At 35.5% G+C, this 139,940-nt stretch overlaps 11 protein-coding genes and 2 long non-coding RNA genes across 20 annotated transcripts; 7 read left to right on the forward strand and 6 right to left on the reverse strand.

Annotated features, from left to right (window-relative positions):
- The first annotated feature begins 1,587 nt into the window (after positions 1-1,587).
- Positions 1,588-5,523, forward strand: cdkn2a/b (cyclin-dependent kinase inhibitor 2A/B (p15, inhibits CDK4)). Its single transcript, XM_058774914.1, has 4 exons — positions 1,588-1,704; positions 2,149-2,236; positions 2,394-2,584; positions 5,070-5,523. Exons 3-4 carry the CDS (start codon positions 2,450-2,452, stop codon positions 5,319-5,321), a joined length of 387 nt encoding a protein of 128 aa, XP_058630897.1. The 5' UTR covers positions 1,588-1,704; positions 2,149-2,236; positions 2,394-2,449; the 3' UTR covers positions 5,322-5,523.
- A 108-nt stretch (positions 5,524-5,631) lies between these two features.
- Positions 5,632-16,650, reverse strand: mtap (methylthioadenosine phosphorylase). The gene is made up of 8 exons (XM_058774904.1): positions 16,555-16,650; positions 13,169-13,255; positions 12,881-12,939; positions 12,592-12,759; positions 10,968-11,070; positions 10,644-10,883; positions 7,094-7,216; positions 5,632-7,003 (listed from the first exon to the last, which is right to left on the reverse strand). The coding sequence occupies exons 1-8, from the start codon at positions 16,576-16,578 to the stop codon at positions 6,965-6,967; spliced, it is 843 nt and encodes a 280-aa protein (XP_058630887.1). The 5' UTR covers positions 16,579-16,650; the 3' UTR covers positions 5,632-6,964.
- A 394-nt stretch (positions 16,651-17,044) lies between these two features.
- Positions 17,045-20,998, reverse strand: toporsa (topoisomerase I binding, arginine/serine-rich a). 2 transcript variants are annotated; one of them, XM_058774881.1, is made up of 3 exons: positions 20,791-20,998; positions 20,593-20,663; positions 17,048-20,027 (listed from the first exon to the last, which is right to left on the reverse strand). In XM_058774881.1, exon 3 carries the CDS (start codon positions 20,022-20,024, stop codon positions 17,604-17,606), a length of 2,421 nt encoding a protein of 806 aa, XP_058630864.1. In that variant the 5' UTR covers positions 20,025-20,027; positions 20,593-20,663; positions 20,791-20,998; the 3' UTR covers positions 17,048-17,603. The 2 variants fall into 2 exon arrangements, with proteins under 2 accessions (XP_058630875.1, XP_058630864.1); XM_058774892.1 differs by lacking the exon at positions 20,593-20,663 and having other exon boundaries at positions 17,045-20,027.
- Positions 20,999-21,549: 551 nt separating this feature from the next.
- ndufb6 (NADH:ubiquinone oxidoreductase subunit B) lies at positions 21,550-22,781 on the reverse strand. Its single transcript, XM_058782435.1, has 4 exons — positions 22,503-22,781; positions 22,244-22,336; positions 21,849-21,893; positions 21,550-21,717 (listed from the first exon to the last, which is right to left on the reverse strand). Exons 1-4 carry the CDS (start codon positions 22,680-22,682, stop codon positions 21,646-21,648), a joined length of 390 nt encoding a protein of 129 aa, XP_058638418.1. The 5' UTR covers positions 22,683-22,781; the 3' UTR covers positions 21,550-21,645.
- Positions 22,782-24,666: 1,885 nt separating this feature from the next.
- On the reverse strand, positions 24,667-42,751 carry mxd4 (MAX dimerization protein 4). 3 transcript variants are annotated; one of them, XM_058778414.1, is made up of 6 exons: positions 42,475-42,751; positions 41,938-42,034; positions 39,852-39,881; positions 32,092-32,206; positions 30,329-30,488; positions 24,667-29,326 (listed from the first exon to the last, which is right to left on the reverse strand). In XM_058778414.1, the coding sequence occupies exons 1-6, from the start codon at positions 42,536-42,538 to the stop codon at positions 29,169-29,171; spliced, it is 624 nt and encodes a 207-aa protein (XP_058634397.1). In that variant the 5' UTR covers positions 42,539-42,751; the 3' UTR covers positions 24,667-29,168. The 3 variants fall into 3 exon arrangements, with proteins under 3 accessions (XP_058634397.1, XP_058634393.1, XP_058634407.1); XM_058778410.1 differs by having other exon boundaries at positions 41,938-42,037; positions 42,475-42,750; XM_058778424.1 differs by lacking the exon at positions 42,475-42,751 and adding an exon at positions 42,327-42,444.
- A 5,396-nt stretch (positions 42,752-48,147) lies between these two features.
- On the forward strand, positions 48,148-71,321 carry pdcd4a (programmed cell death 4a). The gene is made up of 12 exons (XM_058777564.1): positions 48,148-48,369; positions 48,528-48,601; positions 52,315-52,605; positions 53,217-53,314; positions 58,334-58,447; positions 59,149-59,370; positions 59,656-59,753; positions 60,464-60,578; positions 63,041-63,148; positions 68,672-68,782; positions 69,729-69,868; positions 70,023-71,321. The coding sequence occupies exons 2-12, from the start codon at positions 48,556-48,558 to the stop codon at positions 70,072-70,074; spliced, it is 1,395 nt and encodes a 464-aa protein (XP_058633547.1). The 5' UTR covers positions 48,148-48,369; positions 48,528-48,555; the 3' UTR covers positions 70,075-71,321.
- A 4,552-nt stretch (positions 71,322-75,873) lies between these two features.
- Positions 75,874-86,436, forward strand: gpank1 (G patch domain and ankyrin repeats 1). The gene is made up of 5 exons (XM_058789501.1): positions 75,874-76,025; positions 76,718-76,979; positions 78,113-78,384; positions 81,079-81,191; positions 82,999-86,436. Exons 2-5 carry the CDS (start codon positions 76,787-76,789, stop codon positions 83,465-83,467), a joined length of 1,047 nt encoding a protein of 348 aa, XP_058645484.1. The 5' UTR covers positions 75,874-76,025; positions 76,718-76,786; the 3' UTR covers positions 83,468-86,436.
- Positions 86,437-90,877: 4,441 nt separating this feature from the next.
- On the reverse strand, positions 90,878-92,859 carry LOC131542661 (uncharacterized). Its single transcript, XR_009271763.1, has 3 exons — positions 91,707-92,859; positions 91,556-91,625; positions 90,878-91,382 (listed from the first exon to the last, which is right to left on the reverse strand). It is a non-coding gene; the product is annotated as an uncharacterized LOC131542661 (long non-coding RNA).
- Positions 92,860-96,581: 3,722 nt separating this feature from the next.
- LOC131542620 (uncharacterized) lies at positions 96,582-98,415 on the reverse strand. Its single transcript, XR_009271753.1, has 5 exons — positions 98,287-98,415; positions 97,858-97,931; positions 97,646-97,730; positions 97,107-97,218; positions 96,582-96,987 (listed from the first exon to the last, which is right to left on the reverse strand). It is a non-coding gene; the product is annotated as an uncharacterized LOC131542620 (long non-coding RNA).
- A 688-nt stretch (positions 98,416-99,103) lies between these two features.
- On the forward strand, positions 99,104-103,371 carry si:ch211-145b13.6 (T-cell ecto-ADP-ribosyltransferase 1). 3 transcript variants are annotated; one of them, XM_058779394.1, is made up of 6 exons: positions 99,104-99,236; positions 99,756-100,345; positions 101,695-101,847; positions 102,113-102,187; positions 102,306-103,024; positions 103,139-103,371. In XM_058779394.1, the coding sequence occupies exons 4-6, from the start codon at positions 102,140-102,142 to the stop codon at positions 103,242-103,244; spliced, it is 873 nt and encodes a 290-aa protein (XP_058635377.1). In that variant the 5' UTR covers positions 99,104-99,236; positions 99,756-100,345; positions 101,695-101,847; positions 102,113-102,139; the 3' UTR covers positions 103,245-103,371. The 3 variants fall into 3 exon arrangements, with proteins under 3 accessions (XP_058635377.1, XP_058635293.1, XP_058635211.1); XM_058779310.1 differs by lacking the exons at positions 99,104-99,236; positions 99,756-100,345 and having other exon boundaries at positions 100,871-101,847; XM_058779228.1 differs by lacking the exons at positions 99,104-99,236; positions 99,756-100,345; positions 101,695-101,847 and having other exon boundaries at positions 101,874-102,187.
- Positions 103,372-105,232: 1,861 nt separating this feature from the next.
- Positions 105,233-114,513, forward strand: kcnip4b (potassium voltage-gated channel interacting protein 4b). The gene is made up of 8 exons (XM_058779170.1): positions 105,233-105,429; positions 110,115-110,239; positions 110,374-110,443; positions 110,908-110,978; positions 111,181-111,288; positions 111,432-111,536; positions 113,690-113,752; positions 113,840-114,513. Exons 1-8 carry the CDS (start codon positions 105,342-105,344, stop codon positions 113,885-113,887), a joined length of 678 nt encoding a protein of 225 aa, XP_058635153.1. The 5' UTR covers positions 105,233-105,341; the 3' UTR covers positions 113,888-114,513.
- A 7,144-nt stretch (positions 114,514-121,657) lies between these two features.
- Positions 121,658-126,577, forward strand: synpo2b (synaptopodin 2b). 2 transcript variants are annotated; one of them, XM_058793137.1, is made up of 2 exons: positions 121,658-121,726; positions 123,374-126,577. In XM_058793137.1, exon 2 carries the CDS (start codon positions 123,694-123,696, stop codon positions 125,569-125,571), a length of 1,878 nt encoding a protein of 625 aa, XP_058649120.1. In that variant the 5' UTR covers positions 121,658-121,726; positions 123,374-123,693; the 3' UTR covers positions 125,572-126,577. The 2 variants fall into 2 exon arrangements, with proteins under 2 accessions (XP_058649120.1, XP_058649948.1); XM_058793965.1 differs by lacking the exon at positions 121,658-121,726 and adding an exon at positions 122,622-122,738.
- A 4,891-nt stretch (positions 126,578-131,468) lies between these two features.
- myoz2b (myozenin 2b) lies at positions 131,469-138,770 on the forward strand. Of its 2 annotated transcripts, XM_058795932.1 has the most exons (6): positions 131,472-131,611; positions 132,708-132,820; positions 133,857-134,023; positions 135,170-135,281; positions 136,052-136,235; positions 137,611-138,770. In XM_058795932.1, the coding sequence occupies exons 2-6, from the start codon at positions 132,736-132,738 to the stop codon at positions 137,834-137,836; spliced, it is 774 nt and encodes a 257-aa protein (XP_058651915.1). In that variant the 5' UTR covers positions 131,472-131,611; positions 132,708-132,735; the 3' UTR covers positions 137,837-138,770. The 2 variants fall into 2 exon arrangements, with proteins under 2 accessions (XP_058651094.1, XP_058651915.1); XM_058795111.1 differs by lacking the exon at positions 132,708-132,820 and having other exon boundaries at positions 131,469-131,611.
- Positions 138,771-139,940: the final 1,170 nt, after the last annotated feature.

Raw genomic sequence — 139,940 nt, forward strand, 5'->3', positions numbered from 1 at the left:
GTTATGTTATGTTATGTTATTTTATTTTATTTTATTTTATTTTATTTTATTTTATGTAATGTAATGTTATTTTTATTTTTATTTTTTTATTTTTTTGTTTTATTTTATTTTATTTTATTTTATTATTTTAATGTAATTTTATTTTGTTTTATTTTATTTTATTTTATTTTATTTTAATGTAATGTAATGTAATGTAATGTAATGTGGTGTTGTTTTGTTTTGTTTAATTTAATTTAATTTAATTTAATTTAATTTAATTTTATTTAATTTAATTTAATTTAATTTAATTTAATTTAATTTTATTTTATTTTATTTTATTTTATTTTAATGTAATGTAATGTAGTGTAGTGTAGTGTAGTGTAGTGTTGTTTTGTTTTGTTTTGTTTTGTTTTGTTTTGTTTTATTGTAATGTAATGTAATGTAATGTTGTTTTGTTTTGTTTTGTTTTATTTTATTTTATTTTATTTTATATAATATAATGTAATATATGTAATGTAATGTAATGTTATTTTATTTTTATTTTTTTGTTTTATTTTATTTTATTTTATTTATTTTTATTTTAATGTAATTTTATTTTGTTTTATTTTATTTTATTTTATTTTATTTTATTTTAATGTAATGTAATGTAGTGTTGTTTTGTTTTGTTTTGTTTTGTTTTGTTTTGTTTTGTTTTATTTTATTTTATTTTATTTTATTGTAATGTAAATAAAATAAAGGTTTCATAAATTACAAAAATTGAGTGAAGTTCAAACTGAATTCACATTGTTGATATTATGACATATCTTCACTAAAAGTGAAGTTAAACATATCTGCATAATGCATGCACAAGTCGAATAAATAATAGAATAAATTTACTAAAGTTACTAAATTGTCAGTAGGCTACACAAAAGTAAAAGATATTAAAAGTCATTTATACATTCTGTAAAAGTTTAGTGCACCCCTTTAATTTCACATTTTGTACTATGACAATTAAATTAACAAATATTTCTCTCAATGACACATTGGCTAATGGATCATCATCCTGTGCATGATAAACTTATATAGAACTTACAATTAAAAAGTAAATGCACATCGTTCTTAAGGCATCTTCCCTATGATTTTAAACATCTGCAGCTATGTAAAGCTTCTATTTTAGGTAGGAACCACATGATCACATTGGATTGTGTCCCCTCTATGGTGTAGTAAGTGATCATGTAGGCCTATTTCAGTTTGTAATAAATTTTGTACTGGTTTTACTACTCTCACTGACATAAAAGAACAGCATACAACCAAACGAAGCACAACAATGTAAAAAATAAATAAAAAGCCTTGACGTTTTAAGGCCTTGTTTTTACTGCAATCTGGGGGAAATAGCAGTAAAACTAAAAGCAGGACAAAATAATGGTCAGAATAGAAGCAGTACATCCCTGGAATTCCCCGTCCTTTATACCAGTGGTTCCCAACCACGTTCCTGGAGGCCCCCCAACACTGCATGTTTTCCTCGTCTCCTTAATCAAACAAACCTGATTCAGATCATTAGCTCATTAGTAGAGACTCCGAGACCTGAAATGGGTGCGTTAGACAAAGGAGAGATGCAAAATGTGCAGTGTTGGGGGGCCTCCAGGAACGTGGTTGGGAACCACTGCTTTATACCGTTCAGATGTAATAGATGTGCAGCTCAAATACCTGAGAAAAAAAAAAAACTTGAGATAAAAAGTAGCCTGTGTATGTAAATGTAACCTAATTTTATGTTTTATTATGAGTGATGTTGCTCAAAGTAGGTGTCCTATACCGGACGGACTTAATAATGACTAAAAGAAGAAATACTATATTGAAATAGCAATGTAATCAATAGCCTACTATGTAGGCTACAGAACAACTCATTTTTAAATCTAGTTCAGTTATGTGGGAGCGAGTCATAATGCTGAGCGAGTCATAATAAAATAAAGATAGGTACATACTCTGAAAAATAATGATTTTTTTCCCCTGGTTAAGATAACCATTCTTCCCAAAGAGCTTATCCAAAATGGCACCAACTGCATCTGTGTAGCCTATAATTCCGATTGTGGACGCCGACAAAGAAAGCTCGTTCTCGCGACTGAGATTTTAATATCTTTATTACCAGTTTTTAAAACACTGACAGACTCTCTCCTTACTGTGTCATTGTAGCTCAAGTCTTCCTGGATCAGCTGTTTGAGTGCGCATGCGCAGTGCATACACTACTGCAGCACGGTTTGCCGTGACGTTCATAACAGAGGCAAGTCCGAACAGATATCTCCCTACGTATAATAATTATAAGACACAGCAGCCTCATAAAGAAGTCGATTTAACGTATTTACCCAGCTCAGAGGATCCTTTTTCGTCTGGAGACAGAGAAATTTAAAATGCAGTGTGAACTCTGATTATTTTCGCAGTATCCAGTAGATGATTCCTTATTGCTTCTACCTGTCAAAGCGAAATCCTTCAGTGGATGATGAAAATGATGCATGCCGAGGATGAACTGACCAAAGCAGCCGCGACTGGAAACACTTACCATGTTCAGTTTTTACTATCTAACGGAGTGAATGTCAACGGCGTTAACAAATTCGGAAGAACACCTATACAGGTAGGTTTGAGACACCTCTTAACAATAAACAAACAAGTAAAAATGCAAACATAAGCCGGACGGGAGATGCAAATATTATACAAATATTAAATATAAAAATCCAAAGGCTCTTAAAGGAAACAGGCTATTGTACGAAAGTTCAAGTTATTTTATATTATGGTAATATACCTATAACTTTAGAATTTTGTTTAATTCTTTCTTACACTCGGTTTAATGGGATTTAGCCTAATTTCTATTTATAGATATATTTTTATTTTTTATTTACTTTGATGTAATATTTACGTTGTCTTTAGACTAATTGGAAACATTTTCGGCATATTTAGACTATAATGCAATTCTAATAACTATGAAAAAAATCTGTTTAATAGTCTATTATTAATTTCCATAATGTATTAGAACATTATTAATATTTCAGTAAAGTATTTATCATATAGGTGTAGTTATATGGAGGTATATTTAAGGCTAAAACATTTCTCTTGTTTTACAAAAAATAAATAAATAAACACTAGTAAATGGCCTGATACGTTTAACCTCGTAGAAAAAAAAGTAGGCTATATCTTTGTTTTATTTGTCTTAAATGTAATATAGTTATAGTTGTGATGTTTTAACCAAAGGACAGCACATTCTCTCTCACACACACACACACACACACACACACACACACACAAAGATAAAAATCATGTAGCTACTTTAAAATAAGAAATGAATCCCATTCTATTAATTGTAGGCTACTTTAAAAGTAGGTCCTAGTTTCATAGACTGTGGAGTGTTTCATCGTCGCATTTTAGTAGGCTATTTCATAAATCTCTATTACTGTTTATCCTATTCCTAAACTGTGTAAATGAATGTCAAGAGTTCTGTACTATCAGAACGGTTGTAAATAATAGAAAACAACCGTTTAATATTTTGGCATGAATTTATTGTATTATTATTAAAAATTATCCCACATCAACATTCACCACACTGTCTCAGTGAGGTAGCAAATATTATGAACCAGATTAGCATAAAACTCAAACTCTTTGTCCTGCGTTCACTTCAAGAGGGTGGTGGTCATGTTTGAAAGCAATTTCACCTCGAAGCTAATTTCTAGTGTGTTCTAATGATGGTGTTACAACAGTTGCGATGCTCCCCATTCTGCGCAGGATTTACAAAATGGAGAAGTAAAATAAAGTGCCTGCAGAGACGATGTAATAGTTTAGCAAACTTAAAACGAACAAAGACAGCAAAAATTTAGGAACTGTGACTGATTGATTAGACAATTTTCGGGCTAATTGGCAAGATAGGCTAAATGAAACATTTAAATCTTTTTAATTTTAACGAAATAGGCCTGATTAGGCCTATCACAAAGTGGACATACACTGAAAAAAAATAAGAAGTTAAATTTACTTTGCAAGTTTTTGCACGAATATTTTTAAAGTCAAATTTAAATAAGGAATTAAGTCAAATCTACTTAACTAAGTTATCTAAAATTAGTAAAGGAAATAAGTAAATTTAATGTGGCCAGGTAGAGTTTGATGAGTAATTTCTACTTAATTATTTTAAGTTTACCCTACAATACTCAAGTACATTTCACTCAGTCACGGTTTGTAAACTTTACTCAAACAACATAGCACTGGAAAAAAGAAAAGAAAAAGAAAAGCCTATAAAGCATGTGGTAGCACGTATGTAAGCAAGTAGACTGCTGGTTATTCATTTTAAGGTGAATGAACACAGAGACCTCAATACTTGGCACATGATACACAATGACGGTGACAATCAGTAAATGGTGTTTGAGTATGAATGGGTCATTTTGAGTAAATAATGAACTCCAGATGTCACAAAACAGCATGTTACTTCACCTAACAACAAAAGCAATCATAAAACAGTGTAAATACATCTCATAAACAACAACAACAAAAAAATGACCTTATTAATTATTCATGCCCAAGTGCATGGGAACAATGGGATCATGATGTTGATATTTACTGTAAAAATAACAAACAATTCCAAGTAAAATATACTTATAAGTTCAAACTTTAAATTCTACAAGCTTAAATTGAGTACTAATATTGAATTTACTCTTTTATTTAAATTCTTGCCTGAACTAAATTATTTAATGTAGAAATTGCATTTGTTTTTCTGTAGTATTTACTTCACCACAAAATCATTTTTATCAGTGTAGCTACTCATATGATACACGCTTATCTAAAAAAATATATTAAGTAATAGGCCTAACAAAAACAAATGTTACAATATGAGCAGTTAAATTAATGTAGTTGAACTGTTATTAGCCTGCACTGTGCACTAGCTACATTGTTCTTAGCAAACGAAAGAAAATCCTTCTCAGTGATTCAAAATAATGACATTTAAAGTAGGAATTGCACTCAGCATGTTTTTTATTTAGGCTATTTATTTATTTTTAAATAGAAATGAACAAATTCTTTATACTAAAAACATTGTTGACAACACTGCACGTGTTTTTTGTTTGTCCCCCCCCCCCCCGCAGGTGATGATGATGGGTAACACACCGTTGGCTCACCTGCTGCTGGAGTATGGAGCGGATCCTAATGTGCCTGATCCCGGGACAGGAAGCAGTCCTTTACACGATGCTGCTAGAACCGGATTCATGGACACCGTGCGGCTTTTAATTCGCTTTAACGCCGATCCCAATGCAACAGATCACAGCAATTTACGACCTGTGGATGTGGCACGGCAGACTGGCCATATGGACGTGGCTGAATTTCTGAGTCGTATTTAAACGCTAAAGGTTTTTTTTTTGGTTTTTTTGTAACTATACATAGCCTATCACATAATATGACAGGTTTAAAAAAATAATGAGCGCAGCAGTTATGCACTTTAATTGTTTAGGATATATTTGTAGGCTAATAATAACAACTTACAATAGCCTACTGTTTGTGGATTTTTATGCTGTTTGGAGTATTAAAAACATTTTAAGTATTTTTATTCCTATGATAATTTATGGTTCACAGTTGTTTATTTTTAATAGGCCTTCATGCGGCATCACTGTCAAAAACTACAGAGAGAGAGAGAGAGAAAAAACGAAGTCTGAAACATTAATGATAATATCACCCTAGTAAAAGTATCTGGACGCAGCATTACGGCTAATATATCAAATTATTTTTTTTTACATATCTATAATATTTGTTCTTTACTTAGCATGGTGAATTATAGGGCTAAATGGAGTTAAATCGAGGAAAGATAACGAAGTCATCCGTTTATTTGGGTATGCGCTCAAACCAAATAACCTATTAATATATGGCTTATATTTCTCAGTTCTCTGAGAAAAGACATTTTCGATAAGTTTATGATGTTTTATGATAGGCTACACAGGCAAAATGCAACTCTCTATATGCCACCGTGATTTTTATTTTTCTTTATAACGCATAATTTGGGTTCTTTAGCCTATCATCGCCTCGCCAGCTTTGAGTGCAAAGAAATACTGATATTGTGCGGAACGTAGTTTATTTTTTTTTTTTTTATTTACACAGTTTACCTCCTGAATATTGCAAATAACCTGTGAAACCTATGAAAGACAGCTAAAAGAAAGAAAACAACATGTAAAATTATTTTAAGCTTGTTCTAGCCTAGAGACAGTTACATTTACCAAAGTGCAAAAGACAAATGGTTATTTGAAGAGAACCTATTAGCCTACTTGAGGGTTTATCTCTGAAGAGATTGCTACGTATTAGACCGAATACAACAAGGGGACAGGTTGGCTGATCGAATCACATGAAAGGAACAGAAAATAATTAGATCAGAAATCCAAGTTAGACGTCCTCCATTTTGGAAGCAGGAATATTATAACAGAAACAGGATACACGGAGATCTGTTACGATTCCTCGAGGCAAAAACACTGAAGAGAAAACAGTATTTATTTCTGACAACCAAAGTTTACCAATTTTTGTTACAAATATGCATCTGTTCTTCACAAAACTCTGTAAAAGCAATGTGCTGCTGACTCGAAATGGAGGCGTTTCATCATTGCACTGAAATGTGGCACAATGAATAATATCCCACACAATTTTAATAGGGAAAAACAGCATATATTTATTTGTGGTTCTGAAATACATGTATTTAGTTTTATATCCAACCAAAATATTTATACTTGTATTTTGATTTATCCAAGGTACTTCAAGGTGTAACAACACTATACTGCTACCATTAAAAGGCACTGGAAAACAATGTGATAATCAATAGATCCTGTCCTCTGGCAATGATACCATGCATTACATTTTAAACAAACACAATTTTGAAGAGAAAAATAACAGCCATTTTTCTTTTTTATTTAGGTTAATAATAGTAGAAATGTCACTTGTTTACAGATACATGATTGCAGCTGTGGACACCACATCTTGGCTGGCTCCTCAATGGCCGGATACTTTAATGTTTGGGCAACATTACTGATGACTGTGACATCAGCTGAGCAACGACAGAAAGGAAAACGCAGAATAGATGTCATATTTAGAAAAAAATCAGTAATTTACATAATTTAAAGCGCTTTAAACTCACTTTTTGTGCATTTATTGTGCTCTCCCAGTCCATCTGACAGATCTGTGGGATTGCTGTGAGCAGGATGCTGCTCGCTTTATTTGCATTCTCTTTCATGGTTTTCAGAACATTGTCCACACACACCTAGAATTAAAAACAAAGTAGCTAAGTTTGGTATATGCAGGTTTATAAAAAAAAATCCATGAGAAAAAAAAGGCAGATTACAATTAATGGACCAGCAAGCAAGAGATCAACCATTAATATATGACTGGGCAGTAAAAGCAGAAATGCAGTTTGAACTTAAAATGATCACATTTATTCTTAAAATTAAACTTTACCTCTAAAAACAAACAACATCCTCAGATGCTTTTTAAGTCTCTGCTTTTTAAATCTCCGAGTCTCACATTTGCCTGTAGCCACTCAGATAACACAGATAAGGTTGCCATGAGTCATGAATAACCTGTCACAAGTTAAAACTGAAAATGGAAGACATTTATGCTCAAGCAACAGATGGACTATTGTCTCTAATTAATACCAGACTTTGTCAGCCATTTAGCTGTCTACAGATACATTGTGCTTTCACATTTATGGAGGATAATGTCAGGATCTACAGTTAACCTACTGAATCAAGACAGCAACAAGACAAATCTGCGTGATCGAGAAAGAAAACTGAACTACGGACTAGTTTTTTTTTTTATCACCGATGTTTTCCTTTAGAGGAACTGACTAATTGGTTGGCAGCAAAATATGTGTGATTGTCTGAGCATGAGTCAGAGAGAGAACGAGAATACAGGACAGGGACGGAAGGATGTGGTGAAGTGGGGAGTGAAAACTAGAGGTCAGCAGCAGGAACTCGGAAGGAGGACTCTGAACAGTGAGGGGAAGTAAACATTGCAGCAAAGTACCAGCCTAACCGGTCGTCCGGCTATCGGAAACAATAATCTGCAGAGAGTTTATTGACTTAAAAATGAATATCCTATAAAAAATCATTCGTAACTAAGAAGATATAAACAACTTTGAACACTTCCGCTTTTTTCTTATGTCCTTTCTTTGAAATGGCATCAAAACATTATGTACAGTTTTAATGTCAAAACACATACAGTCTAGTTAGAATGAATATGAAATGAGTGGGGGGGGAAAAAAAAACACTTCACTAAATAACAAAGGGCTTTTATGTGGCATGTGTAACCAAGAGACAAATGCTTCCATTTATGGGGGGGTGGAAAAAATCTCAAAAACTACATTTTTGAAGTGAGTATTTGCCACAAATATAAGGACCAAAGGAATAGCTGGGCTTATATGGCCCCAAGGTTGTAGATATTAATTAATTCTGCTGCCAAAATGAGTATTTGCCTTTGAATTACTACAAAAAAAAAAAAAAAATCTTGTTTTTGTCTAATGAAAATCATTATCTTTTCTTGAAAGGGTATCAGTCAGGTAAGCCTAATGCAATGGATTTCGTGCGAAATTGCATACATCATTTGCCCATGCATGTCACGTCAAAACATTAACTAAAAAAAAAGGTTCAGCTGTGGATAGTGTGAAACTGAAAATTTGTCATCACAATGAACCAGGAAAATTGACCATGCATAATTCAAAAGCGCAAACCTCCAGGGAATCACTGGTTGTAAAGACAAACAAAAAAAATGATTCTTTGCCCATCTGCTCTGATAAAATGCCCTCTATCCCTGGTGCCTCAAACTATATTTATCAGTACAGAGAAGCAGAGCAAAAGTACAACCAAAGCAATGGTATTTCGCAAGATGCATACAGTATTGTTTTTTTTTTGTTTTTTTTATCTACTAGAAGGCCAAAAGTTACTTAGAGTAGCTTTAAAAACATCTGAGTTCATTAAACATGCCATTTATTTTTAAAGTTATATTTTACATAGTAAAAATAAATCAATTACACGCTATAAAAACACTATATTTAGGTTAAATGCGGCAAGAATATATTTTTTAACATAAGAGTTTAATATTAGACATGAATTAGTTACTTTTCTCTCTTTCCTAAAATACTAATTTTCCATTCATCAAAACAACTTTAATTATGATTCTGAGATAAAACGAGATGGAAAAAAGTATTGATGCATGGCCTCTGTGGGCTTGGTAACATTTGACCTGGGAATGCATTTAAAACCTCTATACTGTTCTAGCATGCAATCCTTGTGAATCTGTGTATTTTGGAACAGTTTCAGTTCCATGCTGAAAAAAAAAAATTGACTCCAGTTGAAACACTGTCCATTCACTTAGCTCTGATTGAGGAAATCTTATGCTTTTTTCACGCACACATTTATGAGTCTGTCTCCTGCACTAAAGTTTTTTTGGTCTGTGTGGGAGTAACATCAAAAGTGTGCAGCTGTGCATGTGCACAGCTTAGAAAGACTACTGGCATGAACTCAACTGACATAAAAAAAGACATACAGACATACACAAACACACACCAAAGAAAAAGTAAGGCTAATGTAAGGTTATCTGTAAGGTAATAATCTAGGGTTATCTAATTATAAATACTATAACTTAACCCAAACCCCTACCCTGACAGAAAACTGTATTTAAAAAAAAAAAAAAAAACACACAAAAAAAAAAACACTTGAAATATAATAAATACAAAATATAAAAAAACAAGGGTTTGACAAAATTATCATTATACACACTACTGTGAAAAAACAAATGTGATTATCTTTATTTGTATATCACTGTAGTAGTATTCAATAGTGTTTAGTACAAGCCATGTGTAAAATCGGTAACTTCTCAGACTTCCAAAAAGTAAAAATCATGGAAGTCTTTTCAGCAGGAGCATCTGTAACCTTAACAGCCCCATTGTTTGGCGTTTTAAGATCAACAGCCTTTATGATTATGAATGCATACACAAAGCATTACAAGAAATTGAGCAAAATACCCAAGATGAATGAAAGGGGCCGTCAAACACTAAGAAAAACGAAGTGACAGCAAACCTCAATCTGCACCTTGAAGACCCTGTTTCCACAAAAACCGACAACAGAGAGCATCCATGAAAAAAATCCAGCATCATGAAAGAGCTGCAACTGCTAAAAATTTTATCACAGACACCAATGCTAAAAAATATGATGTCATGATCATAAAACCTGGACAGTTGGAGGGAGCACCAGAATGAATTTCAACATCTGCCCTGGCCAGACAAATCATTATTAAACTACTGGCAGTTTTGGAGAGAAGAGTGAGAAGCAGATTCCCTCCTTCAACATCTTTAAAGCAGCTGGCAGATGTTTTGATAGATGACATTCGACTGAAGACTATTCAAAAGTTGTGTAATCTATTGTAAGGAGGCTGGAAGTTATATTAAAGGCAAATGGTGGTAAAACATTAAGAAATATTTCCCAGGTGTTCACATTCTTTTGTTCAACCCCTTTATATATATATATATATATATATATATATATTTTTTTTTTACAAATGGGAATGTCCTTTTATGTCCTGAAAAAGAGGTTCTGTCATATTTATCTCACTTCTGCCAAAACAGAATAGTTCATAAAATATGGATAAGTACACACACATACTGTACAAACACATAGAAGTTTCTATCTGCTCACCGCCTCTTCGTGCTCTTTCCAGCAGTCATAATCAGTTGCCATTGCAATACTAGCATAACACAGCCCGGCCTCCTTGGCAAGAACCACCTCCGGTACTGTGGTCATGTTGATGACATCAGCACCCCATTGTCTGAACATGAGGCTCTCTGCCCGAGAGGAGAAACGAGGACCCTCTATGGTCACCATTGTCCCTCGGGTGTGACACTTCACACCGAGTCCCTGGGCAACCTCCACGAGCACCTACGAGAGGAGGCAAGAAAAAATGAATGAGAATATGGTAAGAGGAACAATGAGAAAGACAGAGAACAGAGAAATGTCACTGACCTCTCTAGTCCTGTTGCAGAAAGGTTCAGCCATAGGGATGTGGCACACACCTGGGGGGCTGGTGGACTGCCCATCATAGAATGTCTGGACACGTTTTGTTGTCCTTGAATTCAGGGTGGTATGTGACATTTTTGCGTGGAAATTAAGATTAAAATGAAATAAGAATATGAAGCAAACTGAGTCCTCAAATTCAAGGTGGTTCAAATCATCATACAGGCAAATGTTCACTTCAACAATGAATAAGTGTTGTCAACGAGTTTGAAGTGTGATGTATGGGGGGCAGTCCAACACCAAAGGCAGGATTTCGAGCAGCCTCTAAAGTCCTATCTTAGCACTGCTGACAGATGCTGAGTGGTAGCACCATTACTGTATGTACTCGTGTGAAAAGAATGTGCTCGAATTTTATGCCAGTTTGTGTCGTATCTGGTGTACGACCTTCTTAAAAATTTGTACTGTTTGTTCTCTCTCAAAGTTTTGTGACATTCAGCTAAACTTTAAGTTCCTCAAGAAACATTTCTCTCTAGCAAAATTAATATTAAATGGAGATAAGAGATGCTTAAAGGAAAAAAAAAAATCACTCCTGGCTACAATTTAAGCAGTTTTGTTAAGACAGGAAGCCTGTCGCACACAGCTGGTTTCGGTGGCTGCCCAAGTAACTTTAAATTTAGGTTGAGCATACTGTGGTTTTTCAGTCTCAAGGTGAATTTGGATTTCACTGGGGTTCACTGGCAAAAGCTCCTGGAGCTCCAGAACTGAGGTACTAAAATGCACATTGAAAATGAATGAATGAATGAATGAGGCATTTATATAGCGCTTTAATGTGTATTGCAATACACCCAAAGCGCTTTACAATCATGTGGGGGGTCTCTCCTCAACCACCACCAGTGTGCAGCATCCACTTGGATGATGCGACGGCAGCCACAGGACAGCGGCGCCAGTGCGTTCACCACACACCACACAAAATGCATGGTTGCAGTCATTCCATGTCAAGTTCAAAACACAAACCTGGCCAATGACCGCCATGTAATTTTTTAACAATCAGGTTTTGGCCGTCATGGGCAATACGGTTCAAAGATACAACATTTCAGATACAAAAATTGCAGAGCAGCAGTTTGGTCAACTGTTGATATTGTTTTACTCTGTATGGTTCAATGAATATAAAGACGATAGATGTCTTTAGGCCAAATTGCTCAAAAGTAAATACAATGTAAGCTATTTGTCTTCCCTGAACATTAATGTTGAGTATTACTATTTGGAAAACAAGAACAAGAAAAAAAAACAAAAAAACAAAAAAAACAGAAAGATCTAAAATCTAAAATGTCTGTTTTTTTAATAATATTGATATAGTTTTTGATATAGTGTCTGGATGTTAGATGTTAGTGATGGGGTGTCGATTCCTCGACTCCGAATAGCCCTAGTGATCAAGAAGTGAATAAAATAAATGGAGGAACTCCTATGAGGCTTGCTGATGGTATAACAAAGATTTTGGAAGGTTTTGTGTTCAAAGGGTTCCAGGGCCTTAAGTTTACAGGGTTGTTTGTTTCCTTCAATCGTTTTTTTTTTTTTAAGTGAGTGTGAAATTGAAAATGTGATGACAAATGATTATAGAGAAATTAACACTAACCTATCAATAAACTGATCAATCAAAACAATGTCCCCAGGCTGGATGTCCTCTCTGAGGGAACCGCATGCTGTGGTGACTAACAGATGAGTACAGCCCTCTTCCTTCAAGGCCCAAATATTGGCCTGGTAATTGACATTGGTGGGCATTATGGTGTGTTGTCTCCCATGCCTTGCAGAGGGGAAAAAAATTCTAGATTAGACTTCTGTCCTTGATAAATATAAAACCAGCAGATATTTCAAATATGAGTCAGATTGTATATTGTATCATATATACCCTGCAGTGTAATTACCTTGCAAGAAGTACACATTCGACATTCTTTATTTTGCCCAAAATTAGAGCATCAGACGGCTGTCAAAAGAGAGGAAGAAATGAGTATGAATAAATACACTACTGGCTCTGCCTATCAATACAACTGTTATATATTATTGGGAACACATGATTTAGAAGCAAACCATGATTAGCAATTATTTCAACTTCTCAGTTTAATTAAAGCAAATACATATATTCATTTCCAAATGTACTCTCCCATAATTATGCATGCAAGAAAGTACACTAGACACAACGCAGAGACACTCACCTTTCCAAATGGCGTGCCTACATACCGTTCTGTCCTTTCCTCCAGGATATCTGGATCATCAAGCCCAGATCCACCAATTATCCCTATCTATGAGAACATGATGTTTTATAGACATATCTGAATGTGGGATGGGTGTCTGCAGTTGGTTGATTGATTTGATTAAAACATTTCCAACACTCGCAAATATCTTAGGATGACAAAACAAATAGGATGTGGTTCATTAAAAAATATATTTAAATGATATTCATACTCTGAGGCAATTTTCACAATATGTAGATGCAAGATGGTGGCATTTGCTTTTGTATGCAACAAGAGAGAGCAAGTCTGATACTGTATGCACTGTACTGCATGAGACATGAGTCATGCAGCGCCTGTTTCAGTTACCCAGATGAACATTCTGATTTACAGTGTTGCCATAGATATCTGACCGCTAAATGCCATTATTGAACAAACAGAATCAAGTATTCCAGAAGCCAGTAGAGTCTTAAGCACTGAAGTTGAGGACAGCCAGGTCACTTAACCTGAATGATTTCCTAGACAGTTTGATAAATACCATCAGAATAGAAGAATCAAGAATGCAGCTGAAAAATAGGTTTATTTCATTCTGCTTTTCATTCTTTGCCTCCAGAGGAGTTACTTTGTGTATAATGCAAGTTCTGCACAACATGAGGATGCAATATTTTATTTTATATATATATACACACACACACACACACAACCCCAATTCCAGAGAAGTTGGGACGTTTTGTAAAATGCAATAAATCAAGAATCTGTGATTTGTTCATTCTCTTTAACTTTTATTTAATTTACAAAAGTACAAAGAAAAGAAGTTTTCACTGAACAACATGAATGTAATTTGTAAATATGAACAAATTTTGTTTTTGATGGCAGCAACACATTCCAAAAAAGTTGGTACAGAGGCAAAATGAAAGTGAAAAGGTTATAGAATATCCACATTAAACTGTTTTGAAATGGTTCACAGTAAGCAGGCGAACTGGTAATAGGTCAAGGTATCATGTTTGGGTATAAAAGGAGCATCAAATAGCCACATGGGCTCAGGAGTACTTCAGAAAACTGCTGTCAATTACCACAGTCTGCTGCTGCATTAGGAAATGCAACTTGAACATCTGTTACTCTAGGAGAAAGCTTTACATCAATTCTATGTAGTGATGCTGCCAGGTTCTCTGGGCCAGAGCTCATCTGAGATCGTCAAAAAGACAGTGAAAATGTGTGCTGTACTGATGAGTCCACATTTCAACTTGTTTCTGGGAAAAATGGATTTCGAGTTCTCAGTCCAAAAGACCAAAGGGAGCATCCAGACTTTCATTAGCGACTGAAGCAAAAGCAAATGTCTGTCATGGTATGGGGGTGCAGCAAAGCAAACGGCATGGGTGACTGGCATATATGCGAAGGTAACATTGACATGGAGGCATACACTGGGATTGTACAGAGACATATACTGCCATCAAGATGATGTCTTTCATGGGAAGTCCATGGTCACTATATCAAGACAATGCCAGGTCTCATTCTGTATGTGCTACAACAGCGTGGTTTCGTAGACAGAAATGAATGTGCTAGACTGGCCAGCAGATCTCTCTCCTATTGAACATGTATGGCTCATCACGAAAAGAAGAATCAGACAACAACAATAACAGACTGCTGAGCTTCTGAAGACCTGTATCAAGCGAGATTGGACAAAAATTTTGGTTGCAGAACTTTAACAATTAGTATCCTCAATTCCTAAACAATTAAAAGGATCGTTGATGTCACAGTGTTAAACATGCCTCTGTCCCAACTTTTTTGGAGTGTGTTGTGCAGTCATCAAAATAAAAAAAAAATCATATTTACGTTGGTCAGTGAAAGCTTTGGAAATCTTTTCTTTGTACTTTTGTCAATTAAATAAAAGTCAAAGAGAATGAACAAGAAAATTATTTTATTGCATTTTACAAAATGTCCCAACTTCTCTGGAATTGGCGTTGTATATATTAGAATTTATTCATGCAACAACTTAGTTTTTGTTTTCAGCTGTTCATTCCTTTTTGCATTATAAACGTAAAAGTTGAGGTGTGTTGCAGCCTATTGCAGCCAGAAGTCAAAACAAGCATATCTAATGACATGAGAATGATGGAAGTATTTTTAGTTGATTAAACTACCTAATTTTAATTAATTGAATATGTAAATATGTTTGTGAATGTTGCAGTTATACTAAATAGTTCCCAAACAATAAAAACTAGAAAAAATTTTAAAAAGTGGCTCTTAGGATCAATGATAAATATTACTGACTAGCGTTACATATTGAATGTGAAAAGAAAGAAATAGCCTAAACATTGGCTTTTCAGAAAATGTACTCTTTGGATCCACAAAAAAAAAAAAGAAAAAGAAAAAATATATATATATTTTGAAGAATGTTGGTAACCAAAAGCTGATGGTAGTCACTGACTTTCAAAGTATGGGGGGGAAATTCTATGGAAGTCAAAAGCTACCATCAGCTGTCTGGATAACATTCTTAGATTGATGATACATGGGGCAACTTTGGTTAATGTTGCTGTCAACGGGCAACTACTTGAGACACAGGGCCCATGACTCCAAAAAAGTTGGCCCGTGTGTCATCAGCCTAAGAAACATTGTCTTTTGTGTTTAATAGAAGAAACTCAGACAGGTTTGGAACAAATGGAGGGTGAGCAAATAATGGCCGAATTTTCTTTTTGGGGTGAACTATTCTTTTAATGCTTAATTGAGAAGTTTTGGGGCTAAGTTTCAATCAGGGTGCTGTTAAGAGAGTCACTTCATAATGGGTTTAATGCTTTCAACGTGGCAGTAAACCTAAATGTAGGATAGTAGTCGTATGTTTTGTACGATTTAGACTATATTTCATATTAAAACTGTAACAACCGAAACTCCTTTCCTACCAAAGAGAAGAAGAGCATCGAGTATACAAAACAGTCTAGAGTCTAATGATATCGATTGTGCCGACCAAACAACGTTACAGGTATTTATACAATTACGTTGAAATTATTTCACGCCCACATAAATATTGACATACAGTAGTCCTACATGCATACGCCCAAGATAGCTAGCTAGCGGCATTAGGCTCGGCTCCAGGAAGAAGCGGTAAAGCATGTGGTGATAGATGTTCATGCTCTATAAAGCGCGAAACGGGCTGCTGACAATGGATATAAAGAAAAGTGCTGTATACTGCCAAATACAATACAGCGACATTGTTATAAATGTAATCTTAATTTCAGAACTTAATGCAACATTTGGTTCGTGGCGTGCTGATGTGAAATCACTGCTGTGTTCAATCTCCTATTTTCTTGCATAAATGTGTACGCCCATAGGTTTCATGATCAATAATGATAATAATGATTCAATACTATTAGATTTACCTTTATGTGACTGTCCGATGCCATTTTCTTTCACGTGTAAAACACAATATCAGAGGAACTAGGAAACTGAAAAGAAAGGTGCGCATTAGCGCCACCTACTGAGTGGATCCAAGATCAACAATAGTCTCGAATAAAAAATGGTGGTATGGTGCATGATTTAGCCCACTAAACACCATCATGACAACACATATCAATAAAAGAGTATAATTAATATGAACTAAGAGAAAAAGTTTACCAGGATTTATAGAAATGTATATGAAATATTACATAATGCAGTGGGAATACTTCTTGCAAAAAAAAACTTTAAAATTTTTGTGCAGTAAAATATCATGTGTTGGCTAATAAAACATTCTCAGCATAGATAACTTTTTTCTTATAGCAGTTTACATTCTTTTACCTTTAAAAATAGTTTGGAGAGTATGGTGTGCACTATCAAGAAATCATAATAAAAATATTTTAAAAATACCCAAATGAAAAATTAAAGTATTTATTCTCGGCATCAATGTATTGATTCAATTTAAAAATGAATTTTCAGTGTATTTTCTGAAACTGTTTTAGAAATCTGAGGATATACACTGAGTTTGTGTGTCATAAACTGTAAATGACAAAAAATGAATAATGAATGCCTGTGCAAGAAACTGCTTCCAGACTATTTTAAGCAAACATACACATAGAAATACAATGTGCACACATTATGAAAGAATACATTCAGTAAAAAAAGACACATTTATGATCCTTTTCAATTTATTTGACAAAAAAGGAACACTAAACTTTGAAAATTGGTGACTGTTAATTTGCTTGCATAGGGGAGTTTGAAATTAAATACATTTTCCATTAAATCACAAATGCAAATGTACATATACCTTAAATGTAAAAAAAAAAGAAAGAAACCCCAAATCAAAATCACATTTAAAACCCATCCCTTTTGTATTTATAAAACACTGAAAATACATGTGGGCATTACAGTAATAGTCCTTTGTCAATCATTATTTTCCACAAATTGAGGAGTTCAGTTAAAGTGAACATACTAACTCACAAAGGCATTGGCGTTAATCTGTCTGGGGGTGACTCCCTGCATCACCCACAGAACTACATCCAGTTCCAGCAGTTGACTCTTGCTCCATGTCTAGGAATCTGGACACGAGCGGCTGAGTTTCTGTAGCACTGTTTGCTATTGTGACAGTGGAGTCAGCTGCACAGATATTACTGGTTGAGGGTTCACTGGGGTCAGCACTGTCACTGTCACTGTCACTAGCAATTGTAATGAGAACAGGGCTGTTTTTTCCCACCCTCTCCTCACTATTATGTCTCCTACTCTTCCTCTTGTGTTTCTTCTTCTTCTTGTGAAGTTTCCGACTGTGACCCTCAGATTTGTCATCTCTGCTTGGACTCCTGCTTTTCCTCTTGAACTTTTTGTGATGCTTCTTGTATTTCTTTTTTGCATCATCTTTAACAGAATCAGTAAACAATTTGCTAGAGGGTTCCTCGTGATGCTTTGTTTTGTATTTCCTTTTCCTGCCATGTTCATCATGCCGTGATGTCTGATGTGAGGAGCTGGAGTTGATTCTAGATCTGCTTCTTGAGCGACTTCTGCTCCGACGTTTGGAGGAGTTGATTCTAGATCTGCTTCTTGAGCGACTTCTCTCCTGACGTTTGGAGGAGCTGGACTTAATTCTAGATCTGCTTCTTGAGCGACTTCTCTCCTGACGGTCCTTGCTTCGCCTTCTACTATGCGATCGAGAACGAGAGCGATCATGTACACTTCTGTAATAGCTGCTGTAGGATGAGCGCGTCTCTGTATAACATCTCCTGCTGCTGTCTCTTTCTCTGTAATGGCTATATGAATGCCAATAAGATGAGGTGTGGTGACTTGTCTCTTTTTCTCGTCTCCGCTTATGCTTGCTCTCTTTAGACAATGGGTGTTTCCTGCTACAAGTGGAGGAGTGTGTCCTGTTGCTGCGCGAGGATCCTTCTCTAGATCCCAACAACTCCCTTTCATGATGCCCTTTGCCATATTTATCTTCTTTTCTTGGGTGACTAGAGGTGTTCTCAGGTGAGCGAGAACATCTCGTTGGCCTCCTCGAGGTTCTCTGAGTGTCAGTGGGAGACAAATCAGACTCTGAAGTAAATCGAATGTGTTGGGGTGCCCGAGGGCTTTGTAGCTCTGCATTCTGCTCAGAATGTTCTGAATCAGATGAAAGCTGGACCAGTTCTGGAGTCCTTTCTGACACTGGCTTAACATAGCCGATAATAACACAGTCATCATCATTGCCAGCGAAATGCTCCTCTTCCACTGCAATAGCGCTAGTATTTGCTGGACGGTCTTGATGTGGCACAGCAGCAACAGACACTACTGCTTCCCCTACACTACTATCAGAATCCGAGTCCCTCACAGGGAAAGGTAATACCTGAGATGGCTCTGAGGAGTAGGATGGCCCTGGGGTCTCATCATCCCATGCTGTTTGGCTTAGGGTCAGACTAGGAGTGGCATAATCCTGGGATCCTGATACTAAAGAATCACTTTCATCCTCAGATATGGCGATCACAGAGGTTTCTGAACTGCTACCCTCTCCGGAGGGCCGAGGCAAGTCATAAACAGCACGCTGGTCATATGCCTCCATGTTGAACGGGGATTGAGCAAAACTAAGAAACTCATGCAGGAAGTGCTCTGTATGGGATAGCAAGAAGGGTCGAATCTCGTGTACAACAGCCTGGTCGTCCAAGTTATGTCGAGTGATCAAAGTCATGATTATGTGCTGCACTATGTTCACAAGGGAGCCGTGAGTACCATACAGAACAGTCAGCTCTCGTCTCAACCAAGGCACAAGCCTGTGGAGACAAGCAGGATTTCTTTTGAAGAACTCTGCAGAAGTCTCCCTGCTACGACCGCCATCCTGCACGCTCTGGACTCGCACACCTCTTCTGTACAAGGCTCGTCTGAATTTAACCATTTCTTGTTCGTGAAGACTTTGCACAGATCTTCCCTCTCTCTCTCTTCTTTGTCTTACTGCCAACCTCCTTAACATGCTGTGGAGATCTCTGTTGTGCCGCTGTGGAAGAGATCCCCTCAGGCCCTCAAATATGACCCCATGGTCAGGAGGAGGAGACGTTCTCCTCGGTGCTGGCCTGCGGTCGCCTGTAAGCGTGGTGCGATACCTGAATCTTTGCCCTGCCATGTTGCCAAATGAGCCATTTTCAGTTGGTCGCAGGTCAAACCTCTTGTAGTTATCTTCAGACTTAATGGTGTGATAAATTGAATTAAATGGCTGTTTGCACAAAGGGCATTCTGCTTTGTTCTTCGACCACTCATGGATGCAGCAGAAGCAAAACTTATGTAAGCACACATCCAGATATGATATGTTTTTGAAATGATCCAGGCATATTGGGCATTTTGATTCTGGAGATGCTCCTTTTGATACAGTGTTTAACACAACACCTGACAGGCGCTCCTTCATCTGTGGTGATGCCATAATCTGATGGAAGAAATATTTGAATTATTAGGATACTTGCATTTGCTACATTTGTGTATAAAAGTGATAAAGTGCTTAAGTTTAATTGAAATAATAAACGAAAAGAATAAGAATGAACTAAAAATTAGTATTATTATTTAAGGGGAATCAAGTCAAATCTGTCAAGGTGATCCAACTGTCCTGATATGATAATAAAGAAAACGTTTTCGTTAAAAAAAAAAAAAACACATATTCGACAGTATAGCATAATTTTTTATTATTTCTTAGGGACAAAAAGTATTATTTTAACAAATCAGCTTCACTGTTTAGTAATATTTAAAAACCGATTTAAAATACGGTCACATACATACAAATTAAGTGATCGTATTTACTCATCTTACCTATTTTTCTTATTATTAATAAACTAACTTATGACAGAAATAACATAATATTGGTATTTTACCATGTTTACAAAATATAAACAAACCAATATGGTGTCTATTTAAGCGCAATAAATTCATTTTTATTTAAAACAGAAATGAAGAGAAATATGAAAAACATCTCTTTCAAAACGCTGTTTTAAACTCACTCTTTTGTGTATTTGTTGAAACTTTCGAAGTAAGTTACTTAGATCCTCTGGATTCCGCTGGGAGCATCTCGCTTAAATATCCGAAACGAACAAAAGAGCATTATGACTTGCACTGTTTAATAATAATAATAATAATAATTGTAATAATGTTTTACAGAATCCACAAAAACATGTTGACTTGAAAATAATGTAACTTACTGCCTAACAAACCAGCGCCGTTTTAAAGATCAATACACGGTATCTAAGAAGCCTGTAACGCATTATGTCTTACGATTATTGCTACACCTTTACAGCTGCAAATATAAAAGCGCTTAATAACGACCAAAAAGAGATACAACAACTCTCAGTCGGTCTACATAAGCAATGTTGGCCATCATGACGTAACAAAACAAGGACATTGCGGAAGTGAAATCCTGTCAAACTGTCAGAACTTCCTGTTTTTCACTTCAAAATAAAAGTCTATCAACCATATGCGAGACAAAAATCAAAAACTGAGTTTTTACATTTTTAAGCGTTAATTATGTATCAGAGAAATAGCTCCTTATAGTTGTGGTTTATGCTTTTCATTTCATAATTTCAAAATACTAAAACACTCACAGATAATTCTGAGAACTGCTGACTAAATAACAACGACAAAGCTTGAGGAGCATTTAAGAAAATATTGTAATTTAGTATTCTAATATTCAAACAAAGACTTGGTTTTAGGACTTTTTCCCCTTATTATTTGTCATTGTCTTATTTGACATTTAAAGCATTGAATTGTAATACCTTTTTCAAAATCATGCAATAACATGTTATCAAGAATGTCACTCTTGACTCTTCATTGTGCTTTCAATTAAAATAATTCAAGACTCTTCTTTCATGTGAGATGTGTGGAGTAAAGGATTAAATTAGCTCAGTTTTATGGACCTCAGAATGTGATACTGTCATTCAAAGGCACAGAATAGGCATTCAGAATCTGTATAATAAATTTTATTGACATAGTATACACACAAACATGTTTTTACAACCAGTGCTGACAGGTGTGTCTATACTGAATATAAACTGGCATTTTCAGTGATGACCATGACTGTCTGCTTCAGGAAGATCGGGGACAACTTCTCCCGTTTCCAAAATGGTGTCTCCCTGAAAAACACACAAAGAAGGTGTGCATGAGAACATACATAAACATCAAAATGAGTGATTATTTGAAGGTAATTTACAAAACTCCTTTTGATTATTAGTGCAATAATACCATTTGGACCAAATATACTTACAGGAAACAGTCTGGGTTTAAGATCAACAATTCCATATGGCATTTTCTGTGGAAACAAGAAATATCTATTTGAACTTTAAATTCAGGCATGACAATGACATGATTGTAAAATTATATATATTGTAATAATTTGTAATTGTAATATTTATTTTTATTGTAATAATTACATTTGTATGTAAATAGGATTGAATTTTTTTCGATTTTGATATGCATTTAATGTAGGGGTATTCAGAAAATAATGAAATCTTATCTAAGCCTTAGAATTACCCTCATAATTATAACCTCTATAGTGGCTTGGACTTCTGTGTCATTTTAGGACAGAGCACACATTACAGTTATGTTCAATGGAAGCAGTGCAACTGTAAATGAAACAGTATAAAATCACCATGAACTTACACTGACATGGTACTTCAGGTAGTAATGCACGATCCAGGCTGGGATCAGAATCCGCGTGACAGCAAAAACACCGGCATTATAGGCTTTAAATGTCTGGTTCATCCGCATAACAAGATAAGACAAAATTGCATGTTATATTAGTATTGTACTGGTATAATGCTCAGAGAATTCAGTTCATTGCAAATACCAAAACAAAGCATACGTTTTTACTCTAGATGTGTTTAATCAGATATATAAATCAGTTATGGCATAAACTCACGTATAGTCTCCAGAGTGTCTTGGGCTGCAGAAATCCAGCCCAGAATCGCTCGATGCGGCCGGGTGCTTTGGGTGCAACAACGGGTTCTCGAGGACTAAGCTCCTGATCTTTGAGCCACTGCCGTCGAAGCTTTGTTAACTGGTCAAAGCGGAGTTTTTCATCCGCAGAGTATCCAGTCATACTGATTTTCTCTTATTCCTCAAATAAAGCCGAATTTACAATGACATCTAAAGAGGACAAACCTCCCAGAGTGCAACGCGAACTCAGGAACATCAACATAAATATCGGGGTTTTACACAGCGACACCTGCTGATCTGGAGTCAAATCACTATCGCGATGATTCGCACCACTACCACACGAGGTCGTGCGTTATTCAAAAAGCTGCCTGTGCTCTTTCGTCGACAGAAGAGTTCAATGTTTTGTTTTTTACTTTAGCATAGCTATGCTAGGCCCTTCTGGTAGATCATCTGGGTGCAAAAAGTATCTTTCTTCATTTATGGTTCAAAAGTAGTAATTGTTTGCTGACATATAAATTGCAAAAATGTAATTATAAAACATATTTTACCAGTTCCCAATTGGCAATTAGTCTATATTTTTCACTGTATGCTGCCTTTCAGGGCACACCTCAGTAAGTTAGAATGCTGGAAATTTTCTATGAAGAAAACAAAAATTAATGTAGGCTACTGCTCTATAATATTCTGAATATCAAACCTCTTAATGGCTGGATTATGGGTGTCTTTAAGAAACTGTGAATAATGTGTAGAAAAAGTCTTTGGAATGGCATTATGCATATTTGAAATACATATGAAACAACTCGTTAATTTTCCTATTTAAAATGCAAATTAACGCTAATATGGGGCATGCTGCATCGCTTATGATTTCTATTTATGGGCTTTTTTGCCTTTATTTTGACAGAACAGTAGAAAGAGAGGAAACAAAAGAAAAAGGGGAACAGGATCTGTAAAGGACCACAAGATGCAGCTGTGCAATGGGAGCACTGCCCACAAGTTTATTTATTTATTTATAATTAATTAATTAATTTATAATTTAGAAACTTGATATAGGCACTTTCATCTCATTTTAATTGATAGCAGAGACTCTCACTCACTATGCATATGTGTATGTGTGTGTGTGTGTGTGTATATATATATAAACAAAGGAATAATCCTTTTTTTTTTTTTTTTTTGAAAATGTTCTCGACGGTCGGGCCATCCAAGATACAGATCAGTTTATTTCTTCATCAGAATAGATTTAGCATTCCATCACTTGCTCACCAGTGGATCCACTACAGTGAATGGGTGCCATTAGAATAAGAGTGCAAACAGCTGCTGATAATAGCATCATAATAATACACAAATCTAGTAATCTACACAAATCCGGTCATTTATTTAACTTGTGCAGTGAAAAGCTTGGATAAACAAATTCATCAACTTCAAATGTTCCTCCCTCCAGTGAAAAAGTCATCTTGTCTGAATCTGGAGAGCAATATGCAGATCAAGCACAGTTTACAAGTGAACAGTCCAAATAAATAAATATGTTTGTGGATTTCAATGTGTGAGGACAACAGGGGATGGACTTTGTTCACTGGATGAAATGTTATTATGGATTATGGAATTGCCTTAATGATAGATTTGTTTCTCACAAACACAAGATTTTCAATTCACAAGACATTATGGATGGAATGGAGTTCTTCTGATGAAGACCCAAACTCATCTACATATGGCCTGAGAGTGAGCAAATTTAAATTTTGGGGTGAACTCTTCTTAAGTAACATGTGGAACAACTTATTCCACTCCCCTGTATCATTTTTTTTTTTTTTTTTAATTATGTTTAGTTCATAAAAATACCCAAACACACTGAAAAAATAGGTTGGTGTAGGATTTACTCAGAAATGTCTAGTAAATTTCACAAATACTTACAAAGAAGCAGCAAGTAGCACAGTGAATTTAATGTGAAAATTTGAAGTAGATTTGAAATAGTATTACAGATTAAAATAGTAGTTTCTTGTAAAATTACCTTCATTTTATTTATAGTTTTACAAAATATTTATTTTCCACATATTATGGAGATTGACAGTACTGGGCTAGAAAAACAATGATCTACACTAAAAACATATTTCTTTTTTACAAAGATTGTTACAAATAATGACTCTGCAGAGCCAGTATGTATAAAACATTTTAATTATTTATATTACAATACAAGAATACATAATACCTTCGAGTGTGGGCTCAAACAAAGCCAGCACCAGGTAAATATGTGTACGTACACACAGACACACACACAAAGAAAAAATAACACCTTTACAATATAATACAACATCTGAATGCATATTGTTTTCTAAAAGGAAATCTGTTCACAGGTCTCTGGCACAGAACCCTCCCTTTCGCAGTCTCCGCTTTTCCTCAACGGTTTTCCTCATGCTAAAACGCAAGCGTTCGGTGAGCTACCTGTCAACAAACTGCTCCATAAACACAAAACAAATAAAAGCAGGGGAGAGGAAAAGTGAGCAGAAAATATGGGTCACAAATCTATAGTCATATAAAGATAGAAATCTGATATTACACCTGATGCCTCCCAAAATTGGGAGGGGTTAGAAAAATAAAAGTCTATATCTAAAAGAATCTATACGGCAGGAATCTTTTCTTTCTCTCTTCTAGTGCTTTTATATGAATAACAAAAGGTAAAAGGAATTTTTATATAGCTATATATTTTTCTTGGTCACTCTGGTCTTTTTTAGTAGCCTTCACTGCCTGTCTTTATCCCATCTAGCTTCCCTGCTGCACTGACTTTAAGTATTCTCAATCATACATGCTCTGCAGAAAAACACAAAGTATCACTTGTTTCTTCCTGGTCTGGTCTGTTTTTTTTCTTTTTCTTTTTCTCTCCTCTGAGTGATGGAACACACATTTAAAATCCTTGGACACCTGGCACTTTCCACATAATTATATCTGTGTCTGTCTGCTGACATACCCTCATTTTAGTGTTTTAAAGCTTTCCCAAAAAACAAAAAACAAGAAAGAAAAGCCTGCAGCCACTGAATAGCCCTGTCTCTGTCACAAAGTATTTCTTAGATAATGCCAATGAAAGCTACAATCTCTTAGAGATGTTATAAAATCTCATGCCTAATTCTCTGAACTTTCAATCAAAGCATGTTAATGGGAGGTTCTGTGCGAGAGGTTTTTTGATTTATCAAGTCACTTGATCAACATACTGAAACACACTCAAAGAGAATAGTTTTGCTACAACAGTCAGGCATATCCATGACATAAATGTAAACTCTTCTTAAAAATTTAGCTTTAAAAAAGATATAAAACAAAACTAAACAAAACAATAATAATAATAAAATAAACCATTTTCTCCCTCCTCTGGAAGCCCGTTTCTGCCACGAAATAAAAAAAATAAAAATGATATTGCAATTCTGAGATTATATCTCATTTTAATATATTATAAAGTAATATATAAAACTCCATGAAGAAATGTCATAATTGTGAGATATAAACTTTTATTTTTTATTCTCTAGCCAGGGGAAAAAACCCAAAATTCAGTTTACACTGACAACTGTGTGAAAGTCAGAATTCTGAGTTTATATCTACAGAGAAACAAAGTCCGAACTTCGAGATAAAAAAAAAGTCACGATTACCTTTTATTTTATTTTTATTATTGTTTTCCATTTGTTTAATTATTATTATTATTTATTATTCCATGGCAGAAAACTGGCTTCCCTTCTCCTTTCAGTGTTTGCAGAAAATGGAGAGAAAAAAAAAAAACTCAATGTGTTGGTCACAATATGCACCATAATATTGAAACAGTGCTGCTTTCTAATACACCCCACCCCTTTACGAACAAAAGAATCATATTGCTGTATCTTTTCTCTTACGGGCAGAGGATCAAATACTATGATCGCCTTGAGCACACTTTAACACTAAACAGGAACTACCATTGGGAGAGTGTGGGGAAGACTCGAGCTGCCATTAATGATTGATTCCAATGCTCTACTCCCAAGGTCTTCCACTTCATTGTTTGAAATACAAAACTATAACAAGACAGCTATTATGAAACTTAAAAAGTAAAAACTATGAAAAGAGGTGGTTAGATAACGCTTTTCAATGGGGTGAGACGAGCTGCCACAAGAGAAGATGACCAGTGTCGGAGTGGATGATGTTGCATGGCAGAATGAAAGCACGTTTTTGACGAATTAAAAAAAAAAAAAAAAGAAAAGATGGAGGTCAGAGGTGACTAACCCAAATTTCTCATCAAAAGGACAAGGAAGAGTCTATTCTGAGGATGGAAGCTGTGGGGTGGCTGGCAGGTTGTGGTTTTGAGCAGGGTTGGAGGGATGTATGAAAGAGATTGGGAAAAGAACAGGGATACGACAAGTCAAGGCACAGCATGACAGTTAGGGACAAATGCCAGAGTTCGCCCAAACAAAATTAGCCAGGCCTCATTTTCTGTCATTTTCATCAAGGACTATTTAGGAAAATATAATACAAAAGCAACTACAGAAAATATAATATCACTTTCAGTGACCAATAATTTTTTTGGCTTCTTTTTTTTTCAAATATACATTTGTTTTGTTAATTTTTTTCTTGTTTCTTTTTGTGAATTATTTTGGTCTAACCTGCTTTGAAGACTGGGACTGTCTGTGACGAGTTGGAATCCCCAGCACAAAGAACTTTGTTTCATATACTGAATATTGCACGCTGCACTGCATATATACCGCTGAAGAATAAAGGCTTCAAAAATTATTGCAAGTAAGTTACGGGGAAAGACAATGAACTAAAAACATTAATATAATATTCTGACAGTACCAACACCTCAACAACAAAGAGCTCCCCGCCCCCTGTACACCTTCACAAGGTACGGTCATACAGTTGTGACTTGTCAGTTTGAGTGCTGCCATACACACACACACACACACACACAATATAAACAAAACAGAGCTACTCATCTTCTCAAATCTCTCAGGCTTGGTCCAGAATCAGTTCACTGCATAAGAAAGCCATAGCTTTTGCAAGTTTATTGCTACAACATTTACTACTGAAAGTGTTACATAAAGACTTCTACACTGATGTATTTGCACAGCACCATTGCTTTGTTATGAATCAACCATTAGATATTAATATTCTCTTTTCTTTCACAAAAAAGTAGCCAATTAATGAATCTTCATGGTCACTTTAACTGCGTGGGGTGAATACTGAAATAGAATTCATTCATTCCTAGAAGTGCCCTGAAGTTTTGTCCTTTTGCTCCCTTTCCATTAGTTTATTAGGGAGTTTATTAGTGTCCCTAATGCTATGATTTGCACTTTCAAGAACCACACAAGAATCCTGTTTAAACCCATTACGCAAAATGAACTGACACACAAGCAAGCTCTATTCACAGACCTAGTGACCTGCCTGCCTAGATAGCATTTTGGGTATTATAGACTTGCGCCCCAATTTTGGAATAGCCATAGACTGCGTTTACATAAATGCACAGATCTGATCTTTTGATCATATCTGATTTTTTGTCCCATCTGTTTATATTCATATAAGACACAACTCGTATATGATATGTGCGTCTAAATTAATTCTCATCCAAACTAGAACAATTCCTTTGGTGATCACTTTCAGCAACACAGTTGACCTTCTGGTTTTGGATGTCCGTATATAAAATTTAACTGTCATTGATGTTTGAAACACAAAATGTGACTGATAAATTAGTCAAAGTTTCCATTAGATCTAGAATTCTGAAGTGAAAAAAAAATAGCGCTGTGAGATTACATTCACTTGAATGAATTTAAGAGATGCGTGGTAATTACCTGCATCTGTGCAGTGTCTTTATATCATGAATCTATGAGTTTAAGTACTTCAAAATCAGTGACGTTATCACTTTGTCGCTGAAAAATAAAATCTAGCATTCAGTAGAGAATCTATTCTATTCATAAAATTCATTGAGCATGTTTCTATGCTCCTGAATGTTGCGGTGTGTGCATAATCTACTAATATAAAGTTTCCTAATCTAAAGTGATTTGTGCAAGTGCGTACAGGCATGTGTGCGTCATAATATAACATTAAGAATAGTTATATTGTGGGTAAATGTGTCGCCCTCACCAGTGGTGGCTTGGAATTTACAGGTTTAGACATAGGTCAGATTTCCAGATATCGAATATATATCTACTTTAAAACTACATGCGGATTTTTGTGCAACAATATCTGATCTATGTAAAAAAAAAAATAAAAAGTAAAAAAAAAATCGGATTTTGTGCAAGTGTAAATGCAGCCAAAAAGTACACAGGAAAACCATGCTGCCTTGTGACATACACATAACCAAGCCTATGTGGAGTTTTTTTGTTTTTTTTTTCCTTTTCAGTTAGGATACTGCGTTTATGTAGGCAATAGACAGCTAGGCAGTTACTAGGTTTTGGAACAGAGCCACAGCTTCTCATACATACACAGCAGAACAGACAAGTTAAAACTGCATTACCACACCACATGTTCTTACTAAAACCACATATTGCTTCTCTGTGTGTATTTGTGGGGTTAGGGAGGGTTTGATATAAAGCGTTGCAAGGGTTGAGAGGGAAGAGAGTTTTCTGAGGAGTGGAAATCAGCCGGGTGTTTCCTGCCAGCTGGGAGTGGCTGATGGGTATGTCGGAGGTGACACACTGTTGCGGTCTGACACGGCCTAGCAGATGTGAGCCTGTAATCTGTGGGAATGTGAATGGTGGCCTCCATCGCTGGAGCTGCTCTGCAGGCTGTAGTGGTCCTCACCATCGCTAACACTGTCCACGCTATCACCCTCACCTGGTGTGAACTCCATGCCCTCTATGTCAACGTCCACTTCTGTATACACACAGAAATAAAAACTCATTATTAGTGATTTTTAAACCTCAACCAATGACCTCAAGAATAAAAGAATATTCTAGGTTATGTTAAATCTAATTTCTATGGATGGCAACTCTGAGATTTTAACTTAAATAAATTAATGGGCAATACAAGTGGTATGGTTATGCTTATGAAAAAGTGTGCTTATTTAATTTCTTTTTCTTTTTTTTTTTGCAGAGCTGCTCGCTTACCAACTGTTTTTTTTACTGTACATGTATGTATTGTGAGACCGCTTCCTGTTTGTTTGTACATAATGAGGGGTGAGGAGCTGAATTATCATTGATAATCAACAGCAAATATATACAGGCTGTTCATACTGCAGCTGAATGCAATACAAATCTGATTTTCTGCACACTTGCTCAATTGCCAAGCTCAATTTTTAATTATAATAATTTATGCCATGGTCTGTCTGAATACTCGATTCTGATTGGCTGGCAGGTGTTGATTAAATTCGTTGAACTGCACAGGTAGTTCCTGGTCAGTTTAATCACGTTCTATATTAATGCGCTTCCTATAAACATTGGTAACCATAGTAACATACAGTTACAGTTAAATAGTAATACAGATGAAAATAAGCGTCATTTTTATTGTTCCGGTCAAATATTGCAGCGCAAATATTATTAACATCTTTAATATGTGAATGCTGGCAAATGACGTGATAATCAACGGCTAGCTGTGCATTAAACGATTTGAATGCACGACGTGGAGGCGAAGAACCGCCCGATGGTTAATGCAACAAAAAATATCTATATTTATGGCTATATATATAAAGTGATTAGATAGATAGATAGATATAGCGATTGGTCATACAGTCTGTGTAGTTCATGGTAAATACAGTATGTGTGTAGCATGTATAACTGCTGAAAGTATAGTGCTTAATTTATTTTTTTTAATGTTTTATTGTATGTAAGTGAATATCAGCATATACGTAAGTAAGTGATTATTTCAGCTGTGCTGTACCTTGCTCAGAGTCAGTGGAGATGGTGGAGCCCATGCTGTCAGTGCGAATGCGCTCTAAGCCCTGTACAGAGAGCTGCTCCAGGCGCCGTTTGAGGTAGCGATGTTCTCTCTGCAGTTGCTCCTTCATGTTTAGAGCCTTTCTGTCCTGTTCCTCCAGCTTCTGCAGAGCATATGTTTCCACTGATCAAACCACAGAGCACAGAGACACCACACCACATGACATGTATCATCTACCATTGCCTAGAGCATGCACAGTGCAAGAAATCCACAATTTTGTGAGCTAAAAAAGGGAAACAATCACATTAACAGAAAGACAGATCTATGCTGCATGACAGGAAACCAGGCAGGTTGAGCTAAAATACAGTGTAACAAACAGGAAAGAAACAAAAGGGTCAGCAGGCACATGGTACTGGGTTTTCTTTGTCTTGTCTCTTTCACACACTTTAAGTGACAGTTTGTTGAACACTTTCCAGCATATTATTGTGCACAACTTAATTAGTATGTTAAAAAAGATCTTATTTCAAGTCATTTATTTTTTATTTATACAAATATCATGAATTAAGCTATTCATTCACAAATATCATTACGTTTTTGGGGAGCATTTTACAACTTCCCTTGGCTTAAAGGGGTCATATGATGTTGCTAAAAAGAAAATTATTTGGTGTATTTGGTGTAATGCAATGTGTTTACGCGGTTCAAGGGTCAAAAAACACATTATTTTCCACATACTGTACATTATTGTTGCTCCTCTATGCTCCGCCTTTCTGAAACACGTTGATTTTTACAAAGCTCATCATTCTGAGAATCGAGGTGTGCTCTGATTGGCCAGCTATCCAGTGCGTTGTGATTGGCCGAATACCTCAAGCGCGTGATGGAAATGTTACGCCCCTTACCGTATTGTGATGCCATGTCCCAGCGCGACGAAACTAAAACAATAAAACCCATTATAAACGAGGCATGTTGCATTCAGGACATAATTACTGATTATAATGACTTATATGGTCTTTTTACGCATTGCGTTGCGCCGCGTAAACATAACACCATGTCTGCATTTGATTGTAGAAACGCCAAACAAGCACTACTCTACACTGCTAAAAACTCACATTTGAATAGTCAGTAGCAAATTATTTAAATGTCAAAACGTACTTACAGGCTGTGAGTCAGAAGCAGAAATTGCATCATGTGACCCCTTTAAAAAAGTGATTTTAAAAAAAATATATTTTAAGAGTGATTTTGAAATTCATGAGGGTCTGCGGGGCTCCTCTCTATGGTATCATTTTCTGTTTTGCTTTTTTCCCTTCATGCCTATGCATGTTGGATGGACCACATGACTATGTTGGTCGCACTACATAACTTTGATTTGGCAGATGAGTTGTTTTAAAATAATAATAAGCAGTGAAACGTTTTCTTTTCCAGAATTTCATTCTTTTAATCAGTTTTTTCCCTTGATGATATCAGGACAGTTGTATCACCCTAAAATGTTTTCTTCATAGTACCACACAAAAATATCAATGTGAATCTTAATTCAGCAATTGCCTCATATAATGCTGCAATGATTCAATGATTTAAAGCTTGGAATAAATTACCATCTTAATCATGTCAGTAACTGTGGGTCATCTGAGTTGCAACATGGAGAGTGACAAACTTCCTGTAGACAGTTCCTGATCAACTTCCCTTCTGACTGTAACTGCTTTAAGCTGCTCTAACCGCTTTACTGCTTTGCAAACAAAGATACTGTCAGAAAGATGCTGATTTGTTTGTACCTTGATGTGCATTTTGGCGCGTTTGAGCAGGCTCAGTGTGGTGTGACGGGTGCTATCAGGACCCAAAGGCACGAGCTGTTTCAACTGCTCCAGGTACAATCGCAGTTTGGCACGTCTGCAATAAATAAAGAAAAGGTTGGAGTGAAGTATTACCCTGGGATAAATTTAGACCTTTAGAACTGATTCAGGATGCTGCTGTGGGCTGCTAACAAAAAGGCTGCTGGTTTGAAGCCAAGCAGGCATGACTGAGGAACTAGATTTATGAGATGTGATTGCAGCTTTATGTAAGAGGACTGGTCCTGTGATTCATTTAAAAATAAAATTCACCAAAACTATACAAAAAGACTCCACAGATACTAAGGACATGTCACGTAATGCATTTATATTGACAGGGGCATAGAAAACAGAATTAAGGGGGACAAAATCGTTCAGTATAAAGGCTCTTTCACACCAAACCAAAAGTGAAACAAACCATTGGTCTATAAATATCATGTGCGAAATTAGTATTTTGTAATTAATACTACCAGATGAAAAGCAAATTCATGGCTTGTCAAAACAAGTGGATTGACACAAACAGTGAGAAGTCTTAGTGCTGTTCTACTCTATATCAGAAATCTTAGCCCTTAATTAAATTTCAGGACTGGAAGTAACTGCAGCTCAACATAGTGGCTGTAGTAAAGGAAGCCCGCGTTTCATCTAAAAGAGGCAACAGCTTTTCTTGAAAGCATCAGCTTTTTTTTTTGGAAATAAGAAAAATTATATTATTAATTGTTCTTAAATTTTATCTGTGATTTGATGTTATTGATATGGTAAGACTTTTCCATCTTTCCGATTTAAAGTAGATAAAAATATCTGTAGATCGAGTTACCAAGGCGGTTGCAGAACAAACTGACTTTCCAGAAATAGACTTTGCCAGAGTCCATCAGAATGAGGCGACTCAGGCAGACTGGGGCTCTAATCTGGAGGAAGTGACCCTTTTTGGAGAAAGAGACCATTGACTGTAGTGTGTTCAGCTGGTGTGGGCAAAGCCAGCCCTTTTACACCTCTTAAAAGAGAAAAAAAAGACAGAAAAATGTTCATACTGTATATGACTGACTCTCATGTTAATATCCACACACAACTTTAATCACCAGTTCTCAAATGCACAAAAACATCTTCATCTGCAACAAATCGTTACTTGCTTACATAAGTGAAATGGAAGTGGATGGAAATGTAACTCTGTAGCCTTTATGAGCGATACCTAACCTGTGAAACCTCATGAATGACTCTACAATGACCATGACACATGCACACCTAACAAAGTTAAGCTTATTTGTTTTTACTGTGCCTCCTCTTCATTGTCAAAGAGATCTTAAAGAGCCTTGCACTGTTTGTGGAACAAAAATTAAATCAAGTCCACAACTATGTAACTAAAAATAAAACATAAAAAAAAAGAAAAACATTCATTTACAATAAAGGCAATATTATTTGCCTAACTTTTGTTGGCCACATTTCTTAAAATACTGTGATGGAAGTAACTCAAGGTAAAAGCTTTGGGGAAAAATTTATGAACGTGCCAAGTTAACTTGTTTTGATACTTTTTGTGGTTCATCTCGATTAGTTTTATTCAATCAACTGGTACCACATAAGCTGCTACAACCAACAGACTGGGTCCAGTCTTATTTGCAACCATACGGTTGTACTGATCAAAATAAAATTTCAACAGCAGAAAGCCTGGAGAGTGAATTATAATACAGTGTACCTACTAACATAGAGGCTATTGAAATAGGCCAGGCTTCACATCATCATAACTCTGTGAATGATTAACATAAGCTAAAATAACAGGACATTGTGTCCTGAGCTTCTCTTTCTGGTCCTTTGCTGTCTGCTTTTCACAGCAATAGTGCACATGTATAATATCAATCAATAATGTAGCCAGACTTTTCATGCAAATATTTGTTGAAATAACCCGTAAGGTTTCAACTCCTGAAAATCTGATTTCACCAAAAGTGCAGTGATCTGATTTCTGGGTCAAACAGTCAAGTCAATTTTATTTGTATAGCAGTATTCATGATACATAATGTTCCAAAGTAGCTTTACAGAACATGGGGCCTTAAAACCCCCACTGAGAAAGCATAATTTGACCGTGGCAAGGAAAAAATCCCTAAGATGTTAGGTAGGATAAGAAATAAACTTTGGAAAAAACTAGACTCAGCTGGGGTCAATTCAGTCAAAGTAATAACTAATACATGCACTTGACTTAAACTTAAATTTTACATGGCTGAAAATTCACAAAGGAATTCTTGTGGGGTAAACTAATTTTATGAGACGCATAATCAGTTAATGCACAACTGTACAAATTTCTACCTGCAGATCTGTGAAAACACAGGAATGTTGGGTAACCTGCAAAAAACAGGCACATCATGAGTTCCACTATAAACACATACAGTAAAGTTGCAGGTTCAGGCACATCGTCAGTGAACAGAATTGCTGTGTTAACACAGATTTTTGCTGACCATTCCAGCGGAGATTATTTCACTGTTTAATTTTTAAAACCATGTCTGAGATCCCTGCATTGTGTTTCATTCTGCTGCACTACATCCTGGTGTTTTTTGCATAGAAGAATGTGTCCTGTGTTAATGCCCCCTAAGAAATGTGTCTGAGCTTCAGACAATCCACTAACTAATTAATTATCAAAATACACAGTTTTGCATATCCACGTGTAGACTTCAATGTTAATGCCTTTTTTGATAGGGTATCATTACACGGTAAAATTAAACGAGTCTTCCACTGACCAGTTGCTGCTAAACTAAAGACTTGCTTTCAAATACTGAACATTTAAAACCATGCTATACCAAGCTACTGCACCTCTTTCTCAAGCTCCTGATGAGTCAGCAGAGTGAAGCAACTCATGAAAAAGACGATGCAGAAAAAAGAAAAGAGCAGACATGAAGTAAGAGTGTGGAGGGTGTCTTCCGTCTCCCTCTTTGAGTAACAGACTAGGCAAGAAAAGGGCATGTTCTTCAGTCATGACGCCGGCACCACATCATCACCAGAGTTTCCCAAGGCAAAATAAATCCTAAAACACACCCTGAAACCCACATATAAAACTACAAACTTGATTTTTTGAACCTCAAATAAAAAAATCAAACTCTCATCAAAACTGTAGTATCTTTTAGTGTCAATGGTTTTGCCTCTTGTACTGTACCCGCCAAGCAGTGATGTTTGCCTTAGCAAACACCACTAATAAAAACTATAAATAGAAAATAATAATGTATTCAGCTCCATTGGCACCTCCCAAAACACTCTTGAAGTCACATATTAACTTGATTGATGGCCCGCTATGTACAGGTAATCTTACACACTATTTCAGAAATAAACATAACTGTGGCTTGGAAACTTTTTTAAAAGACATTTTGTTTTCCTGCCTCCATTTCTTTGCTGAAATTGACAAATGTCATGGGCTTGTGGAGAGCACTCCGCAACAGCACTTTATAGCATCTCAAGTTCAAGTCCCGCCTCGATGTCCTTTCCCAAACCCATTCCCTTTCTATTGCTACTCTATTGTCTGTTAAATAAAGGCAAAAAATTAGACAAAAAAACTGTTGCTTTCTGACATTGGCTGATAATCAGAGATTTATCCTGTCAATAAGGCATTGAAAGGTTATAGGTGTTTTTTTTTTTTTTTAAATAAATTGCACACAGAGAGCAAACAGTGCAACACAATGCTCCAATCGCAATATGATCACTGAAGCTGTCAAAACCACATTTTACTGTGGGTATCGGATGCTTTTCTTTGTCACATTCGACAAGAAAAACGCTTATTAAAACATGCACTTGGCAAAGCGGCACTGCAGACAGTGCTCAGTACGGTCATCTTTCATGAAGGAACATACTGGAATTATTATGTACATAATTTCTTTGAAATTCATGATGGGTGCCAACAATTGAGGAAGGGCACCGTAACTTGGAAGATACCTTATACTTTAGAACAAAACAAAGCTGGACTGACTTAAAACAAAAAAAGGTTAAATGTCTGAGTGGCCCCACAGATCTCAATCCAACTGAACATTAACTTAAAAAAAAAAAAAAAAAAAAGCTGCAGTTCACAAAACAATCCCCATGCAACTTGATAAAGCTTGAGAAATTTTGCCAAAAATGGGCAAAAATTGGAGAAGCAAGATCTATTGGTGGATTCACCAAAAGACACTGACAGCAGTGACTGCTGCCAAAAATGATTCTACCATGTATTTGCCTGAGTGGCAAACATCTAATATTGCATCCTTTACATAAAATGCCAAAAGCATCAGAAGAAAAACAAACAAACAAACATTTATTTTTTTTCCAAACACAGTGGATATGACCAGAGATCATCTTTTCATGGAACACTCTGGAATGGGTTGCATGTCAGAGGCCCTGTTTCCTTCTGTTATTAAGATGTTTTAACACACTAAGGTGTTGTGATTCATTCACCAGCCAGACATATTGTAATTATGAGTTCTTGGCCCATAAATGACCTAATAAGAATTACTAAGAATTCTAGATGGTACATATATCAGAATATACACGGTAAAAAGTGATAAGCTGACTTAACTTAAAAAAAATGAGGAAACCTGTTTTGTTAAGTGAATTGTCAAGTATTTACTTAATTTTAAGGCAACGGGTTTCCTCAATTTTTTTAAGTTAAGTCAACATCACTTTTTACAGTGTAGTTGCTTAAAACTCAAATCTGCGGTTTATTTATAAAGACAGCACCTATTTGATAATGTGCTTTGCCGATTTCGGAGACGTGAGCTCCAAGCGATCAGCAGGTGCTCAGTGCTCATGTTTCCTGATGAGAGCAGCTTCAACTCGGCTAGTCCTTCTGACATTTGCCGCTGGCTCTGATGTCTCTGTAGTGGTTAAACATAAGATATAATTCGTTTGGGGTAAATCTAACAGGTAATCTTTGGTCTTTATTCTATTAATCTATTAATATGTTAAAATAAAAATGAAGAGGCAATACTGTTATTATATACAATATTTTGTTTCATTGTAATGCATGTACGTTCCCTGAACTACATTTCTGCGGCTATTAATATGTTTAAATGAAAACGAAAAGAGGCAGTGGTGTTTGATATCATATTTCGTCTTATTGTAAAATACAGTGAGGGAAAATTGCAGTAACCAAGGTGAGCTGACTGATGTTATCAAGTACGCTGCTCTTTGCAGACTTACCGGACTTGCGTCGTCCCGTCTGCGGGAGTTCACACTCCCGAGTCGAACTCGCAAAGTCCGAACTACCGAGGGCTCAAGTCCGAAATTTGCGTACTTGGTATTGAGAAACGCACGCAGACCAATGTCACCAGACTATTTGCCTAATCTTCTTGGTACTTTAGACCGCGATGGGAACGCAGACAACAACAGGTCTGGGGGAAATAGTTCCTGGGACAAATTGTGGAAAAGCGGCTTATGTTGCTGATTTGTGATGTTGAAAGGAGAGTGTTGATTTGATCTGATATATGATATAGACAATATCATCTATACATCGATAATATATAGAGATCAGTGATCGGAAAGCAAGTCTGTAGTGAATTATAATGAAAGATTTTGCAAGTTATTTTAATTTTACATGCTGTATTTCAATCATTATAAAGGTGTGATGTACAGAACAGCTGATTCACAATAAGTATATAAATTAATTGCTTGACTTTCATGGTTGTTTAATGTAATGTTTTATGTTGTTTTAATACCATGCACAAATAATAGTTTTCTAAAAAATAATTTTGATCATTCTGGTTTATTGTTCACAGTATAATTATTATGTTTGTTTAGGCTACTTCCAAGCATGACTTTCCCAAACCTGTTTTGCATAGCTGAATTCTAGAGAATGTTTTTACTTTAAAATGCTAATAAGGCAGACAAACTTTAGACAGCCTCAACATTCTCTCTCATGCAAATATAAATTAGAAAACCTTTCAAACTGAAAGGAGGAAGTCTACTTTGTGTTCATTATTAATAACTAATAAGGTTTAATTAACAATTTGTTACTAAATAACATAAATAAACGGCTAAATTACTAATTTGTTACTTGTGTTAATTTGACTTTCCACAGCACTTTGAATTAGAGAAGTCTGTGCCAAAAAAGGTTCAGGATGCTTAGATTATCAAAAACAAGTACTTCCATTGTGCACATTCAAACAGCATTGTAGGAGAGTAAAACGTTGAGAGTAAAAGTCACTGTTATCATTAAAACTTCAAATTCTTGTCAATTAAACATAGCACACCAGCGAAAGGGACTTCAATTTAGACAGGACAACGAATGGATAAAAGTTTCTTTCCTATCTTTTGATTGGTCATGGTCAATACAGTGTTCCAGCTGTGCTAAAATAATATATGACATGCATCCATGGCACAGATAAAGAGACAAGTACATATACAAAATTAACATTTTGATTTAAAACAACTGTCCTTAATTTATGTAATAAACTTTTTATCAAACCAATGAGGCTGCACATTATTCAACAACAACCTCCAGCCATGACATTATTCACAATATAGCACAGCCTTTAGTACATTTGTTTAACTAATTTGACGCTCCTGCACAGAAGTGCCACAACAGGAAATTACTTGACACTGAAAGGTTTTTCTCCCTTGTATTTCTATACGTCTCTTCAAAAAAAAAAGTCATAAACCTGCCTGTATGGTTTTCCTGTTTTCCCTGGTACTCTGTCTAGTGTTGTTAGTGGTTCAGAGGTTCCATTCTGACAAAGGACATGACTGAACATATTTCTCACAGAGCAGCAGTAATCAATTCCTCAAAATCAAGCATGTGACAGGCAAACTCCAAGAAATCAGCACAAGGAAAACAAATTTCACACGTGAAAACACTCAAGCTCTGGCGCAAACATAAACAGCACAAAATTGTGTGACATATTGTAATTAGTTTACTTTAACTTTTATTTAGCAGTGTTACTAACTACAGCCACCTCTTTCTTCAGGATTTGAAATCAACATTTTCACTCTCCAGCTAATTTGGCTAATAAATTATTTAAAGGTCATTCAGAACTTCAACTAACCATGTCCAAAATAATAATAATAATCAAAAATAAACTTGATTATTGAAGTCACAGCTTATATTTAAAAATATTTATTATAAATCGGGTTGTGAATCACTAAATTGTTTTCATTCTTATGACAGTCTATCATTATTTGAAATTGGGTGAAATTTCAAACAGCCTTTTTGTGCACTTGAAGGGTAATGCAGGAAAATAGAGTTTATGTTGTTGTATACAGATCACTCCAAAATTAAATATTGTCAAGCACATTGATTAGCAGACAGGCTGACAGTTCATAACGTGATCAGTTGTTTCTTCACAAAAAGCATTAAAGCTTCCACTCCGATGTACATTTAAAAAAGCCAACCCAGGTGTCCGATAATGACATTGAAATTCATGCTCCAAAATATCATGTAAATACGACAAGATTATACCCCAACATATAACTTCATGATCATAACATTCTCATGCCTTTTGAGTCAGCGTATTGACAGCAAATAATTCATATTGAATGCAGAGGGTTTACCGGCAGTGTCTCAGAAACACTTGTAAAGTGACACAAATATAATTTATAATATAAACATATGCTGCCAAATTGGCTATTAAGTTGATTATCACCCACATATGGCAAATGCTAATTTCAAACCTGCTCATTTTTATACAATTAAATAAATCATTACTACAAAACACTGGCTTTTAAGATATATGCAAATCCATTATAATCCATAATAGGTATGTTCTTACCTGTGTTTTTCCAGCTCATTGTGTGATGACCTGAACAACAAATAAACAGAAGCATGGATGAGTTTGGTTAATAAAAATAAGAAGAACACTGGCTATTTACTTATTTAATTACTTAAAAAAAAAAAAAAAAAAAAAAAAAAAAAAACAGTATACTGACTCTGTACTAAATATGTAAAAAAGCAACTCTGTATCTCTGAACAACTGCTACATGATGTTTTTCTAATGATAGAGTGAAGCTGTTGATCTACTGTAAGGCAAATAAATTAAGAATCGTTCAAATTAAAATCAAAATTGTTCCCATTAATGTACTTCCTGAGTAAAAACGTTTCCTAGTATCATATAAAGCAGGACACTCTAAAGACTTTAAAAAAAATCACAAAGGAAACCATTAATTCAACACAAGACTTACCCATATACATATATATGTATATGGGTAAGTCTTGTGTTGAATTTAATGGTAATGTTCTTCATATAATAATATGGTCCAAAAGGAACCTCGAAAAGCTGCATTTGTTGGTTAACACCACATATGCACTCTTGTTTGCCACTCGGTCAAGATGTTATTAATTTTGAATGAACAAAAATGGCCCCGTTGTCAAGCACAAATATTCAACAAATTATCTTTGAAACCCAAAAAAGGAGCAATATTAAATGTAATAAATTTTTACTTGGAAAGAATGCATGAATAAATTAATGTACAAATGAAATGATTTTGGTGCTCCCTGGCCCCTTCACACACTACATGCTGTTCTGCTTTGAATTCTACATTATACACAAAACAAAATAATTCTACATGGCCTTACTGTGTCCAGTAGACCGATATCACTGTAAGTAAAGCACAGCATGCACTCAATGACGCAGAGGAAATTCAGCATGCTACAACGCATTGCTATTTTAGTCCAGAGTAAGAATGCTGGCGTGTATGATGGGGCAATGACATTTTCTCCAAACAAACAAAATATAGGGAATGTAATGCATGCAAGATCAAAACAAAATATATGGGTCATAGCATCAGTTGTTAAGCGTATCTCAAAGCTGCAGTGTGCAGTTTCTGCACCACTAACGTCATCACATGGGATTGCAAAAATAATGATATCATGTTTCCCTTATTATTCACCCACATAATGAAATTGCTGCACATGACAGGTAAAAATACAGGCACAATGTTAATATCTGAGGCTAGCGCAGAATTTATGGTGTTGGGAAAAAAGCTTTAACACTACTTAAACTCCACAATGTCAGCAGATGTTTATGCAATTTGGAAAATAATTCCAAAAAATATTCCTAAGTAGGTTTTGGTAAAAGCCAGAAAACATTGCAAATTTCCTGGAAAGCCCTAATTCCATAGATTTCCTTTTTTTTTCAGTGCTTTCTATGCATTTGTGGGGGAAGGGCTGCACACTAGGCTCCTGCTGTTTTGCTTTGACTTTGCAAGGAAAGGGGGCTAATGCAGCAAAACAGATCCAGGGGTCAAAGCTCTCCAGCAGCTGACTTGGGTCTGTTCACACCACACCCAACAGTGAGAGTTTAACCACACCTAAAGTACACTACTTAAAAGCATACTGTCTATGACATATACATGTGTCACATAATGATCTTATTTGTTAAATTCAACAAGAAGTTAAAATGTAAAGAATAGCAACTTGTAAATAAAACATTGCTTCGACATTTACTGTTTGTATGCAAGAATGCATGAAGAAAAAATGCTTGGCAAATTTTATGCATGCAAACAAGTGATATAACTTTAAATGTCTAACAGGTTATATATGCGAAGGAAATCAGCATATTTGCTGATTAGAAGTGTACAGCTACTGCATATATGATAAATACTTAAAATGCACTGACGTTGCCAGTTGTCTTTAAACAACAAAAAGTTCTTGGTGTTTCGACGTGAAAATGATTGATTTGAAGGGAGATGACAGTTGTGGTAAAGAGAAAGCAGCAAGAGCAGCAGAAAGTTAACGCTGTACGCGTGGCAATGTTTATACACAGCCAAGCCCAACAACAAAAATGGCGATTACATGGAGAATAAACATCGTTTGCGTGTATTCATTCATTAATATAGCAATGTCATTGCACTGTTTACCTATTGTTGTGGCTTTTTCTTGAAATAGGAGAGGATTTAGTTTTCTTTCTGGAAAAGTCACTATCGTACGGCAAAACAGATGCGTAACCGTGTTCAGCTTCTAGTGAGAAAGTAAACAAAACCAGCATTAAATACAGACGTGCGTGATTCGGATAACAAAAACGAGAATGCTAGAAAGTTAGACATTTGGTGTGTTTTAAAGTCAAGCAGTTTAACATTTAACAAATTACGCTGAACTATCAACTTACTGTAAAGCAAACACCCCTCCCCCAGGTTACATTTGACGGAAAATGAAAACGAATCAACATTTTAACAGAGGCTGGGACGAATGTCATTCACGCAAGTCCTCTCATTCTGATTATTGCATATTTATAGACTTAATAACTCACAGTAACAAGATGTCATCGTCCTTTTGGGCTTGAATTAAACTACACTTGATCCGCCGGCAGGTTTATAAGTCACATTAGACCAGCACAACATCGAAATATTAAAATGCAAAGACTATTTTTAGTTGGCCACACAAACATCATTATATACCTCTGTCTCTTCTTTCCAAATACTCTGCTGCCTCAAGAAGAAGTAGAAGAGAATTAAGTTCCATTCCGGTGTATTTACAGAAATAAAAATAATACAAAAATACGTGTTGTACACTGTTTAACAAATGGTATAAAACAAAGGGAGGAAACAAAACAAAACAAACAAACAAATAAACAAAAAAAGTGATGACGCTGGATGTGGACAGTTCAATTCTGAGTCGTAGAGACTCTCGAGAAAAATTAATGCAGACTGCACGTAAACTAAAATCTGGAGATCGATTGATGGCTTCGTCGTCCAATCAGACAGTAGAAAAGTATGAAAGGCGGAACTTAAAAACATTTGTGTCCAATCAGAGACTTCAGAAAAAGAAGTTCACAGGAAAGATGTTGACACATTGTGAAATGTCATATGATTGGTTAGTCAGTGATAGTAACAAGGTTGAAGCCATGCCCTAGCAACAGTACGGGTGACTCAACCCCTAAATCGCTCATTGGTCTGACATACTCTATACAAGCTGCTGATTGGACAGAGGGAAATGTTGGGCGTGGTTTCTTATAACCTCGTTTAGTGAACTATTGCTGGCAGCGACAAAGTTGTCTCTGGAAGAACTCGGCGAAGGGAAATGTTTTTGAGAGTCGTGATTCTGATCGTTTACCGAGCTACAATCACATTAAAATTCTAATGCAACTCACTTATTAACGTTTAAAAAGTAAGATGTTAATTAGCTAATATTTATTATTAAATAAAACCATCGAAGTTTGCTGATACTCTATTGACGTCTAGGGTGCGGTTGACTGTGAAATGGTCATCCTTCTGCACTATTTGTTTTTTTTTTACTAAGTGGCTACTTTCTAGAAGCTTAAAGCAAGACTTTAAAATAAGTTTTTCTGATTTTGTAAGTGTAAGAAAAATATTTAGATTTTGTGTGTATATTTATAAGGTTAAAAAGAATTTACAATAAATATTTTTTTTAATTATTTGCAGTAATAGCTGGAAATGTAACGGCTATGGAATGCAATTCCATGACAGCTTGAAATATTATAAAAATACTTGCTGCATAATGATGGCTATCACAAGTTGTTCTTTGTTGCTCTGTCCTTGCAAGAACTTGGTGTTCTTGTTAAAAATTCAGCAGAATTTGCAAAACGTGTTCAAAACCAAATGTTTACGTTTGCAAGTCACAAAACATGTATTTTAGCCATTTCTGAATGTTGTTAACATAAGTCAGCAGAAGGATCTATCTATCTATGTATCTATCTATCTATCTATCTATCTATCTATCTATCTATCTTATCTATCTAACCAGTTCATCTTTTGAGATTTTCAGAAGAAAAAAAAAAGAAAAAAAGAGGTTAAACATGACAGATTACCCATTATGGCTTAACCGGCCTATTGCTTTTAACATTATATTCCTTTAGGGAAGAAAGAGTATACTTATAAAGGCTGAGCTGAGGTGTTATCATTATCACAGAGCAGGGAAAAGTGATAGTAAACACATTATTTTTTAAAACTGAGAGGGGAAAGAAGCCAGAAAGAAACAAGAAGAAGAATGAGACCAAAAACAGAAATCGCTGACCTCCACTCACTCTATAGACAAAAAAAAAAACACAGCTGTTTCTAATTGGTAACTCCGCACCGACTGCTGACCTACATTCTGCTTGAGATTCTGAACTCGGCAAAGGAGAGAAAGAGAGAGGGAAAAGGAGACAACACAGAGGTGAAGAAAGATGAAGACTGATTTGTGGAGGAGCTGAATAGAAGGTGACTGATTTTTGTCAGATTTTTCAATGAAAATTTTAAAACAGCTTTATTTGATTTATTAAGAAAGCAAACAAATGATTTGTTATAAGCAAATTATTAAATTACATTTAATGGTAACACTTTACAATAAGGTGTAATTTGTTAACATTAGTTAATGTATTAACTAATATAAACAAACAATGATCAATACATTTATTACACTATTTATTCAACCTTGTTAACGTTAGTTAATAAAAATACAGTCGTTTATTGTTAGCTCATGTTAGTTCATAGTGCATTAACTAATGTTTACACACAACTTGAGATTTTAATAATGCATTAGTAAATGCTGAAATTAACATTAACTAATATTAATAAATGCTGTAGTATTGTTCATTCTTAGTTCATGTTAACTAATGTTAGCTAATGAACCTTACTGTAAAGTGTTACCCACTTAATTAATCAAAATGTTTACTTTATTTGGAGCTCAGTTCTGCTCAAGAGGTCAATGTTGGATGGTTAGTATTGCTAGTTAGATACTGTGCTCCATCAAGTATTACAGTTCCCTGTGCTAGTTGAAAACATTGATACGGCCCTGCATGGTGCTCAAAGCACCATATGGTTAATCTGGCACTGCATTTCTCATCTGTTATCTGAACACCCTCTATTCAAGTAAATGGGATGACAAAATAAAAATCTACCACTGTTACTGATATACATCTATAGTCAAGTCAAGTCACGTTTATTTATATAGTGCTTTTAACAGTACAGATTATGTCAAAGCGACTTTCCAATATCAAAATAGTAAAAGTGTGTCAATAATATAAAATGACAAGATTAAACACTCAATTTTCAGTTAAAGGTATCTGTGCAATCAAGTCGAAGACATCGCTGGAAATGAAGTGTCCCCAACTAAGCAGGCCAGAGGCGACAGCAGCAAGGAACCAAAATTCCATCGGTGACAGAATGGAGAAAAAAAACCTTGGGAGAAACCAGGCTCAGTCGGGGCCAGTTCTCCTCTGGCCAGATAGACAAAATATACAGACAAAATAAATAGTTGTTGTTAATAAAAAGTGGTGTGTGTGTGTGTGTGTAGAAGGCATCTTTTCTTTTGATGAAGCCATCATGATGTTGATTTACTCCTGTCCTGTCACATCAGCCAAATTATTTTGAGCTTCAACTGGTGGAACAGAGGGCCTCCTAGAGAGAGAGAGAGAGAAAACCCTGTTTATCCCCTAAACCATAATGGCCTTCCAACCATACTTTTTATGTTTGGATGAGATTTTGATGTTTTTAGTTGTTGTTGGGGGTCCTCCCACTCAATATTGTTTAGTGTTTTTTTCATGTATTGTAAACCAAAGATATTAGCATGTTCAAGAGATATCTGTGAGTCTTTACAGAAATTCTGCACTATGCTCTTGCAGTCATATTTGCAGGACACCCACTCACAGAGCAGCAGCAGCAGTGAACTTTCTCTATTTATAGACTGTTAGTCTGACTGATGAACATGAAGGCCTTTAACAATACTTTGTAAGCTTATGCAAGTAAACAATTCTTATCTAAGGTGTTCTGAGAACTCTTGTGTGACACATGGTTCACATAATGCTTCTCATGAATAATAAACTCAAAATATGTGTTGTGCAGTGAAAGAGGCTTTGCATAACACCTTGAATCTCACCTCACCGACTGAAGAAGACTTTAAATTCCATTTAACTTTTGGAGAAGTCTTTAGGCTGCTTTTACATCACACACTTTTTCCACCACGTACTGTCAATGTTTACATAATGTACTCAATAAAGACATGAAAACATATGACTGTTTGCGTGGTTTTTAAGCAGATTTTCTGTTGTTGTGACTAAGATTATATCTAATTTTATGACTAATTTCTGCAGAAACCAGGTCAACCAAAATGTTTCACATGCTTCTTCCTCCAAGTGTATTATACAGAAATTGTGCATAGAAAGGGGGTTATCTTATACTCTTTCTAGAGGACGGCAGGGAGTCAAAAGATCTTTTGGATAAAGTTTGAGGTGGTTCTCAAACTATGATTTATGACATGAAAGTCATTTAAGAGAGAAATATTCCAAAAATTCCAAACATGCCCTCACCTTCCACTCACACAAACACTCATTATGGGTTGTCTCATGTTATTTTGTGGGGGGAATCATTATATTATAAAATATCATTATATTCACCCTTAAAGTTACATCTAGATGCAGATTTGAACAAAGTATCAATAATATAACCAGTCTGGGACAATTGAGGGACTGCTTGCTTAATCTATTATATTTTATTAATCTATTATACTTACTGTATTTTAATTCTGCATTTACTGTAATTTTGTACTTACTGTATTTTCTTTATGGTACATCACTTTGTAATGTCTGTTGTTGTTTAATAAATAAACCTGAATTTGAACCTGATTATAAGGTTTCGCAGAAGCATGATTTGTCTTACAGAAGAAAAAAAAGTAATATTAAACAAAATATGGTATTATGTTGGTCCTATTACTTGCAAAATATTAATTTACTTAATTGCGAAAAAAATTAGATAAAAAATAAATAAATACACCAATAAATCAATCAAGGCATAGGAAAGACTTAACACTATCTAGTAAGTCAGAACGAAAAAAAAAGAGCTTGAGGCCCACAGCCTTTGCGTGTTTGGGAATGTGTTTCTGCAGCCCACAAGTGCAGCTGTGCACATCACCAAATCAGGGGTGGGGGCTACTTAATGGACTCAAAAAATACAGAGGCAAAGTCTGCATATAATCATGCTGTTGCACCAGTAACTTGGACAACCATCATCTTCTGCTGCTTCCTACATGAAACTTCTGTGAAGTTTCTTTTATTGAATGCTAAGGAAAATTACACACAACCTTGTGGTAATGCAGCTTCATCTCTTTGTTCGTTCTTTCTTTCTTTCCTTCTTAAATAAATAAATAAATACACACATAATGAAAATGTCTGCTTCAAAATTGGGCCAATTGCTTATAGTCAATTGAAAAGAGAGGTCTCATTTGTTGCATTACTGAATTATAATCAGATGTTTTAATTAACTGTTGTTTTAAACACACACACACACACATAAAATTAAAGTATAATACTTAGACCATAACATGTATCGTGTGAATCAGGTGGGCACGTTCTATTGTAAACACTATCAGTATTATGGTGACAGCGACGTCTGGCGTCCTTCTGGGGAATTTAAAGACTCCATTTGTATTGTAGAAAGAAGGCTGATTACACACAAAATAACAATTCAGCTTTGGTAGAGTGAAAAACAGAACTCCAACCAAATTATGACTAGACATCTTCCCTTTCAATATTGTATTAAACGGTATTTACTTGAAAAACAAATGTAGCCTTACGAGAGAGAGAGAGAGAGAGAGAGGACTGATCAGATAGCAGTCGGTGTGGAAGCTTACAAAGAAAAATAGGAAATTATGAGACAGTCAGTAGAATACTGTCTGTTTGATGCCCAGTCAGATATATTTTAAATAATACAAACCTAAATTACATTATGGCCTAATATTTTAAGTTATTAATGAGTATACCGCACACTGGTATTTTCAGAATGTGGACAATAACAACAATTGAAACGTGTTTACCAAAGAAACAAACTCGTCAAACTCCGCCTAGTTTGCCTTAGCTTTGAGATTGGACAAACTATTTTACTCCTGCCCCTTCATCCACCATCCAGCTTTCACAAATCCAGCGTTACGGCGAACGCTTCTCTCGTGAATATTAATTTGGTGATGCTGACGTTCCTGAGCGTTTGACAAGTCACGTAGCCTAATTAATATTCATGAGCCACAAGCCTCGCTCATTCGTCTCCTGCAGAGCCGTTGAGAACGGTCCACATTCTTACTGGGCGAAGCACAAGCTACTTCATTAATATGCATGAGGCTAACGCAACGCATGTGACGTGCTATGAGCTGTCTCAAGTTGAAAACACTGTCCATGTTATTGCTCCCTCTCTGCAACGTGCGTGCTGCACTGCTAATGCACAGTATATTTTTGTAGACCTTTTTGACTTGAATAATTAAAAAAAGATATTTTTGACGGTTCTTCTTAATTTCCTCACTCAAGGACTGTTTACATACCAGCAATCCTACTGCTAGGTTTTAAGTGACAATCGAGCCTTCAGTTTAAGGTGAGGCTAAGCTCAATGCATTTACGACTAAAGCGTAAATTAAAGCGGCCACATCACTTCTTCAGATAAAATACTATGGATTTGTGTTGCTTATGTAAACCACGTGATTTTGCACGTTTGATATTGATGTGGTTACTACATGTTTCCGTGATCTGCAGGCTTAGGAGGACGGTAAACAAGCGTATAATGGCGACTGAGATTGAAGCATGGACCACTGGCCCTCAAAACGATGGTACGAACATTAAACCTCTGGCTGTACTAAAAACTGCTCATTAATGCATTCAGCTTGCATTTAGCTTATTAATGCATACTGTAGTTGGTCTTTTACCATGTCGTTTTTGCAGACGACAGGCTTTAGTTGCAGTCATGCTCCACCATGTGCTCTGGCAGAAAGGCTTATATATCGCATATGTGGTATAAACACTTAGAAAAATTAACTGTGCATTACTGCATTAACGCCAGGATTTCAATGGATGTTATTTTGAGAGCATAAAGACAAGCTAACTTTTTAATGCAAAACTTTTTTCGGAAGTTAGTTTAATTTCTCTTTTAGAATTTTACTAATAAAGCGGTCAAACACTTTTTTTCGGAGATTTTACACAAATGTATAATGTAAACTCTACATTTTAGTACCAAAAGATAGTTACACGCAAGGAGCTAGCATGAAAAATGGTAATATTTACTGCTGCCAGATTGGCTTAATAACAAACCAATATGGAATGACAAGTTGTGTCGTTAAATACATTTATTTTCTAACCAAATCTATGTATATTTGATCTTGTAAACAATAAAATCACTAAATGTCTTTGTTAAAAATTTGCTACAATATTTAACACTACGCCCCCTTGCTGAGGTACCCGGATGTTGTTTTCCTTCCACGTGAGTTTGAATATAAGTGTTTTGTAGATTTCCTTTCAGAAATACACAAGTGCAGAGGTCCAAATAAGTGTTATAGATAATGGCAAAAAGTGTAAGAATATAAAATACAGAATATCAGAAACACAATTTCCCGTAAGCTACAGACATGCATATATTACATGAATATTAATGCATATACATAAAAAAGAGATAAATATAAAATAATAAAGGTATTTGAATTCTGTATTTGCTGTATTTGCTTGTTTTGGCTGCGCTGCACAAGAAACTCAAACAGAAGTCCATGATAAAGTACTATTATTGAAAGTACGTGTCACGGTCTTCCTGTATGACTTGTTTATTGACCTGGTCTAGTTATTTTACAGTCATGCGACTTGGTTTTTTGATCGCACACAGAACTTGGCTTCAGTGAATTTATCTTATCTGATAGCTGCCTTTAGCATAATCGACCTGTGTGTTTATTTATTCTGTTTTTAATATTTGTGTAGTTAAACTCAAAAGTATTATGTGTAAACAAAAGTGATTGTTTAAAAATTAAAACGTAAGAAGTTTTGGAAGTCTTACAATTTTAACAACAAAAAACCTACAGATTTTTGGTGTTTTGTCACTTGGTCTGTTTAAACTTTTGCCTTGTTACTGTTTTGCGTTTTCATTCTGTTTTGTATTTAAATAAACACAGTACATTTACACACACACTCATTTTAATGATTGTTTGCATTCAGTCCTTCTCTTTACTGGATTGGATCCAGTTTGATTAGTTTAACGAATAGCAGGTGTACATTACAGTGCAGACACAATGAACAAAAAATAATAACTAAATATTCTAATATGACACTTTTCATTGGGGTTGATGTATATACACTTCCAAAAAAATGTAAATGTAAATTAAGCAAATTTGTTATTTGCATACATTTGAGATTTTTGCAGCAAACAGTAAAAGTAATTTTGTCAGTTGCAATCAGATAGTAGTCGCATAAATGTGAAACGATACCTCTCATAAAACACGCATGTGTGTATATTTGTTGCGTAATGCTAGCAATATATCATGTGTCACCACGTAGAGTACTGGAGGAAAACATTTTTAGTTGTCTAACACACTTAAGACATGTACTTTTTCATATAAATTTTTCAAATTGCATTTGGCTAAGTTTTAATTTGGCATGCAACAAACAAATTAGATATTATTAACCCCATACTTATGAATACCTGCCTATTTGTGGATCCCTGTTTTTTTTATGTAGTCATAGAGCATAATGTGTAATGCACAGGCTTTCGAGACGCATTTGCACTACAGACTGTATGTGTTGTTGTGTGTCTAGTGTACACCCCCAGAAGATGTCAGAGGTGAATATGCCATAGTTGACAAAAACAGATAAGACTTTTACTTTTATCACAGCAAATTCTCCTTATTGACAGTTAAACCACTGGTTAAACACACCCACCACACCTCCTGTTTTCCCACTTAGTTAGAAACAAAAAGAAACCAACATAGGGTTGTTATTGAGAGACACAATTTTTTATTTTTTTGATGTAGTACAGAGCTCCAGAAGTCTGATCAATATCTAAAAACGTGGATATTTGTGCAACATTTCTGCTTTGGCCCTGCTGCGTGTATGTCGTGTTGCTGTTCCTGGAACTTATGCAGATTTAAACACTATAGTAACTACAGTGTGGTTTCTCGTCTGACTGTAGCTAGTATTTAGGACGAGAGTATTTATTACCATGTAGTCCACTCCTACTCCTACTTTCTCCTGTGAACGTGTCACCCCCCCCCCACCTCACCCAAGCAAACTGTACACTGCTATATGTAGTAAGGCTTGGCAAGAGCCCCAGCAAGGCACTGAAATAAGCAACGTCAGCTTTTCTGCCTTCTGTGCTGCTGCCTTTAGTTATCCTTCTGTAATCTAGTGAAAGCAGAGATAAAATTGTTGGGGTTTACACCCTAACGTCGTTACAAACCTGTATGCATTGTTGTTTTTGAGTCTGTTCCTTTAAAACTGAGTAGAGTGTGATTTAATAAACACATATTGTGGGATGAACCTCAGTTTATATTTATAGCAGTTCTGACATTAACTTTGAGACCTTGACCTAAAAGTGGACTCAGACCACTTTTTATGTTATAATCAGCAGTGCTATTTTAATATGATTTATATTCTATTATAGTTTTTATTCATGTTTCTTTTTATTATTATTATTATTATTATTATTTTAGGTGATTTTTCAAGGTTTATCAGATGTGAATATGAGACCTGACCAGGTGTGCAGGAAAGACAAATATTTCTCCATAACGAAATGCTCTAATCCTTTAAAATAGCTATACTCGTTTTGTAAATGTTTAGTTAAAGTGGTATGCCTGATATATGATGTCTGACACTTATCTTTTGACGTAAAATTTAAATGGTAAAAAGTGAATTGAAAATTTTTGGTCTTATTTGTATATTTATGCACATTTGCAACTTAATAAATGAGGAAATTCCCAAGCAATTTGTCATGAACAGGGTTTCTACGGGTCTTAAAAACTTAGAAAATCTGAAATTCATAAAATGATGCCACTGAATGTTTCTTTCTACATAATCTACAGAATCTTCTTTAGTGTTTCTGTCTTGTTTCGCAATTCAAATATACAAACAAACATTCTTAAATCAAGATACATTTACTTGAGATGCAAAATAAAGGTATGAAGTCACAAAATTAAGTGAGTGTGCTTAAAACAAGAACATTTAATTTAAAGGGAAAACAAGTTTTTCTGAGTCCATTAGCAAATATTTTTCCTTAGTTTAATCATAAAGTAACTTCATTTTGAGAAATTTCCCGAAGACATTTCATTTTGCTTTTCCAATAAATGCATCTTGACATTTGCACTGGAAAACAAAACAAAAATGCAGTGTTATGAGAAGGTACAATAAAAGGTCTTTCCATATTCTAGTGGTTGGGTTTAATGTCTTTAATTTACTTTCATAAAACCTGCAGAAACCCTGGTAAATGTAACAGTATTTATATTACACAATCGTGGTAACATACTTTTGGCCATTTATCTAAATGGTTGTCTGTTTGTTCTGTCTGGTACAGGTGTGTTCACACTTGAGCAAGGGCAGGGTGAGGAAGATGGCAGTGAAGATCTGAATGAGTTGGAGGTGAACGGGAACTGGACCCCTCAGGAGAAGGCCCTGCATGAGGCCAGACTGAAAGCTAAGGCTAAGCGGCGCCTGCGAAAATCATCATCCCGGGATTCCAACCGGGAATCATTCTCTGATTCAGTTTCAGGAGAGGTTTCTACCGATCCACACAGCCCCAAGGGCAAAAACGCTGTAAATGACAGAAAGTCACGGACTGGAAAAGGTCGGGGACTGCCCAAAAAAGGTGAGATTGTGAAATATGAATTGTTTTTCAAGTGCCCAATTTTAGTAGTAACTCGAGTTATTTGCGTGATATGGATCTTAAAATTACGGTATTTATCATCAAGATGTAGTTATTTTAGCTGCAAATTCATTCCAAAAATGTTTATTACATAATTCTTGTGTTTTCTTCTGTTATAATTCTTTTTTTGTTTTGATTTGACAATGAAAGTTACCTTTTCTAATTCGATTGTATTTTATATTTTAATGGATGCAAATAAAAAAAATAAGATAATAACTGATATACACTGTAAAAAAAAAAAAAAGTTGAGCCAATTTAAAATTTTAAGGCAACCAGCTTCAGCAGATTTTTGAATTTGCTCAACTTATTTTTGTGGGAGATTCTCACATTTTTGTTGTATAAACTTAAAACGACAAGTTGAGATAACTCAAAAATCTGCTGAAGATTTGCCTTAAAATTTTAAGTTGGCTCAACTTTTTTTTTTTTTTTTAACAATGTACCAGGTACCACTTATACTGTGGTGTCTATTGGATAAATGCTTATTTTTCAAGGTCTCTCTACTTTTTGCCCTTGTTTTTCCTCTTGTGATTTACACTGATTGCTCTTATGATTAGGTGGAGCGGGTGGTAAAGGTGTGTGGGGAGCAGCGGGTATGGTATATGAGGTGGAGGAACCTGATGCTAAAGACCCCAACTATGATGAATCTTCACAAGTAAGTGTATACCTACATATCAGTCTTACAGGTTACATGAAGAATACTAGTACACCTCACTTTATGGTAGATATAGGCCACGTACACACTATAAGTTTCAGGAGTGACAACTGCATTTAAATGCGGGAGTGAGTCCCGTAAATTATCGCTCCATGTGTGTATGGAACAGCAGTCGGGAGTGAATAAAAGTTTAGCCATTGTCATGTGCCATTTTTTGACTAAAGACTCTTTTTGTCCGTCGATTTTAACTAAACTAACGCTGATAGACGTGTTGTGTTGCTTTAGAGAGCGCTGTCTTGCAGTGTTGCCACGTCCTCATATTTACAAGCGCATTTAGGCATGTTGTTTGGTCTTATCTCATAAAGTTAGGCAGTTATTTATGAAGTGAATAAAGTGGTCTGCGGAAATGAGATATGATTTTTTTTTTTTGGTGTTGTAAAACATAAAGCATTTGGGTTTTTTAGTGATTTTTGTGCTTGTCCTTGTTTGTGTTTTTTTTTTTTTTTTTCTATGAAGATCTGGCAACACTGACACTGTACCAGTGTTAATTTCGTCGACGAAGACGAAAAATATTCGTCAACGAACCTTTTTTCTGTGACTAAGACTAGACGTTGACGTGCTAAAATTAATGTCTGATGATAAAAACTATGACGAAATTTATGCCGCGTCTTCATTAACAAGATGAGACGGGACTAAAATGTTATTTGAGGACTACCGGACATTCAAAATACATCCTATATGCTAAATGAAGTGTCTTGTCTTTCAAAATGTGCGTCTCTGTCATTGGATTACAATCAGATGAGGGGCGATCTAGTCTCAGTATGGCAGCCGCAGCGGACGGATAGGCTATCAAAACGCAAACTAACGATCTGAAACAATAGCCTCAGCACCGAAGGGTTAGGGATAGGGTGACCAGACGTCCCGTTTTCCCGGAGTCACAATTCGTTGTCGATTAATTTAAAGTTAGTGACGGCGGGATAGGCGGAGTCGCGCTGATAGAAGCGCTCTCTCTCGCGCGCAAGCTCCACTTCTTCAGTTCTCATACAGCGCGCGATCAGTTCTCAGTTCTCAGCGCTCAAATACACACACAGCAGTCCTGTGTCTATCGTGTAGTAGAGTCAGAGTATCTCACATAAATACAGTCAGTTATGGCTTAAGTGAGCGTAAACAGGTGGATGAAAACTGAATGTGTGTCAGTATTACATGCATGCCTTCCGTCTTAAAGGGACAGCATTCCTAATTATCCGTGTCATAAATGTTAACCAACAAAAGATGTCAAATAAATGTATACTTAAGTAAAGCTACTGTATCTGTAAAATGAGTTTAATTTGTATCTCTACCAAAAAATGAAAATGTATTCCAGTTTTTCCAAATTCAATCCTTGATTCAAATTTCTCATAAGCTTAATTGATTTGGTCTAAAGAGAGAAGAATTGATGCCTATTTTTGTTTGAATACTACATATAAAATAGCTACCAAAATAAATGTTGTTAACTGCACTTTGACTAAAAGTAAAGACTAAAAGTTGACAAAAATACAATGACTTTTCGTCGACTAAAACTATGAAATACTCAAATGACTAAAATGTGACTAAGACTATTAAGCATTTTCGTCTCAAGACTAAGACTAAGACTAAATCAAAAATGCCTGCCAAAATTAACACTGCACTGTACCGCAGGGCTCATGAGCGCAGCTAGCCCCGTGTGCTAAGTTAAGACTTCCTTTACTGGTTATTTTCTTGCATCTTACATACAGACGAAGACACATTTCTGATGCACGTTTAAATACGTCATTAACAACTAGTTGTTCAGTTCGGTCCGTACACACTGCGTAGAATTTCTGTAAATGCGGTTGTCACTACCTTTATTTTTTAGGAGTTAATGCGGTTGTGGAATGCGGTTGTCACTCCCGTATTTTAGTAAATTATGTGTGTACAAAATGCGATTAAGGAGTAAAAGGGGAACTGACAACCGAATTTAGCTGCAATGTGTATGTGGCCATAGTGTGTATGTGTTATAAATGAAAAGTGTCAAAATATTTGCAATAGCTCTCTGATTTCTGTGGATGTCATGTATTGTTTAAATCAACAATGCCAGTTAACACATTTAGGACGGGGGGGGGTAATAGTTCAGTGGGATAGTTCATCTAAAAATGAAAGTTGTCAGAATTTACTCACCCTCATTTCATTCTTTCAAGCCTGATTCAGACTCTGAGAATGTTTATAAATGAGAGGATTGTAACATCTTTTTTATGCTCAAACAGCAACATTACACAATAAGTGAGAAGCATAATAGGACCCCTTTAAGTGAGATGCGAGTCCGAAGGGAGTGAACATGCAAGAAGTTTGACTAAAATGTAGTAAAAATGATTTGAGACTCCAGTGTTTTTATAGAGTTTAATTAGTCTCAGGTATGGTTAGTGCAACTGTCATGATTATGGTGTAAGATAAAATACACCTATAATATAAATTACATAAAAAAACAACAACAAAACAAATTGCAACAGACAATTTATGTTCATTAATAAAAAAATTAATTAATTAAATATATGTGTGTGTGTGTATATATATACAGTGAGGAAAATAAGTATTTGAACACCCTGCTATTTTGCAAGTTCTCCCACTTAGAAATCATGGAGGGGTCTGAAATTGTCATCGTGGGTGCATGTCCACTGTGAGAGACATAATCTAAAAAAAATCCAGAAATCACAATGTATGATTTTTAACTATTTATTTGTATGATACAGCTGAAAATAAGTATTTGAACACCTGAGAAAATCAATGTTAATATTTGGTACAGTAGCCTTTGTTTGCAATTACAGAGGTCAAACGTTTCCTGTAGTTTTTCACCAGGTTTGCACACACTGCAGGAGGGATTTTGGCCTCCTCCACACAGATCTTCTCTAGATCAGTCAGGTTTCTGGCCTGTCGCTGAGAAACATGGAGTTTGAGCTCCTCCAAAGATTCTCTATTGGGTTTAGGTCTGGAGACTGGCTAGGCCACGCCAGAACCTTGATATGCTTCTTACAGAGCCACTCCTTGGTTATCCTGGCTGTGTGCTTGGTCATTGTCATGTTGGAAGACCCAGCCTCGACCCATCTTCAATGCTCTAACTGAGGGAAGGAGGTTGTTCCCCAAAATCTCGCAATACATGGCCCCGGTCATCCTCTCCTTAATACAGTGCAGTCGCCCTGTCCCATGTGCAGAAAAACACCCCAAAGCATGATGCTACCACCCCATGCTTCACAGTAGGGATGGTGTTCTTGGGATGGTACTCATCATTCTTCTTCCTCCAAACACGTTTAGTGGAATTATGACCAAAAAGTTCTATTTTGGTCTCATCTGACCACATGACTTTCTCCCACGATTCCTCTGGATCATCCAAATGGTCATTGGCAAACTTAAGTCGGGCCTGGACATGTGCTGGTTTAAGCAGGGGAACCTTCCGTGCCATGCATGATTTCAAACCATGACGTCTTAGTGTATTACCAACAGTAACCTTGGAAACGGTGGTCCCAGCTCTTTTCAGGTCATTGACCAGCTCCTCCCGTGTAGTTCTGGGCTGATTTCTCACCTTTCTTAGGATCATTGAGACCCCACGAGGTGAGATCTTGCATGAGATCTAGCCCCAGTCCGAGGGAGATTGACAGTCATGTTTAGCTTCTTCCATTTTCTAATGATTGCTCCAACAGTGGACCTTTTTTCACCAAGCTGCTTGGCAATTTCCCCGTAGCCCTTTCCAGCCTTGTGGAGGTGTAAAATTTTGTCTCTAGTGTCTTTGGACAGCTCTTTGGTCTTGGCCATGTTAGTAGTTGGATTCTTACTGATTGTATGGGGTGGATAGGTGTCTTTATGCAGCTAACGACCTCAAACAGGTGCATCTAATTTAGGATAATAAATGGAGTGGAGGTGGACATTTTAAAGGCAGACTAACAGGTCTTTGAGGGTCAGAATTCTAGCTGATAGACAGGTGTTCAAATACTTATTTGCAGCTGTATCATACAAATAAATAGTTAAAAAATCATACATTGTGATTTCTGGATTTTTTTTTTTTAGATTATGTCTCTCACAGTGGACATGCACCTACGATGACAATTTCAGACCCCTCCATGATTTCTAAGTGGGAGAACTTGCAAAATAGCAGGGTGTTCAAATACTTATTTTCCTCACTGTATGTATATATGTGTGTGTGTGTGTGTGTGTGTGTACCTACTTAACCATATTTTGGGGACAAATTTGTACTCAAAAGTGAGCTAAACCTGACAAAATCTCCAAAAACCTCCCTTTGGGGACGTCCTAATTTGTAAAACCAGTTTAAAAATAAAGTAAACAACGTTTTTTTGAAATTGTAAAAATGCAGAAAGTTTCCTGTAAGGGGTAGGTTTAGGTGTAGGGCAATAGCACATACAGTTTGTACAGTATAAAAACCATTACGCCTATGGAATGTCCCCATTTAGATAGCTGTGTGTGCGTGTGCGTGCGTGTGTGTGTGTGTGTGTGTGTGTGTGTGTGTGTAAATGCACGTGGATGTGTATATAGAGCTCATGTTTTCAGGTCCCAAATCAAATATAACGACATGTCAGTAACATTAATCATCACTGATTCTTGCATCATGACATTGACACACAAGCACTAATCAGGTGTGATGTTTGGAATGACACGAGGGTAAGTATATAAAGTAGAGTGAATTATTCCTTTAAGAGTTGTCCATTAGAAAACCCATTGGCCTTTTTGAAATAATCAGTGTTTCTCCTCTTCAGCTGAGTAGGGTGTGAGCTAAAAGTAGTTCTGGCAAGCTTGCTGGAATTCATACTGTTTGAATATTGCAGTGATGTTAATCGGTGCACAAATTAAAAAGCAAATGCCTGTAGCATTGTCTTGTTTCCTTGAAAGCTCTGTGAGGCCAGGTGCATGATGAAATCTTTCTTTTTATTGTTTAGTATATACCTGTTTTTTCCTCATTTTTTCCTTATGTACAGTAAAGGTGTTTTTTCTAGTATGAGACTCTTATTTGTATATCAGGGAGACACAGTATATGCCACAGTAGTACCAGAGCTGGACGAGAGAGAACTCGAGAAGACCATCAACCCCATTGTGCAGGAATACTTTGAGCATGGAGACACCAAAGAGGTGGAGGTGAGCTGTAGCTTATCACAAAGCCAGATGCCAAATAACAGAACCTTTGTTTTAGTGTAATGTAGAGGAGAAAATGTTGGATACAATGTGTGCTAAACATTCCATACCTAATAATTGAATACTTTTGGCATAGTGTTCGCAACCAGAAAGCTGGAGCCTACTAGGGGGCATTAAATAAGCTTAAATAAGTGATTTCTAAATCGAGTTAATTCCCATTTTTAATTTACCCAGTCTATTTTCTTCTTCTTTGAAGATCCAGGGTTCACACTGTCTTGGACAACTAAGATATACGAGGAAGCCAAATTTAAGGTGTGATTTCTAGAGAGGAAAAAGTCATGTAAACTAATAAAATCTCCATGGACAGTGTTTTTGTAACTAAATTTTATGGTTATGCCGAGCTCTAAAATAATTTATCAGGTAGAAATGAATTAGAATTTAATTAAAAATAACGACTAGGGAAAAACATCATGCGAGTTAATAGGTTAAAAGGAGCGGGATTCCTGAAGAACATTCAGATATCTTTAAGTGTCTGGAATCCTGAAATTTATAAGGGGGCCCTGAAGTCAAAAATGTTGTGAACCACTATATTACTGCGTCACTCTTACCTCACAATTGGTGTAGTGTACAGTTTTCCACAGTTTTCTATTGTTTATGTGAACTATTGATCTAAACTTCTCTCCATTTCCTCCTTTGTCTGGTAGATGCTGCTCAAAGAGCTGAACTTAGGCCATCACAAATATGAGTTCTCCTCTCTGGCGGTGTCTCTTTCTCTGGAAGGCAAGGCCAGCCACAGGGAGCTCACATCACGTCTCCTCTCCGACTTGTCTGGAAAGGTGCTCTCTGAGAAGGACATGTCACGTGCATTTGACAAAATGCTTAAAGAGCTTCCAGACCTCATCCTGGATACCCCGGAGGCCCCACAGGTAAGGCTGAAATATCATACAGTAAACCCAATTATACTGCAATATCCACAACATAAGAAATTCAATGAACAGGGACAGCACGTAATTAAAGGAACAGTTCACCAAAGAGTGAAAATTCTGTTTATTCACCCTCATGTTCCAAATATGCATGATGAGGAACACAACAGACCACAAAAAGTGTTTTTTAAAGATTAGCCTATCCTCTTTAAATTGAATGAAAGTGTTTATATTATATTTGAATGTGAAATACATTCCCTGTATTACCTGGTTCTTTCCTTTCCTCAGATGCTTGGTCAATTTATTGCACGAGCCATTGCTGACCACGCTTTACCCATGAGTTTCCTTGACTGTTACAAAGGCAAAGTAGATTGTGACCATGCCAGGTGAGCTTGATGTTACTTTGACAGTCTTATATTGGCTTATTTGCTTGGATATTCACCAGCATTCTTGTGTCTAGATTCTGAATTAGAATTACGAGATTCCTCCAGGTCAGTTTGAAGACCAATTTTATTTAAATTGAGGGAGTCACAATGAGAGTTACATTCTGGGTGAGAGTGGGAATTGCGGTGGGAATTTACCAGCTGCCACCAGCCAGTTGCCAATGCAGTGGCAGGTAATTTGGCCTTATCTGTCAGTAGTTATAGTGAACAGTGTCTGATTGGTCATTGCTTTTGCTTTGTTGCAATGATGCATGTTTGTAGAAGTAGCAATTTGTGTTTCGCGGAAGTAGTACAGATGGAAAAAAAACTAGCAATGCTTTTCAATAAATAAAAAATTTAAATGCCTAGTATGAAAATTTGAGTGGAATGGGAATAATGATTACCATTTACTCTAGCAGGTTTTATCGTATTATCTTCACATGTTCAAAATAAAATCATAAAGTCTAAAAAAAAAAAAAAAAAAAAAAGTCCAAAGGCAGTGAGGGTAATTTCCCACCCTACATGGGGTTTTAGATTGAATATGCAGTTCCTTTTGTCTGAAGTCAGACAAAATGAACTGCACATTTTTTTCCCTGCATTCTATACTTCTGACTTGCTGCCTTACCATTCATGCTATTCCCCTATTCATTTCTTCATGCCCTCATGACTATTAGAGCTGCACTGGACAGAGCATTAGTTCTCCTCTCCATGAAAAGGGAAATCATGCGGCTTGATAATGTGTGGGGAGTTGGTGGCGGCCAGAGGCCTGTCAGACATCTCATCAAAGAGGTGAGGTATCCCTGTATTATTTCGTCTGTACGAAAATCATTTGTATTTATTTTTTTTTTAAATTAGCTATTTTCAAACCGCTGTAAATATTTTTTTTAGGTTTAATAATGTTTTCAGGTTTAATCATTCATTTTAATGGCTATTGACTGCTTGTTAAAGGGATATTTACCCAAAAATGAAAATTCTGTCATTAATTACTCACCAAATTACTTTTGTCATTCCAAACCCGTAAGACGTCCATTCATCTTCGGAAACACAAATTAAGATGTTTTTGATGCATTCCGAGAGCTCTCTGACCCTCCCATAGACAGAAAGCATACTACCACAGTCAAGGTCCATAAATGTAAAATTTGATGTCACATGGATTATTTTACTGATGTCCTTGCTACGTTTCTGGACCTTGACCGTGGTAAATGCTTGCTTGAAAAGTTCTTTGGGTTTGGAACGACATGAGGGTGAGTAATTAATGACAGAATTTTCATTTTTGGGTGAATTATCCCTTTAAATATTCAGAATTATCATATTATATTATATTATATTATATTTTGATATAAAATTATGACACTGGAATGTTTCATTCTATAAGCTAATAAATTATTGAATTAATAGTTAATAATAACGTGCTAAAACAACTCCATCCAGGTAGGGTTGTTCCGATTCCGATACTAGTATCGGAAATTCCACCGATACCACAAAAAATTCTGGCATCGGTATCGGCGAGTGCTTGAACCCATGTACCGATCCGATACCATTCTTAAACAAGACCTATTGTTATGCAGGCTAGCTTTGCTTAATGCTGCAAATCAGAAATCAATTCTTCTTCGCTGCTCAGAATGCAAACGCAGGAAGTTGTGCTGTGTTGCCACAAGCAACCACTATTTAGAGCAGCGAAGAATAAATACAAACGGGGTAGCACATTGCCAGTAAATCACTCGCATATATGCGACTAAATCTTCACCCTGGGCGACTAAATGGTATATAATATTAGCCACTGGCTAATAAATGCTCAGATTTTACTCTCCAGTGTGTGAGTTGGAGGCTATGTATAAGTTTAGCACAGATATATTGTCACTCTCCGAACACTCTGACCAAGCGCTTCAGAGTTTTACTCTCCGTCAAGCGATCTGTTTTTCAGATCATCTGAATGAATGTGCAGCGCACCTGTATTTGACGCACCGTAAGCTCTAGTGTGAAGCGCACGACTCGGCGTCGCTTTGCTTTTTTCCTCACGCAAAGAGAGAGTGAGAGAGATTCTTACATGTAGCGCGTCAATTCTGCATGGTATGTAAATTATATTCTTTGTTGTATTTTCCTGTCAAAATAACGGAGTTCCTTTTGGAATTCTTCAGCTTTTAAGAACGACAATCTCATTGGCTGGCGCTCACCTATTATCGTCCCTGGTTTGATTTCAACAAATCAGTTCAAGCGAACGCAGACAACATGATTAATATTCATGAATCCAGCAGCTCGTTAATCCTTAGTGCGTTTCATGTTGTTCTTAGTAGAATTCATAGTGATTATTATCTTATCAGTATTATTGATAGTTTTCCCCCCATATTTTACAGAAACACTGAATGACCAAAAAATCACCACCACCAGTTCCGTTAAAATGACTGTATTCATACATGGTTACCAAGTTTTAATTCTAATTGCTAAAGTTATATCATTAAATAATACTCGATTATCATAATATATTTATAATGCTTGACTGACTGATGTTAAGAGTGAACTTTTAGATATTTAAATAGATGTGCCATTTTCCAAACATTATATATTATATTTTTTTGTTTACTGGCCAGACTATATCTATATCTATCTATCTATCTATCTATCTATCTATCTATATATATCTATCTATCTATATATATATATATATACAGCATATGGTGAAACACACCATAAAATAATTGTATCAATTCATACAGGTCTAGTAGTACATACAGCTGTATTACCAGATACACACCCAGGTATCGGATCAGTACTCGGTATCGGCCGATACCCTGAGCCTAGGTATCGGAATCGGTATCGGGAAGGAAAAAAGGTTATCGGAACATCTCTACATCCAGGTCTAAAAATATCTATTTTACATGTTGATGAATTATCATTGAATAAAATGGTATAGAATCCCACCAGTCAATGAAGAAAATTAATTTTTTTTTTTTTTTTTTTTTTTTGTGGGTGTTATTCTTTCATTCACTTGTTTCTCAAAGTACAAACTCTTTCATAACCTAACCGAAGATATCATTATTCTAATTTCCTTTGGTTATAAAGTAAAGATTGTGGTAAATAATAGTTCATACTTCAGAAGTCTTATTTCCCATGTATACAACCTCTATATTTAGTAGTGTTTTGTACAAGACTTGCTGCCAAAAATTGGGTTGCAACAAGAGTAACCCATTTTCGCATTTCTGATCCTGCCTCTTATTTGCTGTCCATATATTATGTTGCTGTTTGTTTTACAGATGAACCTATTGCTAAAGGAGTACCTGGTGTCAGGTGAGCTCTCTGAGGCTGAGCACTGTCTGCGAGATCTAGAAGTGCCACACTTTCATCACGAGCTGGTCTATGAGGTATGAAGTTTGAAGAGTGAATAGCATGTAGTTATGTCCTATCTAAAGGTTATAGCTTTCTATAGATTAAAATCATAATGGTGTTCCCTAGTGGCCCATCACCTGAAAAACTACTTGTGAACTACATAAAAAGTGATGAGGACGTTGAAGATCTCGATGTTTATTGCAGCATAGCAGTGACAAAGCACATGTAGTACCTTGGGTTCAGCGGAGTCGGAATGAACCCAGAACATCCTAAGTTCAAACCTTTTATACATTTTCCGTTTATTACCCTTTATGTAAATGAAGTTGCTCCTGTTGTAACAGTTGTAGTCTGTATGTTAATTAAGTTCTGACACCCCTTTGTCTGAGGCGGTTCTCAGTGTCCCACACCTGTCCCATTCTGCAATTGTCACCATTTGCTCAGGATGTGATCATCCCAAATGGTCTACAACCAACATAACTGTTGACTTTCTTCTTCTCTATAATAATTAAGCCATTTTGGGAAATGAGCATGCTCAAACATATTGTGGCGTGGAAGCTGGGTCGAGGCAGACTATAATTTCTTACAGTCCCTTCTTTGATGCTCTTGGCCCAAAAGAAGCATCACATCCACTCCCTTACACAAATTACACTTCCCTTCCTGGGTAGGTGCCCAGTGGCGGTGAAGCCCTGTCTTAGGTTGTCCCCCTCTGGCCAAAGGAAAATCTTACCCGTCATTGGGTCATCACCTCATGCACACTGGTTATCGCTTTATCATAGAGCTCTAATTTATCATAGTGACTTTTCTCAAATTTGGCAAAATGACATACAAACATTTCTTTTGGGTTTGGGAGAGGAGCACTTGAGAACCATAACAGCAAAAGGGATTTTCTAAATGTACTAAACATTATGACAGTACAAACATAGCCAAAAGCCAAAGGAGCAAAAACATCAATCAACAGGCAACATTGTGTTTTCATTTTGTCACTTGCATTGTGTCCATTCTCTCATTGTGGACGTCCTTTGTCCACATGTGTGCATTCAATAGACAATAATATATTTTCTGCATTCGAGTATGCATATATTTGTGTCTTTCTAGTGTCATGTGCAGTGAGTCTGTCTCTTTGTGCATTTCTTAGTGTGGGTATGACCTTTGCCCACTTTGACCTTTTCCATCACAGTGGTAAGACTGCTGTCCACCGTCTTTGAAAATGGTTTGATCTCTCCTTGGTTCTCTTTTCCAATCTCCAATCTTTTCAGTTTGGAAGAGTCCTTCTAGAAGAAGCAGTCATTGGTGGTGTTGTATTCTGTGGCATTGGTGGGTCTCAAGGTTTGTAGATCTTTTAGGCTTGGATTTCTGGATCTTGTAGGTCTGGAAATCTCTCGATTTCTGGTTCTGATGATCACTCTGTTCTTTAAGAAGTCCCTTTTTCTTGTGGAAGCCCCCTGGCTCCACTGGTTCTGCTGGCCTTCTTGTCCTTCAGATGACCGGATCATATTTCTCCAGGAGGTTTACACCTTTCCAGCAAACATCTCGATGCTTATACCTGAAACGAGATCAAAAAGAAGAGGTTGCCCCCCCTTTCCCCCACATGAATCTTTTCACATTCAAAACATCAAAGCCACAGAAATTTAGTCACCGAATGCAATTAAATCATTTCTCATAAATTAAATGTAAATATGAATGCAATTAACACATTTCTCAGAAATGATAAAGAATCACCCCCCTTTTGATAGTAAACATATTTTTCTAAAATATTTTACTATCATAAAAACAATTCCTCCAATTCACATCAGCATCTGCTTGTGACTGAGCAAGGTGTGAATGGCTTCTTCCTTATTTCCTTTCAACAGTGCCAGTTGGCTTTCTAAACTGCCTATCTTCTTAAGCAAATCACAATAGCCCATCTTTCTTTTGCGTGAAAAGTGACACTGTCTTGCCTCGTGTCCCATCCTTCCACAAGCAAAACAAACTAACTTCCTGAACTTTCCTACCTTTCTCCAAACAGTGCCTTGCTATGTGACCATCTTTTCCACATGCATGACAGACAAAGCTTTGATGAGGTCTCTCAGTGTCTTGACAATGTCTAGCAATGTGACCAGCTTTTCCGCATGCATAACAAAGAGTAACACCTTCTGAATTTACTCTTTCTAATCTCTTTGATCTCTGATGGAAACCATTAGATAATCTAGAACATTCTCTACTGCCAAAGGCAGCAACTGGATGTCTAGATTCTGCAGCTTTCATTTGACTATTTGCATTGAAATACTGTGTCATTTTGGAAATAATTTGCTCGTATGGTGTATTTACATCTACATGCAGAGCAATGGCTTCCCGCATGTGTGAACTACTATGTACAATTAATGCAGACTTAAACATGAGATTTTTAGTTGCATTGGGCAAACCACTGTAACAGCTAAACATTTCCCACAACCTGGATGCAAATGCTAGAGGATGCTCTCCAATTTCCATTGTCACCTCAATTATCTTTCTCAAGTTAACCAAATTAGTCCCAACAAGTCTAAGTAGAGCTTCTCTCCTTGCACCTTTGTCTGCACTTTTGTCACGAATTTCCTGTGAGAGAGCACTAGTTAATGAGCGAGGAATGCAGATCATAAGAAGTCTACAAGCATCTTCGCCTGACACACTATAAACATCCACTACCTACTCCAGTTTTGACAAGAACTCTACAGGATCAATGTTATCAGGCTCAAAAGTACTCACTGCTGTAACAAGACTTTGAAAGTCCATAAAAGACAGCTGTCTAACAGCTTGGCCATTTTCATTTCTTTGATCAAGAACCCTCTCATTTCTATTCTGTCTTGTTCGCACTGGTGCTATCGGGAACCTCACAGAATCATCTGAAGAATAATGTCGTTGGCTAAAGGCTTCCTTCAGAATTCAGAATTGGGTTGGGCATGTACCAAATGTCTAGCTGTCCCTTCATACAAACATCTAAATGTTCCCCTCTCTTGGAAATTTCTTTTCTCAATTTCACCATTTGTTCCTTCAAAACAATCTCTTCAGTCTCACAATTTCTCATTGACATGACATAGCCGCTGACTTGAGAGTTTAGCAACTTATTTTCTGTTTTCATTTCTTCTAATCTTTTCTTAGTTACCTTGTATGAGGCAAAAAGAGCTTGAAGTGCATTAGCAACTTTTCCCTCTTTGTTTTTAGGCATTCAGCTCTTCCATTTTCACAATCTTATTAAAGTGTCTTCAGCAATTCAGTAGGCTTATTTTCCTTCACTGACTGAACATTATCTAGTTATTTTAAGATACCTGTTAGTCAAATTATTCACAGCTCCTGTGGTTTGGACGAATGAATAAAACAGCCACACTACGTTGGGCTTCTAAACCAAAATGTTATTTTCTTCGCAAACGGCCACACTCCGTCGGGCCTTATATTTCACTACACTAAACCGTTAAATATGCAACACTGTCACAGTACGTCGGACAAAACCACACTACTTTGGGTTTTGTTATATTTTTAAAACAGTTTACTTGGCCACAGTACATCGGGCAAATTAACACTGCTTTTGGGCTTTAAACTTCACAGAGTCACGGTGCGTCGGACTCACTACACTATAACACACAACAGTTATGAAATAATTCTGTGACCACACTGCGTCGGGTCGATTCACTTACTTTAGAATTTCATCAGAATTATCACAACTTTACAGTCAGTTTCAATTACGTTAGAAACTTGCAACTTTAGACACAACAGATCTAATACAACTCTGCCACCACACTGCATCGGGTTGATTCAATTACTTTAGAGTCTTAACAGAATTATAAGAGACCAACAACAAGTTTCAGTTACTTTAGAAACTTTGACTTAAGCACTTTGCTTCAGTTACTTTAGAAACAACAATTCCAATACAACTCTGCCACCACAGTGCGTCGGGGCTGATTCAGTTGCATTTGAATCTTAAACAGAATTTGTACAGAATAGGCTTAAGAACTCCTCCTGCTAATACTGACTAAACCAAATTCTCTTCTGTCCTTAAAATTTTATTTTTTAGATTTTTTTTAAACGAGGGGGTTCCCTGTCAAAACCGGCAAAAAGAAAGAAACTGCTTTTCTTACCTTTCCCCGCTTTTTGGAAAACCCTCGCTGGGTGGCTCGCCAATGTAAGAAAAAGTGATGAGGACGTTGAAGATGTTTATTGCAGCATAGCAGTGACAAAGCACATGTAGTACCTTGGGTTCAGCGGAGTCGGAATGAACCCAGAACATCCTAAGTTCAAACCTTTTATACATTTTCCGTTTATTACCCTTTATGTAAATGAAGTTGCTCCTGTTGTAACAGTTGTAGTCTGTATGTTAATTAAGTTCTGACACCCCTTTGTCTGAGGCGGTTCTCAGTGTCCCACACCTGTCCCATTCTGCAATTGTCACCATTTGCTCAGGATGTGATCATCCCAAATGGTCTACAAACAACATAACTGTTGACTTTCTTCTTCTCTATAATAATTAAGCCATTTTGGGAAATGAGCATGCTCAAACATATTGTGGCGTGGAAGCTGGGTCGAGGCAGACTATAATTTCTTACACCCTGCTGTAATCTTTTCCGGTACATTTGTGCCTTGTAAGTGCCCTTTAAAAAGGGGTATTTAAAGGGGTCATATATGACGATTCTAAAAATAACATTATTTGGTGTAATGCAATGTTTACGCAGTTTAAGGTTCAAAAAACACATTACTTTCCACATACTGTACGTTATTTTTGCTCCTCTCTGCCCTGCCTTTCTGAAACACGCCGATTTTAACAAAACTCATCGTTCTGAAAAGCGCTGTGTGCTCTGATTGGCCAGTTATCCAGTGTGTTGTGATTGGCTGAATACCCCAGGTGCGAGACAAAATGTTACACCCCTTACCATATTTGGAAACACACAGCGTCTCCACGACATGGTGGCGGCGGCAACAATATTACAGTGAGAATAGAAGTTAATCCTCCTTTCTTTGCGTAAACATTTGGCCGGTGTTATGCAAATCTTCCCACACAGTGACATAGACATTTGGGGGCGTGTTTAAATCAGGCGTTTTGGGAATGCATGGACGAGTCTTAACTTTTATAAAGAATATCTCTTTGGGTTTGAGACTTAAATCTTTGCAACTTTACAGATCTTATATATGCACAAACAGCTTGTAACACTCCAAAAACAAAGGAAAACTTGAAATCGCGTCATATGACCCCTTTAAATAATATTAAATAGTTGATATCATAACAAAACTAAATTCTAAAAATACACATTTTATAAAGAATTTAAATAGAATAATGATTTTTAAAGAGAGAGAGATTTCGCTATTTCTTCTATAAAATGATCTTTTACCATCCAGGAAATATCAGTATCACAATCATTACATCTTGGTTTTGTCAATTAAAACAACTGATGCAGTAATATGCACTTACCCTCACCACAATAATAGGTCCCATGTTTGACCTGCACATTTTCAACATATTCTTTGATGATTAGGTTGCACAATGACTTTCCTTATTTCCTCTTCCTATCATTTTCCTAGTTTCTCTCATCTGTTTCTGTTTCTGGTTGATGTAGGCTGTGGTTATGGTACTGGAGTCTACAGGTGACTCAGCCTTACAGATGATGGTCAAACTTCTCAAGGCATTCTGGCAAACCGGCCTAATCACTCTGGACCAAATGAACAGGGTTTGTACTAACTTGAGAATTTATTTATTTTATTTTTTATTTTTTTTGTAATGTACCATAGTGATTCAAAAGTTGCAACATAACAGAAGTAGAAGACAGACCTTTTTTTCAGCATTGTGAAGTACATTGGAGTAAAAGCATATAATCAAAAAAGAAAAAAATTAGGACAGGGACTTAATTGGTTGTTGAATGGATGGAGGCAGATGGATGAATGCAATTTTTAAGTCTATTATAAGAAAGCAGAAGGGTTTAAGATGACAAAATTTAGATTCTGCATGTCATCAGAGAAGTCTTTCATTGCACCAGATTGAGATTAAGTTACATAAATTACAAACTACAAATTCTGAAAATTTCAAACACATACATGGATGAATTGTTTACATTTAGATGCATTTAGAAAATGGAGTGAATTTCCATTTAAATTTATTTATTTATTTATTTTTTTTAATTATTAACAAACAGACAGTTCTGTAGTGTTAGTGTAATGGGGGTTAAACACAAAAGGAGATAGTGGATGGAGATTTATATTACCCTCTTACCAGATTTGCATCTGTTAGTCTTTGAGCCATGCTTGTATTCAAAACAGTTTACTTGTAACATCAGCAGAAGTGTCTCGGAGACAATTGTTTATTGACATACAGCTTGACTTGGTAATTGAAAGGTTGCAGGATCGAACCCTGCAGAGGACAATCTAAAAGCCAAGGAACATAAGGGCAACCCTGTAGTGAGGAAGTATTATTCATTCATTCATTCAATACTTTTAATGATCTGATTTTAAAGCTATCTGCTTATAACAACGGCTTTCAAATCAGTAATTGAATTCCACATAATTTGACCAGATTAAATATGGAATTTCTTTGACATGGTTGGCAACGTTTTTCGTACGGTGACGTGTGAATTCTTAGTTGTTTGTGAGAGGATTAATGGGTTTGCATGTTTTACACAGGGCTTCCAGCGTGTATATGACGAGCTGCCAGAGATCAACCTGGATGCACCTCTTGCACACTCCATTATGGAAACCTTTGTGGACCTTTGTTACCAGGAGACAGTGATTACTAAGCAGCTAAGAGACACCTGTCCAACCAGGTCAGAGACTTGCGTCTTCCCTGTTAACCGATGTTCCGTCATACATAAAGACTAGAGAAAATAAATCTTACATTTTGTTACCATCTGCTCCGTTATGGTAGTTCTGTTCCTGTAAACGCTAGCGTTATAACAGATGTGTTCTTGTGGCCAATAGGGGGCGTAAGCGCTTTGTGAGTGAGGGCGACGGAGGGCTCGTGAAAAGCTAGAAGCTTCGGGAGAGCTCCGGCAGGCCCTGATGATAAGCAGGCTGGGATCTCCTGCACTTCCCTGGGAATCTGTCCTCGCTGTCTTCATTGCTCATCCTCTTGAGTACACAGAAATATTCAGCCTCAGAAACGATATCATCTTGTAGAAGAGTGACAACTGAGAAATGCTGTTCTCTCCTCTATTACAGGCTTTGTTTCCTTTTGTTTGTGAATTAATGTGCGATTGAATGCAGTGTAAGCGCTGCAGCGAAAGAAAGAAGTGGGGAAATCAGCAGCTTCAGATGGCCATGAAATACAGTTTGGGTTGAGGGATTAATGTTGCTTTTTTTCAGCTTAAGTTGTTTTTTGTTGTTCACATGTGTTCACTTGTTAGTGTTCACAGTGGTCTCTCAATGTTTTGCTTTTCTTTGCAATGTAATGCATAAAATATGGAGCACGTAAACTAATGTATTAAATAAATTGTGCTACTTAAATGAAGTGTTTAATTAAACTGTTGGGCCAAAAAAAACAATATTTTATGAAGCAATTGGGGTCACTTCTATTGGTTTTCATTTTATTGCATGTTTATCTTCAAATTTGTCTTATTACTGCGTAAAGAAACTTTACCCACGTTTACAGATTCACAAGGTTCTGGGAGATTGCTTGGTTACTTACATAGTCTCTTTTTCGGCTATTCATGATTTATACCTAATGCATGATGAAAACAATTCTAATGAGTTTGTGGCTAGTTTTGACATCAAGAAGGACTTTTGTATGTTTTAGCTGCCAAAGAACGGAGGAGAGAGCATCATCACCTCACAATCAGGCTGATGCCTGTGAGACTACAGTCTCCCATTTTCATAAACGCTCAAAGTTTTGTACCCTCTTTTTTTGAAGGTAATGTTCAGAACAGTCATCTGAATTTTCAGTTCTTTTGTTTATTTGGGCAAGAAAAACTGGTTCAATTGTGTCAGTGCAGAGTTAACAGTTATTAAAAAAAAAATGTATGTGTATCATTTTTGAAGTGGTAAACTTTGCTGAAAATTTCCACCAGTTTCAATCAACACTTGTCGTTTCAATTGTGTGATGGGACAAAATTACTAAATTTAATCAAAAGTACTTTTGTACATGCGATCAGTCTTTGTATCTGTTTGTTGATGGGACACTTTTTCAAAATAAAAACATTATTTTTGTCAACCAACATTTCCAAAGTTCCAGCGTTAAATACATTTTGACACTAATTTCAATAAAAATTCATAATGCTCATATTCATGTTTCTTTGAGTTTATTCATACTTTTTGTTTTTATTTTTTATTTTTTTTATTATTAATATATAATATAGTAATTCTTGAAAGCCAGTTTTTATGAAGAGACTTACCAGTGCTTACCAGAGGTGAGGGGGCACAGTGACCGAGGTGGCCAGGATACCAAACCCCTGTACCCAAAACAACAAACTGCAACATTTGAAACAATGTGGAAAGCAGCCTGAATCTTTTTAGGGTTTTTTTTATTTTTGAAACCACAAATTGCACCCTTTGAATGAAAGTGGAAAAGACGCCTGATCTTTTTTTGGATTTTAAGTTTCAGATAAGAAAAAAAAGGTAACTGAATTTTTGCCACTGAAAAAATGGAAAGCGGCTTGAATCTTTTTTTTTTTTTTGCTTTGTTTTTTTGGATGGTTTTCAGTTTCAGGTAAGAAAAATACCTATTTTTAAGGCTGTTACACTTAATACTTAACATAATTAACACTTGTTTGTTTTTGTTTTTTTGTTTGTTTGTTTTTCTATTGAAACTACAAACTGCAACATCTAAATGAAAAGCAGCCTGAATCTTTTTTCAGGTAAGAAAAAATACCTATTTTTAGATATTTTAGAACTCATAATTAGTACATAATTTGCACATTTTTTCTCCCTTGTATTCAAACAACAAACTGCAACATTTGAATGAAGGTGGAAAGTGGCCTTAATCTTTTTTGTGATTTTCAATTTTATGTGAGAAAAAAAAATGTTTTTTAGGTGTTCAGTACTCACAATTAACACTGTTTATTTTGTTCCTCTACAGTGGGTACGGAAAGTATTCAGACCCCCTTAAATTTTTCACTCTTTGTTATATTGCAGCCATTTGCCAAAATCATTTAAGTTCATTTTTTTCCTCATTAATGTACACACAGCACCCCATATTGACAGAAAAACACAGAATTGTTGACATTTTTGCAGATTTATTAAAAAAGAAAAACTGAAACATCACATGGTCCTAAGTATTCAGACCCTTTGCAGATATAAAGACCCAATGCAGATAACCCCAAATATCACTTTTTTTAAAAATCATTTAAGGAGCTCCTATAAGAAACAAAATTATTTTTTTTAGAATAAACGTGTTTTATTATTATTATTATTATTATTATTTTAACACTTCAACATTTTAGTCATATACTGTCATGTGTTTATGACTCATCGTTTCTTGTCTTTATCAGCACTTATCTTGTAGATGTCCTGGGAACTAAGGTTCACTTAAAGTGGGAATTAAACATCTTTTCGAACTTGAGAATGATACCCAGTCAACAATTTGATCTCACAGTGATGTCACCATGATCTCCCAGGATACTCGTGATGAGGTCACAATGCGAGGTAACAGTGAGCTAAAAGTGTAACCTCACAGCGCCCTCACTGTGTGCTCATACTAATGTGAGGTCAAAGTGCACTCACTGCACAGAGATTAGGTACCCAGCATACATTGCAGCATGAAGCTTTTGATTGTCACCATTGTTGAGATTCATACACTGATTCTTGATGTCTCTCTTTGTGTCTAAATGACACAGTAGTTCAAAATGTTTGTGTTTTATCATGCTTTTAAAATCCTTCCTAAACGATTATGATACTGCTGGGTCCTATACTGTATGATCACAGAGCTATTATAAAAATTTTAGATGAATAACTCCTCACGATGACTGCATACTGAATCTAGGTGAAGGTTGCACTGTTATCATCAGTAACAAACCAAGATCACCTGGTTGCAGTCTTGTTTTTTGGATTTCCTCACCATAACAAATGTGCTTTTCAAACACAGTTACAGCAGCCCCAAAAAATATGTTATAAAGTCAAGGATCAAGAGCCCAACTAAAGCAAACACTAATCACATTGATGGTAACGTCAAACAAAACAATAAAACATCATCATCTAAATCTGTTAATTCTCAATAAGCGCTTTTGTTGATGTCTAACAGAAACAAGAACCCCGCTCATCTTTTTGAGTTCACAATGAGCTCATATATTACTCTCACACTGTGAGGATCACCGCATCTGTGCAGTGTTGCCAAACCCCTCCCTCAGAAAATCTCTAGAACCACCCTCAAAAGTCTCCATTTTTCAAAAAAAGTCGCCAAATATGAAAAGAAAGTAAATACAGGTAAATTTGGTAAAGGTAAAGGAAAGTAAATATATATCTACTTTACAAATGATGACAGTATAAAAAATATAACAAAAGATGTAGGCCTATAACAAAAAAATCTGAAGTGAAATTAGGAAATGCTTAGGCCTACTTGTAACTCTACAGGACACATTTGAATCAGTAAATTCTGAATCACAAATTCCAAGTATGGGTCACTTTCTTTCTTCTTTTACTATTACTATTACTACAAAGTAAGTGCAAAATACTGCATCCCAGCACACATGACACGATGATGCACTGTGTCTCTCAGTATCTGGTTGACATGATTGTGCATGAATTGTGGCATAACTTTTGTGTCTGTGGTTAAAACAAGATGTTCATGCACTGATGTAGCTAATCATATTTTTTTCTCCACCATCTTGATGTTTATAATGAAATGGTGGTGTGTGTCATCATGTCTGAATGGCAGATGTACTGATGTGTGTTCACTGCGCAGACGCATTAGGTGCGTTCCACTTTAAGCGGCGCTGAGCAGAATGGTCAATGTCATCAAAGCACCGCGAGAGCGATAAGAGAGCAGACGGATCCTATGCATTCAAATCGCTCTCGCGGTACTTTGACACTGACCATTCTGTGCAGCGCCGCTTAAAGTCGAACGCACCTATTGGCATGATTGAGAGCAAACGTGAGAGGTCACGGGCCTAGTGTGGCCAAGTAAAAAATTAAAAATCTCCAAAAAATCGCTATTTTTATTTAAATATAGCTAAAATAGCTCCTTGTCGCAAAAAATCAATACAAGTCGCAGCAACAATGAGAAAGTAGCTAAATTTGGCGACAAAATCCCCAAATTGGCAACACTGCATCTGTGTCACAGTCACTGTGATCATCGCGTGATCTCACGTGTTGACTGGGTACACAATAATCACAAAGATTTGCTTATTACACAGAATCTGTGCCAATATCACTGATCATATGAGCGCCAAAACGGTTTTTATTGTTTGGATTTCGTTATGAATTTGACCATTTTAAAGTTGATACTTTATTCATTTTATCCGTAAATTTACGTTAGGACTGCCTGATGTCCCATTACAAAATAAAGGCCCTGCAAAATATCATAAATAACCAAATTTGACTTTGGTTTTGACTACCCTGGGGTAGTGTACTGTCAATCTGAATTGAAATTAGTCTGTGCAAACAGGGAGTTTCCTTTTTAGAGCTATGCAGAACTAAAGTCAAGTTTGGTTATATATGAGATTTTGGAGGGCCTTTATTTTGTAATGGGACATCAGACAGTCCTGACATGAATTTACGGATAAAATGGTTATTTGCAAGTTTATGAAAGGCTTTGATATTGTTATTTATCATCAGTTATTTTATATTATTTGGAAATTCTACATTTCATTTTACTCAACTGTTGAAGTCATTTTCATGTTATCAGACCGTTTCTTAAACATTTTTATTTATTTATTTATTTATCTGTCATTCTTTAATTCATTATTGACACTGACAGAGAAACTCGCTCAATAAATGAAAGCCAAAGATCGCAGGTGAAATGAGCAGCAGCAGCACTGACAGTGGTGCTGAGAACAATGGCAGCAGTAGGCTATTGTAAGTACTAATCAAAATTAAATAAAATCCTTCATAATATAAAACAGTAATTCATGCAGTTACCCCCACTCACACACAGACACATACTGTAAGTTGTGTATACTTGTCATTAAGCTGTGCATATATTTTTAGTGATTATTAAATGATGTTAGGTTTGATAGCCGTTACATTGTGCAGTTTTGGAGGATACAGAGTAGCTCTTCAAGGGATGAATGTTCCTCCTCCTCTTCTTCCCCCACAACCTCCACCTTCACCACTACTGCCACTGCTCCATCTGATGTTGCTTAAGGGGCATGGTGATAGAAAAGACTATGAGATGGGAGGAGACATTATAGCCTACTCCAATGCTTTTGTAACCATAAGAATAACTTTTAAATTATTAAGATGAACATTTATTGGACTGAAGCAACAAGAGTTTAATTGTTTATCCATGCATTTAGTTTTAAGTAGTCTACTGGCCTGGGTTATTAAGATCGTATTGATTCGCATTACAGACTATCAGAATTTCATCTTACTTTTTAACCATAAATATCAGCAATTGCACCAAATTTGATATTTGTGCTCAGTTTGGGCCTCTGAATAAAACTTATGTAGTTTTTGTTTTTATTTATCCAATTTAAGCTTATATTTTCATTGTATCTCACATATGCCTTCTTTTCATGTTCTCTTTAAAGGTTTAATAAACGGATCCATTTCAAAATATTTAATGTTTATGATTATTGTTTCATATGTCAGGACAGGGTTAAAAATTAATAGCTGGACCTCTCACTGCAGTGAGGCAACTAAAGTTGGCAATCCGGGTATGTGCAGAGCAGTACCTCGGCACGCTGCAGGCTCCAGAACACTTGGTGGCAGTAATAGATTCTGTTCGCCAATAAAGGTCACAAGAAAAAGAGGAACACAATGTTTACGTAGAGTTGGAGTTTATTTGATCGTTTGTCTCTTTTTTTGTTTTTTTTTCTGGATCTACTCACGCAGGTATTGGTCCCACATTTACGTGAAATTGAAAGTGTATTTATTTATTTATTTGCCTTCGATTGATCTGATGTAACGTTAATGATACGTATTCTCTAAGGCTTTTTTAAACTATTGTACATCCCTCTGGTTTGTGAGATGCTAAATATAGCATCTCGATAACTACTAACATTACATTACATATTTTCTCTAGGATAGTTCAATTTATAAGAAGAACAGAATACAATAACTCAATATCAGAAATCAATCATTTCCTCTTAATGATTTGCTCTTATTCCCCTGCTGTATATGGGAAAAAAATGCATTTTAGTTCATTCATTAGGGTTTTAATTTCCATAATACTTGGAAAACAATACAATTATTAGGTAACTGTATGATAGCTGTAACTAGTGATGCTTTCAAGACCATCGCAAATCATTCTTGTAATTTCGACAAAACCTGCGTAAAAGTCTATGTTAGTCAGCTAGATGACATAGCATTTGAATTGATATATTCAAATAAGCAACTGTATCAAAAGTAATTAAGTTACAGAAACACAAATGGATACATTTTCTAGGAATAAAAAGACACAATCAACATAAAGTAACGACAAAGCACTGACCCAACGAATTCAGTGGCAGTTCTGTTAACTGACCTTAAAATGAAGTGTATTTTATATTAGCTTAAGCTTCTGTTTTTCTTTCTCTTGTTTTTAGTCTCATGGCCACAAGCAGCTGCTGCTGGATCTAGCAGGAATTTCTTCTTTAGCAGAGATTGTGTTAAAGATGAGCAACCCAGTCTACTTTACCAGAGCCAAAGAAGAGGAAAACCTCTGGATAGAAAGAAAGAAAGAAGACAAACAAACACTTACTGGGGAGGAGGCCAGAGACTTTTACCAAAGCCTGCTACAAGAGACAGATGGAGAAAAGCCAAAAGAGGGACAAGCAGCAACCACAAGAAGAGTGAGAAGAAGAGCAGGTAGAGATATAGATAATAATTAGATTGACAGTTATGATCACAGCACACAACTTGAATACTGTTTTGCATGGTTTAAAAGTATTAAGTAGTTAAATGAAAAATTTAAATATCAACAGAACTGATACATTGTTACATTGATATAACTGATGATCAATTAAATAGTGTAATGAAATAGTATACTGTTATGAAAATACTCTTTAACACTTTATTGAAACAAATCTGATTAATATGTTAGCACACGACCCCCCAAATTTACACACCTATTATTTCACTAAAAGAATAAAATAACTAATGATAAAAGTCAGCAAAACCTGATATTTTGTTTTTGTAATTAAACATGAACAACAATACAAAACATAATGGCAGATATAGACGTGTTGCCAAGATTATATTAACTGTGTTTAGCATCTGTGGCAACCATTTTACATAGATTTATACTGCTGCTGCTGCTGCTGCAAAAAAGAAGACACATCTAGTTTCTATCATTTATTGTAAATATATTTGCATTTTAGCAGGGTGGGAGTAAGAAGAAATAAAATCTTAAACCGAGGCATTGCTCTTGTTACTTCATCATAACTTAGAACTTTAGAACATTCAAATGAAATCTTAAAACCAAACATGACAATTCTGTAATAATTTACTCACCCTCATATTGTTTGAGGGTGACCTGTATGCATTTCTTTCTTCTGCTGAACAAAAAGATATTTTGAAGAATGTTGGTAACCATTTTTGTCCATACAATGGAACTGAAACTGATTTGTTACCAAGATTGATGAAATCATGACAGAATTGCATTTATTTATTTATTTATTTCGGATGGCCTGTTCCTTTAAACGTATCTTTCTATAAGAAATTTGGCTACAAGAGTATGTTTAAATTATGTTTCAAAGTATGATTCCATAAAAATTTCAATTGCATTGAAATTTGTCTTGTGTGTATTTACACGCTGAAAGGCTATAGAGTGGGTTCTACTAAACTACTTGTTACATCAATCTGTAATCTATACAGCATGTGCTCTTTAAAGCATTTTTAGCATTTGCATTCCTTCAGAGTTTAGTTTATAATAATTGTAGCTATTTAACAGATATAACTGTACAGTTGTATCATAATCACCCATTATCTTTTGACATGAGGTCCCAAAAGAAGAAGAGAAGCAAGAAGACCAGAAGCTGCCCCCGTTGAACCGGTTAACACCTCAGAGCGTGATGGATACAAACTCCTCCGATGTGCCCAGGAGGGCAACATTCGGGCCCTAAAGGACCTCTTGCGGCGTGGCAGTGATGTCAACTTCCGTGATGATTTTTACTGGACAGGTGTGATGTGCGCAAGTAAGGCAGGACAAACAAAGGCTGTTCGGCTGCTCCTGCAACACGGTGCTGCGTGGGTGGGAGTGGTGGACAAACAGGTGTGTAACATTCAATTCTAAAAAAGTAGTGGAGATGGGGATAGTTTGCTTCTACATATTTGTTTACAGTTTGTCAGTATGGTTGATTGATTGAAAGTGGAGTGTTGATAAATGCAACTTATCAGATTGGCCAGTAACATACTACAACCATTCATTTCTGCTGACCAAACTTGAACATGAACTTACTCCCTTAGTTGTATTGCATTAATACCACTAGGCTGTACAAATGATTGTGCATTATTACAAAGAATAATAGTACTTCTCTCCAATTTTGAAAAATAATTTTATGAGTATAAAAATATGCATATATTGAGTTTATACAAGAAATACAAAAAAATAAATAAATAAAATTGGACAGAAGTAATTCAGATAATAGAGGAAATTTTAAATAAAGATCTATCATTTAAAGCTGGGCTTTCTTGAGTCCAGATCTTATGTGCGCAGTGTTGGGGAAAGTTACTTTTAAAAATAATGCATTACAATATTGCGTTACTCCCTAAAAACGTAACTAATTACGTTACTTAGTTGCTTTTTATGGAAAGTAATGTTACGTTACTTTTGCGTTACTTTTTAAATATGAGCAGGGCTTGAGTGTTTTTAATATAAGAAGTGTATGTAGAAATGTAAAAGCCCTTTCACACCAAAAAGTGTAATGAATAAACCTCAGGCTGAAGGAAAAGTAAATTGACATGTGCACGGTAGAACGCAGGAGAAGAAGGTTCAACACTCTTCAGCAATAAAAAAAACTCAGATATTTTCTTGTAAATTAAAAAGTAATGTGTTACTTTACTAGTTACTTGAAAAAGGTAATCTGATTATGTAACTCACGTTACGTAATGCGTTACCCCCAACACTGTATGTGTGTGTGTGTGTGTGTGTGTGTGTGTGTGCGTATAGGCTATATATAACGATTTTATGAAGTGATTTTGCTTCCGCCAACCTAGGGAGGTGAAATAGTGTAGTGATGGATACTTAAGTCACCAATGACCAGTGTTGGGCACGTTACTTTAAAAAAGTAATTAGTTATAGTTATTAGTTACTTCTCACAAATACTAACTGAGTTAGTAACTGAGTTACATCATTATAAAAGTAACTAATTACCAAGGAAAGTAACTATTGCGTTACTTTAAAAAAAATGTTCAAATGTCAAATAACTTTGGATGCCCCCAATATTAAATATGTTAAATTAATGAAATGGACACTAAAAAGAATAAATTATTATTATAAAAACATTGTACATTAATCTACACTATTTATCTACTGACACTTAGTATCAGTCAGTCAAGCATTATAATATAATATTATGATAATTTAACATTGTATGATGATAGAACTTTAGTAATTCGAATAACCAAGTGAAGGCATATTTGTCATCAATATAAAACGCACTAAGGATTAATGAGCTGCTGGGTTCATGAATATTAATCACGTTGTCTGCGTTCACTCGAATTGATTTGCTGAAATTAAAACAGGGATGATAATAGCAGAGCCATGGCTCTGGATAATAGGTGAGCGCCAGCCAATGAGATTGTCGTTTTCGCATTAGCCCCGCCCACTACCAGAGAAACCGGCAGTTCTTAAAAGCTGAAGAATTCCAAAGGAACTCCGTTATTTTGACAGGAAAATACAACAAAGAATATCGTTTACATGTAGCGGGTCAGTTCTGCATGTTATGAAAGACTCTCTTGCTCTGTATCTTTGTTTGCGTGCGTGTCTGTGCGCCTTCACACTAGAGTTTATGGTACGTCAAATACAGCTACACTGCGCATCCATTCAGATGAACTGAAAAATTAAATTCTAATAATATAATATAGTAACGCCACATTTTATTGTCAGTAACGGTAACGGAGTTGTAACGGGGAAACAGTAATTCGTTTGATTACTCGTTACTGAAAAAAATAACGCCGTTAGTAACGCCGTTTATTTATAACGCCGTTATTCCCATCACTGCCAATGACATTGTGATTTTTGGATCATGTGTCACTTAAGGTGTGGTTATGAGTACATCAGACAAGAAAGATTGGTGGGATATCTAGATAACTTGTAGAACCTATTTCTGTATTATCAATTTTATTAACTAAAGATAGACTAGAGTAATCAACTATTAAATGATTACCATAAATTAAAAAAGTAATAAAGTACAAGATATGTATAAAATGCAAGTGATTCAGTTGGGTGTTGCTCAGTCAGAGTTACATTATCTTATTGGATGATAAACTGAAACTAACAACGTGAAGAACCTTATTATGCCTCAAACAAATAAGTGAAAGCTTATTTGTTCTTAACTGATCAGCTGTATAACATATAATGTAAATTAGAAAATCATATACTGATAATATGCAATAATGCCACAGTGTTCTCTGTGGTCGAGTGAGCAGTCTGGTGGCGGTGACTTCTTCCACTGGTTATACTACCATATTTCTTCAAAAGCAGATCGTGGAGACATTTTTATCGTCCACGATCAAAAATCGTCATATCGCACACCCCTAGTATATATATTTAAACTAAAATAATTAAGCCAACTGATACCCTTTATGGAAAGTGATCCTGCTACCTAAGCTCACAATCCTGTAGAAACACTATTGATGTATTAGGTTGCAAACCATTTCCTAAACATGATCTCTGTTTGTTTCTTGTTTGTCTCATTTCCTCTCTTTTTATCTCCATCCTGTTTTGTTTCTCATTCTCTCTCAGGGGAGAGATGCTCGGGATCTGGCCCTGCAGGCAGGTCACCAGGATGTAGTGAGAGAACTGGAGCAGTTCAGTGTGTCAGAGATCACAAACACACCTACTACAAACAGAGAGAGGTTAGAGATGGTTTATGGTTCACTTGGTGTCCAAATCACCAAACAATGTATAATTTAAGAAATGTATTCATTCCAACACTCTTAAAGGAAAATTTGCTGCAGTCAGAATGATTGTTCACAAAGCTCATAAAAGCATGAACAATCCACAAGTAATCCACTCAACTCCAGTTTATCAATTAATGTCCCGTGGAGGGTTGCACGGTACACCGGTAGCTTCAAAATACAATGCCAGTGTATGTTTTAAACAGTAGTATCGTCAATACCTTACTAAGTAATGTTGCATGTCCACCAGTACATAATTTAAAGTGTTCATTTTGATGCAGGAGAAAGAGATCCAGGCAGACGAAGTCTTTCCTTGAAATTATATTTTATTAAAATCAAATTATTATATGTATAAGTTATTAAAGATTACAGATGATTAAATGTAAAATATATATTTAAAAAATGAATATAACATCCAAATTGAACATATTCTGCTAAAATTCTAGGAGAATAGACTAAAATATGAGCATAATAATCTAAAGAGATGAAGATCTTCAAAGCATGCAATAAGAAAAAGGTAAAGAAGCCAATTTGGGGAGCAATATATAGACTAAAGACTTACATCCTCTTACAGCATCATGGAATGTTTATGCCTGATCGATAAAATGTCAAACTAATTTTTCCATTATGTCATTATCTACAGGTTGTCAAATATTTCCCCTACCTAAGGTGAATTTAGTTCAGGACTAGATCACGTTGACATGACCTATAAAATGCAGTAGATAGATATAAGATAAAACTGGAGACATGGGTTATGGTTTTACATCCTTCTAGCAGAAACAACAGAGTTCAAGTCAAGTCAAGTCAAGTCAAGTTGAGCTTTATTGTCATTCCGCTACATGCGGGGGCATACAGTGGAACGAAATGTCGTGCCTCACAGGACCACGGTGCTACATAAATACAGGCATACAACAATGGAGTAAGACAATATAAACCTATACACAACTATCCTACTGATAGATTTTGACTATAAATATAAATATACTATCTATAAAAAAGTACCTATACAAACTAAAAAATACAAACTATACGAATGCTTCAGATAAGTACTGTACATGTGCAAGGAGAAACATTGAGTTCAATGTTCAATTTTTGGGATAATGCTCAATTTTTGCATCTTCTTGCAAATACCTGCTCATGGAAAAGAACATCTAGTATCCCAAAAATAGAAGACAAATTTAGAAAACATCCTTGCATATAAAATATTTTAGCAGAGAAGGTTTCCAACATACTGTCCAAACATCACTTAAAATGTACCTTTTATATGTCAAATGAAGGAAATATACTACATCAATGGAATATGAGTACAACTGTAATTAACTAGAATTATGAATAAAAATGCATAATACTTGAGTAACTGAGTATGAGTAACATAATACAGTAATATGAATATAATGTAATAAAACCATAAAAGAATAAGTTATAATGAATATACTGTATGAATGAATATGAAAAATAAGAAAACATAATTATACTGGAAATTCTGATACATCAATTTGAATACGCATGTCTGCAAAAACATTACTAGAGAGTTTTTTTCAGTGCTGCAGCCTTTCAGCTGTGCCCTGTGCAGTAACTGCTATGTAATGTCCTAACGCTTCAGTTCATTTTGTTCGCGATGCAGTGTACCTTGAAAAATGGAATGAAAAGATTTTGAAAATCAATAAAAAAAAATTTAAAAATCACTATCATATCTTATAGTCTAGTTTTGACCAACTTGAACAGATCTGAGAATAACAGCGTGTGTCTGTGTGTGTTTCCACAGTGTTCAGTCTCAGTGGTGTAATATGTGTGCTGTGCATTACACAGACAGCACTGAAACACACAACAGGTCCACACTGCATCAGTTCAGTGAGCTCCGCCCCCCAGCCACCCCTCAATACTGCCTGCCCTCTTCCAGCACCAGCTACAAAATGATGCTCCGTTTGGGGTGGGACCCCTCTTCTGGTCTTGGACCCGCCCACTCCGGCCGCAAAAACCCAGTAAGCACGGTTCTAAAGAGAGATCAGGTGGGCCTGGGATATGGAGTGAGCCCGCAGCCCAAAGTCACACACTTCCAGGCCAAGGATCCTCAGGCAGTGCTACATATGCGTAAAGAGAAAAGACTGGAGAAAAGACTGGAGAAGAGACAGGAGAAAGGAACAACGCTCGGTGCTAAAGAACTTAAGAGGAAAGAAGAACAAGACAAGAGATGGGAGAGAGACTACCGTGCTTCATTTAACTTTGACTTCTGAACTACCGTGCTTTTGTTTAAAATTTTGGAACACAAACTTTTTCTTATTTACTAAAATTCAGTTGAAATATGTTGGTTTGACAGTAACAAATATAAAGACTACATTTAAAGAATATGTGGTGTGTGCTGAAACAGTTGAAAAGTAGACATTTTACAAAAGACAAAACAACTGACTGAAAGAAAAAAGCAACTGGATGGACACTATTAAAAAGATTGTCAATGGGTTGTCATTACATAATTATATTCGAAAACATGATTAAACTCGGATTGGTTTTAAATTTGTGTCATCAGTCTAAAATATTATTATTTTTCTTTTGCATTCAGTTGAAATAAGTTTAGTTCCTTTTAAGGAAAAATAGGCTGATAATATGGACATTTAAAAAAAAACAAACAGGAAAAGAAGTTCCATTAGTACTTATTTACATGCAGAACCATATACTAATTATGCTTCATAAGTTGAAAAAGTTTAAGGTTATAAAAATACGTTAAAGAGATAGTTCACGCAGAAATGAAAATTTTGTTATTAATTACACACCCTCATGTTGTTCTAAACCCGCAAGACTTCGGAACACAAATTAAGTTATTTTTGATGAAATCCGAGAGCTATCTGACCCTCCATAGACAGCAACACAACTGAAATGTTCCCAGACCCAGAAACAGCAAGGACATCGGTGGTTCAACCGTAATTTAACGAAGCTACGAGAATACTTTTTGTGTGCAAAGAAAACAAAAATAACGACTTCATGCAACGATTATTCTCCTCCTCATCCTGGTCTGCTTCGGCGTGCCGCCAATGTGGAGAGCGCATACTTTCCTCTGCATATAAACGATGCACGTGCATGCTGTCCTCAGTGCATGTGCTTTCAACATAAGCAGCAGCGCGTGAATGCGTTGTTTACATGCAGAGGAAAGCACTGGGAACATTTCGGTTGTGCTGCTGTCTATGCAGGGTCAAAGAGCTCTTAGATTTAATCAAAAATGTCTTAATTTTGTGTTTCGAAGATGAACAAAGGTTTTACAGGTTTGGAATGACATGAGGCTGAGAAATTAATGACAGAATTTTCATTTTTGGGTGAACTATCCCTTTAAGGGGTACAGTAAATTTAGGAAGGTTTTTGGACTACACACTAATTGTGCCTAATAAACCGACACGTATAGTCGATGTTAAATCCTTAAATGGTGTTCTTTTATCGGGTAAAGGTCATAAACAACTGTAGGAAAAAACAATCAACTCAATTAGACTTTTTCACTTTGTGTGTAACCCCTTTGCCAGTTGTGATGTTTTCATAAGTTTGTGCATGTTTGGTTGTTGTTGCTTTAACATCAAAACTGGAGAACAATCTGATCATCAACAATCTCATCTCAATGCATTTTTTATATTGTTGGATTTGTAAAATAAGCATGTTTTAGGGCTCTTTTTTATGTTATCAGCATGTACAGTTGTATTTTTCATTTAGTACAAATTTTACATAAAAGATGTTTACATAATAGTCTAGAAGACAAAATAATTATAAAAAAAATGACCTAGTTCAAAATGTTATATTTTGTGTTGTCACCTAGATGCTCCACAGATTGTTTTTTGTTGTTGTTTTGTGATGGTTGTTCATGAGTCACTTGTTTGAATGGAGTGAACCATTAAACTGGCCGGTGTTTTTCAAAAAAAAAAAAAAACTTCCAGGTCCTGCAAATTCTTTGGTTTTTCAGCATTCAGCAGTTTTCAGCTTTCAAGCAGTGACTGCATAATTTTGAGATCCATCTTTTTACACTTACAACAACTGTGGGACTCATACACAATTATTACAAAAGGTTCAAACCTTCACTGATGCTCTAGAAGGAAATACGATGCATTAAGAGCTTTTGAACAGGATGAAGATGTGTAAATTTTTCTTAATTTGTTTAAAGATCAAATTTTTTCATTTAGAACTGCCCTTCAGAAGCTACAAAAGATACTTACATGTTTCCCAGAAGTAAAAATAAGTATAATTTTACCCTGATCTTCAAATGATCTTAATGCATCTTGCTTCCTTCTTCACGTAATTACATTTTTGAACTAGGTCATTTTTATAAATTCAGCTATTATTTTGTTTTATGGACTATATGTAAACACCTTTTATGTCACATCAAATTCAGGAGAATACTACATAGAAATAACATGTATTTTGTATGATCCTTCTTGTTTTGGTAAAATAATGAACATTTAGCATATTATGCAAGGTGTATGTAAACTGTATGTGCACTCTTTTGGTGTGTTTTGTTTACACTTGATTTGAACATTTCTGACACTGGTATTTCTCCATATGATTGAGAATGTTTTCATAATATATATTTTGTGTCTCTTGAGAATGTGTAATTTGATGCTGCCCTCAAGTGCACCTGGAAAACTCTTAAGTCACATCTCTGATTTTGCAAGTGGGAAACCATATATATTATATAATATGGAAGCAGCCAAACCATAAATAATTGTGAAAACTTATTTTCTTAGTAGAAAAGCATAAGTGAATACAAGTGCATCATCATTATACAACCTATAAGATTTATTTATGCATGGTATCTAATGTCTTAATTTGCATTAAGTAAACAATTAAGGTTGTTTGTTTTACATTAATATGTCATTTGTCCTTATTACTAAAACACAGCAATGAAGAAACTGGATAATAAATACTAAAACAAACAAACAAATCATAATCCATCCCTTGGGCATAAATATGTAAGTGTAACCATTAGAAACAGCATACTGTAGTGATTTTTTTATCTTTAATTTTTTCCTGCTTTCTGGATCATTTGTGATGATACATCATATGAAAGACCCTATAGGCCCTATTTGTGTATACAAGTTTCTTTGTTTATTATGTTTCAAGTACACTGTGATGTAAATTTCCATAATTGCATCTTAATATGTAAGGCATACATGTTTTGTAAAATGATTTTACACATATTTTAGAACATTTTAAAAAAGAAATTCTAAATACATTCCACTGTAAGTACTAGTTGTTTTTTTGTCTTTTTTCGTCGTATTTGGGAGAAGTAAGGCTAATGTTCAAAAACAGCCTACAAGCATAAGCTCAAAAATTTGTTTCAGTGCTTTATTTCATTGTTCATTCCATCTGAGAGCATAAAAATCAGTCTTTTTGGAAACTATAGGAGGTGAGGACTGTTTTATGGAGTGGATGTTTTCACAAGAGATAACAAGAGTTTTTTCCATGACTGCTGGCTACTTGAAACCACTACAGGTGGACCCATTTGTTTGTGACTTACACAATGTGGTTTACACCATATACCTAGATGCCACGAGTACTGATTTATTTTTCACACATTCCCAGTAACTCCAAAAGAGTGTTGTATTATGCCCTTGTACTCTCAAGAATGGGGAAAAAACACCACTTCCTGGTGCAAAATAGTGTTTTGTTGTCAGATATGTGAAATTTTGGCTACTGGAAATGCAAAAATATTGACCTGAAAATCATGCAGATTAAAAACAAACCAATAAGCATTCATGCATTTCAATTTATGGAAATCTCCAGTTCATTGCAAAATATTCTGTGCAGTTTGTCTGACTTAGCAACTGTGACTAAAGAGAGCAGATTTAAGCAAGGGGTCAATTAATTGCATCTTTAAGTACAGGAGTTCTTGTAAGAAAAATAAGAAACCACTGAAACCATCATCTTTGTGAAAATATTGTATTACTTTCGAAATGACAATTACAACATATGTGTCACCTGTTTTTCTTAATTTTATTAAAGAAATGCTTTACAAAAATATCCCCAGGGCCAGGTGTGTATTTATGGAATCTTCTCAGATGTCTTGACATGCATGTTGATAACTACATATTGATGACAGTTGACCATGGTGATCTGTTTTGAGTGAGAATTCATCTAACTAATTGCACTGAGCCTAGAGGTCTTTTTAATTGAAGTGAATAGCATAAAGTCTGACCAAATCTTCACAACCTCTGCTTAGTTTCAACACTTTGAAGTATGAAGTAGTTTGAAGCATTCTCCAAAAGGCAAAGCAGATGACATTTCAAGTCACATCATCAAACCTTCAAGCTCAAGAATCTTGTGAGACTTGTTTTTATGCCAATGCATTTTTAGTTTCTCTTCCACTCTCATGAAGTGTGTATTTAAAGCTAATCAGACAGTACTATAAAAGAAGTTCGGCTTTTATTTAATTTGTTATGTAATGTAATTTGATCTTAGTGGAAATACATTTTTGTAAATACAGATAACAATATCTTTGTGAAGTTTAACAATCATATCATTATGACATTCCATAAAGATGTCCCAGTGTTTGTTGTAGATTGTAGTTTTGTTGGCTTTGCATTCGGTGTTTTCCACAGGGGCTTTACTCTCTTCTGACTGCTGTGGCGTCCCTAGAAATCCATTTACTCAGGAATCACTTGGGGTAGGGGCAAAAACATTCAGTATTAGCATTAATCAAATTAAATAAATTCACTTGAAAAAAAAGTGTCCTGTTTTCAAATAATTAAAAAAGAAATCCGTAAAAGTTTACCTATATTCAAAAATTTACTTGTAAATGTCCCTATCATATAATGGCATCCGTGTGTACCAAGTACATCTCTTGTGACTAGACCACTTAATCCAAATATAAGCATGTTTTACATATTTTCCATCTTAAAATTAAGAATAATTCAAATTCAATTCAATTTCTTAATTCAAAATTAAGAAAACAGTCCTTTTTAGGCAGTGTTTTTGTGATTCTAAATGTTACTCACGTCACAAAAACATCCCAAACATGATTCCAGAAAAGCGCAGCAGGATGAAACAAAACAATCACAGATTCCAGAACAATCACAGCATTCAGAGCAATCCCAGCATCCATAACAGCATACAAAAGTATTCACATCCGTACGTGCTCGCTCCACTTTATCCTTATCCTTCTTCAATTTGATGTGTTCCTCTTGTTGACAAACGTTCTTGCTGTACTCACAACCCTCCATAGCTTGTCTAGTAAGTTTTAATGAAGGGTTTGAATCACGGCGATGATTTGTAGTTCAGCTACCGTTCACACCGCCAGCGACACACAGCTACAGAGCGACGTGATCCCATTCACAGGGCTCTCAAGTTATAGCGAAAGTTTGGAGTGAGATTAGGGGAGGGGCCACACAAAGGGGAGGGGCAAGTCAAAGGGGAGGAGCAACTCAAATATTTGCAGCACCCAAGTTTTTGCTAGCAGTTCAATTTTACCTATTGTTCATAATTGACCAGCACAAATAGAAGTTATAACATTTGGTAAATCTGTTTTTTGAAAGACAAATTCATTCTAATAAAATAAAAAGATTTATGTATTTAAAAATACAAATGTATCAAAAATAAATTTTGCCTCAAACGAGCCAACTGAACAGCAGTACTCAATGTACATACTGTACACATATACATTACAGTACTTACCCTGAGCATGTATGTCAAACTGTGTGTGTGTGTGTGTGTGTGAGAGAGAGAGAGAGAGAACACATTTCAGCTTATGTTTCTTTTTCTGTTGTAAATGTTTATTGCACATTTGATGCCTGATGACAGGGTAGAGGACTCCCACATAAAGCACTGTCATGATAATAGCGTTCCATCCAGAGCCAAACTGTTTCTAGTTTTGGTTTTGTTCAAACCCACCATGGAAAACACACTGCATCTGAATTTGGGAAGCCTCAGTGCTTTATATGGGAGCCCCTACCCTGTCATCAAGATGTGCAACAAACACAACAGAAAAAATCATAAGCTGAAATGTGTTCTCTCTCTCTCTCTCTCTCTTTCTCTCACACACACACACACACACACACAGAGCTTGACATACATGTTCAGGACAAGTTCTGTAATGCTACTGTGTGTGTACAGTATATACATTGAGCACTGCTGTTCAGTTGGCATGTTTGGGGCCAAATTTCTTTGTATTTTTTATCCTTTTTTAAATATGTAAAACAATTTATTTTATTTGGATGAATTTGTCTGTCTTTTATCAGATTCACCAACTGTTATAACATCTCTAGTACTTTCCTTTCAGGAAGCCAAAGCTAAGTTAAAGATTCTGGTTGCGAAGTTGCAGTTGGAGAGTTTTTTTTTTTTTTTTTTTGACTGCATCAATAATACATTAGCGCGAATTTGGCTATACCCAACATCAGCTCTCCTCTCACTATCTTTTCACAGGCAAGTGATTTCGTAGAGGAATCTTAAAATCGAAAAAATAAATGAAGGGGTTACCTACAGCATTCATCGGATCTTTCTCTTCCAACTTACACTCCATGTGCGCGCGCATCCATGTTGCTTAGTAACGAACCCGCTTGCTGCAGAATCGCGTAATTTAAACTGAAACAACATCCTAATTTCTGATTGGCTGGTAGGTGGCATTTAACTCTATAACTACAGAGTCGAGAGAGCTATGAACTCGGCAGAAAACTTACCTTAGTATTCCCTCATCTATTAATGGTATATTAATTGTATAGTAATTGTAGCGGGACAAGTTGTCCCTTCTCAGCGTGAGAAATACAAGGTGTGGCGTGAGAGCGTGTGAACTGGTTGAAATGCGTGAGTCTCACTCCGATTGCGTGAGACTTGAGAGCCCTGCATTCATTTTCAATGGAGAACTGGCGACAAGAGCGACAGTAACCGTTGGCGACGGAATGTGGGCGTGTCACGCGATGCGGGTCAAGAGACAAAAGTTAAGGATTGCTCAACTTTATGCAAATGAACAGCGAATTTCGCGAGCAACAACCAATAGGAGTGAAGAATCTGTCATCGGCGCTCACACGTCACAGTCTCGAGTGCACGCAAGAGGACAGAGTTCCGGAGCAATTTCGAGACACCCCTCGCTGCAGACTGTAGCGCGGTGACGTCAGGTATCTACGTCAGGTATATGTTTACCGCGCATGCGCAAAGTGACGTATGGTATGTCTATGACACGCATGCGCATTGCGTGTGTAATTTGCATTACGTGGTGACGGTAGGTGTTTTTGCGTCCTGCGTGACGTAACACGTCATAAAAACGCATGCGCATACTTAACAGAATACTCTAATAAAATGTAAAAGTATTAAGAACCCTAAGGTGGAAAAAAAATAAAACAATAAAATGTAATACAGCACATATCCATGATTTTAACCATGTTTCATCTCAGGTAAAATGATACGGAATTACAGAGTTTAATCTGTAATATCTGTGTAGTATTTTATTTACAATTTATTAACATTCTGTTGCACTTTACTTCACTGTGTATATTGTAATATTACCCTTTAACGGCGCCTTATATATTTCTTATTAGGCTAGTCAAGATGACATCAGTCGTCAGCTCTACTGGCGCAGATGGTAAAACGTGCAACATTATGAAGCTGCAGACCCGGAGCCTGCTGCATCCACAGTCCCGCACCCAGAGTCCCGCATTCTCAGACCCCTCGTTTTTCGAGACAGCGCCTCCTGCTGTTCGGAAGATCGTATAACACCCTTATCCAACCGCACCCAGATGCCATTGAAAACATTAGAATGCAGTATTACGGTCTCTTTTTATTTAAAGTTATCCAAATAAATATTTGCGTTCCCTGCTTAATGCATGTGGCAAAAAAAAAAAAATCATTGTGTTCTCAAACTAACTAATTACCCAGTATTTATTTTTTGAGCGTGGGTGTAATTGAAAGGAAATTATTGATGTAACGGATACACATACAGATTGAACTATCTTCTGAAAAATATTATGTGATATTATATTGCTACAATGTTTGTTTTTGTACAATGTTTCAAATTCCATTTTTTCTTTCAGTTCAACATATAATGGTCTAATTAACATTATACCATGCTAACATTACAAAACCTGTTTTTTGATATTTTGAATGTGAAGCAAAACTCAAATAATAGACAAAACACCAATAATAAACAATTCTGTACTTTATTTAACGATCGCCTTAATCACTGTCATCTTGCTGTAAACAGGAGAAAGCAAAGAAAAAAGGAAGAAAGAATTGTGTTAGTGACTTTATTTTCGTCTTCAATTGCATTCAAAAAACCTCCTCATTTATAAGTCGCTTTGGATAAAAGCGTCTGCTAAATGAATAAATGTAAAATGTAATGTAAATGCATAAGGTAAAATAATTACTTTCTGGTAGGCAAATGTTGCTTCTTTTCTCATTCTTTTTGCAATCACCCGGTCAAATTCCTCAACTTCACTAAAATAAAAGATGAATGCCATTGTCAAAAATACTGTGTAATAATAAAAAAATTTTTGCAAATGCAAATTACAAGCATACCTAGGGTGATAAGTAGGGCCACGAAGGAACACCTCCTCAGCCTCCTGCCAGGATAATGCCTGCAGCTCACATAGGCCATGAATGATGGCCTGTCCATATAAATAAATACATTAATTAATTAATGTATAAAACATTTCATATATGGCAATAATAGAAACAATCCAATCAAAATAAACTTTGGACAACTTTGTCGGTTTGAAATATATCGGGGCACAGAATGGGCAGTGAAAATCACTGCAGCATTTATTACATTTCTGTAATTCTGGAAGTGATTTCCCCGTTTGAATTGTTATATCCATCTTCAAAAAAAAAAGAAGAGAGAGTCAAACTCAAATTCAAAATTTAAGACCACCCCACAGAGCCCATAGTCAAATTTCAGTCAATACAAATTAAAACAAGGAACCCCCAAAAAAGGCCAAATGACACATTCTAGCTCACATGTTAATACCATAGACTGGTTAATACATAGTGAAGGCATAGCAAATTTGATTATTAGGCAACTGTAGCCTATGAGTTGTAAATGGCTGGCAACAACTTCATATCACAGTTAAATTAATATTGATCCATTTTAATACTTACGTTTTATAAGAACTAATTTAAGTAGTCTACATAAATTATATAAAGTAAAATAATTACTTCGGCATTAATTTGTTCAATTTATAGTTTTAGGAGAAAGGGTCCGGTAATTAAAAAAAGGTAAATCTGATTAAATAATTAATGATGAAATTCTTTGATATTAACACACTTAATGTATTTAATTGGTCTACTTTAATGTCAACTAATTTTAATATTTTTTTTACAATGGCTTGTCTACAAAAAGTCCAAGGTTAACGTTAGCTATCAAAATATTTTCGGGGGAAAAAGGCGAAAAAACATACATTAACGGCTCAAATTTTGTTACAAACTATCATTACAAATATTAAATAGACTGTTCATATGTTGGTGTATCGATGAGCTTTAAAGTAGTTTGATTAAAAAAGAAATAATTTTGACGAAATCATTTTAAGATTGACGATACTCACGTTTCGGTTATTCACGTGTTTATCCATGTGTTTTTCCGATCCAATTTGATAGGAGGCGCTGTCTCGAAAAACGAGGGGTCTGAAAATGCGGGACTCTAGGTGCGGGACTGTGGATGCAGCAGGCTCCGAGTCTGCAGCTTCATAATGTTCAAAACGTGTGATTTTCACATTTTGACGCGATCGATGCAGGTTCGAATCCGCCTTTTAGCAAAGTTTTTTCTCCCTTTTCAAATTTCAAATCACATCAAAAAAGCATTTATTTTCAATAAAAATTAAGGAAATAATCAAAAAGTTGTGAGGGAGGGCTTTATTGTCCCAATAAGGTGATATCCATTTAATAATTTGAATTAAAATTATAATTTACACTCAAAACGTTATTATTGCATAACGTTAATGTTTTATAATGTACTACAATACTGAGGTACAGGTAATTACCACTGTTTGCAATAAGTAGTTTAAATAGCAGAAAATCCTGCTATCACTTAGTGCAAATAGCTGCTGCCTTTCTTATTTTAATCTGTCCTCTGTCATGGTTCTTGTTTATTTATTTATTTTGGATAATTTTGGACATTTTCCTTTTGCATTGGCAATTCTGCATGTGAAATATTTAAGACAATAAAGTAGTTTTAAATTCAATTGACTACATACAGTATATTTTCAGTGTCTGCATCCCATTTTATGCATGGTGCCTCCAAAAAAACCAAACTGATAACAGTGATCTTTTTTTAAATGATTATTTCAAAGAACAAAACAGAAAATATAATTGTATATACAAATATAGATTAAGACTATAGACTATAAACATGACACAGGAGAAAGAAAAAAAAATTGCATCTATTCATTCTGAAATTCACCTCCATCACTGATAAAACAATCAACGGAGCAGTAGCCCTCAAATTCTTTGAATGAATAAAACCCACACAGGACTCCCTCCTGTCAGTCCTGACATACCTAGGTGTGCAGTCTTTAAATACAGTATCTCACTGCACCGTAGGCACTGGTCTGTGAATACGGCACCCGGCACTCCTGTCTGTATTGTGCAGAAAATGCACTCCAGTTCACGACACCTAATTTACATAAAATAACAAACAATATTAAATCATTTTGAGGAAAGGCAAAAGAGCCATACAAGGAAAATATTTTAAATGTATTTTTAAATATTATAGGATGGTGTTAGAAAAGAGTGTTGTTTGCTTTGTCTGTAAAGTACCTAAGAGATTTAATTTATAATCATCATTAACCAACTAAATTAAAAAAGTTCGTCAAGTCAAAATTTAGGTTGGCTTGGCTTGAGAAAGCATAGCCTGAAACAATTTGAAAGTTTTACAGTTGAGGTCAGGAAAATCAGGAAAAAAAAAAAAACAGATAGTTGAGATGAGACAGACAGAAAGATGTGAAGAGAGACAGACACTCAAATACTTTTTACAGTATTCGCTACATGTTAAGGAGTTAAAGAACTATCTGTCTATGAAGTGAGCCTCTTCTCTCAATTTCGTCTCACTGATAATGTCCCTAAAAAGTCATATGAACATGAAGGTAAATTTAAGAGGTAACACTTTACAATAAGGTGTCATTTGTTAACACTAGTTAATGTATTAATTAACATGAACTAACAATGAACAATAAATTTGTTACAGTATCTATTAATTTTTGATAATGTTAATGCAAAAGATGACAAATATGAGAAACATACATACATACACACACACACACACACACACATATATATATATATAAATGTATGTATGTATTTTTTTTATTTTGCAATGCATTCAATTCATTACTTTATTAATATAAGTATTTCTGCTCTATTTTAATACATCTTTAAAGGCTCATTTTAGGCGAAATAAGACTTTTAAAGACCAGCAGCAGAATCCCTGTCACGTCGAATACTAACACATATCATAAAACATGTCATAAATGTTTGAAATCGCATACATTTGCAATGACACTCTCTGTGATTATGAGCAAAGCATCCTTACAATTAAAAGTCAACACAAACGCACATTTTTAAGAAAACAAAAGTAAGTAAATGTTCTGGAAGTGAATGAACCATTATTGAACCGGCGTATTTACGGTAAATACATAGGTAACGTAGGTACGTGACGTCACCGCGCTACTGCGCCTGCGTTTTATAGATATACCATACGTCACTTTGCGCATGCGCGGTAAACACATACGTGACGTAGTTACCTGACGTCACCGCGCTACAGTCTGCAGCGAGGAGTACTTGGCAATTTCACTGTTTTATATGACTGTAAGGACATAAAAATGATGCGTGGAAAATAAACTGTTGGCAGTCTAAAGTGAGTTTGAGTCATACATTGACGGTTCGTGTAGTTAATTATATGACGCAGTGAAAAGTTTAGCACCGGTTAATGATTTAATGCACTGAGCACCGCTGTAGTTTATGTAAGGGATAATCAACGGCTAGCTGTGCATTAAACGATTTGAATGCACGGCGCGGCGGTTAAATCATTAACCGGATTAGAATGATATCTTAGTTTTACCGGCGATATATATAGTTTGTGATTGCATTTTCTAAAGATATGTCCAGACGTGCAGTCTACCAATAATATTAGAGCGACAGCAGTAGCAACGCACACAAGCTCTTCACAGTACAGAGTCTAGCGACATACAGCGAAAAATTGAGAAGGGTCTGTCTGCAGACTGCAAGAGAGGGGCGTAACTGGAAGGAGGCGTAACTTGAAGAAAGGGGCGTAACTTGAAGTTGTCCAAATCACACAGAACCACGCGAGATGTCAAAACGAGATGTTGTCGGGCTGCGTCCGAAACCGCATACTTTCTTCAATAAGTACTTACTTAACGAGCGCTAAAAGAGTACATACTCTACAGCCTGAATGCGTTAATTATGAATGCGATTTGGATATCATCCGTTATGTTGACGTTATCACGTGACCTAAGACGTTATAACAAGCGCAACAAAAGATATGAGTGACAGGTTTAATTTTTAATTTCATCTAAATTTGCTCATTTTGTGGTCTTGTTGAAGAAACAGCTGCCCTTTTATTTTGTGATTGTAGTAGTCAATACATTTTGTGTTGATTTAAGTTCTTATATTTGTAACTCCACTAATGTGATCCACAGTTTTATCCTTAAAGCATTTTTTATTTTATTTTTATTACAAAAACCCAAAATTGTTATCTCTTGAATATTTTAATTATTTTATCATCCACAAGCAAACGTGGCTTAAATCTCCTGTTTTCTTTTTTCTTGTTGAATTTAACTTTCTTGTTTCATCCTCGCTTCTAAAAAATTCATGATGAATTATTCAAAGATATTTAACCTTGTCACTGTGCTTTTTTTCTGTGTATATTATCTCATACTATGATGAACGCATGAAATTTTTGTTTACTGTTTTATGCCATTTATGATTGTTCATTGTTAGATACAACCATCTTTCCCTGATCTTTTATGTAATAAGTTCGGCAATAATAAAAAAAAGAGAGACAGGTGCACTAACACCTCATATCATCACTAACTCAACAATCTAGTACGGTTTTCCTCAGCGTTTGAGATGTCAGCACAAAGGACATGTCGGGCAGCTGCTCGAAGATCTCGCCTTTGGAGAAGACTGTTGATTTTATACTCTAAAATGTAAGTATTTGTACTTAAAATTAAGATTACCCCAGAATGAATTGCATCATTTTCCCACCCCAACACTTACACGCAATAATAATGATAAGTGCTAACCAATAATTATAATTTTTTAAACTTAAAATGACAAACAAGTAAAACAAGCAAAATTTAATTTTGTCGTGACATGGCTATACATGAATATACACTAGTTGAACAAATGCAGTCGATGTGAATACATCAATTTTCAGTCAAGCAATTAATACATTAAAATATATTTTATTTAATGACAACAATAAGAAACATGAATAAATAAGTATAAGAATGAATAAAAGGAAGCATCACAATAAATACATACAATATACAAGTCAACAACAGATGAAACAAAGCTTCATTCAAACTTATTGTTCTAACAATCATGTTTTTACAGACGGTGAACCCACATCCTACAGTCATCTCAACACAGCTGAGCCAGTTCTGCAGCTGCGCTGTGCTTCACAATCTTGCTCTTCTCAATGAGGACATCGTTGACCCAGAGGATGAGGAAGACCATGATGACACCCCTGAACCACACAACCTTGAGGCAAGAGCAGGAGAACATGTGCGGGATAATCTGTGTCTGCTTCAAACATTCGTGTGCTGCTCTCCATGAGCACCACTACCTGTAAAACATTTAAACAGAGTTAAACATTTACAATTCATGTTGTCAGCTTTCCATTTCTTGCCAAATTTTATTTCATGTTTACAATTACATGCATTTTTTTAGTTGTAGCTTTATTACTTCTGTAGTGGGCTAAACCACTGAACTGGTCAGCAGAAGGTTGCTGGTTCGTCACTGGCGTGTCCTTCAGCAAGGCTCTTTTCTCCAGGTTGATCCAGGGGATTGTAGGTCCCTGTAATAACAGCACTGGAAATCACTTTCGATAAAAGCTTCATGACTATTTTTTGATGATGCTTGTGAAGCTTCTGAAAGTCAGCCTTCACTGTATGAACAGAGACCAGCAGAATAAACTTGACCAATGTCACATCCTCGATGTCTTTTGGTCTTTCTCTAGATGTTCTCGCTGGCTCTGGGGTCACTGATGATGAAGAGACCACAGCAGCATCTGGTTCAGATGAGGGCAGGTGCAGTGTTGGGCGTCTAATTCATGGCACTGGATCATTTCCAGGATGCTGCTGTGGACTCTCCATCCTCAGCGCTCACAGCAGCCTGCAGACATTTCAGATCATACAAAAACAGCCAAACATAATACACAAGCAGTCATTTTAACAGCACAATGTCATCTGATCTCTGTATTAAAAGTAATAAAATGATCTTACTTTATCCTTTTGTTTCAGGTTTTCCCTTTTTTCCACAAATGTCGCTGTCACCTTGTCTTGCAGGTCCTGCTCCACCACAAAAGATCTGCAGCAAATGCACAGGAATCAAGAATCAGAAAAGTGCTGTAATAGTTGTTTGAAATTACAATAATTAAAATAAACTACAATTTAAGATTTAAAAGATGTTTTATTGATGTCTGTAGTGTACTCACTGAGAGTCTTTGATGGCAGCATTCCTTCATCAGTCACTCTGCACCGGATATACACTCGTGTGTCTCATCTGTCCCTGTAACATCCAGACAAGAGTCAGTCAGCTGTGATTTATCTGCTCAATACTGCATTTACATGTTGAGGTAGTTGCTGATGTAACTCCCTTTTTATCCAACACAAGTTAGGCCATAGTTCAATTAGGACATTTGAGTAGCTTTTATAAACGTGCCTTGGATAAAAACACTACTGATGGGCATCTTGAGACAAAACAATTATTTTAAGATCAGTCAGTTCAAGTTGCTTTCAGTTAAAACAGCCCAGACATGCATTTTAGTCTGGGACTACTCTTGACTAGCCTTGTCGTCTTTACACCTTTTGAATTATATATTGCTTACACCTACTGAAAATAAAAAATAAAAAAATATTCTCACCTTGTCAATATACAAGCGGCCATCTTGCCAATAACATCTCGTTTTGACATCTCGCGTGGTTCTGTGTGATTTGGACAACTTCAAGTTACGCCCTTTCTTCAAGTTACGCCTCCTTCCAGTTACGCCCCTCTCTTGCAGTCCGCAGACAGACGCTATTGGAAAAATTCGCTGGCGGTGTGAACGGGGCTTGACGTTCTGATTAGGTTACAAACCACGCCCCTCAAAGTTAAAGAACTCCATCCCTGTTCAACAAATTCACTGCCCAGTTAGATGATTTGATTCTGAAACATTATGAAACGACACTGAGCATAAAAACTTAAAATATACTTAAAGAATTAATTAATTTGTTTGTGTGCGTGTATAGCCTATATAGCCTATGTTATCCCTGTTGGAAAAAAACAAACAAAAAAAACAGCATATGCTGATTATGTTTTGAAGCATGGATGCTGGTTTGAGCTGGTCCTTAGCTGGTCATGAGCTGGTTTAAGCTACTACAAGTATTTAATTAGTAAACTTTCAGTATACCTATAAGTTCACTTTTAGTACAGTTGCAGTAAAACATTGATGTAAACTAGTTGTGTACTCAAAGTTTACTACTGTTATACTTAAAGTATACTTAAAATACTAGAAAGTGGGCCAATTTAGTCTCAAGGAGTATTGAAATAGTACATGTATACTATTAGTAGGCCTATACTGATATTTGTATACTTACCTACATAAAGTATACTTAAAATATACTTGAACTTTACTTAAATATACTTAATAAAATATACTTGAACTTTACTTAAGTATACTTAATAAAATAAACTTGAAGTATATTACTTTTTGGTAAGGGCATGTCAAAACTTGTTTCTCCTGTGAGAGGAATTTACGATCCTTCGCACTTTGGTAAGAGTAAGGAAGAACAAAGCAGTTAATTGTGTGGAAAGGGAGTTTCCATCTACGGATATGTAAGTCTCTCAGTTACTATCCTTTCCACAGTTTTTCTAACTGTGACGTTAAGGCTACTGGCGTATAGTTTGATTTGTCTGATGAATCATTTCCAGGTTTTAGAACTAGAATAATGGACTGCTTATGCTGATGGAATTTTTCCTGTTTCCCATACTGTATTGAATGAGATGTTTGCCGTGCATTTAAAATGGCTTTCTTTCATTCAAAAATAAAAGGTATCATATGGTTCTGTTACTTGAGGATTTAGTGCAAGTGTATTGTTCCTTTCTAGCTGTGTCTGATAAATTTCAGAACTTAGAATCTTTACTATCGCTTGCCTTATCTATTTTACTAATGGCCAATTTACTATTTTGGCGTAATTCTGTTCACACTTTCTTTTTATACTGCTCATTCTTCTGATCATTCCCCATACATCTGATATTTGAGTTTCTGTTCTATTACAATAACTCCCCCAATATGTACATTTTGCATTTCCTATACTCTTTCTAACTGCATGTTTCTTGTGCTCTTTTGTGCAGTGGGGCTATCCAATCCAGTCTTCTTCTTTGTTTCTGCCATCTACTGAGATTGAGTGTGGAGCAACAATGTGGAGAAAATTAAAAGAAGAGGGCAGGGGGGAGATGAAAAAAACACTTTGAACTAAAACTTTTTAAACAGATATGTTGCCCTTGAAAATCTAGTAATACCTTGAAAACTTAGTAAAAACCGAAGTGACAAACCATTTATACCTAATGAATTTATTTCCTAACATTTATAGCCTTTCATTTCTTTATCTGACACAGCATATTAAAACATGCTCCACTGTCTCTTGTCACATGCTACAGAATCGTGTATCACGTTTTACAATGATATACAAAGAATGATTAAGTGTAGTAGCCTATGACCAATATGGAGACGAGAAACCACAGACCACTCACTACTATACTTCCCTTTGAATATTGTACAAATGTCTTCCCTGTACTTCCTTATCCAACTTTTCTTGCCACATTCCTTTTACTGCTCTTTTTATTACTCCTTTAATTTCTTTTATTTCTATTTCTTAATTTTTTAAGGTCCTCTTGGCAAAAGCATCTGCTTCCTCGTTCCCTGCACCCCTGCATGTTGAGAGGTATTTCGTTTCCTAGAGAATGCCAAAGAGGTCATAGTTTGGATATACCTTGTGTCATGGAATAATTTTCACCATAAAACAGTGGTTCTCAGTTCTGGTCCTGGCACTCTGCATATTTTGCAATTTCTCTTTAACACATATCTAGTATACCACAATGTGAAAAAAATCAGGTGAACATACACATACACACACACACACACATGTTGGTATTTGTGGTTTACGGGGACTCTCCATAGGCGTTATGGTTTTTATACTGTACAAACTGTATGTGCTATTGGCCTACACCTTAACCTACCCCTTACAGGAAACTTTGTGCATTTTTGCTTTCTCAAAAAAACTCACTCTGTATGATTTATAAGCGTTTTGAAAAATGGGGACATGGGGTAATGTCCTCATAAGTCACCTTCTTATGGGGGCAGCCACAGGACAACGGCGCCAGTGCGCAATACATATTTGTGTCCTCATATGTCACAAAAGCGCACACACACACACACACACACACACACACACACACACACACACACACACACACACAATCACACAATCACAATCTCTGTATTTGCTTCCTGCTATAGATCCTCTCAAACTTCCAGTTAAGCTCCTCCTCTCGTTCTCCAGTTCTGACCCTTGTCTGGCGCTCTTCCTCCATTCTTGGATTGTTCTCTGGTCATATCTTCCTAATTAGCATGCTTTCATTGTTCTGACTTGTGTTTGGCTCATCTCTTTTCTTTATCAAGAAATACTGAATATTGTTTAAAAACAACTCAATGTTATTAGGTATGGCATTTTGGGGCAGTTTTTCTTTAATACATTTTACACAGGACAGAGAGTTGCACCAGAATGGGAACTCTAAAGAAGTTTTTATGATGTTATGTTAATTTTAAGAGGAAAGGTCTATTATTAGTATTAGATAAGTATTAGTAGATAAGTATTAGGTTTTATCCATGATTCTGGCAGAATTAAGGCTAATCAGAGACCTTATTTTTCAAAAACTTAAATTGGATTTAAGGTTATGGTAAGTTGGTAACATTGAAAAATTAGCGTCAAATAGCACAAAAATGGGACAAAAAGACCATTTGTGAACCATACAGTAGATTATGGTGCCATCTGTCATGTGTTTTTTTTTTGTTTTTTTTGTATAGGATGGCAGTTAGTCTGCTTTTGACTCCAATATGAGAACACTTACTTCCTTTTTTTTTTTTTAAATAAATCTCTGTCTACCACCTTATTTATTACAAATGTTTACCTTTCATTTTTTATGTTTAATTTTTCTACTTTTGAAAAATGTTAAACTATGGAATTCTTCTCATATTATTATGCTGTCTGGATTTTCTTTTTGCTGATCACAGTAGTGACTAAAATACAGGAAGGAAAAGGCAGAATACAACCCTGATACGCTTTCCTGGAGTGTATTTTTTTTCAAGTTCTGAACACCCTACGGTTCTGACCATTTGCTTTCTTCGTGTTTAACTGATCTTAAAAATACCAGGCATCTCAAGACGGTGAGTGCTGCCTTTTTCTGTTTCAGCTTTGTTTTTTGTTTTTGTTTTTAACCACTGGATTTAGGCAAATGTTTCTGACAAAATTAAATGCATCATGCACAGATATCATGATTTGTATGCTTTGTTAATCATGCAGTTTTCTTTATGGGTTTGTGCTTTTGTTCAGTTTGTGCTGAAAATGATTATATATTCTTATTTGTTTGGTAAGCATGTATTTACCAACTTTATTTTTAGCCTAGTTGTCCATGTTATTGTCTTTGTCCAGACTTGTGCACATACGCCAACTAATACAATGGGAAGTTTGAGGTTTCCTGCGGTTCTCCTGGTGCTCTTATACACTGTAAGCTCTCACATGTATCATCACTACTTTGTACTGTTTAACTTCATCAAATTTTGTGAAGCTTAGAAGACTTTTTTCTCTCCAAAATTTCTGCTGTGATTCTTAATTGTGCTTTCAGATGGCTGTGAAGATAACTGAAGAAGCGATACAGATGGGCATGCTTCCTGAAGCTGCTGATTACTCGTTCCAGAACTGTCGGAAAGAAATGCTGCAAATGGTCACAAAAGGACTGCTGCAGACAGAGCTTAACAACAATCCAGATTTTAAAACTATGTGGAAAGGTAATGCAACATGCAGCAAGACCATTCCAGGGAGTACACCGCTGCACATGGCTGCACTGAAGAGCTATGCAGAAGCTAGTTCTGAATTTCGTGGAAGATTCAAGAAGTTGTTTCAGACTAGCAGGGGCAGTTCAACTTACCGAGATGAGTTTCCTTTCAAATCTCTTTTCTTCCTGCTGACAGATGCCATGCAACTTATGAGCAAAAACAAGATTCGCACAGTGTACTCTGGTAAAGGGAAGGAATATAGCACTGAAATTGGGGAGAAAGTACATTTTGAGAGTTTTCTTCCAGCAGAATCGCTCTATAATGATGTAACTGAAGATGCAAATGTCTTTAATAGCATTGGGACTGTTTTCATCATCAATTCTTCTTCTGTGATCAGCTTTGAAGATTATGGATGTGATTCAGAGGAAATTAATCTGCTAATATCACCCACTGAAGTTTTTACAGTTACGGGCATCAAGACTGTTCACAATAGTAATGATCATTTTAAAAAGATCACCTTAACACATTCTCATTTGCACAGTTCTTCTAATTGCAGCGGCCTTGTCAGGTAAGAGAGAGAGTGCAGTAAAGATGTGTTTGATTGTATAAAATACTCATTTGTGATCAACGGAGCACATATAAAATAAACATACTGATCTGATATTTCTCTTTCTGTTGAAAGCTTGCCTGAAGAATCTGAAGAATCATCTTCAAGTTTCCTGAGTTCCAGTTTACTCAATCTGGTGGCTTCCTTACTCATGCTGTACTACTACACACTGACTCTGTAGTACTCTGTATGTTCACAAAAATGCAAGTAAAAGTTACTTGAATGTTATATGAATGCTATGCCACATGCAGCGTTCTTGACTTATAGGAAGAATTTATCACTATAATAAATTACTTTGTTTTAATGCAGTTTCTGTGTTCTCATTTTAATAGACCAATTAAACCGTAAAACACCCTAAACTGTAGTGTTCTTACCCAAGCGTTACAAAAACATCCATATACATTCATTTTTACATTTCCACTAAGTGTAGGGTACAACGGGGCTAAAGGCCCCCCTTAAGAGAAAATGTGCTATTACCTGCGCCTAAAATGTATAATTGCAGAAAAAATATATACGTTGTATTGAACATTAATGGAGCAACAGATTTTGTGTGAAAATAAATCATTCAAGTTGTTTATTTTTTTTTAAAAATCTTATGAGGTGGCAAGGGGGGCCTTTTACCCCACACACATATTAGATTATCTCTCATATGGACACCCAACATAATATATGATATTTACCATCTGAATCTAACCATGTCATATCAACAAATGGAAAAGTCAGTGATCTATTAATTATCATGTTAATTTCTGTGCGCGTTTAGCCCCAACAGCAGAGGCACTTTTTACCCCAAATACCATACTTTTACATAATCTTCGTTATTTAAAAACTGAAAATCATAAAGAAGACCTTTGTCTCAAAATATATGCATTAATTTGAGCGATTCTCTTTCGCTACTTAAATCTACAACATTTTAAAAAACATATTAGATCAAGTAAGCACAGAATCCACTTCGATCTCGTCAAAGATCAGACAAATAAACACGTGCATCTTGAAAAGCGAATGGTTTGGAAAGTGTTAAGCCATGCGTTTGTAAATTCAAAGGCGCCTTTTCCCCCGGGGCACCTTTAGCCCCGTTGTACTCTATTGAAGAAGACACGCTCAAGGTATGATTTTAAATGTAGTACCTCATACCACCAGAGGGCGCCAATGCAATAGCCCTATAATCATTTTTATTTTTTGTCATTTTTGTCATTTCTGTCGTGTTGAAAATTCATATATGTGACTCTGGACCACAAAACCAGTCTTAAGTTGCACGGAGATATTTGTAGCAATAGCCAAAAATACATTGTATGGGTCAAAATTATAGATTTTTCTTTTATGCAAAAAATCACTAGGATATTAAGTTAAGATCATGTTCCATGAATATATTTTGTAAATTTCCTACCGTAAATATATTAAAACTTAATTTTTGATTAGTAATATGCATTGTTAAGGACTTCATTTGGATAACTTTAAAGGCGATCTTCTCAATATTTTTTTTTTTTTTTTTTTTTTTTGCACCCTCAGATTCCAGATTTTCAAATAGTTGTATCTCTTATCCTGTATTGTCCTATCCTAACAAACCATACATCAATGGAAAGTTTATTTATTCAGCTTTCAAATTATGTATTTTGAAAAATTGACACTTAAGACTGGTTTTGTGATCCAGGGTCACATATTTATATTAGGCTAATAGGATACAATTCCACTCAAATTAGAGGAAATTTCAGTTAAATGTTTCTTCACTTGGTCTGATTTGTTCTGTCAATGCCTTCAGTTTTACAATTACCAGACATGCACTCTCAGAAAAAAAGTTGCCATTGGGGCACTGTTACAGAACAGTTGTAATGATTCTTTACTTAGTTCCCCCCAAACACTCTTATGCCAAGGACCTCCAAATAAGATGACACCTTTGGTAGAAACATGTTGTTAATCATTATGTCAGGAACAGGGTGGAAGAATATTCATTCAGCTTGAGAATGAGCGCTGGTGTCTATGGTGAACCTCAAGTTTCACAATCTAAATATTATAGGAAGTCAGAGAACTCCATGATGTATCGAGGTGTGTGTGTGTGTGTGTGTGTGAGAGAGAGGAGTGAGAGAGAGAGAGAGAGAGAGAGGAAACTGATTCGCTAGGTGTTTGTAACGCTGACGCGGATTTACACCTTTCAGAGTCACTGTTCATCCGTATACCTGACAGGAAACTGAAACCAGCGGAATTCAAGCTGACAGAACAAACCAGAGGAATAGAAATCAGAGGACTTGCTTTTGAATCCATTCCTTCTCTGTAATTGAAAATGAGCAGCCGACGGCGGCGATGCAAGCGTCAGTTGATCAAGTTTACTCAGCATATTGCTCGATTAATCACAGGAACTCTGAACTCAGGTAAAGTCAAACCAGTGTGTAACTGTGTCTTTCTGAATATTATTTACCGCTCTGCATGAGACTAAAAAGATAACTTAATTGGCACATTTCATCGTTTGACTGTCGCTTTGTTGTCCTGAAGTTCATTACATCTTTTATCATGCTCAGCTTTTGTTCATAAACGGTTACTGTGTCATATGTTTGTTAATGTAGGCTACATTTAAGCTGAAAAATCATTAAAGTTAAACATATATTTTCACACACAGTTGGCTAATCCTGAACTAATGATCTGCAATTACCAATACCAATTCCATTTATTGTGCCAAAAAAATAAAATAAATAATAATGATAAAAAATAAAAAATACAAAGTGTGCCTTTGACTGAGAAATACTCTCATTCAGAATTGTCTCCTTGTTGCCCTAGGGTTTCAATACAATCACTCCTTGCAAGATTTCTGATGTATATGGTAGGCTACTCAAAATGTAATTGTTTAAGTAGCAACCAAAAATGTTAATGTTTAAAAAATGTTTTTTTTTTTTTAAATAAAAAAAACAAAACAAAAAACATTTTGTAAAAGACCAAAGACATAATACAAGTTAGTTTTCCACTAATTGTGTTCTTTTTCTACACACCAGTCAAACAGACCAAGGGCAGTTTTGACATGGGGAAGTTGCAACAAAGCTATAACTAAATTTACATTTATGCATTTATTAGATAATTTTATTCAAAGCGACACTGAACTGAAGGTATATATTATAAATAAGATATCAGTTTTCGCATTCTCTGGGAATCAAATGCATGACTTTGGCAATGCTACATGCACTAATGTTTGACAATGAATGAATGAGTGAATAAATAAATACATACATAAATATAGTGTAGATCAGTGTAACAGTTACAATTGGTTAATACAGTTGTTTTACTGTTTACATTTTTCTAAAAAAAAAACAAAAACAGCATGTACACTGAAAAAAATGATACTAAATTTTAAGGTAAGTGGTTGCAAACAATTTATTTGAGCTACATTTAAAAAAAAAAAAAATGCTGAACATTAGTCAACTAAATTTATTTAAATGTAGCTAAAATAAATTGATTTCAACCACTTACCTTAAAAAATGTAGTAAATTCAGTGAATCATTTTTTTTTCCAGTGTAATGCTTTCAAAATAGAGATATGCATGCTTTTCCTTTTTCTTTCTTTTTTTTTAAAGATAGGATTTTATATTACAATGTATTTCTCTCAAATCAGTGTCTGACTGCGAATGTATGTATGTTTTTTTTTGTATTGTTTTGTTTGCTCTTCCTTGGTTTCCAATGCATATTTAATGTAATTATCCCATACAACAACAACAATTAATTTTTCTATTAAAAATCATGACATCAGGTAAGAAGTAATCACACTAAACTAAATAAAAATGCAATAATCATATCATACAGTTACAATAGATCAACTAAAAGGTATTCAGAATGGCACAGACCATTCTTGCTAGATTAGAAAAAAGAAGCTGATAATGATTGATGTTAGAGCAAAAAAGGCATCACAATAGCAGCGAATGACTTTTTTCAATGTTCAACTGTCAGTACAAGCAGGCTATCTCTTTAAAAAATATTTGTATTATTGTGCAGTGAGAAACTTTACAGAAGTCACAATAAAATTAATATAATATTACTATTAAGCTAATCAACAGGTGTTGTAACTCCTTCCAGACAGTCTTGCGATAAATTCATGCTATACACCCCCTTTTTCTATGACTCTTCCAGGGTGTAATTACACATTTTACTGAAATTCTTAATATTTAATGACAGAGTTTTAGATCTCGAGTCGAATATCTTGCCAAGTTAATACAGAGCCATGTTTCACTCCCATAGAGGTGGGCTAACTGTAATACCTAACAAAAATAACGCTGGCATGTACAACACGATGTAAATCCGCCAAAGTCGCATCAGCTAAAGTTTTAATGTACACTGTTTATTCATAAAATTGAACAATTCATCGACACAGTGTAGTAAATTAGACTGTGTAGTGTATTCTGTTTTTATTCAGTCATCACTGTCTTGTTATTTAGGTGTAATAAAAATAATAATACAAATAATCTCTTACCACTCCCTATATGGGTTATTATTGAAATTACAGTGCTAATCATTAATGGTCTTAACTTTGTGGATGAGAGTTCTAATTAATTTCATCTTTCCCTTGGCTGTGCTTCATATCCTTGTGGGACTAAATATAATTACACACTCCATCATTCCATAGCCGACCATAAGACACTGATGATCCCTTAATAATGCCATAAATTAAGTATTGCAGACACTGGTATCTTTTTCAGGTAATTTTATCTGCCACATTTCTACTGGATTTTGGCTTCATTTATTCTGCATTTGAGAAGGTTTTGTGCTGCTGTTTTATCTGCTACTTGAACACATATTCCTATTTGAAATTCATGCATGCAGATTACATTTAGTATATGATTCATTTAAAGCATTTGATAGTTTTCCTGGGGATTCACTGCCCAGCACCTGCTTTGCCTTAAAAGCATCATAAGATAAAAATAACTACAAGCCATTCAATCTTTTTCCCTATTCTACTCCAAAAACAGGCCAAAGAAGGCATTTATGAAAGTGATACTGTCATATTGCCACTCAGCAGGAAAATAATAATTACCACATTCCTTACGGTACACTATAAGTGGAAAAAAAGAAATTACTATGAACTAAGCCCTAGTGAAATGAACAGACATGGATTGCTGATGAAGACATAGCAAAATAGGTCATTTTTTATATAAAGATTACTAAAATAGCTCCTTTTTATAGTTTTGTATCAGCCACCATTCCTTTTCAATTTACTCTTTCATCTGAGCTGAAGCTTTTTTCTTTTTCTTTTTTTTTTGGTTGATAATGTTGTTTTGACTCTGTTTGTGTTTGTGTATGTGTGCAATGATGAAGGTTTTCTCACAACTGTATTCTCAGTCCTAAAATAGAGTGAAATACCATAATCTCTCAAGTAAATTCAATTTAAGGCCAGTGATTTCACATACATCATTTCCACATCCTGCACAGAGAGTTTTAATAGAACACCTTTAGAAGTTTAGATGATTTTCTTTTTGTAAATACTATACATATCTATATAAAAAGAAACCAATCTAAAATTTTGAGGCACTCTATTAAGATGAGGAATTCTCATTAAAAAACTGGTGTTCTATTAATGATGAGATGCTCTATTAAAAATCCAGTGCATAATTCACCAATATGTACACTCGGGCGGTACCTCTTTAAAAGGTACTAATACATACTTTTGAAGTATTAATATATCTTTAAGTTGCTAGCATGTACCATAAAATAGGGTTCAGAGATGAGTACAGCTTTAAAAAAAAAAAACATTAATATATACCAACAAAACAAATTGTGTTATAAAGCAATCATAATTTTTAAGACGCATCAGGTAAAAATTGCTCTTTAAGGTAACAACTGAAGGTTGCCACTATAACACATACTAATTTAAATATTATAATTGTATTTGATTTAGTTAATTGATGTTTCCTGCATAAAACGTTTCCCTTTAAACTGATTGCAGATCTAGAACTAGACAAATGCAACTCTAAAATCTGCTCTAGTTATTTGAAGCAGCACCTGTGCAGTGAAATGTGACCAGTGAACAGTGGTGGATGCTGTGACTTGAGAGATTATGTTCTAGGAGCTGCTTGTAACATCTTGACCAATCTTTAAATGGGTCATTCTGGTACTCCAATTTTAGCATGGATTAATCTCCTCATACAAAAACAAATGGTTAACAAGAACATTTTGACCTACAAATAGTTAATAGTTCAATCAGGAATGAATGTTTTAAAGGAGATCACAATATGCGATTAGAATTGTGTTATCTTCAATGTTTTTTCTTTCATTGTCTTCTGCATTTCCTCAGATATGGTATATTTCTCATACATGGACAATGCAATTTAAAAATTAGGCTAGAAGTAGAACTTTTTTAAAGCACAGAGACTGTATCTTGTGAAAACCAGTGCTTCTCTGCAACCATCAACCTATGCACCAGGACGTTCTTCATGAGAATCTGGGACAGAGGTATTATGCATGTCCTAAAGGAGACACCGCTCAGTGTCTTTAGTTACCTGACCTGCTAAAGCACAGTAGTGAATATTTAATAAAATTCACTGAAACAGGTCAGCAGACCCTTTAAGCTGTTTATGCTATGAATACCACACACATACATAAATAGTATTTTATGAACAGCTTTAAATAACAAAACAGCCAGAGGAGTTATACAAAATTCGAAGGTGTAAAAGCAATATAAAATAAGGCATATATAAATACTTGTATGTTGCTGCAAATATTGACCCCTCTTACCAACAGTTAAACACTTGTCTCAGATCTCCGACACCAAATCTGTTTTGGACCCTTATGTAGTTTCTCAAATCACAGATAATGGCATGTAAAAGGAAACATGGCCTGACAAAGCCATCAATACATGTCACTCTCTTTTAATTATTCATCAAAAAGGCAAGTGTTTGTGTAATTAGTGTTACTGGACCTGCTAGTGCCAGGATTCTTAATTAAAGGTAAAGCTCTATGCATCATTGGGCAGACGAGGGTGCGTCTGAACTCCTATCAGAGTAAATAAAAAAGACTGATTCTTTGATTCTGAAGCTGTTTTGGCCATACAAATGATGGCAGCTGTGTGTGCTGTGTTGTAGATAATGAGGACGAAGAACAAGAGAGCACAACGGTGCGGTATCACCCGGAAAATCTGGAGCATCTGCAGTCGCAGACCCATTTCTCCAGACAAGAGCTGCAGTTACTCTATAGAGGATTCAAGAATGTGAGAGTTCAGTTAAACCCCACCTGCTGGGTGTAGAAATTAAAAATGATGTTGTCATTTTTGGGCTTCTGCTCTCTTTGGAGATTTTCCAGTCTCTTAAATATTGCTTTCTTGTCTGGTCCTGTTTTTGCTAGGATTGTCCAAGTGGAGTTGTGAATGAGGACACATTTAAAAACATCTATGCTCTGTTCTTCCCACTGGGAGGTTGGTCCACTTAAATTAGTTTTTATAAATTATTAAATGTGTTTAACTAAACAATATGATGCCACCTTTGGTAAAGTTCATAATAGGAAACTATGCAAATCACATCAAAATGCTTTGTAATGTGAGAGTTTGAAGAACAGATTACATTTACTGCACACTGCAGTCAGTGTCTCCTCCTTGTGGTGTGATGTGAGATTTTTCACAAAATATAATAACTTGTGATATAATGAATCCAGTGTAACTTTTCATCCCTTTAGAAAACAGAGTGTGCCATGTAATGACCAGATGTATAGTTCAAATCGAAATCCTGCTTTTGTTACGTAACAATTCAGCTAAATTAAAATGTATAATAAAACTGACTGCCATCATAATATTTCTTTGAAAATGTTTAGATATTTACGTATGTCACAGAAACTTATTTTACTTGCAGAAATATAATTATATTCATTTTTTTAATTTTTTAGATTCTGCGAAATATGCTCAGTTTCTTTTCAATGCATTTGATAAAGATAAGAATGGCTCTCTTAGTTTTGAGGTAAGTATTTTTAACTTAATTAGATAGTTTGGAAACTCATTATCATTTATTATCATTATTAATTATGCTTTTTTTTCTGATGTGAATGTCATCCAAACTTTTGCAAACTCTAACTCTATATAAAAATAGCAGGAATGTTCAGGCACTTTATTATGCCAATTCTTTATCAGTAGTTTTACTATGCTTTGTTATTTTTTTTCAGGAGTTGGTCTGTGATCTCTCAGTTTTGTTGAGAGGCACTACTGAAGAGAAGCTGAACTGGGCCTTCGATCTATATGACATCAACAAAGATGGACAGATTACTAAAGAGGTCTGAAAACATTTGAATCTGAATATGTAGCTCTCAAGATTATGTCTGAACTACATCTTGAATTTTGATTCTTGTCAAAATGTTTTGTTTGTTCTTTGAAGTATTGAATGCAAAGACTGCATATAATCTTTTTTTTTTTCCAGGAAATGTTAGATATATTAAAGTCTATTTATGATTTGATGGGGAAATCTATCCATCCACGATTTAAAGAGGAGGCAGTAAGGCAACACGTCAGAATGTTCTTCCAAGTAATGCCTTTATACTCTATTATTTTCAGAAAAAGTGACTATGCATACATTTTTTGGAAAATATGTAGGACCTACCATTTTGCTTTATATTATAGAAGTTTTCAGGTTGAAATGTCCACAGGGTGGTGCTAGAAGCACTATGACTTTTAATCCTATTTGAATATGGCACTTAAAGGGATAGTTCACCCAAATAATTCACACTTGTTCAATCACTCATCCTCATGTTGTTCCAAACCTTTATGACTGTCTGTCCCATGTTGAACATTAAATAAGATATTATGAGATATATTCTAACAATGAACACCACTGGTAACCAATACTATTTAGTTACCAACATTCTTCACAGTGTTGCCAACTTAGCAATTTTGTTGCTAAATTTAGCAACTTTTCAGACTACCCTAGCAACTTTTTCTTCCAAAAGCACCTAGCAACAAATTTAGCAATTTTTTTTAATTTATTGGGCAACTTTTAGCAACTTTTGATAAGTGACTCAGACAATAAAAAGACACACATTTTCCATCCTAATTACACAAAAAGAAAACCAAAGATGCCTAGCAGTACACACATCACGTGAATTGAATTAGCTGCTATTTGCATTTCTTCAATATAATAATAATAATAATAACAACTGAATAATTGTTCATTTATGATAGGCTACACTTTGTTATAGCTTGTACTTGCGATTGTTGATCAGTTAGTATGCTGTAAGAAAAATGGAAAATATAGGCTGCTAGTAATTTTCCAGGACGTTATCCATTATCCATTGTAACCCTGTAACCCGAAAACACAATGCGTAATTTAAAATGCAGGTAAAAAAGCAATACGTAACATTCTTTCATATTAACATAGTAGATTGTGCCCTATTTTTACAGCCTTTTCTTGGAGTGTAGCATACTAACTACTAATACACTGCTTAAAGCATAATTGTTGAGAATGTGTTATATTACTAGTTTACTAGCTATTAAAAAAAAGCAAACCTTAAATTGTAATCATTCAAAAATGTATAAGTGTTCAATAATTCAACGTTTTTTAAAATACAGTTATTTATATTTTAATATTATATTATGCATATTATTTTACAAACAAATCTAAATTAACATATATAAAATATATTTTTGCTGAGATTTGATGTTGTGACACAATTTTGCGCCGTGATTACGCAATGACGTCATCGCGCAATGACATCACAACGTCATTTAGCAACTTCTAGCAACAAATTGACCTTCCTTTAGCAACTTTCTCTGAAAATTAGTTGGCAACACTGATTCTTCATCATCTTCTGCAGAGGAAAAAAAAGTTGATTTGGAACAATATGAGGGCGAGCAAATGATGACAGAATTTTCATTTTTGGGTGAACTATTTTTTTTTAATAGCACCTTCAATATCAAATACCTTTTGGTTTCATAACACTTAAATTGTGTACAGATTGTCTTGAAAACAGTAACCTGAGCATAGTTTACATTTTTTTTTTACTTTAATGTCAGTTCTACAGTTTTGTAAATTATGTAATGTAAAGTATCATTTAGACCTACACTGAAAAAAAAAGAAAAAGTTGAGCAAACTTTTTTTTAAAAAAAGTTTTTTTACCAGCTTCAGCAGATTTTTGAGTTTACTCAACTTATTTTTGTGGGAGATTCTCAAATTTTTGAAAACTCAAAAATCTGCTGAAGCTGGTTGCCTTAAAATTTTAAGTTGGCTCAACTTTTCTTTTTTTTTTTTTTACAGTGTACTCACAATCAAAGACATTGCTTCAAATGACAGGAAACACACTGAGAGACAATACCTTCAGTGCACCATGAGTTCCTTAAATATTGTAATTTTGGATTCAAATTGTTATTTAAAATCAAGGTTAAAGTTTAGACTAAAATAAATAAAATAAAATAAATATAAAACAAATATTTTGGCAGCGGGCATTTCACCTGGAAACAGTAGTGAGAGATAGCAGCAACCATTAAATCTGTTATTATAAATTATTCACATTTTTAATGAGGTCATGCTGGTTATGCAGCAGAAATATTTATTAAAACCTCTCTCAAATCTCTATCAAAAGTCAGTTTCAATATGCATTACTAGATTACACCTTGCTGATGCATTTGAAAGCAAAAATACATTGTAATCACATTTGTTTTTTGTTTTTTTCTTCATCCCCTAAGAAAATGGACATAAACCAGGATGGTGTAATAACTATTGATGAATTCATTGACTGCTGCCAAAAAGTATGGCTCATTTTATCTTTATCTAAACCTTTATTTCCTAAGGCAGATATGCATAATAATACCACTGTTGATGTTTTTGTTTTGCAGGATGAAAATATAATGCAGTCTCTTAAGATTTTTGACAATGCAGTCTAGATGTTGGTCAGGAAATCCACCCTAAGCACATTTCTAGATAAATAACAAATGTTATAATGCCAGCTTTTCTGTGCTGCTGTTCTGGGCTGCTCTTTACAGCTCCAGATTGTCTTTTGTGAACTGACTGCTGAATGTATAAGTACCTTGGTAGAAATTTGGGACTCTCGTTTGATGCAAATGTAAGTGCAATGTTACTTGTAAAACACAACATCAGTGTAATTGTATACTCACTGTATCACACATTTTGTTTCACAACTGAAACCTAAACACTCTTGGTATATACTTGGGTAGAGATTCAAAGCACCTTTAACCCAAACCTTTTTAATATTTAATAAATAATTTATGGTAGACTAGGATTACTTCTCAAGATCAAGCTAGAACCATGTTACTCAAGTGGGCACCTGCTTTTCCTTACGTCAAATGCGCACATTGTTTAGGAAGTACACCAGATTTTTCAGCCAAAAACTTGTGATGAGGTAATGTCTTTAACTTTTTTTGTTTATTTAATTTTATTTTGATTACTTGTATATGATGAAAAAGTGGTCTTTTAATTACATTTTAATTCATAATATTTTTATAACACCATTCAATAACCAGCAACAGGTCTATTTTTTTATTTTTATTTAATTTTTTTTTTTTTTGCAGGGGTTATTCTGTGATCTCTCTTCTGGAGAAGATTGAATAAAGTTTATTGGTAACACTTTACAATAAGGTGTCATTTGTTAACATTAGTTAATGTATTAACTAACATGAACAAACAATGAACAATGCATTTATTACAATATTTATGAATCTTTGTTAATGAAAATACAGTTGTTCATTGTTTATTCATGTTAGTTCATAGTGCATTAACTAATGTTAACAAACACAACTTGTGATTTTAATAATGCATTAGTAAATGCTGAAATTAACATTAACTAAGATTAATAAATGCTGTAGAAGTATTGTTAATTCTTAGTTCATGTTTACTAATGTTGTTAACTAATGTTAACAAATGAACCTTATTGTAAAGTGACACTATAAAACTAACGGGAACTAGAAACATAAATACACTGAAACACTGAAACCAAATTTTGTTTTGGTGCTATTTTCTGTTCTCTAAATGCATCAATCCTTTGATTCGATAAATCCCAGTCAGCGTCTTTCCTTATTGTTTATAGCATTCAGCTACTGTAGCAGTTATCTGAAGACAAGATGCCATACGTGAAATTTCAGTAGTTAGCAAAACTGTATTACTGTAGATTAGGATGTACGGTATTTATAATAGCCTAGTATATCTCTGATAATAAGTCAAAAATTAACATTAATTAATGCTAACTAGTAATGATACAGGACTTTTAATATACATTTAACTAATTGACAGTTTAAATGTATTTTGCTGTTTTGTATATTTTTAATGTCAAGAATATAAAATATACCAGTGGTAAGGGAAATAGGACCTGATAAATTGTAATATCAATCGGTAAGAATATTTATTACCAAAAAGAGTAGAGCCTTTAAGCCAGATTGCCTCCTCTCTCTCTCTCTCTCCCTCTCATTCTCTCTCTCTCTCTCTCTCTCTCTCTCTCCCTCTCATTCTCTCTCTCTCTCTCTCTCTCAGGTAGGGAGGTCAGTAGTTAGTGTCATTGGCTTCGGACATAATAGTTATTTTGTTCATTCTGCTTTTTTCTGTAGAAATGACATTGTTGGAAGATCTGAAATTGAATTATATATATGAAAGTGCAGTCCAAAGTAATTTTATGTGTGACATTTTATATATTTGAAAAATGTAACTCTTGTCTCAGAGGAATAATAAGATTTTAGTGGTCATTTGCAAAATGTAACACTCAATACAGTTTATTATTGTTTATTGTAAGTGTTTTATTCCCTTGTAATAAAATAATAAATGCCAGCTGCCTCGATTTAAGCAAATCTATAACATTTTGATTGCTGTCAATTTTTAATCTGTCAGAGACAATTTCTTTCTTCAGCTCAGCATTAGTAATTCAGTAATTCAGTGGGGAAATTCAGACTACAATAATCTCAGACATCCATGTGAAAGTTGTTACATAAAATAATGCAGCATGCAGGGGAGAAATAACATTATGGGGGCACAGAAATTGTGGTCCAGGGTTAGCAAAATCGGACCAAATGGGCCCCCAGTCATTCTAGTGATTCTTTAATTCTGCATTAAAACACATTTGAAAGTTCCTCTGGTTTCTGAGTATTCCATAACTTTACCCATAGACATCCCTGTCAAATTCTGCCATTACTCATTTATTCTACTATGACTTTCTGTATTATATTGAACAATCTTTTTTTCCCCCACAAGTATTTACAGTCAGTTCACTAAAATTACTGCCTACATCCAAACTATAACCTAACATGACAACAATGACAAAACCCATTGTGCTTCTCAAATCACATTTTAATTTATATTTTACAGAAGGGGGTCTCATCTCTGGCCCTTTAGCTCCACAAATCTATCAGAAGGAATTACTATCCAAAACCTTAAAAAATCTCAAAAGCAAGAAAGTTATCACGCTTTTCACTTTGGAACACTGTTCCAAATGATTAGTAATCCCTTCTGAAGGATTTGGTAATACTTGAGTAATTGCTAGTGGGTTACTGTGATCTTCACCTTTTAATTAACTATGACTTTTGCCTCAATATACTCCTAATTTGCTGCTTATTAATAGTAAGAAAATTAAGTTTAAGTATTGGTTAGGATTAGGGATGCAGAATATGTGCTTTATAAGTACTAATATAGAGCCAATATGTTAATAATAGGCATGCTAATAAGCAACTAGTCAATAGTGAGAACTGGTCCTCATACTAAAGTGTTACTTTATAAAACTGTATGTAGTTTCTTAAAAAAATAGTAGTTACTGATTAGCTAACAGTGTATTTAGCTGAGTGGTATTACTTACTAATTTGTTAATTTGGGTTTGTTGTTGGGTAATAGTAGCTATTAGAATGATAACATTGTTTTACTCATTTGCTACTATGTAGTTATTCATTAATGAAGGAACAGTATTGTAAGAATTACAGATCCTCAGACACTTTGAACTTCTGAGATGCACAACACACACACACACACACACACACACACACACACAGTGTATTAACATACAGAAATCTGTCTCCACATCTCACTGAGAGAAAATGTGGGAAAATGCCTCTCTCACATATGTATCAGTTCCTTTTCATCCCCTTCTTTCCCTTCACTCAGCTCACTCAGAATGGTCAATATAGAATATAATGTTCTACATGAATGCAAGTGATATTTACAGTCATGTTTGGTATCATTTTAATTGTCTCACGGCGTCTGGTACAATGGTCTTACAAGAAGTAAACTAAAAGGTAATACAGATCCTAAGAGTTTATAGAGATATTTCTGTCAGTTCCCAGTGCCTTTCATGCAAATTACTTTCTGTCCCAAAAGGTGATAACTCTACTTGATCATAGCAAATTCCAATTGTTAGTTCTTGTCTCCATTTCGGGGGATGTTTATCTTGGTCAGAGTACTTTAAGGAAATCTTGCAAGAAGATCAGGGCCTTCTGTAGCCGGAATGAGCCCATAAGATGAAGTGTGTTCGCACACTTTATACTATGTATTTTTCTCAAGTCAGGTATGCTTACTCTTAGATTCATCTTTGAGATTTTGATTGATTTGATATCTTTGAATTGGCTGTATAATTGGCATAATACATATTTACCTGACTGATAATAAATTGTTACATTTGATTTTATTTTGACTTACTCTGAAATTATTTTCGCAAGTAGAACAAACATGCGTCCAGGGTTAGTACAGACTAGATCTCAGGTTAGATGGAGCATGAGGCACATCAGGTGAGTTTCTAGATTTCTGACTAACTGCTTGACTTTAGTTAAGTTGTTATGCAGTTGCATGGGAGGCTAGATAAAATACTATTGAAATACTAGCATGGTTTGGGCATATTTGATAGTACTAACCATAACCTCTGATTATTGTCTAAGCTTTATTCAAGTTGTTATATAGTTAGACTAACTATAGGAGGCTAGATAAACACTATTGAGGTATCATAGTGCTAGCCATAACCTCTGATTATTGTTTGAGCTTTAACTAAGTTGTTGCATAGGTGACTGAAGGGGGCTAAACAGAACCACTAGCCTATTTAAACATGACAAGCATGAAGCGGTCTATTAAATAGTTAGTCATAACCTCTGACTAATGATCAGACTGGAGGGTTTGTGACTGTGGGGTACATGTACATCGGCCGGCATGATACACCCTGAGCGACATAGATTCCTAATGAACGAGTAATAAAGTTAAGAGTTAATTAGAATAATCAAATGTCAGAAGAATAATAATTAGAAACAGACGAACCAATTTGCATTTCAACCTAAATTCGAGGTCATAATAAAATGGAGTCAGATTAGAATTTATCTTAAATTTAATAACTTTGCACGCTGAAAAGACCGAACACGCAGGAAACATTCCTCCACCATTGGATGCCTTCTTTGGGCCAAGTACGTGGACCTTACATATTCTAAAGAGTTACCCAAAGTTCCTCTTAACAGATCTGTTCAAGAAAAGGTTTCAGTTCAGATTTTTGTTGCAAATTTCTGTGTATCCCTAAGACTAAGTTGACTTTTTTAACGGCTTTCTTTCTTTCTGAGATTGCACACAGAAAAAGACACATTCTCACTGGCTGCCTGTACAAAAATAAAAATTCCGCAACAAAAGATGCAGAAATTCTCTTCATTCCCCTAAAAAATGTAACCACTTTAAATCCATTGACTCAGTCCCCGCCATTTTTTTTTTTACTATCACAGTTTCAGAAGTATAACCATAAGACATGAACACTATACTTGAGACTGGTGTGACAGAATCACTTACTGACCCTGTGAACGTATTTTTGGATGGACTATCCAGTTGCCCTCAGGAGTTTGAACTAACATGAACTATCTTACTATAGGGCCACTCTTGCATTGCCTGAGAGAACCATGCAATAATTCTCTGATTTCTACACTACTGTTCAAATGTTTTAGATCGGTAATATTTTTGAAAGAAGTCTCTTCTACTTATGATAAAGCTGCATTTTAAAATCCAAAATACAGCAAAAACAATAATATTTGTAATTATATTATTATTATTATATATTACTCTGTTACAATTTTGAACAACTGTTTTCTAGAGAATATTTATTTAAAATGCAATTCATTCCTTTGTTGGCAAAGCTGAATTTTCAGCATCATTACTCCAGCCTTAAGAATCACACAATCCTTCAGAAATCATTATTATTGTTGAAAACAATTTTTTTTTCAGATGAATAGAAAGTCCAAAAGAACAGCATTTTAAATTTTAACAGCATTTAAACATTATAAATGTATTCACTGTTCATTTTGATCAATATAATGCATCCTTGTTGAATAAAAGTATTAATTTCTTTCATTAATGCTAAAAAAATCTCACTGACCCCAACTTTTGAACCATAGTGTAAATGTTACAAAAGCTTTCTATTTCAGGAGCAAAAGTGGTAAAACTGAGCTGGTGCTCTGCAATGCTTCCCACTTTTTTTTGTTGTTGTATACAGTAGACCTACAATTAAATATCTTGATTTGATATATTTAAATAATTAACAGTATCCCATTAGCAGTGGCCCTGGACCCTGGTAAGAGATGATGTGTATGCATGTGTTGACTCATATCAGACTATCACATATCAAAGCCATTTTGTCCAGCTGAAATATTTACTTGATCAGCAGGTGTGCTGTCAGGCAAAGTTTAAAGGTCAGCCTAATAAAACTGATGCTGAAACAGCCGTCTGTCAAAGATAAGAATGACATCATGTTTTTTGTCACATGACATGTTACTGTATGGTAACTATTTATGATGTGCCATCCCTGGTTCCTGCAGTTCCTGTGCTTATTATCTGAATTTAGAGGCTATATACAAGCAACATTCTATTGCAATATAAAAGACAATAAGTAAATGCATTTTATGGACTGTACAGTAAACTGTACACTGGTCATATGAAGTAAAATGTCATCACATGGTGCAAACTCTTGGGTGCTAATAAACTGTATAGTTAATTTTTTTCCATTCTTATCCTTTTATCTCTGTCCATGTTGTATACGCGTATTGAGACATAAATGGCAATGAGACTTTGTGAGGACCATCACGAGGACAAAATATGGCCTACAGAGCACACAGTATGGAAAACAGCCACCACACTGTTGTGTTTGGCTTCCAGGACACAAATACTAGTTTAACATTTAGACACAAACAGTGAATACCATTCCTTCTAGAGAGAGCAGGAGAGATGATGGCTTTCCAGACAGTACTGCAGACTCCCTATTGAGGAAGAGGAATGAATTCAGTCCGAGGGACTCACTGTCCCTTCACCAAATCACCAAATACATGTGCACATAATTTTAGGTGTTCATAGTACTTTAGACAACACTGAGTCAGTATGTTTTATTAGTTTTTTATTTTTATTAGATCTTTTTTTATAATCATACTTGATCGATATTTTAGTTTTTCTATTGTCTAACAGTAAGATGTGTATCAAGGAGAATGTGTTAGATATATGCCTATACTGCATGAGTGGGCAGAATTATACTGTTGTTCAATGGATATATTGTTCAGTCATTTCTATACAATAACAAAAAGATTCTGAGAATACATTTCTGTGCAAGTTAAGTTTCTGCGTGTCACGGTTCACAATCAGTTTGTAATTTCCCAGAAGCCATTTGATTCACTTGCCTATATTAGGGCTGTGTTACAGCAGGTTGTGCTTATTTGCAGCACAACATTACTTTGCGGTTAAGCATCTGGAACAGCAAAGGATTTCGTGCCAAGAAATTCTTTAAATGCTTTTTATATCATAGTTATTGTTCTCTGTAAATATCCATTCACTGGTTCAGTGTAGATGAGCAAATTTTGTAATTAAATGGATGTCATTGGTCATTTATATTGTATATTCCATTTTTTTGTTTGTTTTTAATCCCTGCATGTATGTCCATGTGTGTGCGCTCTGAACTACAATGGATGTTATGGTAAAACTTAGATTAGGGAACACTATTCAGTATTAACTAGTTGCTTATTAGAATGTACATTACTAGCATATTGGCTGTTTATTAGCACTTATAAAGCACATATTAATGCCTTATTTTGCTTGACCATATTCTACATCCCTTTAAACCTACCCAATACCTAAACATAACTACTACAAACAACTATCCTACTATCAGTAAACAGTAAATTAGGAGTTTATTGAGGGAGATTTCCTAATGGTGTTAAAAGTGTTACCAAAGTTATTTGTGTTCATGGATTTTGTTTTGAATGGCCTTAAGACACATGGACAAGGTCAGACAGCCCAGCTGCATCCTTCTATTTCCATTGTGGAGAAACAGAAAGTGTTCTCAAGCATCAAGAGCCCCACCAAGCACCTCTGGTCACTTAAAGGATGAATCTATCAGCGTGCTTTGACACCAGTTCTAAAACCCTCTCCAGGATGAGAGGACAACTCCCCATTCCCACTCAGAAAAGACTGATATGGACCTCCTTAAAGTACCTGGCTCCCTATATCTGAACAGCACAACAGAGTCCAGTGGACTACAGCTCTTCTAGTACAGGTTCTCACTAGAACCCAGCAAGAACTTGAAGCAGGAATGTTTTAATTTCTTGGAAACTGAAGAAGTGAAAAAAGGCAGAAGAAGAGGAGGAGACGGAGGAGAAGGAGGAGAGAGAGGTGTGGGATCTTCTGTGTGTCAAGTGGAATTCAAGTCCACGGTACTGAGCTGGCAGAGTGGTGGGGCACTGCCTCCTTGACGGAACTGATCAGACTTAGCAGACACCAAGCAAGACAGGCACGTAAGACAAAAACCTTCTCCAAATCTATCCTTCAGTGGCTGTCTTTGTCTATATTTGTCTCTGTTTTTGCTTTCTTTTTTTCTTTATCTCTTCAGTGATGGTCAGGATTCTGCTGTAATCTAATGTTATCTAATAAAAGATATGTAAATTGGAATACATTAAATACGTAATACCTTAGATACTTCATCTTATATACCTAAAAGGGTGAATTATAACAATACAAAATATAATATAAAAAACAATATAATTAAAAAGGACACATTTTATTTTAGGATTTCATAATTTGGCTGGTTGCTTGCATGAGCATGTCTTGACAGTTAGAGTGCATGGACAGAAATAACCAACCAATTCTGAAATAGGATTTTCTGTTGCTGTACTAGGCAATGCATCCTCTAATATGGTGATATGCTATAAACTTGCACAAATGTCCTTACAGATTGAAACATCAGTGATTGTTAAGCTTTGCTATTACTGTAGGTACGAATAGCTGGTTTAATATGCAATTAGAAGTAATGGCATCTACATGTAAAATAGCAATTAAAAATTTAAAAATAGCTAATTATTTGCCAATATTAGTAATATTAGTTTGGGATGGATGAGGCAAGTGATATGCTAAACCAGCATTTGAGAGATAACTAAATTAAAGTGTGTCCCTGCAGTATTCCTCAGGCCACTGGTTTGACAGGCAATAGCATGTGTCAGTAGAGATCTGTCATACGATCCCTTGGTGATGAGACACCACCTCTCTCTCTCTCTCTCGCTCTCTCTCTCTCTCTCACTCTCTCTCTGTCTTTCACAGTCCTGCCACCCCACCATAGAGCACTGACACAGTTTGCACAGATTCCCACTTTAGCCAAGGGGTTTTATGACCTCTCGCAATGTTTGTTCACCTAAAAAAGCTTTCAGTAAGTCAGGGTGCTTTGGACTAGGCTGACTGTTAGAAAGAAAGAAAAAGAAAATTATTATTATCATTTAGTTTGTTTATTGTGAAGATATATTGCCTGGATTTAGTGTAAGTGTGTGCTCATTTTCTTCAGAATAATAGGAGGGATTCCCTCATGCTTGTTTCTTATTTAAAGCTGCATTTGAATACACTTAAATTAAGGAAATAAACAACTGTATTCTAAAATAGATAAATAGCGATAGATCAGTTGTTTGAGAAAATTGGATTTGGATATAATTCATGCAGTTGGAAATGTTTTGATGTTAATGTATCTGATAAGAGACCAGATTAGTGGAATTAAATTAGTCAATTAAATGTGTTAATGTGTTTCAACTAACCCAGCTAATAATGTGTTTCAACTAACCCAGCTAATAATATTCTACTGGGGCTTGTGTGATGGAATTTCTCATTGTAAACTAACAAAAAACAAAAAGCGCTAACTCAATTTAAATCTTGTTATCTAAATGCCACTTCAATAAAAAAATGATATAATATCAAAATTGCTTAATAATACTATTAATTATTATGAGATGATCTATGCAAAATTCAAGGTGCACCATGATGCCATGTTGCACCATGTTGTTTTGTATGAAACTGGTCAATTAAATAAACTTAAATAATTCCTGTATTGAGTTGTGTAATTCCATTCTTCATAACTCTCATGCCATTTTCTATATTTCCTTGTTCAAATTTTTCTTTCACAGGACTAAGATGAGAGTGAGGCACAGTCAGTGAGACAGCTGAAAAAAAGCCAACTCTAAATGTAGACATAAGACTTTGCATTTCACTGCTGCCAAAAAGAAGGGCATCAAAAAAGGGTCAGAAGGTTCAAGCTGGTTAGCTACCAGTACAGCTTCTCAAAGACAGATTTCAGGACGAGAATGAGATCGTACACTACAAAGTAAGTCAGGACAGATTGCCACTGATTCTGAGTAGAATCCTGCTCCTTTAATGTTTAGAACCACAGGACTGATTTGAGCTACAACAGAATTTGAAAGTAGAGACCAAGTCAAACTAGGAAACAATGGAGCATCTTCCGCAGACAAAAGGAAAAGGAGTCTTGATGTTTGCCAAGAGACGTCAAAGGATGGATGAGCTTTCCGCAGAACAAGAGGAAATGAGACGAAAAGGCATACCAGTGGATGCATTTGTTGAACCAGAAGGCGAAACTGTTAAACCTCCTCCGCAGGAAGAAAGAACACAAGCCCCACAAGATATCTATGCAAGGCAACAACAACAGTATCAAGACCAGCCATTTCAGCAACATATGTTACCACAATCAGCAAACGGTATGGATGGTCTGGATCCTTATCAAGGTTCGGCTGTTTCCAGATCCCTTGTCTCCAACAGAACTGCTAAGCCCTTTCTGGGTGGTCATAATCAAGGACAAAAAACTTTTTCACCAATCAGCGGTGTCTCAAGCCCAACATCTAGGAAACCTGAAAACATATTCAAGGTTCCTGTTCCAGTAAACACAACCCCACAGGTTTGGTCCCCCACATCAGACATCATTGCTTCACGTGATGAGCGTATTGCTATACCTGCATTTAAAAGAGGGATTCTGCCAGAAACTAAAAGGAGAGGAACAAACAAGACAGACTCAAAAAAGATGCCTCTGCTTCAGAAAAAAGGTGATCAGAAGTCCTTAACAGAGTCAGTTCCAGAAGAAGACTTTCTCAGTCTGGGTGCAGAAGCATGCAATTTCATGCAAGCTCCAACGATCAAACAGAAAAACCCTCCACCTGTCCTACCCAAACCTGCCATCAACCCAGCTCACCCTCCTTGGTCTGCACAGGGTCGTGCCGTGTCTCAGGGTCCCCTTGCAGCATCAAGCTCAGTTCCAGCTATGGGGCACACCCAGGTGCAGGCAGTACCCCAACAAAACCCACCAAAGCAGCCTGCTGGAAAAGCCTTGCCCCGATTGTCATCTCAACTGATAGCACAGGAGGCATCACCTGCTTGGGTTCCATCCCACACACCAGATCTGCATCAACCGGCCTGGACTCCAGAACCACATCAGGCAAAACATACACCAGATTCACTCCGTGCTGGTCCTTCCCAGTCTAAAACATCACGGATTAGGTCAAGTGATGGTAACTCTGTTGCTTCCTGCCCACACCAACACCTGAGCACATACTTTCAGGGATCTAAGGCTCCATTATCTTCTCCTAAAGGGTATTCATCAGATGCAGGTGCTTCTGAGGGACTGAACCTTAAAGGAAAAGGAGCTGAACTGTTTGCTCGAAGACAGTCCCGTATGGAAAAATTTGTGGTGGACGATGAGACTGTGAGAGCCAACACACCCAGATCCTCATCGCCAACACTTTCAATGTCAAGCACCTGGAAATACTCTTCTAACATCCGTGCTCCACCTCCAGTCTCCTACAATCCTATTTTGTCCCCTTTTTATCCCCTTGCAGCAGTTAAGGAACCCCCTCCTGCAACTAGTCCAAAGATAAAGTCTAAAGCAAACAAGGAGAAGAAGAATCCACCACCCAAACATCTCAATGTTCTGGATGTTATGAAACATCAGCCTTACCAGTTAAATTCTTTGCTTTTCACCTACAACTCCACTCCAGAGGCCAAGGAAGCAGTTCCCCCTACAGAGTCTAAGCAAACTTCTGCTCAAACCCCTACCAATTTCCAGTCCCTTGTTTATGAGCCCTCTACAGAATTCTCCCCCTCCCCAAATAGTTTGCAGTCAGTTAAGCAAAATCCATCTAAAGCCACTGGAGAGGTAAGTGTTCCATACCCCTTTGTTCATCAGTCCACATCAAATAAAGCCACAATTATTCCACAACAGTTACATGGGAAAAAACTAGCCATGCATGATGGCCTAGAAACAAAGGCTCCTCAAACTCCTCCCTGCCTCCTGGTATCTCAGGGGGCAATGTCTGTGTAGGGTCTTCTTTACCCATGAATAATGAATATGCTTCACGGTGTGCATTACCAGTGGCTCCAAGACCAAAGTTTTCGGCCAAAATGTCAAACACTGGAGGCAAGAAATGGAAACCAGTAATTTTGCAACATTAATTTATTTTTTATTTTTTGCATATATTCAAAACAATATGTTTGGCAGATTCAAAAAGTGCTGTTTTTGCATTTTCATTAGTTCAAGTTATTTTTTTTATAGTACAATCAACCCAAGAAAATTTGTAACCCTTTAAATGATTCTTTCTAGGTCAAATGCAGAAGATAAGAATTTCATACATTATATAACAGTTGTACTATTTATAGTATTTATAGAGTAGATGGATTTTTTATTAGGTTTCCGTTTTATTGTGATATGTTTCCACATTAATGACAGTTAAGTTTATTTATTTATTTATTTATTTTTAGAGAAAAACTGTTAAACATTTTCTCTTTGTCTTGTGTATAGCAACACAACACATTTACCACATTATGCCAAGTGTTCCTGGATGGTAAAAAGGAATGTAAACTTATTTGTCAGCCATGCTGTCTGGCCAGGCAAAGCACCAATGAAATAATCTGTGTTAAAAGCATTAAATTCAATGTTTCAGGTCAATATACTACTGTAGATCTCCTCTTGGATTGAGACTCTTTTGCAATTTCGTTAGACCTCCAAATCAGTTGTTGGAATAGTGAGGAAACCCTTTCACAGGTTTTAAGACATTGTTTTTTTTTTTTTTTTTGGACATTTGAACTGAATCTAATAATATAATTCAGAATACTTTATTTGTGTTATATATTTTTTTAATTAAATAGTTATGCATTTAGCAGACACTGCTGTTCAGATACAGTGAACAAAGGATGGGTGTACAGAATATTCTAAGTATATTTATTTGTACTAATACAAATATCACTATGAACTGTTACTTCTGTTGTTGTTTTCTCTTGTCATTTCAAAACTATTGCACTTCCTGATTCTTCTGATTAATAAATATTTCCATCAGCTGTTTCTCTCAATGCTTTCTGTGCTCTCTATTTGCTTTCCAGTGCTTTCTGTGCTCTCTAATTGCTTGCCAAATGTACCACAGCTCTCTTTCTGGTATTCCCCTCATGTTACTCTGCTTTGTAATGCCCTGCAAAGACCAGTCCATAAATGAAAAAAGCACAATATTTTCCTTCAGTGTAATAAAAATACACCTTGAGTCACAAAGTTCTATACTGGGTCAACAAATACTACATATTAATTACACAAAGTCTTTAAACAAACTTAAATGATAAGATTTTCCATTGGTATACCATCATTTGAACAGTTTTAACAGGTCTGTATTCTGTCAGATTCATTTTGTTCTTCACAGATTGTTGCTATACTATGGGTAGCTTGCAGTGGGCTGGGGCAGTGGTTTTCTTAATTCTGCACATAGCTCATTTTAAAAATAGCTCTTGCTCCACCATGTTTGAAACACACAAACCCTATTAAGACACCGCTTCTGCTTAGCCATCTGATCTTACACTTCTTAACTAGTCAGGTGCCTCTAACCATAGGTAAGTGCTGAAATAACCTCACCCTCAACTCAACACCAAACAGACTAAAAAAAAACATCTTTTGATGACAACACTACAGCAATACGAGTTGAGAGCTTACTCTATGATTGGACATCACTGTTTTTTTGTTTTTTTTTGCTCAATGAAGTTCCCCCACCTTCCCAAATTGATAGAGTATAAACGTTTTTAGTGAACAATTGTGTAAACTTTTAGTACAAAATTTTCTAAACTCTTGGCACTGAGCATACAAGTTCATGACAAATTGCCACATCTGTCCTGTTTAACAAGGAGGATGACCTCCTTGAATGCTCTGGTCTTTAATGGCGAGTGTTGCTCAACTCGTCTCTACAGAATCCCCCACAGTTGCTAAAGAATATTAAGATTGGGTGAAATACATGTCCACTAAAGGATTTTTACTTTCAACCCAGGGAATGAGGAGAGGGTAGCATCTTCTGTTTCATCACACAGTGGTGTGTGAATTCATGACAGAATTGATGAAGCACAACTCCCTCAGCACTCATTCATCCCTATAGAAGAGCTTTACTACCACTGAACTTCACTGTGGGAACCAGACACTTCTCACTGTCCGAGCAACACCAGAACATTTTGGATGCTTTTGGATCCAAAATGATTGACTTGGTCTCTTGAGACCATAGTGGGCCTTGGAAAAGGTTAAATGAGTTTATTGTGCCTTGGCTACAGTAGACAGTTCCTGTGGTGACAACAACCATGCATGTCACTTCTGCAGGCTGCATCTTACTCTGTGAGATAAACAGTCATTTTTTTTCATAGATTTTTCTGGCATGGTATTTCTCCTGCCCTTTTTCTAGCAAAAAAATCACTCATCACTAAACGTAAACAAAGTGAAGGCCTGATTATTTCAGGGGCCTTGTCACAAGTCCATTGTTTTTGAATGTTGGTGTTACTTTTGCTATATTTTCACACTTAAAACAATGATTTGGTATTCCTCTAGTACCATTGTCCTCTTTTGTGCTACGAAATAAGTCTCCTGGCAGCTCTCTCCTAAGTGATTCCATTGTTGTCAGCATTAAGTCTGAGTGTGATTCAGTAGGCTATATAACACTTTTACTTGTCTTTTTTCTTTTTAACTTTTATTTAGTAACTTTCAGGAGGATGTACTCATTTTTGCAACACAACATTTTTTACCACTTTGACAAGAAAATCTTATTTTCCTGAATAATTTTGACATTCTTTGGTAATTGATCAAGCACACTTGTTGGAACATCATATCTCCAAAGAATATAAACATTTCTTCTAAGTAAAGAGTAACTGCCAAATTTGTTAAGATTTAGAGGGGGTGTACTCATTTATGCTGTGCACTATATATACATTTACCAGGCAGTCTCTAACTTTCATGTCTTCATAGAATCAGTAAGCTTGAAGAGTGCAACCACTCCGAAAAATGTTTTGACAATATCTAATTATAACCCAGAATTAATCTGGTGCCAACTAACCCTGACCTCCCCTGAACCAAAATTAGCAATGTTTCTAAACAGCATTTACAGCCATAGTCCAGGAGAGGGCAGTCAAAATGCATGTTTTCTTTTATTTGTTTGATGTAAAAAGTGCTGTAAGAAAAACATGTGTATAATTGATTTACTACTGAAAAAATTGTGAACGTCTATCTTTCTTTCTCTTTGTAGGGATTCAGCAGGAGCCGTTCCTTGTCTTTCCCCCAGAGACTTCCGTCTGTGTCTCCTGCTTCCCCTGTGTCCACTCCAGGTGTCCATTCAACACGTCAATCACTGAACAGGCAATATTCATGGGTGGAACAGCCCAAAAAAACACTCTCCTCTGTGGAGGCAGTTTCTCAAAGCCCCTTTGGTCCTGAAGAGTTCAAAATTTCTGCTACTCATAGAAAATCATTACCAGAAACACCAGCAGAATGGAAGCAAAGAGTTTTCTACGAGTCTGTTGGTGGCCCACAGGAGATGGAGCCTGTAATAGCTGTTACATCCCCTACAAACAGCTTTTCTTCAGTGCCAAAAGAACCAATATATGGGCCACCTTTCCGTCCTGCACAGCCTCTGGTGACCAGTAACAGGTATAGGAGGGGTAGTTCTCTGCCCAGAAATGTCACACTTAACACAAACTGTCCACAATTGCACAGAGTCAGTTGGAAACTGTAATTAAATATTCTGAGTGATCAAATTAAATCATAGTAGCTATATATCTCATAGTATATGTAATATATATCACAAAAAGGGGCCGTATTGTTATAGTTTGTCTTACTTCCATATCTTTGAACATAAACCAACAGTTACAGCAATCCATTTTATAAGTCAAGTTTGTATTGTCTGTCCATGCTGATTTTTAAAAAGAAGGTTTAAAAAATTATTTATCCTTAACATGAAAAATCTTTCATTTTACACTCCAGTTACTGTCAAGCTCCAAGACACCAAAAATAACCCAACATTTCTAAACAAATTTCACTTTATAGGGAAACTGAGCATTACTTGTATAGACATTTTAATGCTGAATTATGTATACATACTCAGTAAAATTTGGATTGGATGGGTGTGGAATGAAACTCACAGTAGTGAAAAGAAAAAGAAAAAAGTTTGTGCAGACTTTTCAGTGGGGAAAAAAAAATGTCCAGGCTAAAGCTTAGTGGTGCGCACATTATGTCATTAGTTTACAGTATGTTATAGACCTAATATTCTAGCATTTAAAATACAATACCTGTTCAAAAGTTTGGGATCAGTAGGATTTTTTTTTTTTTAAGAAAATTTAAGTTTTTTTAAAGCAATATAAGTCTTTACTATCATTTTTTATCAATTTAACACATCCTTGCTGAATTTAAGTATTCTTTTCTTTTAAAAAAGAAAAAAATGTACTGACCCCGAACCTTTGAACAGTATAGTGTATATTGTATATTGTATTTCTATTTTAAATAAATGCTGTTCTTTTTAACATTTTATTCATCATAAGAATCCTGAAAAAAATATCACAGGTTATAAAAAAATATTAAGCAGCACAACTGATTCCAACATTGATGATAAATCAGCATATTAGAATGATTTCTGAAGGATCTTGTGACACTGAAGACTGGAGTAATGATGCTGGGGTCCCGGACCTCCCATAAGCATTAAAGGACCCCCCATAACACCCAAAAATATATACTTGGGGGTCCCCTGGTTTTTCAATAAAACTATAATACTTGAAACATTGAACTAGTGAAAATGAAAATTAAATGAAAAGATTCGATGGCTGTATTAAATTTAGACCTGCTCATGTTTATTTTTAAGCGTTTGTACAGCGTTACTCATCATAACCAATCACACACGTTTCCGTTGAGCTTAGGTATGCGGTGGCCAATCAGAGGCGGGCAGATTAGTCATCGCTGAATTTTGTTCAGACTGAAACTTGCGAATTCCCACATCATAAACAATAAAAGTTCAGACGTACGTACGATAAAAGTAAGATATTCATTTATCATACAGATTATAAGAGGAGCTATGAGTGATTAAACACTAGCTAGACTGACTGAGTGGATTCTTTCACTGCATGATTCAGTCTAACAAAATGCAGAATGCTCCCAAAATTCAAGATGGGGCAGAAAATATGTATATTTATATAATTTCATGTAGTTAATCAATATCACACGAAGAGTGTAATGCCAAAACAAAATGTTTCATTTTACATGTTAAATATTCTATTTCTCTACTGTGTAAGTCAATGTGTGAATCAATAACCTTTTTCTAATACTAACTCTAGAAACAGCACAGAATATTATTTCTATCTAAATGAACATCTGCAACTTCATTTATTTAAATATGCACATTGTTTAAACGATATTGTTTATTAAGCCTGACAATACTTTTGAAATCTGAACTCACCACAAACAATTTGAATTCTTATCATGTATCAAGTTGTACAATAAAGAGCGTTTTATTAAAGCACGATGACTAGAAATGCTTTTACTCTTCTATTCTCCAATGTTTACTGCTACCATTTGATTCTGTCAGATCTTTTTACAGACAATAAAATTGCAAAATAGATTAGGCCTATTTGATTTTCTCTTGGAGCAGACTACTGTCTCAATGCTGAGTCCTGTAAGACGATGTGTTATAGTAGGAGCAGGATCTTCTACTTCTGGAAGGACAGCCATAAATGACAATCAAGAAAATCAGCCTCTGAAGCTAACAATTACACAAACTAAAACATCCATCACCTTTTACACACATACACAAAAAGTACTCACTTTGTACACTTTATTCTCATGCATACAGTTCACCTCCCTCCCCCTCCATACCAACTTATACCATTGTGAGAAGTTTGAGTGCTGAACACAGCTAAAATTAGCCTATTGATGCAAGCTGGCGTTCCACTAACACCCGCACACACCCCCACCCCAGTGCAAGTCAAGAACAGAGTGCGAGACAAAGACAAATCAGGCCGGATCGATCTACCTAAAGTAACCTCTTCTTTTGTACAGGTAGAACTCAAGACACAGGCAGATCTAACAGGTAAGAAGATGGCCTTCCTTGAGAGACGGTGTGCAGTGTGGACATAATGATAACAGACATGTGTTATAACAGTGATGGGAGTTGTAGGTTGTGTTTTGTGGACAGTTCTGACAGTGGTAACAAAACATAGATACTCAGAGATGTATTTTAGATGGCTCTCTTAGAAGACTGATATTGGATAAATGTGTACATGATAATGGAATGAACTAAAACAGAAGCCCTAACAAATGAACATAAATATGAAAATTATTGTTTAGGAATTTCTTTGTGAATTGTGCAACCATATGATTTTTTTTTTTTTTTTTAGCGTCACAGCAATATAAAGCATTCAAATAATACTGATAATATTAAATAGATACTGATAATATTATGCAACCATTAAAAAAACTTTTCATGAGGAATAGTTTACCTACACAAATCAATATAAGCATTACTGGCAATGTTACAAAGAGAGAATTCAGAGATCGATCTTTTTGAACTTTTCAATGAGAGCAGCAAGTAAACGATTGAATGGCAAGGCCTTGCAAACCGTGCCAAGAAAGTTTATTTTGGCTTTGATCAGTCTCAGTAGCCCAGTCTACACTCTGGACACAATGTTCCGTCACCAGCTCATGCATATCCATGATTTATATCACTTCATGACATATGACATCTTGCTCTGTATAAAGAGTTGGCTTGTGGTCAGGTAAGTTTCACCTTTACACTTTAATGACAGTTATGGATATTCATAGGGTATAAGGGTATTTCCAATGGTTTAGAAAGCCTAAATATGGCATTTAATACAACTAAATTTAATATTCTATTTTATTCGGTAAAAATTTTTTTTTCCATAGCAATCCTCAACAGTTTTACACAGAAGTCCTAATTTATAGAGGAAAAAAATATTCTGCAGATTTATAGATTTTATTTCAGTTAAATTCACAAAGACAACACCTTTTTTCAATATATGATAAATCAATCTCATTTAAAAAGCAATATCCTTATTGTACAAACTTTTTTTTCCAGACAGGTTCTCTTGGGACTTTTCATCACATTATCCTTTAAATTGACTTTAGATAGTTATACTACAAGCATCTGTGTCCTTTATGTATTGCAGCACTACTGGGATTCTGTTTTAAACCAACATGTCACAGTTCAGCACTCTTTCAGTGCGTGAGAGGAAGAAGCAGGCAGCTGCCCTTTGCCATGAGGTCCATGGTGGTGCCAACGGTATAACCTTCTATCAAAACCTGCTCTCAGATCAGCACTGAGTGATTACAGAGCACAGCACTGTAGCTGCCAATCGCAGAGAGAAACGCCAACATTTAGAATGTGGTTCAGGGCCAAAGCCTCAGCCATAAATAATCTTGTGTGGATGTAGCAGTGGATTCACTCTGTCATTGTCACAGGCTATTTCTGCAGAGGCTAAAGTTGGGAGGATGGGATAGGACAGCTGTGTTGGAGCTGAAATGAGAACAGAATAAAGATCATGGAGAACAAGTGAGCTTCTCCTGTTGAAAAAAAAAATAAAATCCCCTGAACCTTTCACAGACCTTTTGTTATATCTTTTTAGATTAAGTACAATTTTAATTAACATTAAACATTTTATATCGAAACATCAGTAAACATTAATGACACACAAAATGAATGATTTCTATTTTAAATATAAAGTTATGTTTAGAATTTTATTGGAAATGTTCAGAATAACACCATCAGCATGGCTGAAAAGCTCCTGCAGCAATAGCATACGACATGCACCTTATATAATTACCCTTTAATAAAACTTTCATAACCATCTAACCTTTTAATAATGAATTCACCAGTTTCTATTAAGGTTGAATGATTTTTCATGTGACCTTTCATAGAATGTGTATCTAACACAGGTATCTGTAACCTTTTGTATTTTTGGTTTCTTTATCATGATATGTTGTTTGAATAAATGACACCTACATATAATACATCTGCCCATATACAATATACACCCATATACAATGCATACATGTATGCATTCAAATATGGATCATATGAAGCATCTAAAAGTTCACTTCATAATAACTTTCATATCATTCACTATTAAGTCATTAACAGACATTATTACATGATATATTGTAGTAATGTCTTTATGAATCATTAATTATTGCCTATATAAATTGCCATGAGCCATGTATATTATCATGTAAATTATTATAAAGCATTATCCAAGGTTTTATAAATGGCTCTGTTGAATTATATTGTAATAACAAAAGATCGTGTGATATTAATGCAGGTTTTACCATGGACCTGGGAAAGAAACTTTCCACTCCAAAAGACATCATGCTGGAGGAACTGTCTCTCTTGTCAAACCGAGGGTCACGTCTTTTTAAGATGAGACAGCGGAGATCAGAGAAATATACGTTTGAAAGCATTCAGAATGAAGCCAATGTCATGTTTAATGTAAGTAGCATCTACATTGGCTTGAACCTACATGCATAACAAAAGTCTATTTGCTTATATTGTGCATAACAATCATTATATTGCAGATAAAAAGATGCACATCAATGTAGTACATATTGTGGCTTTAATAATACCAATCATATCTAACCTACTTCTGATGTGACCTTAGATATCTAATTTGATGTTGACATTGAGCCTAGAAAGACTAAACTGTGATTTGCTTGTTGAACTACTATATGTGTGATTGCTTTGTAAAGCAAACATGTGCTCAGCTGAATGAATGGCAGCCACACATGGAAGATAGCAAATGCCACGTGCCCCTGTCCTTCCCAATGTTCCTTCTTTAGGGTCAGCACTGAAATGCGTCCCTGACAACCTACTTCATTTATCACTGTTCAAGTGTGTGTGTGTGTGTGCTCGTTCTCACTACTGTGTACCAAAATGCATTTAAACATAAGTGATAGCTTGTTAATGTGTTTCAATCAAAGGATTTATAATGTACACTGTAACTATATATAACTGTAAATGTATACATAATGAAATGAATGGACAAGAAACCACTCTGTATCTTAAATAGAGCAGATTTAGTAATCTGATACTACTAAAACAACAGTCCAAGACCAAGGATATTGTGAAGTTAATTATTTTAAATTAAACAGTTGTAATAAATTGTAAATTATGTTTCAATCATAACTTGGGAAAGAAAAGAATGGCAGAGCTGTGGCACAATGGTAGTGAAAGTGCTCTTGATATAATGATTTTGTTGAAGTCCAGGCTCTGACATCTGGACTGACATCCTAACCGTTTTGTCTGGAAATAGTGGTGTTGACATGAAGTTTGAAAATCCTCCATTGACCTTTTTTGTTTAATATTTTTAACATGGAGTGATAGAACAGACTACTTTCAATCACAAAAGTGCACAAAACTCCCCTCTGCCTTATTGGAGAAGCTGCTATCAATAATATATTGCGCTTTCACAGCACCATTTTAACAGTGGAACAAAGTCACTTTCAGGCCACTTTGTCCACAATTTGTTTTTGTCCAAAATTGTTTGTAAGGTTTTTTTTTTTTTTATATATATATATGTTGCTGCACATGCACAATGAGGTACTATATGTCCAAGTTGAAACTGACATTTCATTTTAGAATGAAAATCAAGCCAATGCAGAAAACTCAGCAAATAAAGGAGTTGCATCAAAAACACCCCCAAACACACCAGATCCCAGAAATCCAGCAAACCCTCAGGACATTGCACCAGGTATGTCAAAATCAACGTTTATAATGCACAGAAACTATTTTCACTAAGACATTGCTATTAAATTTCACAAATAATTTCAAAGAAACATGAAGTAACACATTGAATTAAACATAAAAAAACAAACAAAAACAAAAAAAACAAGTAATTTTATTTCAGAACTGTTTCATTTTAACAGTTTGAATAACATGGCTTATGAATTCTTAATGGATGTCATAATGGCGGGTGAGTCAGGAGGGTTGCACTACTCATGCTTTACTCTTGTTATCTACCCTGACTAGCTTGTAAGATGTTTACAAAGCCTTGTATCATCTGTGAAAGAATAAGTGCAATGGAATCAGAGAGACTGAAGAGAGAATATGATAGTGACAGCACCCCCCCAACTCACCTTCTATTTCTAGCTGAGTGAATCACTCTGAGTGACTTTAAACAGGTTAAAAGGGTACTGTATGTGTGTTTCACTCTGTAAATGCTCAATAAATGCATGCTGCTTTTGCTTTGTAAAAAAAAAAAAAAAACCTCAAGACCATATTGCACAACTAAATCCAAGACAAAACTGGATTTTTAATTAGGTTTTATTGTGGTGCAGTTCAGTTTTAATATGCCTGATTCGGTTTAGTTCTACTCCTTTCATCTCAATTTAGGTCAGTGCCTGTCAATTTATATGGTGTGTTCTACATAAGATATTCTTTACAGAGGCTACACTATATCAAGAACTCCAGATCATCAAACTAAAACATGAAACATATGTAGCAAACTCTTGTTTTTTGCAGGATATGGAGGTCCACTGACAAACATTCCTCCAGAGAGGTTCAATGCCACAGCTATGCCAAAATCCTACCACTCCCCCTGGGAAGAGGCCATCATCAATGACCCCACACTGGCCGACACACTTAAAGTTCACATGCCTGAGCCTGAGCCTAAAACAGAGCTGCCTGACTACAAAAGCTTTAATAGGTATTGCATTTTTTCTTAAAGCCAAATCACGCAACATGCATGTGAATACTGATTCCAACAAAAACATTATATTTAGTTTGATTTTAATTTGAGAAAAATCAAATACAATGTATTAGGTTATGTTGGTTTCTTTTTAAGTTACCATATTTATCATCAAATAAAGGTTAATGATAGTTAGAATAGTTACCATTTTTATGCATACTGCACTGTTGATCTATTGCACAAAGTGGATATATTCAGTCCTGCAATAATGTATCTGCACAACACAGCACCATCATGAGGAGATAAACAGGAGGTGCAGTCTCAATATCCAGGTAACCAACAATTCATATCTGAAATACACTATATTGCCAAAAGTATTGGGCCACCCCCTTCTAATGAACAGGTTTGACTACTTTAGTAATTTCCATGAGTACAAATCTTAATGTTTAAGCATATAATGATATTCTAGGGAATTGTGTGCTTCTAATTTTAAAGCAACAGTTTGGACAGGACCCTTTTCTATTCTAACATGACAATGCCTCTGTGTATAAGGCAAGGTTCAAAAAGAAATGATTGATTTAGTCAGTGTGGAAGTCCTAATCCAAGCTGAACACCTCTGGTGTGACTTTAAATGCAGATCTTGAGCCAAAAACTCTTTACCAAACACCAATGACTTGTACAGTCACAGCCTATTTGGGTATTCTACTCATGGGTAGAGTCATTTTAGACACTTCCAAAACTGTTGCAACAGAGATGGAAATACAATTTTTAGATACATGAATTATGTTTCCATCTTTGTTGCCACAGTTTTGGAAGTGCCTTTTTAGAAAAGGGTCCTGTCCAAACTGTTGCTTTAAAATTAGAAGCACACAATTCCCTAGAAAATCATTATATGCTTAAACATTAAGATTTGTACTCATGGAAATTACTAAAGTAGTCAAACCTGTGCATTAGAAGGGGGTGGCCCAATACTTTTGGCAATATAGTGTATGTGTTAATGCCCTAAAACTTAAAGTTATTCCTGTAAACTTTGATCCCAGAAATTGGCATTGATTTAAAATGGGATTGATATAAAATGACTGATTTTACTTTTATGCTGTATTTCATCACAAAATAAAAAAGAATGAAAACAACAAAATAACAACAAGAAAAAAAAAAATCTTGAAAATGCAAAAATATAGTGTTTTTAAAGATTGTTTATTTATTTTAAAAGTTATCATATCTATCATTAAAAATAGTTAACACACACACACACACACACACATATGTGTATGTGTGTGTGTGTGTGTGTGTGTAAACATATATGCAAGAAACTTAAAGGAACTGTCCAAAGTTCCAGCAGCAGAACAGAAACCAATACAGATGTGTCAGTAATTAAATCTCTGTTTCTTAGGGTGGCTACACCATTTGGGGGTTTCGAAAAAGCCCCACGAGGGATCACCTTTAAGCTTCCAGAGGTGGACTTGAATGCTCCTCGATACCCCGAGCTCCAGGATTCTACAGCCAAGCGACCCACTTTCAACAGGACCGCCCAGGGGTGGATCTCCGATGGCACGCCTCTCATTTTACCCACTGTCTCTCTGGAGCCTTTTGAGATCCCTGAGTCTGACGATCTGTAACACAGATTCAAGCCCCACTTGTTACCCAATCCCAATGAGCCTGATTGTGGTATAGGGTGTGTGTAGATGTCTAGTTTGTGTTTTAGTATTCTTTGAAGTGAATTTTGAACTGCTGTTCTTGGGACAGCAATTACCACATATCATTTTTGTAAGGAATGCCTCAGAACTGAAGATTATTTAACAAAACACGAGGAAGCATTAATAATCGTCATCAGAATTAACCATTTCTGTTGGGTTGAAAACCACATAGCACATTATACTACATGTGTTATAATGTGTTTAGTTATATCACCGAAAATTACAATTAACCACAAACTCACAAACTGAATAATACAGCGTGGATTACCATCAAACACAGAAATTAATTTTTATTTATGGATGAAGACTCAATGCATTTTTGCCTTTTTGCAAAACAATAAGCATATAAAAAGTGTAAGAATATACATTGTACAATGAGTACATTTATTGATACATCCAGGGCGATACAGTGATTTTCACTAACATTATGCATGATTATACTGTGAAACATTACCAGTTTTCTAAGACTGCGTTCACATTTACCTGTAATATATTTAGTACTGCATCAAATCATTTTTAGGTTACCTTTTTTCTGTGGTGAAATATTTTACACTCTAGATTCTATGAAAACTCACAAAGCTTTGTAGTATAACAGTAAAATCAATCATTTTAAATCTGAAATCACAAATTGATCATGGATAGATCAATGGTGGAAACAGCCATGTAAATATAATGTGCTGAATGCCTAAAATCTTGTTTGTACTGTAAAAAAAATCCTATTCATATATATTTCTGAAAATGTGTCTTGTGAAATGTATTTCTGGCTTTATCATTATATTCACAGTGTTACTTTTGCCTGTAGCTTCAAAATATAGTGTACACAAATTGTCCAAATAAAATGCATATTTATTTCAAATTTCTGTCATTGGTGATTTATTAAATTTCTATCATTTTGATATATGGCCAAAAATGCTAATAATGTTCTGAATGATGTTTTCACCACATATACCTGCATAGTAAGTCATCATCATCCAGATCAGTCTCTGGAAGAAGCTGTCTCAGTTACCCTGAGGCATAGCACACAGACATATCCTCTGACACTGTCTATATTTACAGGAGTCATAAGTAGCCTTGAATTTGACACTCTCTGTGCTACAGTTACAGTAAACACAAAGACTTCCAGACAGTCAGCAAATGCTTCCTTCAAGCAGTAGAATACTTAAAGGCCATTAAATAATAAATTGCATTACCTAACTACATATACCCTAAACAACAGATAAAACTAATATTTATTTATAAGGTGATGTTTTTACACATGTTACATGTACTTACAATGGTAACAACAGTAAATTAGGCCCAATTTTATGTAACTAACCTAGTTACTGTAGTTAATTAATATTACTTAATACTTATTTTCATAATTATTACATTACTATAACAATGTCACTTTAACATAATGGGTATCCCTAATTTACTATCCCAAGTGTTCAAAACCTAATTTATGCATGATTTTGTTGATTTGAAAACTAATTACCTTTTAAATAATAGCTCCATCTATAAACTCCAGTTCTGGTATTTGCTCTTGGCTGATATCATTAGTGCACAAACACTAATTGCTGTGACTATTTTAGAGCTGATTAAATGTTTGGTCTGTTCGAGCAGTTTGTGCCTGGTTCCACCTTATTATTCACACAACAACGAGCAGAAAATACTTATTATAGTCAGAAATTTACATCATATAGATTCATATAAAGTGAGGCAGTATATTAAGCATACTGTGCCATGTCCTTCAAAAAAGCATATGTTCATAAAGTATAGTGAATTTATTTCCAAGGATGTGGTTTTAGTTGCTTTCACTCAGATCTGTAAATGTTCACATGGCCATCATGATGCAAAACAAAATATAACCCTGCACCACAAAACATTTCTTAAGTAGCACAAAGAAGAATGTTAAATAAGGAACAAGCCATTCTACACTTGGGCAGTTTTCAGAAACATTTACATTTTTTGATCCATGGATGCAGTAAAAACGGTAAAAAAAAAGAAAAAAGATAGTAAATGAGTTATGGTTTATCAAATAAGCTAA

The sequence above is a fragment of the Onychostoma macrolepis genome, chromosome 01 (genome assembly GCF_012432095.1).
Source record: "Onychostoma macrolepis isolate SWU-2019 chromosome 01, ASM1243209v1, whole genome shotgun sequence".
NCBI classification, from domain to species: domain Eukaryota; kingdom Metazoa; phylum Chordata; class Actinopteri; order Cypriniformes; family Cyprinidae; genus Onychostoma; species Onychostoma macrolepis.

Coding starts and splice junctions, on each gene's coding strand:
- cdkn2a/b (XM_058774914.1), top strand. CDS start 2,450: ATGATGAAAATGATGCATGCCGAGGATGAACTGACCAAAGCAGCCGCG. Junction 2,585..5,069: donor TCGGAAGAACACCTATACAG/GTAGGTTTGAGA, acceptor CCCCCCCCGCAG/GTGATGATGATGGGTAACAC.
- mtap (XM_058774904.1), bottom strand. CDS start 16,578: ATGGCATCGGACAGTCACATAAAG. Junction 12,940..13,168: donor TAGGCACGCCATTTGGAAAG/GTGAGTGTCTCT, acceptor CTCTTTTGACAG/CCGTCTGATGCTCTAATTTT. Junction 11,071..12,591: donor ATTGATCAGTTTATTGATAG/GTTAGTGTTAAT, acceptor CCTGAATTCAAG/GACAACAAAACGTGTCCAGA.
- toporsa (XM_058774892.1), bottom strand. CDS start 20,024: ATGGCATCACCACAGATGAAGGAGCGCCTGTCAGGTGTTGTGTTAAAC.
- ndufb6 (XM_058782435.1), bottom strand. CDS start 22,682: ATGACTGGATACTCTGCGGATGAAAAACTCCGCTTTGACCAGTTAACA. Junction 22,337..22,502: donor AGACACTCTGGAGACTATAC/GTGAGTTTATGC, acceptor CGGATGAACCAG/ACATTTAAAGCCTATAATGC. Junction 21,894..22,243: donor ACCTGAAGTACCATGTCAGT/GTAAGTTCATGG, acceptor TTGTTTCCACAG/AAAATGCCATATGGAATTGT.
- mxd4 (XM_058778410.1), bottom strand. CDS start 42,538: ATGGAACTTAATTCTCTTCTACTTCTTCTTGAGGCAGCAGAGTATTTG. Junction 39,882..41,937: donor AGAAAAAGCCACAACAATAG/GTAAACAGTGCA, acceptor TTTGTTGTTCAG/GTCATCACACAATGAGCTGG. Junction 30,489..32,091: donor GCGCCAAAATGCACATCAAG/GTACAAACAAAT, acceptor TATGCTCTGCAG/AAGCTGGAGGAACAGGACAG.
- pdcd4a (XM_058777564.1), top strand. CDS start 48,556: ATGGCGACTGAGATTGAAGCATGGACCACTGGCCCTCAAAACGATG. Junction 63,149..68,671: donor ATCACGAGCTGGTCTATGAG/GTATGAAGTTTG, acceptor TGGTTGATGTAG/GCTGTGGTTATGGTACTGGA. Junction 69,869..70,022: donor AGAGACACCTGTCCAACCAG/GTCAGAGACTTG, acceptor TGTGGCCAATAG/GGGGCGTAAGCGCTTTGTGA.
- gpank1 (XM_058789501.1), top strand. CDS start 76,787: ATGAGCAACCCAGTCTACTTTACCAGAGCCAAAGAAGAGGAAAACCTC. Junction 76,980..78,112: donor AAGAGTGAGAAGAAGAGCAG/GTAGAGATATAG, acceptor TTTTGACATGAG/GTCCCAAAAGAAGAAGAGAA. Junction 81,192..82,998: donor CCTACTACAAACAGAGAGAG/GTTAGAGATGGT, acceptor GTGTTTCCACAG/TGTTCAGTCTCAGTGGTGTA.
- si:ch211-145b13.6 (XM_058779228.1), top strand. CDS start 101,942: ATGCACAGATATCATGATTTGTATGCTTTGTTAATCATGCAGTTTTCT. Junction 102,188..102,305: donor TCCTGGTGCTCTTATACACT/GTAAGCTCTCAC, acceptor TTGTGCTTTCAG/ATGGCTGTGAAGATAACTGA. Junction 103,025..103,138: donor AATTGCAGCGGCCTTGTCAG/GTAAGAGAGAGA, acceptor TTCTGTTGAAAG/CTTGCCTGAAGAATCTGAAG.
- kcnip4b (XM_058779170.1), top strand. CDS start 105,342: ATGAGCAGCCGACGGCGGCGATGCAAGCGTCAGTTGATCAAGTTTACT. Junction 110,240..110,373: donor TCTATAGAGGATTCAAGAAT/GTGAGAGTTCAG, acceptor TGTTTTTGCTAG/GATTGTCCAAGTGGAGTTGT. Junction 113,753..113,839: donor TCATTGACTGCTGCCAAAAA/GTATGGCTCATT, acceptor TTTGTTTTGCAG/GATGAAAATATAATGCAGTC.
- synpo2b (XM_058793137.1), top strand. CDS start 123,694: ATGGAGCATCTTCCGCAGACAAAAGGAAAAGGAGTCTTGATGTTTGCC.
- myoz2b (XM_058795932.1), top strand. CDS start 132,736: ATGTCACAGTTCAGCACTCTTTCAGTGCGTGAGAGGAAGAAGCAGGCA. Junction 132,821..133,856: donor GGTCCATGGTGGTGCCAACG/GTATAACCTTCT, acceptor ATATTAATGCAG/GTTTTACCATGGACCTGGGA. Junction 136,236..137,610: donor GACTACAAAAGCTTTAATAG/GTATTGCATTTT, acceptor TCTGTTTCTTAG/GGTGGCTACACCATTTGGGG.